This window comes from Schistocerca serialis, chromosome 8 (genome assembly GCF_023864345.2).
Source record: "Schistocerca serialis cubense isolate TAMUIC-IGC-003099 chromosome 8, iqSchSeri2.2, whole genome shotgun sequence".
In the NCBI taxonomy this organism is placed as follows: Eukaryota; Metazoa; Arthropoda; class Insecta; order Orthoptera; family Acrididae; genus Schistocerca; species Schistocerca serialis.
Genome location: NC_064645.1, coordinates 276,229,976 through 276,374,154, shown reverse-complemented (window position 1 = coordinate 276,374,154; position 144,179 = coordinate 276,229,976). Strand labels below are relative to the sequence as shown.

Below are 144,179 nucleotides of genomic sequence, written 5' to 3'. Positions count from 1 at the left end.
TTTTCTCTAACAATAACAATGTCAATTAGAGAAGCGTATCCGATAAAATTGCAGTTTCTTGGGGATAGGAGTAATGGAATTATGCAGCTGTTTTTCTCAAATTTATACATTGCTCTTTGCTGATAGCTAAAACTGATTAAAATTTATGAGCTTGACCCATACACCACATACGTGTGAACAATTCTATGTACCTCTTATGACAGCTAATTACAGCACTCGTATTCTAAGAATGCCTAGCCTTTATTTTCTCCGATTTCCATGGTTCTAATATATACGATTAATTTATTAAAGCATATTTTAAAATTCAGAAAGTATCATTGTTATTTCAGTATTCGTCATAAAATACGTCTTTCAAACGGCATTCACATTTTATAAAATTCGCTATCATCACTACGTGCAAACATTTTATATGTATTCTGGTAATATCAGAAGGATCATCACTCAGACTTCCTACCTTGCCTTACAGAATATTATTCTACCTCTGTATCTGGATCTGTCTGCAGAATGGCTTAACATAATTGCGAACCTCGTGTTTAAAAGCATATCTTCACACGAATGATAAGAGCAATAAACACTAACGTTTGCCAAAATAAAACTCATTCTAGTTGAAATGGTCTCATCAAACACAAATACCATATTTCTGTGGTTGCAGCTTCTCAAGATGAACTGGCATATTGTTTCTAAATGTAAATATCACGTTTCTTTGAAACGTTAAATAAGGATGAAAGAAAACAGTTACTGTGACTATCTATACGAGAATCCGCCATACAATAATTCGATTCCATACAGGGCATAAATCCGTTTCGAAGATAATAGTCATTTTGCCGACTTTGCCCCACATAAAATAACATTTTATCAAGAGCCTTGAGCAGTTGTCTGAGGATTCTGTCGCTGTACAGTTGGCTGTGGCCACGTGCTGGGCTTACTAAGAGCTGCACTGCATGCAACTTTCCTCTTTCCTCGGTTCACACAAATGTTTCCACCATCTGGATTCTCTGTTGAAATTTATTTCTTTTTATGAGACGGAATAATCCTGCAGTCGCCGAAGAAACGAGAGCGGTTGGTCTCTTCTATCTTGTAAGTAATGAGCCGAACGCTTCGGTTTGGCTGATAATTGTAATCATTGCCATAAAAATTATAAAATGCCTGCCGTTCGTCATCCAAGACCTAATTACTCGTGTCAATGACCAAAAAATATTTCATTTCGATTCTCCTGCGATAGGTAATCAACTTATTTCAGTAAAAGGTATGTTACCCAACGAAAATTGCGTACCTGTGTTTTAAAAAACTGACGTAGGAAATCATTTCCGCTTTGTGGTCTTCTTTTCTTCTCACGTTCCTTCGACAAAGTAAAAGTATCAAATAGCGTGATTAAACTGTGAGTCACACATTTGTTTTACTAAACATCCGTTCTATACCTCCAGCCTCGTTGTCGTGAGCTCAGTACCTCAGGCACTGGTTTGTTCTTGTCACATCGATCTCTGCGAGCTACTCGAAATTACAGCCTCACTGCAACAGTCGCCGGGCTCTGCTTGTGTCTCTATGGTATGTCAATATTTTGAATACAGAGAAAAAATATCATCCCTGCATCAAAATCAACTGAAACGGCGTGAAAAGAGCTAATGGGAATTTCTTTTACTTAGGTGCAGTATTCGTTGTAACAGGAATTTTTAGCGACTTGTTTGTCTCCATGCGGACAGATGTCGTCTAGTACGGGAACACCTACATTATTCGGGTAGTGTTTTTGAATACGATGAGTCAAAGCTGACACTCCATGAGTTACCTTTATTGCGTGCAATTAAGTGTCGTTTATCCAGATGAAGGAGAAAATTAAACTGGGTTTATTAGGTTACCTTAGTTAAAACTGTAAGTTACTCACCGAGCCAGTGGCGCAGTGGTTAAGGTACTGGCTGAATTATCGGAAGATTTGAGTTTCATTCCCATTATAACATATATGGACATGGCCTGGGTGCAAGCCGTAATGTTGTGCAGTGTTGCTAATTTCCTGCTAGTGGGCAGCATAGTGCGTCGTGGTGACGAGCTAAGGGGTGACTGTTCAAGTGGAGACAACGTCATCACACCTCCCTTTTTGATCGTAGTAAGACATTCTTTATATGGTAGCGTTGTTTTTCGTGGACTCTGATTGGCCAGAAGTAAGCTACAGAGACACCACCGGTTTGACAACAAATTGGGTGACGGCCACACAGCCAAGAACAGTCGTGAGCCAGGTGTCACTGCTCGTGGTCTGAGTACAAGTGTTTTTACTGCTCAGGATACCTTAATTTAAATACTTTTATTAAAGTCAGTAACATAAGCTCTTGGCTTGAATTCCGACTCGGAGTACATGTAAACACAACATTGTGCAATCATATAGAAGAGTGTAGCAGATGGTAATTGTAATTGTGTCAATAGCTCTGGAAAGTGTTGCATCAAGCATTCCAACTGTGAAATAAATTCCAGGCATTTCATAAAATTTACATACTTATTAATGGAAAGTAGACCTGCACAGTCATGTAACAATTTCACAGAGCCAAATCGTCAACAGAACCACAACTGTGCATGATCTTCTATGAGAGAGACTCAGCTTTAGAAGATGCAAGGTGGGCTATCAGAACTGACGTTGTACATTTACACTTGTAGCTCTCACGTGTACTGTTAGGTTGTTACTACCAGCCACATTCTCACAATTAAGCAGAGTATTTCCACCATTTGAACCATTCAGATGTAGGTTTAATAACGTTTCCCTAAATTATTTCAGTCAAATGCTTCGAGTGTTCCCTTCAAAGGGACATATTCGATTTTCCCTACCCTTCTTTCTTCAAAGCTTTTCCTCTGTCCCAGTTGGCCCCGAAGTTGATAGAACGTTAAATTACGATCTTCCTTCTTCCTCCATTCTTTTTTTTCTAAACTTATTTTGTAAGATAACGTTTCAGTAGATAATTCTGCTGTATAAAATCAGAAGTATTCTTAGAAGATTAATCAAATTTACATGAATGATGAATTTAAAAACATCTACAACTGGCTCGGTGAGTAACTTACAGTTTTAACTAAGGTAACCTAATAAACCCAGTTTAATTTTCTCCTTCATCTGGATAAACGACACTTAATTGCACGCAATAAAGGTAACTCATGGAGTGTCAGCTTTGACTCATCGTATTCAAAAACACTACCCGAATAATGTAGGTGTTCCCGTACTAGACGACATCTGTCCGCATGGAGACAAACAAGTCGCTAAAAATTCCTGTTACAACGAATACTGCACCTAAGTAAAAGAAATTCCCATTAGCTCTTTTCACGCCGTTTCAGTTGATTTTGATGCAGGGATGATATTTTTTCTCTGTATTCAAAATATTGACATACCATAGAGACACAAGCAGAGCCCGGCGACTGTTGCAGTGAGGCTGTAATTTCGAGTAGCTCGTCGCAGAGATCGATGTGACAAGAACAAACCAGTGCCTGAGGTACTGAGCTCACGACAACGTAGATCACCTGTGCAATGAAGTGCAAGTTTACTACACTCAAATATAAAGTTCTCTATTAAGGGGAATTTAAATTTTGACGACAGTAACAATCAGTCCGCAACTATCACAATATTTCCTTCTTGGCCATTTTGAGTTTCATTCCCATTATAACATATATGGACATGGCCTGGGTGCAAGCGGTAATGTTGTTCAGTGTTGCTAAATCCTGCTAGTGGGCAGCATAGTGCGTCGTGGTGACGAGCTAAGGGATGACTGTTCAAGTGGAGACAACGTCATCACACCTCCCTTTTTGATCGTAGTAAGACATTACCGAAAAATTTATTGCAAATATACTTCAATACTTGCTAGAGACAGGCGTAGAACTTGACACGAGTTCGTAGTCAAATGTAGAACGTTGTCGTTTGATACATGAATAAGTGTGTGTGTGTGTGTGTGTGTGTGTGTCTGTGTGTGTGTGTGTGTGTGTGCAAGCTGATTTCAAATGTTTTCGTAGGTGGTCAATGTTAGCAAACGTAGCCTATAGCCCTTGCCAACTTAACCTGATAGGGAGGTACAGCATAGAATGAAAAGGAATGAGAAAGTCCGAAGTTAAATGTTAGTTCGGGACTTGGTTCACGAGTGGATGCTCGGACCTAAAAGTTTGAAAAGAGGATCAATTTTGGCCAACGACCACATTTTCGTCACTATTGCCGCAGACTAGTAAGTGTACAGAAAAGTTCTCTTGAGCTGTCTTGTTTGGTTGTCGAACCATGTATCTGGATGGGGTAGCGTAGCTGGCAGAAGTATTGAATCAATTCTGTTTCAGTTTCGTTACTTTAGGTACATGTTTCGTGATTCCTTTTGCAATTTTTGTTACTTAATTTCGTGAGACGGTTCAGTTGTGAGCTACCACAACATGTATCTGAGGTCTGATGCATTAGGTATTGTGAACTCGCCCTCTTTGTTAATTTTATTGCTTAATAAATGATGTAGTGTGCGGGGAATATTGAGAACATTCCAGTTCCGCTTTAAGTGGTGAATCTATTTGACTGATACCATCGTCTTTACTTGATAGACTATCACGTATTTGTGATTCCAAAGTTTGCAGTTGACATGGCCGTATATGTTGTGTAACTTGAAAGTCTGTCTGCAACGAATACCTGTATGCTGGGAGAATTATTATCTGTTGACTTGTTTTGGTTGGATTTATTAACAAAATGTTTGGGACAATGCGTCTTTGACACAATACCACTCGTTGCCCGCTCTGTTCATACTGTGCTCATCTCAGTGGGAGTATGTCGTGACACTGACGGCTTCCAACTTTCACATGGTATGAACGTATTTGTATTTTGCTTATCCTTATCCCATGGTGCAGAACTCTAGTTAATGCCTTGACCATGAGACTGGTTCCATTTACAAGGATCACTATATCCTCACTGTTCCATCTGGATACATGCTGAGGGACCCCCAAATGAATAAGGCACTATGATTTGGAATCATAGGTTAAATTGTTTGCTACTGTTTGTATCTTGAAAATTATACTTGCTAAATGCGTTTTGAACTATTGTCAGTAGCATACCAAAGTTTTGGCTTGAATAAATTGTCGTCATTCATCGTAAAAGAATTTACCATCTGTGTAAATTCAACCATACTTTTTCCCATCCCCCCCCCCAGGTGCAGTTACACGCAAAAGATCAGTGCATGTGTAGTATTAGTGTGTTTTTAGAGGGAATTGCGGCGCTATTTGGCTTCGGGTTCATATTATTGGTACTGCTTCCTGTCTATGGCCGCTGGATAGCATGGCAAGCGCTCTCTGGCCAAGTTATCTACAGGCTGTGACAACCGAGTGGGTGCTATGAGCAATACATAGGTGGCGATGGTGCTGGTCAGCTGCCTGTACAACCCTGGCCGCAAGTTGAGAGTGGGGGTATTTGTGTGAGGTGGCCTGCGTGCATGGTAGTTTTGTGAGTCGGCTGTGCTGAGCAGACTTGTGGAACTGGGAACCGTCGCTTATGGATGTTTCTCCTGGTGTCAGTGTGTTTAATTTTTATTTTATTTTTTGCATGTCACACCAACAGAGTTAGATTATGTCATTGACGTGTATAAAGCTAGTTGTGCCAAGCAGAATCATATACTTAACAGATACTATAACCTCGTGTTTGCTAAAACTGGCAATATCAAACAACTACCCACAGACACTGTGCCATTTAATAACTATTAATGTGAGACGACTTTCCACAACTTATTATGTTTTCTGTATAGGATACTGATTTTGTATCGACTGTATGGTATCACTAGGACAGTCGGTTTGATTGATGTTTGTACACATGATTAACTACGATCTTATAGTACTCATGTTCACCATGAGCAGCTTATAATATTAATAGAATAAGACGGGACTACATTCTGTTTCTAACACTGAATTGTTTCAGGTTAGCTTTTCTGGTATTTTATTGTACCTTGTGTTTGAAGATGTGAACTGAGTTTCGTGTACCAATATGGATGTTTATAGAAGTTATCAAGTGGCAAGCAACCATGGTCCTTCAGAAGGGAAGATAATGCTCTTAATTGTCATAGTATTTATTATAAACATTTGATCTTCTAGACACAATAAATTTCTGGAGTTGCTTTGTAATGGCTTCATTCTGTACGTTATCGTTATTTTAAATATAATGTAAATTTGTTTAAATTTTATTTAATCTCAAGTTTTCATTTAATAAGTTTTTGCTGTTGTTAACACTTTATATTGAAAGCAGTCCATTAATGAACTGCTGCTTATCCCCAGTTGCACAGATGTGGTCTTAAATTATGATGCTAATTCATTTAAAAGTTATTTAATCTTAGTCGTTATTGTTATTTTATTGCTATATTTGTACTTAGAAACTTTGCCTTTGTGAATTTTTGTGAACTGAGACCACCTCAGAACAGTCAGCTACAAACGCCGAACTTATAAATGGAATACTTCCAAAACAAAATATTGAAAGCATCTCAGACTACTCATCAAAGACTCAGAGTAAATAAAATTTAAATAAACCTACACCATAACTGAAACAATAGCAGCACACGAAAACGAGTCAGTGCAAGACAACTTCAGAAATACATTGAGTCTGAAACATGAATTTAACAATTATGACATTATCCTCCCTTATGATGAATCATTTGTGTTTGCCAGTTAAAACTGCCTTCAGCATGCACCTTAGTATGTGAACCTTACTCCACATCTGCACACACAAGACACACGAAAGTACCACTGAAACTAATCTGAAACTGTTCTTTATTCAGAACAGAAAACAACAATGTCTTACTCTATCAATAAGACAAGCTACTCATGGTGCACATGACCAATATAACAGAACCATGTCATAAAACATAAAAACATCTAGCCATCAGACTGTGCAACTGATAACATCTGGTACAAAATCTGTATCCTATACAGTAAACCTAATAGACTTTGGCCAGCCACTTCAAATCATCAGTTATTAGCACAGTCTAGTGACCCACTGACTGTGGGCAGTTGTTAGATATTTCCAGTTTTAGGAAACACTATATTAATTTTTGAAAAATATTATAGGTGTTCTATATACCTCTACCAGGTTTCGTCACCTGTAAGGGTGACTTCATCAGAAGGTAAGGTAATTACCTAAAATGAATATGTCAGATTAAATATCTTATCCAATAAAAGTTTACATTAATGTAAACGAGTGTAAAATAAATAGTACTTACATGAAGAACATATCGTCAAAGTTGTACAGTGGTTTAAGAGCTGAGTTGCTCAAGTCATACATTAAAATATAAGACATAATATTCTTCAAAATGTAAAACATCAAAATATAAGTAACACCTGTGTGGTGTGAGGAGACTGACTGTGTGGCAACTAGTCACGCTGCCAAGTAAACGTAATGTAGGGCGCGCCACAAGCGGGCCACTAGTAACGTGAGCAAAACAATTTAAAGCATTAATTCTGTCTGAAATGATTTTCTGCACTAAAGTTTTGAACATCTTGGGTTCCTTCGCACTTTGATTGATGTTAAGAAAGGATTTTATGTAGCTCGGTAGCAGTCCTATTTCCTCAGACTTTTTATTAAACGAGATGGCCATGCCTGTGTTTGGGATCTTCTTTCTGATGTCTTTGTACTTTGAGTCAGCCTTTCATACATGGGCGGGTAAGAAGAGTACAACTTTGAACATGGCTGACGTTTGCAGCAACCGTATACACAAATTTGAAAAATATGTAAAAATCTGCCAAACGGTTGCATAGGTTTTCTATATACCTTGACCGGGTTTCGTCAACTCTAAGGGTGACGTATGCAACCGGTTGGCAGATTTTTACATATTTTACAAATTTTTGTATGCGGTTGCTGCAAACGTCAGCCATGAACAAAGTTGCCACTAGAATAAGGTACCATTTAAGTATATAATGTTGCTTAGTGCAACTAGTTATATACTGTAAACATCATGGAAACAGTATAAATCATTGTGTCTGACGTGAAAAGAACACTGATACCCTACAACCAATGTCCAGAAGCCACAGGTTCAAGCACCTCAAATCTGCTCAGCGTTGCAGTCCCATAATAACTCACATGCATGCTGGTTGCCTCACAGATATTTGCCCACTATCGACTTGCAGCCAAACCAGTGTTGGCAGCCAACCACTTTCGTCGATATTTGTGGCTTCACTCACTCTCCCTACACGGCATTTGCACTGACTGATAACCGCTTCCTCAACCATCGATAGAAAGTAGTGGAGACCTAGGAACCCTAGGCCACATAGTGTCACACTCGACACCCAGAATAAAAGACGTGCAGAAATATAAACCCTTCTCCAGTTTCTGTGATGTTACCGTTCCTGATTTTATGTCCATAGATTCTGCAGTAGATTGTACTGCGCACGGATTATTTATGTTCTACAATTAGTTTGACTGTGTACATTTATTGCAGCCTCACAACAATGAAGTTCCACATCATCAGGAGTAACAGAAATGACCATCTGTGATCTGAAATGAATTTGGCGAAGCCAAGAGTCTGCCAGGACCTATATCGTGACAATGTTCTGACGTAGGTCATGACACAAGCGCTGGGTCATGACAAAGTCGTGATGTAGCAGTGCTATGTGGTGCAGTGAAGAGTCGGCTGAAGCTCCGACAGATGGGACACCATAGGTGACTGCTGCAAGTACCCTGGAGCGGAGCTTCGACTACCACTGCCTACTTGAAACTGCGCCATAGCTTTAGTATATTGTGGCAGAGGAATATCCACAGGCTCTTGAGGAACACGTGACCCTCAAATCCAAGATAATCCCTGACAACAACGCCGCTGTAGTTGCTGTGTGTGCTGCTTTTAGCCTATGATAGTGGGACCTGGTGGGGCCTGCTAGTGTTGAGTCATAAACAGAATGTTTACTATCAGCACTGAATCCAAACAGGGGATGTACTGTTCCAAAGGAGGAGCTCCTATGGGAGTAAGGAGTGGCAGCCTGCAGGATCACAGACATCATGCCAAAAACAGGAGTGGCTGAGGATGCAGGGGCCAAGCCCCGACTATACTCCACAAACATGTTAGTTGACATTTGCATTATCTGTAGTGCAAGGTAACTGTCTTATGGATTGGGTCAAATTCGAATATGCCAATCATCCTGCTAGGTGGTGAACGTAATATAAGCAGAATCACACGTTATCAATATATGCTCACAAATCTGCCCTCTTGATTTAGCATCCTTGCTCATATTCTTTTTCTATAATACATTAATAAAAAAATTTATACAACCCCTCTCCCACCACACACACACACACACACACATACACACACACACACACATTTCATGTGGCAAGCTAAGTCGTGCACCTACGCAAACAAGAGGATTTTCTGAAAAACTGACAAATAATAGGACGTGCATTAAAAAATGATTTTCAGAGTCCACGAAGTTTGGCTTGTGTTTATCCTGTGTTGACTAGTAGCATTATTTCCATGTTGTTAATGTATTTGTGTGCTCTTTTCTGGGAAGTTTCACTTATGTGCATATGTATATGTCGCAATTTTTTAGGGGCTTATTAGATTTTCCCTTAATCGAAAACGACATATTTTTGTCGTCCGGTGTTCTTGAAAAATTAGGATGCTCGAATACCACGTTAAAATAAAGAATAAATAGAAAGATATAAGAGGAATTTAACGAGCTCGCCAAGGCAATTACAGTCGTCCTTGGCTTGGTTACAGACGGAGTCACAACGAGAACCAGTATGGCACGTATTCAACTCATCCTGCTCATGCGGCCAGACATACTTTGACAGACCCCTCTGTAGGCCCTCTACGTGGAAACAAGTGTATGGAACCAACAGAGAGCCTTGTTATGGAAGTGTCACCAAACTGTGTTGACACAGCGGAAACAAGGACTGTTTTGACTCTTCTGCATACTTATGTACTCTCACTGCTTCTGGAGAGTCTAAAGGAGGGTACTGATGATAAGTTTAACGAGAAAGAAACGAGACAACGGGAGTAAATAAAGCTTCATGACTAATGGACGGTCAGTGGGAAATGAGCAAGAAATTAGAGGCTCAGAATAAAAGGTTTGTTGAACTGGGGGCCAGAATAGAAGGCTTCATGACTACTGAATTCATTAGACAGGAAGTGAGTGAAATAAGACACGAAATAAGTGAGACTTGTCACTGGAAAGACGAAGTAACAGGGAGCATCAGCAAAGTTCAGGAAGGTCAGCAAGAATTACCTGAGTAACTGGAGATCGAATAAGATTTAACAATACATGACAATTAATTGAAACCCTCAGCTGCTGACAGGTGTTGTTGATATACCTCGATGGGGACAGCTGAAAATGTTTTCCCCGCCCGGGACTCGAACCCGGGATCTCCTGCTTACATGGCAGACGCTGTATCCATCTAAGCCACCGAGGACAGAGATGAATAGCGTGACTGCAGGGACTTATCTCTTGCACGCTTCCCGTGAGACCCACATTCTCACCTGTCCTCAACCTACATACGTAATGTTCCTAATAGATATTTGCCCATCCACTCATTACTCGCGCACACTAAGTTTACGATTCCTGTAAGAGTTCGGGCAATCTGTGCGCATTTGCACAGACGAAGGTCAATGGCCGGGTAACCATTTAACTATATATGAAAATAGTAACTGTTCTCGAAAGAACAGATACCATTGATGACCGTGCAGCTTCTCTAGAATAATTCATAATTAATTGAAACCTCAGCTGCCGACAGGTGTTGTGGATATACCTCGATGGGACCAGTTGAAAATGTGTGCCCCGACCGGGACTCGAAACCGGGATCTCCTGCAAGAGATAAGTCCCTGCAGTCGTGCTATTCATTTGTGTCCTCGGTGGCTCAGATGGATAGAGCGTCTGCCATGTAAGCAGGACATCCTGGGTTCGAGGATGCAGTTTATGATAAACAGTTTTCTGATGTACGACGAGATCAGGAGAGCTTTCCTCAATGAATTTTTGTTAAAGAGCATACAGGATAGAGCGAAGCTGAGTATCCTCATAACGGAAAACATGATGATGGAGGTCATCGTAACTGAGTTGTATATTTCAAGAAGATAGTTAAGGATAACCAGTAGCTATATGACAGGTATCATCCACTGAAATTAATACTAATTTGCTTAACGAAGTTACCCCATCAATTATGACGATAAATCGTGACTGCAGGAACAAATATGCAAGACGTAAATTCGTTTCAAAGTTTACTAAAAGGTTTGGGTTTTGATAGTGATCCAAATAGTTCCAATTTCGCGAGAATTTCAGGAGGAGGCAGTTCTCAAAGTACCAAGCGCTGAGAATGGAGAGTTTGGTGGATGAATTACTCCTGCAGTAAGAATTACTGTTGACATGGTTCGCTGAGTCCATATGCTTATAATGTTCTTAGGTATCATTTTAACGAAATTACACCATACATTAAAGCTGGACTTCCTCCAGAAGTAGTAGAAGTACAGTCAGCCGATCCCCACCAAAATGAACGAGACGGAGTAGAAGTTGAAAACCCAGAGCAGCGGCAGGGGCAAAGATATGAACCCATGAATGTGAAATGAGGGGAAGTGAGGGAGAAACTAGTGGATTGTACATACACTATGATGGAGTTAGGGAAATACTTTTGGAGGAAAGAAAGAAAGTGAAGTGTGCTGAGTGTCCCGTAATTACGTAAATATAGACAATATCATTATTCATTGTAGACTCTGTTGTGTATGAGGCGGAACTATGGGGCTCATGGAAAAAGGGTGACCCGACTGAGTGACGCAATTTGACTTTTAGTCTGATCACGAGGTGTGCCCATTGCACGCACTGATCACGTAAGGTGACGTGAGGATCAATGAACTATACTTGACGGGATGTATTGGAACATCTTAGGTGATTAGAAGTTAGTAGACAAGAATACAATTAAATACTTAGCTTTAATTCAGTATCGGCAGTGAACGTCGATCTTGACTTTGTACAATAATATTTACAAGTGCAGTTATAGACTGAACTGCGAATACTTCTTTACAATTCTGATTGCTTCACACCCATAGATCAATTGTCAATGCATGAACTGTATGTGGCGCCTGGCTAGGTCCTAGCTACTGACTTAGCTGAAGGCTATGCTAACTAGCGTCTCTGAAAATGAGATCTCTGAAGCTATAACAAGTGAACCATTCCTATTGAAGTCGGCTGTAGAACTGGCCAGTGCGCTAGCTTGTCTCGTAAGACCAGCGCTCGGTCTGCTAGCGTCGACAGTGGCGACTCGCGGGTCCGATGTGTACTGACGGACCGCGGCCGATTTCAGGCCAACAACCTAGCGAGTGTGGTGCCTTACGGTGACACCACAGACTCAATTCATAGAAGTCAGGTATCGGCCATCAGTGGAAACATTTCGAATGCCGCAGTGCAGAGTCTCACCGGTACTACCCTTGTAGAAAACCAAATTATGAAGTGCGGTTCATGGCAAAGGTGTGGATGTTAAACAGCAGTCACAACTGGATTGTACGTGCCAATATTACAAACTTAATGGTTGAGGAAATCCTTGGCACAGATTTTCTAAATCACTATCAGGCTGTGTTCAGCTTGAGGGAAAGTCGTACAGCATTAGATGGAAGTGTAATCATCCTAGCTTTTGAGGAATCTGTAAATGAACATGATTTGGTACGTGAATCACTCAGTACAATAGTATATTTGACTATACAAGCAAATCTTTGGTCACATAATATCATTTGATCATGAAAGGAAAATTTCACCACGAAAGAAATGGATGAAGTAGTTAAGGAAGAGAAGAAAGATGATGTGGAAACCTGAGATGAGCATTAAAAACCAGGTGAGGTATTGCACACCAACAGTAGCGTATTTTTCATTTCGCCAGGGCCCATTAAGGTGAAACCAAACATTACCTTTGATGAATCATTGTTATTCCACATTTTCCTGCACGGTTGTCAGAATTTGCAGCATCGAACCAGTATGGACCATTACCATGTACCACATGAAGGTTTCAAATGTATATTTCTTGCTGTAGAACTCGCCTCTGAATATTACTTTTATCCCACTGTTTAGTGCAACAGCGAAAACCTTGATGGCTGCATTTCCAAATGACCTCTTACAGGAAGAAGGATAAATCGAGAAAGTACTCTCAGACAATACACTGCAATTCTAGTAAACATGGTGGCAAACCATCCTCAAGTGGCGACAAATTAAATCAGCTTTCAGTGTTGAGTATGGCGAAATGCTTTATGAAGGAGTTACAAATTTTTGTTGCGTATATTGCACTTGTCAGCACTGCAGTTGGAAAGTGTTTTTAGGCGACGTTCAGGCAATGATGAATAAGGTGTTCCACAGATCAGCTGGGGTGTCTCTTGTAACAGTTCTAAAGAACAGAGCACTACCTGATCACAAATTGTTAACTTCCCGCCAATCTGAAGGCTCAGGCATGCATAAGTTGTTGAATCCGTGACTGACGTAATCAATAAAGAAGCATCTTGGGTTGTCGGGTGTTCTGCCGGATATCAGCGTCGTACTTGCACGATATTTCGGTTACGTAGCTCGTAACCTGAGAAGGTCGCACCTGATGAAGATTACGAGCTACGTGACCGAAATATCGTGCAAGTACGATGCTGATATCCGGCAGAACACCCGACAACCCAAGATGTCATTAGATCGCCGCGAAAGCCTGAAGAGTTACAATAAAGAAGCAGTTAACAGTAAATTTTGGACAAGGAGACGATTGTGCCAACTAGACCTGAAAGTAGGAGGTAAGTTATTGGAAGAAATTTAGATTATTGTGTAAGAAGTTCTTCAGTATCTACACTGGTCCTTTTCATGTCAGAAGCTTTGTGCATGAAAATGCAGACTGAGACTTTATGGATGAATAAGTTAAGTGACTTGTGCAATATACTGAATCCCAAAATTCTTAAATATTAGATGGTTTGGTAAAGTTCGTGGGTGTGGTTCCTTTTCAACTATAGTAATCATGCATTAAACTATCAGTTAGTATGCATTATTTTTGTCGTTTCTCTGTTAGAATACGTATTACGAGAAACAAAGACTGTTCATGTTGTTGATTATCGTAATTGTGTTGCCAGTCTGCAGTTTTGTCCATGATGTGAAGTGGTATGGTTGAGAGTATGTAAGAGCAATTCGTGAGTGAATTTCTAAATATGGAACTATGACTAATCAAAATGACTACGAAAGTTAGCTGTGTAGGAGCTTATAGACGGACTGAAGATTTATGCAGTTTAGAACCAAAGGAACGCTGAGAGTAACGGTAGTGAGATGCACTCATGGAGTGTTTCTTTCTCTTAGTTGTTGCCACAGAGGCATGTCCAAGCCGAGAGAACAGTGTACAGTTTTTAATAGATGATTGTGCATAGGATATGTTCTGCTCAAGTAGTTTCTGTGGCTTGAGAAATGGGACACCCATATCAGAGGATCCAGGTGTCTTGCTACCACTATTGAAGCAGGTTGTTGATGAGGAATGCCCACGACAAGGGAACAGGTCACAGAACAACTAATCAGGGAAACGAAGACAGAAGGGGGACACTGACCAATGACTGGACAATCGGAAATATATTATCAGTAACTTGTTTTATACTAACCTGTATCGTTTTCATATGTTCCGTGCATCTGAGTGGTGAGCAATGGTTATAGAAAACCTGAGTGTTCATGGACAAGGACCACTTCCTTCCATTTGGGTAGTGAGCGATGGTTATAGAAAGCCTGAGTGTTCATGGAAAAGGACCACTCAAGTAAAATAGACATTGAAGAATAATTATGCATGTTTTTCTCGAGAGACTCTAAGTTCCACCAGATCAGATGTACAGAAAGATGGTTCATAAATGGTTAACGACATGGCTTGGAGTCATCTGACAAGAACCCATTTGGTGAATGGAGACATGAAAAATGAATAGGTGAAATTATACCATCCTTCATATGACAAGTGATTTGTTATCATGGTAAAAGGAATTTTTAAATATACACTTGTAAGGAGAATCTCGAGAGTCAGAGGTCGGGGAGGAACTGGCATATTTTTTCTTTTTTTTAGATAGACATGTAGAATGTATTAATTAATATTTTCCCTTATGTCCATTTGTGAATCAAACCGCTGAAAGACGATTCTAGGGCAGCTTGTATATAATGACCTACATAAATCAACAAATTTCCTAAATCAATGATTATTTTTTGTCTGAAGTGCAATTTGTTTACTGTATTGCCCTGTGTAACTGTTCCTCTGATTGTGCAATCACAAGGCCTGAGATAACATCATTTTGTTTCTGCAAGTTGTTAGCAAGCACTGTATCCTGATGGGTACTATCATTATTTAAATAATTGTAAGTGTGTGAAGTTATCTAAGTCATGACTTAAGTCAGAGTAGTGGTAGAGTAATGATATAGATGCAAATGTCACTAGATAATGCTAACAAGTTATTGGGTACAGGCAGCAGTAGTTACCAAATGGGGAGGTCATCTTGAATGTTGTAAATGGTATTATGTAGAATAAGCATATGTGGGTCCTATGATTGTGATGACAGAGAATGAGAACAGTGTTGATTTAACTGTTTGTTCATTTCTCATTCATATCTATTCCACGTTGTATACTGTGAGATGTTACTTTAAATATCCAGTTTCCCTTATGAATCATTTCTGTGTAAAAATACCTTAAGATTTAGATGGTGGCATCCTCCTTATGTGAAGCACCAATGGAGTCCCATGTAAAAATGTTGTACCTAAAACGCATCCATATTTCGTAAAATATCGTAAAACGATTGTTTATATGATTGTTAAGAGGGAATCCCTTCGCATAGCTGTGGTAACGCATGTAATGGAAGAGGCACACCTCTCTGACAGTAACACAGTAGGTCACTGGAAGCAGGGACTTATCTCGGTGATGTCATTAACTTCATGCTGAGGGAACCGGCTGCTGAGTAGTTGGGCTACCTGCTCTGGGCTGAAGTCACAGATTGAGCAGACGTCCCCCTGATTGATGCTTAAGGAAACGGACATACCCCTCGCAGCTCTTGGGGAAACCAAGCTCAAAGGCACCTTGTCTTGTGCACAGCACTATCATGTGATGTGGTGCTCAATGCCCGCATACACCATGGCATGCGTTGGATCCAGTGATCTACAGTGGTAGTCTGCCCCTAAAAGAAGAGACTACATTCATTTTTATCTTGTACCAGGCGAACTGGTGGTGGCCTCCCAAGCCATTCACTGCCTTTTAAGAGGAGAAGACAAACGAGTTGTGTTTGTCCCATCAACGGCAGATTTCACCTGTGACATATAATGAACTGTTTTGGTCTGGAACACACTCACCTACTGCAAGTCTACTTCACTCTAGTTCATTGTCCTTACGAGACATTCCTAGGATACATGGTCCAAATGGTTGATCCTGTTACTGAGAAGAAAGTCTACTACCACTGCAACGGGAGGTGATGAGATGAAGAGACATACTGGAGAGATCTCTGGAAATTTGAAGTGAGAAGACGAGGTGACTGGAACTTCCACTAGAGAATATTATCTCGTCATTGAGAACTTCTAATCCAGTGTTCCTTCTTCGTAGCCGGCCGCTGTGACCGAGCGGTTCTAGGCGCTACAGTCTGGAACCGCGCGACCGCTACGGTCGTAGGTTCGAATCCTGCCTCGGGCATGGATGTGTGTGATGTCCTTAGGTTAGTTAGGTTTAAGTAGTTCTCAGTTCTAGGGGACTGATGACCTCAGAAGTTAAGTCCCATAGTGCTCAGACCCATTTTCCTTCTTCGTCACGCCTTTAATTCTCTTTTAGAAACATATCCTCCTCCACAAAAGTCCTAGATCAGCCTCTATGATTTTAGTGTATTTACCTAGTGCTGAGTAAAATGAAAGGTAGTTTTACAAATGCCACTGTCAAAATGTTGTTTCTCGTCTCATTCTGGAAAAACCCATTGTATCCTGCATGAGGTACAGACTCACCTTATTTATGTGATCATTGCATTGTTGGCACACATGTATCGATCTTTTATTATTAATTATGTTAGTTTATCAAATATTTATCAAATTATGTGCTTTGGATGTTTTATTTACACTATTTATTGCCTTAATTACACTAGTTGAGCTGCTACCATGAGATGATTCATTTTAGATATATGTAATAGACGTCAATTTATTTTACCCGTGATTGATAATTTGTATGTATATATGAGAAGATCGTCTTAATTCTAGTATCTTCCTTGACACTGAACATGAAAGGCAGTATGTAGGTTTCCCCAAAATACTTTTAATCTGCTAGGATATTAATAAGAAACCTTGAGAAATGTCCAGTTACGATCATAATGTTCATAAATAAAGACTATATTTTGCCCCATGTTACAAGGGTATGTTTTATCTAAAAAACTGTTAAATTTAAGATATTTAGACACCATTAGAGTGGCTGCTCATAAGCCACACATCACGCCAGTAAACACCAAACGACGCCTCGCTTGGTATAAGGAGCGTAAGCATTGGACGACTGAACAGTGGAAAAACGTTGTGTGGAGTGACAAATCACGGTACACAATGTGTCGATCCGATGGCAGGATGTGGTTATGGCGAAGCCCAGTGAACGTCATCTTCCAGCGTGTGTAGTGCCAACAGTAAAATTCGGATGCGGTGGTGTTATGGTGTGGTCGTGTTTTCCATGGAGGGGGCTTGCACCCCTTGTTGTTTTGCGTGACTCTATCATGCTGCAGGAGTGCATTGATGTTTTAAGCACCTTCTTGTTTCCCACTGTTGAAGAGCAATTTGGGGATGACGATTGCATCTTTCAACACGGTCGAGCACCTGTTCATAATGTATGGCTTGCACAGAGTCCTGTCCTGATCCTATAGGACACCGTTGGGATGTTTTGGAACGCCAACTTCGTGCTAGACTGACATCGATACCTCTCCTCAGTGCAGCACTCCGTGAACAATGGGCTGCCATTCCACAAGAAACCTTCCAGCCCCTGACTGAACGTATGCCTGCAAGAGTGGAAGCTGTCATCAAGGCTAAGGGTGGGCCAACACCGTATTGAGTTACATCATTACCGATGGAGGGTGCCTCGAACTTGTAATTTTCAGCCAGGTGTCCGGACACTTTTGATCATATAGTGTATATGACTCCCCGTACAAAATAAACTTTTATTTAATTCGCCAGCAATGCTCAGAAAAGATTGTTAAATACTGTAAGTATATCTGATTTGTCAGTAACAGAAAAATTTTTACTACGAACTGACTTTATATCGTCGAAGTTGTGCTGGTGACCAAACACTTCTTTCACAACTGACCATATGGTTTTTATTTTATCCTGTGAATTAGCTATTCTATTTGAATACCACATACTCTGTCTTCCTAATAACATTTTAAGCGTCTTACAGTACTGTTTGTAATGAGTTACTGTAGCTAGATTGTGACTGCTTCTAACATTTTGATATAATTCCCACTTTGTTCTACATGATATCCTTATCCCACTAGTCAGCCACCTGGGCTGCCTTTTACTGCTAGTACCCCGTTTAGAACGCTCCAATGGAAAGCAACTCTAAAAGAGCATGAGAAATGTGTTAAGGAAAGCATTATATTTGTCATCTATGTTATCGGCACTATAAACATCCTGCCACTCTTGTTCCTTGACGAGGTTTCAAAAACTCTCTATTGCTGTTGGATTAACTTTCCTACATAGTTTGTTATTATATGTGACGTTTGTTTGAGTACAAAAGCCTTTTAATGTTAAAATTCGTGCATCATGGTCTGAAAGGCCATTCACCCTTTTACTAACAGAATGCCCATCTGGTAATGAAGAACGAATAAAAGTATTGTCTGTGGCTGTGCTACTGTTCCCCTACATCCTAGTTGGGAAAAAAACACAGTCTGCATCAGATCATATGAAATTAGGAGTCCTACCAACATCCTTCTTCTTGCACCTTCATATACAAAATTTAAATGAAGTCACCACATATAACTAATTTCTTGTAATTCCTATAAAGTGAATCAAGGACCCTCTTTAGTTGAGCAGAAATGATCTGAAGTCAGAGTTGGGAATCTATAAACAACAACAATTAGAAGTTTAGTTTCACTAAATGCCGTGATGCAGTGTTACCTATAAACTTTGCCAGCCTCTCATTCCCATTACTCTTGAGATCTACTCGATCTACTGATAGAAAACTCGATCTACTGATAGACTCAACTAGCACCACTGAAATGTGACTCATGCGCTCTGCCATCAATTCCCTCTCAAGCCCCATGTTAATGCGCCTAAGAGCCGCACTAAGATGAGGCCGATCTTGACGCTGAAACAGTTGCACGAAACATAAACTAGTACCACCAGTTTGGGTAGCTGTCTTTACCTACATCATATTCCTCATCCTTATCAAAACTGTTCCCTGCTCCACCCACTGTCACTAACTGATCCTCTTTCGTAAGATTCCTACGTAACTCCCCTATGCTCTCAGTCGCCTGAGCCAACCCTGCAGTAGGCTTCACAATGCTGGTGAACTGGTACTCACTCCTCAACACTCCCTGCAACTGCTGGCCCACACCTCTACCGTGCTAACTACCTAGCAGAAGAACCTTCTTCTTTCTATTAGACTTTGCAACTGACCTAGGCCTCCTAAATGCTGAGGACTGCTGCATGTTACCTATACCTACAGCTACAATAAGTTCTTCTCCACTCAACTCTGACAGTTGGTAAAATCTATTGGATATATGTAAAGTATAACTATCTGAATACCTCCTCCTCCTAGCTGCCTCGTTGCCAACTGCCAGTTCTAATTCCCCAGCACCCTTCACCTTCCCTCAACCTATCTAGTTCATCCTTTGCGTGTTGTAACTGCACCTGAAGGGCACAGAACTTAGGCTCCTGCTCCTTTATCAACTTATTTCTACTACAGATTCTGCATTCCCAGGAGAGGATCTCGCTAGAATATCCACTGGCTTCCCCACTGCATTCCTCCCAATGAAAACACTTTGAACAAATCCCACACTGTAATCCACTACTCATAAATCTACAATGTAAATTTCATTGTAAATTTTACATTTAAATAAATGACTCTGTATAGTTTCGAAACATAATTTTATTTTAAATCTAGATTTAAAATGTTACGTAAACTGCCTTACAAATAATTTTAAAGAGATTAGACAGATGACATAATTGCAGCATGGCACATGTATCGAATTTTTTAAAATGTTATGTAAATTGTCTTAAAAATAATTTTAATGGGATTGGAGAGAAGACATAATAGCAGTGTGGCACTTGTACCGAAATTTATCGATTATCAGGCACCACTGTGTAAACAAAGGTATACTCACTTACCTGTAAAAGTATTACAGTAGCCAAGTCACCACTGCAGCGTCTAGCAAATAGCGAATAGCGTGTGTGGTATTTTATTTGTGAAACGCTGATGTTCTCTTTTGCTTATTACAATTTGACGCAACATCATTGTATGACTTTCAATGCGTGTTACAAGGTACGTCCTAATGTTGCATTAGTGTACGCAGTGATTATTTGAAATCCTCTATGTTTGAACCTACTTCACTTGGTCCAGCGTAGATCAGTCGAAACCGGTAGCAGTATTAAAAAGATTTACTACTGATTTTAGGAAACTTGATTCTTCAAGAATAATGTAACTTTCAGATCGCCCCCAACGATCGATGCAATGTCAAACATATATGGAGTGAATCACCTATTATTGCACCGCAAATACTGTGGAAATGGAAAAGGATTATTGACGTACGGTTTCGACAGAATGGATCGATAGTCAGGGTCTCGTATCGTTAGCCAATCAACAGACTGCAATAATACTTAGAAAGTGTATCTTTGTGCAAACATACATTTTTTAAACTGAAAAATTCCTGTTGACATCAACAAACTGATAGTAAGGTAAATTAGGATGTCAGCGGGGTTTGTTGCCGGAGTCTAGTGAGAGTCGTTTAGGAGACGTCGTATTTTGAAAAGTTTTCACACCGACAGTTGTTTTGCCTTTCAACCTGTATTGTTGCTAGGTCCGATGTTATGCTTTCTTACAGTGTGCTTGTGTGTTCCTTAAGTGCACTGCGACTTGCTAGTCAGTCAGTATGTGACAGTTCAAGCAGTAGGTTGTGACTGGATGATGGGATTTACCAGTTCAGCAAAAGCCAACATGTTTATGGCGTATGGAGAGTGTAGGAAGAATTCAGTTCGTCCTTGAACGGTGTATACGGCAAGGCATCCGAATAGGCATCAACCATGTCGACAATTATTTATCAACATTTTACCCAGTTATGTGAAAGAGGTGGTGTAACATCTAGATAACGTAACAAAAAGAAACAAGTGATGGCAGAAGAACGGGAAATTAATGATCTTGCTGCTGTTGCTTTTGATCCACATTTTAGATCCTGCGCAATTGCACGAGAAAGTGGAAAGAGTCAGTCATGTGTCCTAAACATTCTCCATCGTCATAGGTTCCAACCCTATCACATCTCGTTTCATCAAGAGCTGCATGGAAAAGACTATAAGAATCATCTTAACTTCTGTACAAGGGCATTAACACTGGATGTTCCAGATATATCATGTATCTTGTCTAGTGATAAAGCCACATTTACCAATCATGGCCAGGTAGACCGCCGAAACATGCACTATTGGTCTTTTGACAATCCGCTTTGGCTTCGTTAGGTGGACAGCCAAGAGTCCATGGAATGTAGGCGTGTGGTGTGGGATGGTGAACCATGAGTTCATAGGCCCGTTTTTCATAGACGCCAATTGAACGTGCTCAAGTATCATAGTCTTCCAATAGATCACCTTCCGCAGATGCTAGAAGAAGTTCCTCTGCAGCCTAGGAGGAACCTGTGGCACCAAAAAGATGGCTGTCCAGCCCAGAGCGCACGAAATACCGCAGCAACTCTCCACGAATTGTTTCAAAATCGTTGGGATGGATTGGCCGCAGGGAATCTGTACCTTGGCTGGCCCATTTCCAGGGTTTGACGCCTGTTGACGTTTTCTGTGGGGAAAACTGAAAGACGCTGTCCGTAGGAACATACTAACTATACCGGATGGTAGCCAACGATGTATTGCTGCAAACTGCTCGGTCATCTCCACTGAAATGCTAGCACGTGTGCAGCAGTCGTTCCATGCAAGACTAGAAGCGTGTTTTACCGCTGCCGGTGGTCATTTTGAATACAACACGTGATTGTCCATTGCCTGGTCAGAATCCAAATAACTAGTGTAGGCAGCTGTGTTGTTCTTTAGTGTGTGCTACCACAGGTATTGTACAATTGTCAGTTTGGGAACTTTTCATATACGATATCCCGTAAACGACTCGCACAAGAGTCCTGCAACAAACACCACTGACATTCTAATTTACCCTTTTAGTTTGTTAATATCAATAGGTACTGTTCCATTTAAAAAAAAGTTCATGTTTGCACAAAAAATACACTTTCTAAGTCTGTTGATTTGCTAATAATACGAGCCTCTGACTACCAATCCATTCTGTGAAAACCGCACATCAATAGTACTTTCCATTTCTGCAATATTTACGGTGCAACTTTTAGATGATTCATCCTGTATATCAATTAAAGTATTAGAAAGTACACTCCTGGAAATTGAAATAAGAACACCGTGAATTCATTGTCCCAGGAAGGGGAAACTTTATTGACACATTCCTGGGGTCAGATACATCACATGATCACACTGACAGAACCACAGGCACGTAGACACAGGCAACAGAGCATACACAATGTCGGCACTAGTACAGTGTATATCCACCTTTCGCAGCAATGCAGGCTGCTATTCTCCCATGGAGACGATCGTAGAGATGCTGGATGTAGTCCTGTGGAACGGCTTGCCATGCCATTTCCACCTGGCGCCTCAGTTGGACCAGCGTTCGTGCTGGACGTGCAGACCGCGTGAGACGACGCTTCATCCAGTCCCAAACATGCTCAATGGGGGACAGATCCGGAGATCTTGCTGGCCAGGGTAGTTGACGTACACCTTCTAGAGCACGTTGGGTGGCACGGGATACATGCGGACGTGCATTGTCCTGTTGGAACAGCAAGTTCCCTTGCCGGTCTAGGAATGGTAGAACGATGGGTTCGATGACGGTTTGGATGTACCGTGCACTATTCAGTGTCCCCTCGACGATCACCAGTGGTGTACGGCCAGTGTAGGAGATCACTCCCCACACCATGATGCCGGGTGTTGGCCCTGTGTGCCTCGGTCGTATGCAGTCCTGATTGTGGCGCTCACCTGCACGGCGCCAAACACGCATACGACCATCATTGGCACCAAGGCAGAAGCGACTCTCATCGCTGAAGACGACACGTCTCCATTCGTCCCTCCATTCACGCCTGTCGCGACACCACTGGAGGCGGGCTGCACGATGTTGGGGCGTGAGCGGAAGACGGCCTAACGGTGTGCGGGACCGTAGCCCAGGTTCATGGAGACGGTTGCGAATGGTCCTCGCCGATACCCCAGGAGCAACAGTGTCCCTAATTTGCTGGGAAGTGGCGGTGCGGTCCCCTACGGCACTGCGTAGGATCCTACGGTCTTGGCGTGCATCCGTGCGTCGCTGCGGTCCGGTCCCAGGTCGACGGGCACGTGCACCTTCCGCCGACCACTGGCGACAACATCGATGTACTGTGGAGACCTCACGCCCCACGTGTTGAGCAATTCGGCGGTACGTCCACCTGGCCTCCCGCATGCCCGCTATATGCCCTCGCTCAAAGTCCGTCAACTGCACATACGGTTCACGTCCACGCTGTCGCGGCATGCTACCAGTGTTAAAGACTGCGATGGAGCTCCGTATGCCGCGGCAAACTGGCTGACACTGACGGCGGCGGTGCACAAATGCTGCGCAGCTAGCGCCATTCGACGGCCAACACCGCGGTTCCTGGTGTGTCCGCTGTGCCGTGCGTGTGATCATTGCTTGTACAGCCCTCTCGCAGTGTCCGGAGCAAGTATGGTGGGTCTGACACACCGGTGTCAATGTGTTCTTTTTTCCATTTCCAGGAGTGTATTTTCGGAAGATATTTGTCTGGAGTGTAGCGTCTTACAAAAGTGAAATGTGGGAGATAATCATTTCAGAACAGAAGAGTTTAGAAGCTCTTGAAATACGGTGCTTCAGAATACTGCTGAAAATTAGATGAGTAGGTAGAATGACGAAGTGCTGAATCAAATTCTGGAAGAAATAAATGTATACCATAACTTGACTAAGAGAAGGGAACTGTTGATAGCACACATAGCATTGAGGTATCAAGGAATCTTCAGTTTGATAATGGGAGGATGTGTGTGAGGGAAAAATTTTGGAGAGAGAAATTTAGAGAGATACTTTGGTATGAATTCAGTAAACATGTTCAGGTGGACGAAGTTCGCGGTAGTTATTTTCAGATGAGGAGGTCTCCACAGGATAAACTAGCGTGGAGAGCTGTACCAAACCAATATTCAGACTGAAGACCATAAAAACAACATATCTTTGTATCACAATGTTCTGAAATTTATCATCCGTCAATAACACGCCGAAAAATCGCTGTGGTTTCTAAGGTTCTTGTTCTTGACCGTTTTCCAAACAACACGACTTGGTGCGGGCGCTAGAGTCGCTGGGGATAAATCCATTGCGTGAGATGCGACGAGCCACTGCTACCGCTTAATCCTGCCGAAAACCGGACTATCGATCTAAGAGAAAATAACACATGGATGTACAAAGCCACCAATGATACACGAGCAGCCAGGGCCTGAAAAATTTATGAAAATTCGTGAGTAGTGCGCAATTTTGGAGCATTTAGGGTCGCAACGTTCGTCATTGGTCTGAGTGATTCCGAATCTCAGAGCATATATCAACAGTACCACTTTGCATGTTGATCACATACCAAAAAAGCCTTCATTCCAGTATTGCCATTTTGCTGTCAGCCTGTGCGTCTTCTAATGCATTCAAGAATTTATAGTGGTAGTCGCTGAATCACAATGAAGTTTGCAGTGGCGCTTTGTGAGCAGCCCATTCACATTTCTTCACTACAAAGATATTCGTTGACATGGGTATCTTAAGGGTATAAACAACTGAGTAGCATGAACATTGGACTGAACATTGTAGTCAACAATGGCAGGTTCCAACAATCCTCGTTTAAATTTCATTAAGGACTCACCCCACCTGTTCTTAGTACAGTTAAATTTTTGTATAGATGCTGAAATCATCATATACTTCAGACCTGTTCTAAAACATAAAAATTTGCTTGTAAATGATGATGGTACGGGGCACTCTGCCATCAACTAATCTTTATTTGTGACAGAAAATAGGATATATACAGTGCATCACTTAAAAACATCACTGCCGTTAAAGCATGGCGAATTGTATCTCTGCTAATTTACTTAATACTGCTCGTTCATATTTATTACGTTTTACAATGTGTTAATGTATTATCAACTTATCTTTTCCAAAACTATTTTTTTTAAGAAACAACCAGAATTATTTTGTGCTACGATGCTAATATCTGAAAAATTTACTAGTGTTTCCCCATTTGTATAAACTTCTGAAAATCTATTTATCTACTCGAGGGCATATATCAATATATAATTAATAAACAGATCTCTAATGCAGTTTGCATAGGGCCATACCCGCATGGTACAAGACACAGTACGTTAGCTGGGTTCAAGAGTATGGTGCCAATAGCACTGCTAAATTGTTATTTTTCAGAGAAAGTGTAAACACATAATAAGGAGCTCAGTTTTGTTTAGTGAAGATATAGAAATAATTAAAACAGTTACAATATACTAATCCATCTCATAATCCGTACACTCGTCCTGGAGCTGGATTTTGGGGAAATTACCTGACACCTTACAGTACGTTACTATTTTCAGCTTCTTCTACCTCTTCTTCTTCTTTTACACTTCATGGATTAGACATTGAGATTGTTATGCGTTCACAATATGTCTGTCCATCTTTTCTTGGTCTTCCAACATATCTTCTTCCTTTCAGTTTGTAATCTAAGGCTAATTTCCAAAGTCGTTTACTGTCCATTCTTTGCACACGTCCGTTACAGATGTTGGGGTGTTTGGTTATTCTACTTTCATTTCGCTCTTCTTTAAGTTTCGGTGTGGTCTGTTTTTGAGTAGACTTTTGCGGTTCTTAGAAATTTCATTTCTCTACTTTGTTTTTAGCTAATATTCTTTTAGTAGAAGAGCTGGAAGAGCTATAGTTCTATAAAATTTTACTATTATTCATTTTCTGTTCTTATTTCTAAATACACTATGAAAGTTGCCACATTTATTTCTAACATAATTCTAGCCAATTTTACATTTAGACCTTTATTACTGTTTGGGCCAGTGTGACGTCCCATATACGTGACAGACGATGCTTTTCCTAAAATCACATTATCCACACTGATTTTTGTATCGGTATGGACTTTTGCCCCAGAAAGTCATCACTCTAGTCTTGGTTTTAGAACTCTCAATATCTAATTGTTTGCAAAGATAATTCAGGTGGAAAAGTACATGTTGTTAGTCGTCTTCTTTTTCTTGCGATAGTATCATCCACATAGAGTAAAATATTTAACATCGTGTCTTTTGATACTTTAATAACTTTTCATATGTGTTGCCTCCAATTTAAGATAATGTAATTAACATAAAGATTAAGGAGAGTGGTCATATGGGTACTCTTGTCGTACTCTTTATTTATTAAAATTTGTTCTGTTCTCGTGGTGGTAGTGGCTTTCACAGACAAATAAACTATTCTTGTTTCTAGGTTTGCAAGTCTGTATTACTTTATATACATCACAATAAAACAGCAGCGAGTGCAGAAGCAGGTCCATCCATTTTTAATCTTCCTTGAAATTTCGAAGAATAGCGAAGAATGAGTAAGAGAGGTTTAGGATCTGAAAAAGAAGATATAGCTCGTAAGCACCTATAATAAACAAATAAATCACATTTCACCGCTTGACAGTTGTTTGTATTATACTGTTCCACACAAAACATACACATATAAGCAATAAATTAGTCACATGTGTCCTCACATAACAGCCTGATAACAGTGCTGATTCATCTTGGCCCAAATTTTACAAAACTCTGAAAACGGTACAAATTTATAAGTTTATGTGGTTCACAGTCTGTTGCTAACCTTTACTTTTGATGCTACTTGGGCAGCTGATGCATCAACATAAATGTTTATTAAATCAGTTCTTATTCGGAATCACAATGTTGAGTGTAACTCTTCTACACCTTACACCTGAGGCTCTGTGAAAGTATTTCACATGCGTTACAGCACAAACTTCGAACGGAGCTGTATTGGCGACTTGATTCTTATGCACTGGTTACGAGCTAAAAAGACATCTCACGTTATAGAAAGAGTAGACATAGAGTTTTTTGTATCCTTTTTCACTACCTTATTTCTCTCATTTATGTACAAGATGTACAACTTTGCTTCCGCCGTTTTTCCCCAGAATTTGAGGCTTTAATGAAACAATTTGGTTACACAAGTTTCATTCAAAGTATTTTCTATTGCTGGTCACTACTTTCTCTCATCTTTCGGACAGTGTACGAATCCCGCGTCGAAGAAATTGTTCATCTTTCGAAGTGATCCACGAATCGATCCAATTTGTGACTTCTTCATGAGATCGGAAATGTTCGTCAGCCAGACCATGCGCCATTGATCTAAACAGGTGATAGTCAGAGGGAGCAATGTCTGGAGAATACGGCGGGTGGGGTAGGACGTCCCATTTTAACGTTTCCAATTACGTTTTGACCTCTTTTGCAACGTGGGGTCGAGCGTTGTCGTGTTGCAAAGTCACTTTATCGTGCCTTTCGCTGTATTGCAGTCGTTTGTCTTTTAATGCTCTGCTCAAACGCATTAATTGCTTTCGATAACGAGCACCTGTGATTGTTTCACTTGGTTTTAACACCTCATAGCGCACGACGCCGAGCTGGTCCCATCAAATGCGGAGCATGATCTTACTCGGTTTGGCCGTCGACGTGGAGGCATGGCCGGGATATCCCCATGATTTTTTGCGTTTAGGGTTATCGTAATGAACCCATTTTTTCGTCCCCGGTCACAATGCGATGCAGAAATCCCTTCCGTTTTTGCCTCTGAAGCAACCGTTCACAAACACACAAACTCCGATCAACGTCTCTTGGTTTCAGCTCACACGGGACCCAAGTTACTTCTTCTGAAACGTTTTGAAATGGCTTGCTGTGTCACTCTCATTAATTGTGACAATTCTTCTTGACTTTGACGCGAGTCTTAACTCAGCAATGTCTCCAATTCTGCATCTTCGAAAACATTCTCTCTTCCGCCGGCCGGAGTGGCCGAGTGGTTCTAGGCGCTACAGTCTGGAACCGCGCGACCGCTACGGTCGCAGGTTCGAATCCTGCCTCGGGCATGGATGTGTGTGATGTCTTTAGGTTAGTTATGTTTAAATAGTTCTACGTTCTAGGAGACTGATGATCTCAGAAGTTAAGTCCCATAGTGCTCAGAGCCATTCTCTCTTCAACCACTATGCCGGTCTACGACGTTAAAATCACCGTTCTTGAAGCGTTGAAACCATTCACGACACGTTCTTTCACTAATAGCGTCCTGACCATACGTACTTGAGAGCATTCGATGAGACTCAGACGCTGTTTTCTTCATACTGAAACAAAACAGTAACACCTCTCGCAAACGACGAGAATTAGGCTCGTAAACTGACACTTTCAATCAAGAACAACTTTACGATGCAGACACAAATCGGTTAATGTTCGGATGATGTTTGTTGATCGAGGTCCTAGCTTCCTGCCTGACGTCTGCGATCTGTTTCTTTCGAGAGCTACTTCCGTTGTTTCCACCTATCGGCAAACGGCGGAAGCAGAGTTGTACACCTTGTAATTAAATGGTTTAACATGATTAGTTTGAGAATTCTAAATGGATGACTTTCAGGTTAAGACACAACAGAACGTAATATCAGACATTGACTTTCTTTGATGAACATGAATACATGAGAACAGGTAAGATATGCACATTTCGTTACTGGAAGGAATGCGTTCCGTTAAGTCTCTGTGTGCAAATTTGTAAGATCATAATGCTTATCTAGCCATCGTGGATAACGACTAAAACACCTGAAGATTTGATTACTACTAATCAAAGATATCAAATTCGTACTATAAACAGATTCTCGACTGGGTTTTAATCCGCAGAGTTTTGTGGCCATGGAAGTACGGTAAACTCATCCTGGTGCTTTTCGAACCACGCACGTACGCTGCGAGCTGTGTACGAATTGCACTGTGCTGCTGCTGGACGCCAACGTACCGAAGAAAAACAAACTGCATTTAGGGGTAGATATGGACCCCTAGGAGGGATGCATACTTGTGTTTTTCTCTTCTGCCTTCCAAAATGACGAGATCACTCACAGAATGCCACGAAAACATTCCCCAGACCATAACGCTCCCTCCTTTGGCCTGGGCCCTTCCGACCATTGTTGCAGGGCGTTTACTTTCAGACGGCCATCTGTCCGATGGAGCATAAAATGTGATTTTCTGTAAAGTCCACCTTTCGCCACTCAGTGGGAGCGCAGTTGCGGTATCGGCATGCAAAATCCAGCCTTCGTCGCTAATGAACAGCAGTCAGCATGGGTGCATGGACCAGACTCCTGCTGCGGAGGCCCTTAGGGAGCAACGTCCGCTGAACGGTTGTGCATTCAGTTACTCAGCAGTTTCATGTCTATTAGCCTGTACGCAGCTCCGTACCTGTCATCTGTGCTCCGTGGTGCACAACAATTGCTTCGGCGCCGGTTTTGGATAGCGCCATTTTGTCATCCGCGGATTCTTCAACCATGGCGGCACGCGAATGTTAACAGACTTAACCGTTTCGGAAATGCTTCCACCTTTCGCCCGAAAGCCAACGATCATGCACTTTTATACGGCAGATAAACAGCTCCGTTTCCACATTATGACAACGATTGCACTGTTTTCCGCGACCCAACACGCATTATATACCCACCACTCCTAGTACTGCTGAATGAGCGATTTTTGCACGTTGACGTCGAACATAGCCAGTTGGCTCGTTAGTGTGACTTGACCGTGTATGCACTTAACATTATTATTTACCTACAACCGTTCTATTTCTCTGCTCCGTGAATAGACCTGTTAAAACGGTGAGACTGTGCAAAAATCGCAGTCCTTGTTCGGGAGTGATTCCTGCAGCAACACTACTAGCGATTTCAAAAGATGACATTTCGTTGTGTCTCCCTGTACTGGCGCACAACTAATTCTATAACATTATCAAGAGTCGAGGGATTTTTGTGGTTGTACACACGAAGAAATATGCTCACCGCCACGAAGGACTCCCTGGAGAGAGGGAAGAATCCGGCGGCACTGATGCACAGCGGCCGCTGAGATCTCAGCATGAGCAGCAGGAGCGACCGTTTGATGGATGTGGAGCATTCGTGTAGTGACGTAGCCGCGTCGTATACCGCCAGCGTCAGATTCTCGCACTGAAGCACCAGACCAGTGCTCACAATTATCTCTTCCGTAGAGTAAGAATAACCACATACGACAATAACACTATGTTACAAATGCATAAAATATTTTAAGTATATTCATCTACACTACTGGCCATTAAAATTGCTACTCCAAGAAGAAATGCAGATGCTTAACGGGTATTCACTGGACAAATATATTATACTAGAACTGACACGTGATTACATTTTCACACAATTTGGGTGCATAGATCCTGAGAAATCAGTACCCAGAACAACCACATATGGCCATAATAACGGCCTGATACGCCTGGACATTGAGTCAAACAGAGCTTGGATGGCGTGTACAGGTACAGCTGCCCATGCAGCTTCAACACTATACCACAGTTCATCAAAAGTAGTGACTGGCGTATTGTGACGAGCCAGTTGCTCGGCCACCATTGAACAGACGTTTTCAATTGGTGAGGGATCTGGAGAATTTGCTGGCCAGGGCAGCAGTCGAACATTTTCTGTATCCAGAAAGGCCCGTACGGGACCTGCAACATGCGGTCGTGCATTATCCTGCTGAAATGAAGGGTTTCGCAGGGTTCGAATGAAGGCTAGAGCCACGGGTCGAAACACATCTGAAATGTAACGTCCACTGTTCAAAGTGTCGTCAATGCGAACAAGAGGTGACCGAGACGTGTAACCAATGGCACCCCCTACCATCACGTCGGGTGATACGCCAGTATGGAGATGACGAATATACGTTTCCAATGTACGTTCACCGCGATGTCGCCAAACACGGATGTGACATTCATGATGATGTAAACAGAACGTGGATTCATCCGAAAAAATGACGTTTTGCCATTCGTGCACCCAGGTTCGTCGTTGAGTACACCATCGCAGGAGCTCCTGTCTGTGATGGAGCGTCGAGGGTAACCGCAGCCATGGTCTCCGACGTGATAGTCCATGCTGCTGCAAACGTCGTCGAACTGTTCGTGCAGATGGTTGTTGTCTTACAAACGTCCCCATCTGTTGACTCAGGGATCGAGACGTGGCTGCACGATCCATTACAGCCATGCGGATAAGATGCCTGTCATCTCGACTGCTAGTGATACGACGCCGTTGGGATCCAGCACGGCGTTCCCTATTACCCTCCTGAACCCACCGATTCCATATTCTGCTAAAAGTCATTGGATCTCGACCAACGCGAGCAGCAATGTCGCGATACGATAAACCGCAATCGCGATAGGCTACAATCCGACCTTTATCAAAGTCGGATACGTGATGGTAGGCATTTCTCCTCCTTACACGAGGCATCACAATAACGTTTCACCAGGCAACGCCGGTCAACTGCTGTTTGTGTACGAGAAATCGGTTGGAAACTTTCCTCATGTCAGCACGTTGTAGGTGTCACCACCGGCGCCAACCTTGTGTGAATGCTCTGAAAAGCTGATAATTTACATATCGCAGCATCTTCTTCCTGTCGGTTAAATTTCGCGTCTGTAGCACGTCATCTTCGTGGTGTAGCAATTTTAATGGCCAGTAGTGCACATGTACACGCAGAAAGCCACCGAACAGTGTGTAGCGAAGAGTACTCATGTACCACATTTCCTGTTTCAGTCGCGAATGGTCCGCGAGAAGAACAGTGGTTGGTAAGCTTCTGCATCAGCTCGAACCTCTCATTTTATACTCGTGGGCCTTTCGCGAGCTATACGTAGAAGTAAGCAATACAATGGTTGACTCTCCAATTTAAGAGGACACCACACTGTGAAACAGAACGCCTCTGTCGTTTCCGATCCCTCACAGCGTCTGCCACTGGAGCTGGCTTAGCACCTACGTGACTAATTCGCCCTTACTAAATGAAACTGTAACAGAACGTGTTGCTCTTCATAGGTTCCTCTCACTTCCTCTACCAATTCTACCTGGTACGGATCCCAGACTGCCGTGCAGTTTCAAGTATCAGTCGAATGAGGGTTTTGTAAGCTATTTCCCTTCTACGTGGACGACTCTTTGAGAATTCTTCCAATGAATCTCAGTCTAGCACCTACCTTACCTGCAGCTACTTTTATTTGATCGTTCTACTTAAAATTGCTCTGTATGCGTACTGCTAGATATTTATTGAAGACTACTGCCTCTGATGATTCCTTTGCAATTGTGTAATCTCACAATAATGTCCCTTTATGCCTATCTATCGCAGGACAAATACATCTTCCGAGCTTAACGTCGTGTTCCCAGATTCTAGCATGATACATCGCATTCTAAAGAATATCTCCAGCGATTGGAGCAACCACAACTGGCTTCAGTCACTTCACATTTCAGTATCCCTGAGTATTACATTTTCAGTGTGAAGGACCAGTGATTCATCCGAATCATATAATGTGGTGTCATTTATTTCTGGGATCGAATTCCGGTCAGGGACAAATGTTAACCTTGTCCACTGAATTAAATCAATGCCCAGTGGCAGCCAGTGTCTCGAATTCCTTTGCATTTGCGTCACCTCGTTTCAGCATGTGCCCTGAAAACTTGTTCCACGCGTGATGACATCGACGCGCATAAGGCGCAAATGGCATGCTATGGCATAGCCATCCATGCTGCATTCATCTGGTTCCAAAGTTCATCTGTGGTGGTTGGTACTGCACCCGTCGTTTCACCATATACATTCATTTTCTATTGGTGTCAAATCAGGGGATCTGGTAGGCCAGGGCAAAAGGCTGATATCCTCTGGCACCAAGAAGTTACATCTTCGTGCAGAACATATGGTCGTGCATTGTCTTGCTGAAGAATGGCACCTGGGGTGTCGTACAGAAAGGCTATGCCTAGGGGTCGCAGGATATCATTCACTTAGGTCACATTGGTCACAGTGCCCAGGACATTCACCCAACTGTGATTTGAGGTTGTACTCAATAGTACCCGACATCACAAGGCCTTGAGATAGCACTGTATGTCTTGTGAGAATGTAGTCACTGTAATGCCGCTCCCCCCTGTTTGTGGCGAATCAAAATGCATCCATCATTTTCAAACAAACTTAACCTGGATTCGTCCGAAAATACTATCTGATGCCATTCCCGTCCTCAGTGACATCGTTCCACACATCATTCCTGTTTCTTACTCCTGGAACCACGTGCATTGTGACTTACTTGTTCACTATCGTAGCATTCCGGCTGACGACAGTGTTGTTGGACGTGGCCCTCACTTCCACATCTGCAACATTTAATTACTAATGCTAAAATTTGGCAGTCACCACGTTCCCTAATCGCTACATCTGTCTCTTCCAAACGTGTGACAATCCGTTTTCAATTTTTCCCACAAGAAGCGAGTGTTGTTCTGCTTGTGATTTTGCTGTCGTGACCCCTCAGCTGGCTGTTTGAATTTTAGTGCATTCCGAAAGGTCTCATGCCTTAGTCTCTCTAGTCAACTGCAAATTGGTCACTGAAAGCAAATTTCGACAGACCAATCGCACAACTAAGCTGGTGCTGACACTTCATTGACAAACGCAGTTGTGATCTCTGTTGCCTTGCCAGAAGAAGGTGATATCAAGTTTGCGTCTGCACTCTCGTTGGAAGGAGAGCGTGCTCTCGGTATAGTCCTAACGTCGTCAATTTGTCCAAGTACTTGTTGCTCCTCAGCATGCAGTGCCTCTGCGTGGTCCTTGTAATGTTTTAATTCCCCAGCTTTCTGTTCGAGTGCTGTTTGTAGCCTAACAATCTGCTCCATCACAGCGACAATACAGTCACTCGTACTAGCGATGTGTTTTTCTGTCAACATCCGTTACTGCTCAAACTATAGGGAAATACACAATACGAAAGGGAATGACACCATATTCACTCTACAAAGTATACAAACACAACTCTAGTTCTCACAATGTATCATAGTCCACTTACATTCCCTATAATATCGTGCCAAATGAACCAAACATCGATAAGTGAAACGTATTACTGGAACAGCCTACGTGTATGGCAACTTGTGCCCAGAAAGACTGCAAAATGCGCACCTGACAGGTGTTAAATATAACTCACGACAGTTATAATTTAAACAGACAAGTGATGAGGTTTCCACAGGTGTATAAGAGGTAGTTTTAGATTAGAATGAATGTTCCCACAGTCCACCATGCTCAACAAATTACACAATGAACACGGCCAGTTAAAAGGTAAACAAAATGTTTCTCACACACTGTCCTGCATTCTACGGGATGTGGCTGCAAGATGAGTGAACCTGCCGTGGTGATGATGGTGATACAGAAACTGGCGACAGGCGTAGCTGTGTCAGCTGTAAAACCGGTGGTGTGAGACCCATTTTAGGCCACCAGTTGTCACAGTGATCAGCCACTTCTGATGCTAGTTGTAGCTTCAGCGTGAGGCCCACTTCTTGACATCAGCTGTAGTGGTCACCCCTCGGATCAGGGCTTTTAATAGACATTGGGGCTGAGTAGTTGAGGAGGTAACGTTACTGGCGCAGGAGGTTGAAATCAGGAGCTTGCTTGGGTGGCTAGCATACGCTCTAAGGTGTCAGTGGAACAGCATTATCTGGAATCGAGTTTATTATTTGTATTTTTACAGTATGTACGGATTGTGTTCTGTGGCACAGCCAAAGGAATGTTTGAAAAAAAGATATTTTGTCAATGCAGTGACTGGTTGAATATTTTGTAAAAAAATTTTTGTTTACTTATAGACGCAATCACATTCTGATGGCACAGTCATAACCGGTTTCGGCCATACAGTGACCGTCTTCAGATTCTAAATCAATACAAAAGAGAATTAATATTAAAACCTAAAATAAGTGCAATATTTAACCAGGGTTATTAGTAATCTAACTGAATTTATGCGAAATACATAGAGTTCATACCTAAAGGCGGCATACACTGAACACAGGTTCATGCGTTGTCAAACTAGCAATAAAATGTAAAACACCGGTCTTATATAAATATAAAAATTTGTTAGATTTTGTTCACCCTCTTTGCGCTAGATGCGCGCGTCCTCTATAAGATAGTCTTTATTTTTCAAAAGCCTAAATATGACAAATTTACTATTAATATTTAGGTCAAAAGTATATAAAATTTTAAATTACAGAACAGATCGCTAAATCAGTGAAATAACATTTCAGAACAAGGAGAAACCTTGTGCCATCCGCCGGTCGGTGTGGCCAAGCGGTTCTAGACGCTACAGTCTGGAACCGCGCGACCGCTACGGTCGCAGGTTCGAATCCTGCCTCGGGCATGGATGTGTGTGATGTCCTTAGGTTAGTTAGATTTAAGTAGTTCTAAGTTCTAGGGGACTGATGACCTCAGAAGTTAAGTGCCATATTGCTCAGAGCCATTTGAACCTTGTGGCATCCACCTGCAGCAGAGGTCGTCCTGCCCGTGTCGTCCCTGCCGTACCAATGGACAGCGGCATAAACAGGCAGTAGCCGGAAATACAGCGCCATCGGGCGTCAGAAAGACACTCAACAAGTGCTACAACTATTTTTATCTATGCAATGATTTCTCCTTATTCTGAAATGCTATTTCATTGATTTAACGATGTGTTATGTAATTTTAAATTCCTTATACATTTGACTAAAATATTAATAGTAATTAATAGTAAATTTGTCATATTTCAGTCTTTTGAAAAATAAAGACTGTTTTATAGAGGACGCGCGCATCTAGTGCAAAAAGTGTGAACAAAATCTAACAAATTTTTATATCTGTATAAGACGGGTGTTTTACAAAAAATGGTTGTTGGAAGCGTTTCCTAAAAAATAGTTCAAATGGCTCTGAGCACTATGGGACTTAACATCTGAGGTCACCAGTCCCCTAGAACGTAGAACTACTTCAACCTAACTAACCTAAGGACATCACACACATCCATGCCCGAGGCAGAATTCGAACCTGCGACCGTAGCAGTCGCGCAATTCCGGAGTGAAGCGCCTAGAACCGCGTGGCCACCGCGGCCGGTGGTGTTTTACATTTTATAGCTAGTTTGACAGCGCATGAACCTGTGTTCACTGTATGCCGCCTTTAGATATGAACTCTATGTATTTCGCATACATTCAGTTAGATTACTAATAAGCCTGGGTAAATATTGCACTTATTTTTAGGTTTTAATATAAATTTTCTTTATGTTGTTTTAGAATTTGAAGATGGTCATTGTATGGCCGAAACCGGTTATGACTGTGTCGTAAGAATGTGATTCCGTCTATAAATAAACAAAAAAGTTTTACAATGGCATGTTGATTCATACACTCGACTGTGACAAGGAATGTGGACACAGCGCTGCGTTGTTTGCGGCCGCTCTGCCGGTCAGTACCCAGTGGCGATGAAGTGCACGTAGCAGGAACAGGAATATGTAGGAGCAAGTCTACTGAGGCTCACCGGCAGCTAGGGCGGCCAATTCCAGCACTCTCAAAGACTGACGTGTCTGTAAGCAGCGGCCAAGAGCATATCACGGACGACGGGTGTGCTGAAGGTGGAAGCCCACGACCTAAATCAGCAGCACAGTGTACAGCCAAGCACGCGGCACTACCTACAGCCAGGGGTCGGCACTCAGACGTCTCAGCCAACAGCTAGTAGACAGGTTTCCAGTCACTTCGTACCTCCCTTTACCAGGGGAAGGCTCAGATTCGTCTACATCTTAATAGCGGTGGTCACCAAACAACTGTGTCAGCCTGTAGTGGCTAAGTTCCAATCCAGCCGGCTGGCTAGGGCTTCTCACGGCAGCAGGCAGCACATCACGATTCGCCAACCAATTTATCCCATAACTATCCAGAGTGTCATTCCGTCAGAATCTGAGATGCAGCCGGGATGATAAGACACCAAGACTGAGGCTTCTAAAACGGTTGTAATTAAGCTGGACATAACGTCATCGCAACCGGCGATGCGGTTATTTACCCTCATTATCCAGAGGTGTCAGCATACTTGCCTCCACCGTCGTGTAGCAGTTATTGACAGTTCCTCTTACCCTCACACTTTCCATCGTGATTGTTTTACTTAAGGTATACAGTAAGCAGTAACTCACGTGTAAACCTTTAATTTACCTTTAGGGTAACCTATCATGCACCGTCAGTGAGAGAGAAAAACAGAGCTTCAATGTCAGAAGCTTAAGTCGTACTGGCTGCACGAGATGTTAACTGTAGGAAGATGTCCTTGTGCGATGCATCGAAACTCTACCACCTACTATACAGAATCCTAAAGGGAGAATGGTAAACAAAAATTTCACCAAACTAGGACCAGGCCCCACAGGTAAGAATATATCATAAAATCAACAGTGGCACCAACTTTGTCGTTACTGCAGACACTGGAATTTTAGAAACAATAAAGTACATATCCTAATTCATATTGCACATTCCTTCTGAAGATCTTGCTGATTAAAATGAAAGCAAATTTGTCTACTGTATCCGACGACTGCAATTCGCGGGATGACCACCATCGCCAAAACCAATTCGGTGGTTGGCGTAGTGATTTGCGAAGAGAAAAGGAATACTTAATCGATTCAATAAAGAGAGCAAGATGGTAAGCTATGACTGGTTGAATCTATTCTCGTAAAGGCGTCCCACTGTTCTTGTAAGGGACGCCCCCAGTATATATCCATTGTAAGAGGGTTGGGAATGTATCGAGAAAAGGCTGAGAGCTGATTCTCCCTCTTGTTACATACCTTCCTGGAGAACAAGTTGTTTCCGTAGCCTGCGAAAATTTATCTCATGGACGAATGTGGACATCAGCTGAACAATGAACCTCGGAAAGTTCTTGCCGCGATAGGTTCCAAAGACGTCCATCACGTAACGTCGGCAGAAAAAGGCGATCCATATCCCTAGTAGCTTGCTGCTATGCCGAAACGAAATTCTTTCAGGCCTACCGCATATTTAAAGGGAAAGGCAAAAACCTGAATGTTTAAGACCGTATGCCTCCAGGTTCCCATATCGAAATGAGCGACACGTCTACAAATGTGAATACAGATGTGTGGCTCAACAGTCACTTAATTTCTGGGAGGGAATCTGACAAAACGTTGCTAATTTTTCTGATGTCAGTCTTCTTAATTTTGCAGGTGAGAATAAGATTATTCTCTTCTGCCTACCTAGCCGTACTACGCAATACTTGCAACCCCTAGATCGTGCTTCTTCAAGTTTTTAAAATCATTTTGGCAAAAGGCTATCAACAATTCGGTTCACAACCATTCAAGTTGTACACTTAACTTGTCTGCTCTCTGGACAAGTATTGAGTTCTACATGGCATCGTACTGCAGCTGTGGATAATGGCGCTTCTTGATTTTCGGCCTATGGGCTTTATCCACATGACCCATCCAAAATCCCAGACCACGTTTTTTTCAATACCCCGCAGAGCAATTGGCGAGACCAGAAGTGCTGCGAGACCATGCAGAAGCCGGCCGGTGTGGCAGTGCGGTTCTAGGCGCTTCAGTCTGGAACCGCGTGACCGCTCGGGCATGCCTCGGGCATGGATGTGTGTGATGTCCTTAGGTTAGTTAGGTTTAAGTAGTTCTAAGTTCTAGGGGACTGATGACCACAGATGTTAAGTCCCATAGTGCTCAGAGCCATTTGAACCACTTGAACCATCCAGAAGACGTGGAGAACAATGAAATAATTCCTCTTTTCATGACAAAAGTCATTTTCCTTAAGCTCCAGCAGCTAGGCCAAACGCAAATTTCAGAGACTCTAACGAGCATTCCAAAAAGACAGCAAACGAAACACAAAGCACAAAAGAATTGATCAAAACGCCGTATTCTGTACAGGAGGAAGCCGAAATCACCAAGCAGCTGATCTTCAAGCAATGATGAATCTTTAAAATTCAGTAACACAAATGAAGGGAATGACAGCGAAGATGATATTTGTCTTGCTTGTAGGGCTCCTTTTACGACAAAAAAGGACCCAAATGTGACTGGATCTGATATATTCGATAAAGAAATGATTCCATCAGGAGTGAGGAAATGGCAATCCATGAACCAGGTAATCCTGAATAACAAAGGAAAGCCTTAATCTAGCGATAACCAACTGCTGACTGCCAGATTATTCTTGTTGGTACTTTTCATAATCAAAATAAATTTGTTACGTTGCGTTATACTTAACTGATTCACTGATTTTGTTCCTTTCACACAGTTGCGTCTTCCCTCGGTATAGGTGGCGTATTACCCGGCCATCAGGGGAAGATGCCACCTGTACAATGCTTTCAGCGTCACATTTTATCTATCATTTATTCAAATATTTACCGGTTACATTTTCAGCGTAGCTAAATGCAGGATCATATCTTAACTCAATGAAATTTCCAGCTTTTTGGACGGGTAGTTCAAACCCCCCCCCCCCCCACCCTCCCCACCTCCCCCCCCCCCCAGAAAACGAAGCAGATGGAAAAAAGTAAACAAACTGTTTATTATTTAAAAAATAATCCCTATAATTGTTAATACATTTACGCCTTCACGGAAAAATGTTTGTGATTGTGTACTCAACCATGATCATACCCAGCCGTGCACCTCTTCGAATTGAATCGATGGTCGCGAATGTCTTTCTTGAGGGGTCCAAATTATGGAAATTGAATGGCGAGAGATGGGGAGTGTATGGACGATGTGTAGCAAAACGTCTGCAACATAGTCGAAACAACCTTGGCAACATATGGTTAAGCATTATCCTGTAACAGAAGGATGCCGTCAATCAACAGTCCTTGGCGTTTGGACTTGGAGTGCTAAATTTCTGCAAAGTATCCGCGTACCTATGTGCGTTAATTGCAACACTGCGATCCAGAAAATGACGAACAGCCGGTTGACGGAGGATATAATTCTGTTGCAGGGTAATACCGTCTCACATGCAACCCAGGTAGTCGTCTCGACTACGTTCTAGCCGTTTCGTCAGGAAGCTCTTTCACATCCCTCCTTCCGGTCCCGATCCCTCCCCATGTGATTTCCATATTTTTTGGAACCCTGAAGAAACATTCGCGGCCATCGATTTACTTCGCACGAAGATGTACGCTTGATTATAATCATGGGTCCGCAGGCAACTGCAAACATTATTTCATAGAGGCTTTGAGCATCTTGTCACACGGTGGGATCAACGCATTAACAGTTATGGCGATTACTTTTGAAATAATAAACAGTTTACATACTTTTTTATATCTGTCTCGTTTTCATTTCAATGCCCATTATACACTACCATTGTTCCTTTTGAGCTGCAATGGCTTAATTATAACACACTTCGTGAGGGAATAAATAAGCTGTGAATCAGTAGCCAAAATTTCTGACTGTCGATAGATATCTACAACTGATTGTGACTGAGCATCACATTTTATTCTTACAGTATGCTGACCAATGAAAACGTTCCTTCTTAAGGATGAATTACCCAGAACATTATTTCGTACGATATTATAGAATGAAAATAAGTTATTCTACTGGTTTTAAGAGTCTATCTGCATGAACGGTAAACAGTAAAATGTCATCAAGAAAGTTAGGATGGTTCGGATATGTAGTCTTACCACACAATTATTCTTCTTTTCTCAGGTTTAGGGATCTCGACTATTAGCCTATTCTATGGCTGCTGAAACTGCATTTGGTTAAGGGCAATTTCCTTACCTGACCTCTCAATTACTAACTTCTAATGCCTTGCTTCTCGTGGGCTACAACTATACGAGGTGCGACAATAAAGTAATGAGACTGATGCGAAAAAAAATGTTGCTTACCGTTTTAGTCAAGTTTAGTGTTGTCTCCTTCAAAGTAGTTCCCTTCTGAATGCAAACACTTTTTCCAGCGCTTCTGCCATTAATGGTAACATTTCTGGAACTCATCTTCTGTAATATCCTCCAAGACCCTCGTCACAGCTTTTTGGGCATCTTGTGTTGTTTGAAAATGGTGTCCCTTGACCGCCGTTTTGACTCTTGGAAATTGAAAAAAGTCGCACGGAGCGATATCTGGTGAATAAGGTGGCTGTGGCAGTAGTGAAATTTGTTTTGAGGTTAAAAATTCCGTGTTTCTCGCTGTTGTGGTGTGTGATTTCTGGGGACCATTTTTGCACAAATCTTTCTCATACCAAGATCTTCAGTTATTATTAGACGAACCATTTCTCGATTGATGTTCAGTTCTTCTGTAATCATTTTCACGGATATTCTTCGATTAGATCGTACGAGCTCACGCACCCTGTCCAAGTTGACATCCGTCCGTGAGGTTGATGATCGTCCACTATGGTCTTCATCTTCAATATTCGTTCTGCCTTCACTAAACATTTAATGCCAACGAAAAACTTGAGTTCTTGTCTCCGTAAGCCTTCTGAAGCTTACCGTAAGTTGTCGCGTTTTCACCTAATTTAATGCAAAAAGAAATGGCATACCATTGTGCAATATTATGCGGTTCCATTTCCATGACGAGAGACACAAACACATGTTAACTTATTACAGCACAACGCACAACTGAGCAGCTGCATCGATGTCGCGCTTGGACTAGAAGCAGCTTATAGACGTAGGTCAAAGATATTGTGCCTATGCAAGCCTGCAGGGTTGCCGCATCTTGCAAGGAAAATCAGTCTCATTATTTTATTGTCGCACCTCGTAGGTACTGTTAAGACTGTGTCAAAAGATTTCTCGAAACCTATTAATCCTAGGCAATTTGATAATTTACATCACACCTCAATTCTAAAATTTCGTTACAGAATTGCAAACGGTCCATGGTCCTGCATCGTTTTTTAAAGACAATTTGTACCTTTGTGTAACTAAAATTCAATTCTTTTTCTTCTGTACGGTTAGTGATAAATGTAGTGATTGATGGCTCAAAATCTTTTCAAAAAATTAAAACCACCCAAGCCACCTTTTTACCCTTATGTCATGCAAATACGATTAATACGGCATATGCCATAGACCAGCTCTGCTCTCTTTGTGGAAGAAGAGAATTTTAATGATTTTTTAATCATAATTCTGTAATTCTTCCAGTCGCCAACAACAGCTTTCTGCTTCTGGTAAATCAGTAACCGCTCAGTAAAGTGATGATTCCTTGAATTACCTTCAAGCAGACTTGCACAGGTTACATCTAGAAGGGTGGTTTTATAAATTATCTGTGACTTCCAAAAATGTGTGTTAATGGCAAAACTCAGAATCCTACTGAGTCTCTAAATTCACTCATACGGAAACGATGACCAAAACCATACTTTCATTGGCTACAGTTGTCATAATTGCAACTTACGATGTCGTTCTTGTATTTAATGATACAAACGTAGGGTGGATGAAGGTATTACAGAGAACAGGATTTAAAATAGGAAATTTCACTCGAGAGATATCGAGAAAAATATATTTACAGCGCCTCTCTGCATCTGAAAAGTCAGTTAAATACCTGGTAATGGAAAGAATGTAAAAAATAAGAAACTAGAAGAGAAGCCTTGAAGGATAAGAGGACCCTGAGTACAAATCTGGGTCCTTCTGAATAGCTGACATAAGGAAAAAACGTTAAGATGATTTTTAAACTGCATTTCCTGCTACTTATGTTTTTTAAAGTTTAAATATCTTTTCTCAGAATGTATGAAGGTTAGAATTATGAAGTTTTGTACACTTATGTAAACCCAGATAATGTTGTATCAAGAGTAAATTTTGAAATTCTGATTGTAAGCTCAGATATGGAGCAAAGAGTTTGGATTTTGCATGAATTTTATATTACACTTACAAAATTATTAAAATTCTCTTCTTCGATATATTCAAAACACTTCACAAGAGAAACTGATTATATCAAATGAGATTAAACTGATAAAAATTTGTAGAAATCTCTCAAGTAGTTTCTGAGAAAAAGAGACACACATTTCTTTTAAAATAAATTTCTTAAATTTCACAAAAAATTAAATGTTTATAATCGAGGGAGCTAAATGGTAAATTTGTTAATTTTATGTACAGCATATGTACAGCATGGCACAAAATTTCACTGCCATATCTCTAAAACTGTGGATTTGGTGCATTTTTGAAATAGTGTGTGTTTTTCATGAATGTCCCCTGTTGAGATAAAGTTTGTATTTGACAATGAATGTTTGCTGCAGGTTTTTAGTTTTTACGGTGCCTAATTGCATAGAAGCTCTAAGGTATGTTATAATATGGAGTACATAAATATTTGCTTAATTGCCAGTATGTGTAGTATTGCAAGGTACTGATTTGTTTCTTCTTTAATAGCACTTGGTAATGAAATAACGTAGTCCCGTAAGATGTTGTGGTAAATACTTTGTATTTTTTTTAACCCCATTGCCCCATATGGGCAGGGGAGGGCTAGCAGCGGCAGAGTCCACTGCTCTTCAGCCGAGTGACACATTTAATAAAACAGAGGAAACACGAGGCATATAAAAGGCGAGAAAGGGAGACATGACAACATAGTAAGGGGAGACATTTTGGGGTTAAAATATACACATACACGCAGATTGTCGTTTGGGACAGTTAAAAAAAGTACACATAAAGGTAAAAAAAACACAGTGGGCTATGTGCACAGCACATAAAAAAACGCTGAAGTCACATGCACAAGTTAAATGTTGGCCACAGAATAAAAACACTCCAGAACGACGACACTTAAAAACCACTGTACGAGACAGAGCAGACATGATGAAGAGTATAACCTGCCAGGGCTGGAAGGGATGGGATGGAAAGAAAGAGACGGTCAGGGGGAGCACCAATGGGTAGGGGACAGGCGGCACTCTTTGTTGACAGTTTTCTTACCTCATGGTTTACAAGTACAGATAGTAGTTCGGAGTCTGATCTGCTTAGCGTTTCTCTCTTAAGAATTACATTTGTTGTAACTGATATGGTCATCTAGTCTAAATAACCCCTTATGCCTTCCTTACACGTACAGTTTGAGTGAGAGCCATTACTTTGCTTTAAATGAACAGCTGTCTCATTCCTAAGGATTCTGCAGTTCTCAAGGGCCTACAGCTAATAACAACTTGAAATGTCAGAGCCACTGAAGTTCCTCATAAAGATAAAATGCTGGGCTCAAAGATCATATTGTGTACATGGTCAGGGTAAGATAACCAAAGGTGCTCATTATGTCCAGCTGCTTAGTTTTGGTGTCAGTTTTAAACACCTTGTATTTGTAAGGAGATATTTCTCCAAGCAGCCTAGAAGCTTCAACAGCTTAAAGGTACGATAAACAATAGAAATGAAACATTAAATCAAACTCATTAAATAATTCCACACGAACTGTTGCAGGCTTATAGCATTCATAAATATAAAACTAGCAGAAAAATGCTCCTATCGGAGCACAAAAAAACCGAATATGCTCTTCTTTATTCAAAGATTGGGGTACCAGACACCTCATTCTACCTTTCTCAGCAGTTTCAAAAATTTTGACGTGCAAACATATTCTCGCTGCTTTTAGCATGCAACTCATCTTTCACTCAGACAAGCTCCCCTAACTGTACCTCGCTCACTACCACTAGTCCATCGCTTTAAGTCGCTTCTCACTGTTAGATATTGTGTCTCTCATTATTACTGGCTCTCATCCACATCCACTTTCTCATTCTCTATACTCCTCTGCCACTGGCACTATCTCCTTCATCATTTCCTAGCACTGTTTCGTCACTGTGAACTATGTTCCTCTGGCACAGTGTCCCTACTTTTCTCTCACACAGCTATCGTCTCCCTCCCTCTTTCTATGCCACAACTACTGTTTACTGTCTTCCAGCATTTATTACTTTTCCGCCTCTTTCCCACAGACACTGTCTCGTCTCCCTCAGCATAAAAAAAGAACGAATATGCTCGTATGCCAAAATTGTGATAATTTTTAAAGGTACTGAAGAAGGTAGAATGAGGCAGCTGGTGCCCGATTTTCAGTCATTTTAATGGACAGGCGCATACTCGCGTTTTTTGTACTCCAATAGGAGCATTTTTTCCGCCAGTTCCATTCTTTTCCCAGCTATAGCAAGGTATGACACTCATATGAAATGGACTTTATGGGTCAGTAAAATTTTAATAGTTTACTTATGTGTAATTGAAATAACGCAAAATATAATCATAAATCCCAGACTGGATTTTATGCAGACACACATATTATGCCTTAGAACTTCTATGCTATTCGATTAGGCACCATCAAAAGTAAAAACCTGCAGCAAACATACATCGTCAAATATAAAACTTTTTCTCAACAGGGGACATTCATGAATTTTATATTAGACTTACAGAATTATGATTAAAAAATCATTGCCTCAGTACTGTAGCAATACGAAGTTCCCAGAACCGTGCTGATAATAACGGAAATACTTTGCAACACATTTCTCCGTGCCACGTCACTTTATAAACTACGCCTTCGGCTGACATCGGCTGTCACATGCGTATTTTACATGTACAAGTATGACAATTTTGAGCCTCTGTATATCGTAAATGGGTAAAGATATCAATAACATTCTCAACGTTGTTCGTGACCCGAGTCTTTGGTAAAAATTACAGCGATTTTCTGTGCATAGTCGTCTTGGAATATGCTGCCCGCTTCGATCCCTAAAAACATGCTTTTAGAGTGTTTCTCGATAACGGACAGATATTTCCATTAGTCTAAGCTGGAGGAAGTGTGTAATATTCAAATTTTTATCCTGTGCTGTAAGATACTTATAGTAAGACGATCCTTCTGTCAGACACACAAAATCGTCTCTAGCCCAAGGGCTATCCAAAACGCTTGACCCTACCTTCCTGTCATCGATAGGACCTGAGGCAAGAGCCCCAGAAAAATCTCTTTATCTATGCGGGGCGTTTTGGAACGTTGTACACTATGATGACGCAAATGTATCTATACAAAAAAGTTCCCCGTAATTATAAAAAACCTTTATTATTTTCAGATTACTAAAGAAGTTTCATTTAAATTCAATACTGGTTGCATAAACTAACGACATCTGACTGGTAGGAGCTGTGTTTGGAATCAGAAGGAACGTAGTATTCACTCAGCAATGACATCGCTATAACACGAATGAATGGAGCACTCCATTTCTGGACCACAGGTTAAGAACTACTAAGCTTCTTCTGATTGACTTTCCATTTATTCCTTTTACTTTACTTCAGCTTCCATTTAAATTCTTCTGTTTGTCTTTCTGGCGAAGTAAATAACTACCGATATAGATTTTATCTTCCTCATTATGTACGGCTTTAACTACAGAAACTACTAGCAGAGCACAAAACTGTCGTCGAACTCCTTTTCTCAATTTCCAGTTTTAGGTAAAATATTGACATGTAAAAATGTGTTTTTGAATATCGCAGTATTACCTAACATCATATTCAAGCACATCTTCACCTGTTTAAACAGCTACAAATCCGAACCCACGTAGGTCACTGAAATTAAGAAATATATTAAACACACTGCAATTAGAACGGACATAATAGATAGCACAAGACTTTTTAGATAAATGAAACGAAAGGCAGCATTGCAGGAAAGAAAGAGGTCGTCAAATGGGAGGACGTGGAATCAGGAAAGAAAGGAACGACACCCACGAAGGATGAAGTCTGGGCGCAAAGAAAATCAAACACAAAGAGACTTGACCAAACTGATTTACCGCGTCCTCCTAAAGGGTAACTGGGATAAATAAATAAATATTATATTTAATATTCATTTTTTGTGACTGTTACATTACTTTAGAAATGCTGATTAAAAACTGAAAACTTCTGTAATTACCTCATACATTTTAAAACTGATTTCTCTATGAGCGGACAAAAGTGCGAAAGGTGTCATATTGGACGTAATTTAAAAAATTCCTACATCGCACTACATGAACTACACATTACATAAACCCAAAAAGGCACATAATACACAGTTTTTACTGAAACCAAGATGAAAGAATGATCCAAATTATTTGTGATGTTGTTGCAAAGTAGCTCAAAGGCATAAATCAACTTACCTCTGACATTAGTTTGTCTCCGAACCAACAGTAGAGCAAGAGCTCCCCAAATATTGCAAACATGTAGCCGCACAACTTTCCAGTTTCTCGTGCTCCTTGTGCGCTCTGCAACATACATACAGTCAGACATCAAAACCGGAAAATTATGTGAAAAATATGCAGATATACAGGCAGTGGCTGAATTATTCTCTTACAGAGTGATGTCGATAAGCGAACAGAAGAAACTAGAAGTGCAACTGTATCCTATATTGAAGAAAGTTTCACTTCTGACGACACTATGTCATAATGAGGAGATTAAAACAAGAAACTCTCTTATCCGGATCTGAGAAAACCACACAGGATGGCGATAATTTTTAATTTTAAACTGCTTCCTGTTACTGATATTTTCTAATTGTAATATCAATATTTCTTTATATTTCAATCCACTGATGAGGTAGATAACAGCTCTTCTATTATGTTAGTACTATATAACCAGTGACATTTTGTTCGTTAAGAAAAATCGAGATGAAGTGAAACTGCTTTTTTTTTCGAAAGAACAATGTTATTACCACATTAATGATCGACCTCTGATGATGGAACTACGTAGTAGCCAGTTAGGTGCTTCGCTGACGGTTAGTTAGGCGACGATTATTTTAGTCACGGTCCTGCTCTGCCACCAAATTTAACAGTTGCTGGGAGCCAACAACGAAAAAATTATTGAGTTTGGAAACAAACTGTAGGAAAAGCGGCTAATAAGTAACTACATACACGGACGGAAAAAAATCGTAGCACCAAGACGGTGCTGTAAGACATAAACAAAAAGTGTTTGTCGTGTTTCTACATCTGTAAGATGATGTCTATTGAAATTCGCAACAGTAGCATAACAGATGCACTAATAGCGCCACTATAAGGATGTAAATCACGTTTGTTTTAAATACACACTTGAGCATTAGGTTGAAATTGGAAGTGGCGAGTTGATGCTAGTCAAGAATGCCTCCAAGGCGACAAATACATTATCAGCACCTCACTGGGTTTGAACGAAGTCGCGTAATAGAGCTACGAGAAGCTGGTTGTCCTTTCTGTGATACTGCAGAAATACTTGCCAGGAATGTAGCCGCTATACGTGATTTTTGGCAGCGGTGGTCACCAGAAGCTATGGTCAGAAGAAGACCGGGCTCCGAACGTCCACGTGGCGGTACCGAGAGGGAAGACCATCGTGTTCGACATATGGCTCTGGCGCATCCTACTGAATCTGCAGCGGCAATTGGAGCAGCAGTTGGCACCACAGTGACACAACGAATTGTTAAGTATCGGTTACTTCAAGGACAGCTCCAAACCAGACCTCTCGCAGCGTGTGTTTCACTGACCCCAAACCACCGCGATCAACGCGGGAGCTCTTTGGAGGGCAAGGTGGAATCCTGTTTTGTTTTCTGACGAAACTGCTTCTTCCTCAGCGCCAGTGATGCTCGTGTGGTGGTTAGGAGTCCACTTGCGGGCCTGCAATCAATCTGTCTACGTGTTAGACACACTGGTCGTACACTTGGGATTATGGTCTGGGTGCGATTTCGTATGACAGCAGGAGCTCTCTCGTCGTTATCCCACACACCCTGACTGTAAATCTGGACGTCAGGTTCGTGATCTGATCTGTTGTGCTACCATCCACGAACAGCATTCCAGGGGATGTTTTCCAACAGGATAGTGCTCGTCCACATACCGCTATTGAAAAACAATACACTCTACAGAAAGTCGACACGTTACCTTGACCTGCTCGATCACCAGATCAGTCTCCAGTCTAGCACATTCGGGACATCATCGGTCAACAACTGGAGCGTCGAATAAGATGTTCTCGGGTTTCCACCCACGTCAATTGCTTAAAACTAGACGAGCTTTCGGACAAGCACTCCTTGGCCATTGTCAAGTGGTATAACTTTCAGTGGGTTGTTGGTGCCCCCTTATATACGCTAGCTGCCGGCTGTGGCGTCACTGGTGCCCGTGACATTGCCGTATATGGGCATGTTTTGAGTCGGCATCCGATGTGCCCTCTTCAACAGCGTGATTGCTGGATCCCACGCAGCGCTGAGCTGTAAGCCACCGTCTCTGTTCTGGGTGTTTGCTGTAATTTTTATTTCAATAGCTTCCTTTATTAAACTGTCTCAGAAGCCGTTAGTGCGAGCCACGACAGAGGTATCGTCAAATTTTATGTGGCGACCGTTTTCTAACGCATGCTCAGCTAACGCAGATTTCTCTGGATAGCGTAGGCGATAATACCTCTCATGTTCTTTCCTGCGTTGTTCCACAGTGCGCACTGTTTGTCCGATGTACTTCTGGCCACACTCACAAGGTATTTCGTAGACTCCAGGTGTTCTGAGAGCCTACGCTATCCAGAGAAATCTGCATTAGCTGAGCATGCGTTAGAAAACGGTCACCACATAAAATTTGACGATACCTCTGTCGTGGCTCGCACTAACGGCTTCTGGGACAGTTTAATGATGAAAGCTATTGAAATAAAAATTACCACAAACACCCTGAATAGAGACGGTGGCTTGCAGCTCAGCTCTGCTTGGGATCCAGCGATCGCGCGGTTGAAGAAGGCACGTCGAACGCCGACTCAAAACATGCCCATATACGGCAATGTCACGGGCACCAGTGACGTCACAGCCGGCAGCTAGCGTATATAAGGGCGCACCAACAGCCCACTGGCAGTCGTACCACTTGACAATGGCCAAGGAGTGGTTGGCCGAAAACTCGTGTAGTTTTAAGCAATTGACGCTCTTGGAAACCCGAGAACATTTTATTCAATGTTACCGCCGCGCGACTCTGCATTCATACAACTGGAGCGTCGTCTACAACCAGCATTAACCGTCCCTGTATTGACCGACCAAGTGCAACAGGCACGGAACTCCATCTCACAAACTGACATACTGCACCTATACAACAGAATTCGTTCACGTTTGTATCCTTGCAGTCAACATTCTGGCGGTTACACCGGTTGTTAATGTACCAGCATTTCACATTTGCAATAGCTTATCTCGCGCTCACATTAACCTGTGATCTTGCAATGTTAACCACTTAAATATGTTACTTAGACAAACGTATTCCGAAACTTCGTTACTCTACATTAATAAATTTTTGGTGCTGAAATATTTATGGGCTAGTCTATATTAAAACAAACATTTGCTTGATTAAACTAGTATTTTTCAATTAAACAGAGGAGTTAAACGAATTAGCCGGTACATGTCCGAGCGCTTTCCCTGGATGGAAAATAAACAGTGTTCACATTATGCCGTTCTGTATGTGCTTGCATACATCTTTGAGTACATTAAAAATGACTGTCGATGAGGTCAGTGAGGTGTAGCACAAAATTCACAGTCCGCCTCATCTCTTTGTTGACGGTCTCAGCTGCAAACATGTTGAGCAGAGGTTTGCCAGCAGCTCGCCGTATTAGGGCAGTGCATGTCTGGTGGGGGGTGACCGTCTGTGAAAGTCTCACAAGAGCCTCGACGTTCACATAATGCAGCCAGTCACGTAGCTTATTCTGTATGCAATCTTTTTAACTGTTCGGTGTCCTTCCATTTATACCTCTTGGAATGGCGGTTTTCATCTGTTTCCAGCTGTTGGCCAGAAGAAATATTTTACTCCCCCAATGATCGTACCTTTTATTTAAGGTCTTTCCAGTTTGTTGGAGATTTCCTTCCACCCCAACAGTCTGTTGTATCTCAGCTAACCGTCAACAAATACACTTCAGGTGAATACCACTTATTACCACGCATCATATCTCGCATATGGAACATAGGCTACGTATAGTATCATTTCAGATAATATGACACAGAGCGCGATGTACTAAAAAACGAATTAGTCGTTTCCCTGATGACTGCTAGCACTGAGACCGGTCGTTAGAGGATATGGAATGCAGCAGATGTTCCGACTGCCTTGGAGCAAGACAGAGTCAGGTGCGCAGATATCGACAAAAGAACTACATTTATATCTGCTTTTTGAAAGAGTGACGACCTTGACTAAGATAAGCGTTACACGACAAGGCAGGTCCCGCGCTACAACGTAGGATCTATTAATGACAGAACTTCGCGTAAATTTCTGTATGTTCTCTCTGGTTATTCTTGGTTTTGTCATTTTCTCATATTTATAATGTACAATTTCATAATGCTTAACCACTGTATATGTGAACTATACTTTGTTATTGGGTCCGTGTTTTCATAATGCTTTTCATCATCTTTCATAATGAAATTACTTAAGTCAGTACAATTATTTTGTGTGACTCCTCTAATAAATTAGTTTCATTATACTAATCGTGCTTCATAAAGGAATAGTTCTCTCACTGACATCAGTCTATCTCAGTGAGAATCGTTAGTTTCTCATTCTCCAGTAACACATTTGCATTACGAAACTGAACCCTTTTTCCACTTAGATTATGTTTCTTCTGAAGTCTCACTTACACTTCAATAAAATATAGACTATAGAGAGAAAGTAAATTTTAAATATTTTACTGAAAGTAAATCTCTCCTGAAGCGCCAAAGAAACTGGTATAGGCATGCGTATTCAGACGCAGAGATATGTAAACAGAATACGGTGCTGCGGTCGGCAACGTCTATATAAGACAACAAGTATCTGGCGCAGTTGTCAGATCGGTTACTGCTACTACAATGGCAGGTTATCAAGATTTAGGTGAGTTTGAACGTGGTGCCACAGCCGCCGCACGAGCGATGGGACACAGAATCTCCGAGGTAGCGATGAAGTGGGGATTTTCCTGTACGACCATTTCACGAGTGTACCGTGAATATCAGGAATCCGGTAAAACATCATATCTCCGACATCGCTGCGGCAGGAAAAAGATCCTGCAAGAACGGAACCAACGATGACTGAAGAGAATCGTTCAGCGTGACAGAAGCGCAACCCTTCCGCAAATTGCTGCAGATCTCAGTGCTGGGCCACCAACAAGTGTCAGCGTGCGAACCAATCAACGAAACATCATCGATGCGGGCTTTCGGAGCCGAAGACCCACACGTGTACCCTTGATGGCTGCACGACACTAAGTGTTACACCTCCCGTGGGCCCGACAACACCGACATTGGACTGTTGATACTGGAAACATGTTGCCTGGTCGGACGAGACTCGTTTCAAATTGTATTGGGTGGATGAATGCATAGACACTGCATATCAGCAGGGGCATGTTCAAGCTGGAGAAGGCTCTGTAATGGTGTGGGACGTATGCAGTTCGAGTGATTTGGGACTCCTGGTACGTCTAGATACGACTCTGACAGGTGACACGACGTAAGCATCCTGTCTGCATCCATTCATATCCATTGTGCATTCCAATGGACTTCGCAATTCCAGCAGGACAATGCGACACCCCACACGTCCAGAATTGCTACAGAGTGTATCCAGGAACACTGTTTTAGTTTAAACACTTCCGCTGGCCACCAGACTCCCCAGACATGAACATTACTGAGCATATCTGGGATGCCTTGCAACATGCAGTTCAGAAGAGATCTCCATACCCTCGTACTCTTACGGGTTTATGGACACCCCTGCAGGATTCATGGTGTCCATTCCCTTCAGCATTACTTCAGATATTAGTCTAGTCCATGCCACGTCATGTTTCGGCACATCTGCGTGATCGCCTACACGATATTAGGCTGGTGTACCAGTTTCTTTGGCTCTTCAGTGTAATTCTGAGTTAATCGAAAACAATGTTTCTCGCTTAAGTGCTGCTAGATGGTCTACATATTTTGAAGTGACTTATTGGCGTGCACGACTTACCAAAGCTATCTGGACCAGCACAATGCAGAGAATAGAACCGAGGGAGGCACTCTGAATCAGTAGCATGTTGCCGATGCAGTCCTGCAGTATCACAACGTTCCTGATAACAAGACACACGGGAAAAACAAAACAGTGTAATATCTGATGAACCATGTATCTGTCAAATTCAGATTGAGAACAGGCTGAGTATGGGATCATTCGTCCATAAAACTGCCACTGTAGATATTATTCATTAACTTTAATCACAAAAGAAAGCCTTTGGAAATGAAATATTATAAGAAATGTGCTGTTCCGTAAGGATGGTTCAATGAAATAATTTTTGCAGTGAAGTTTATCATAATTGTTGAAACACAGCATAGCGCTGACTAGTTACAAGAATTAATATAAGGACGTAGGACAATATAAATGTAATATGTACAACCGAGGTGAAGGAAATTGTTTAAAAGAGCGTATGTGCAGGACGTAAAGCACTTGGAACTGAAGAGTCCGAAATCACATTGGTGAGACGTAAGACGAAGTTATTTCTATTCATAGTGGAGCAAGAAAAACGACCCGCCAGGGTAGCCGAGAGCGCTAACGTGCTGCTTCCTGGACCCGGGTAGGAGCGCCGGCCCCGGATAGAATCCACCTGGCGGATTAACGACGAGGGCCGGTGTGCCGGTCAGCCTGTATGTAGTTTTTAGGTGGTTTTCCACATCCTGCTAGGTGAATACCGTGCTGGTCCCCATGTTCCGCCTCAGTTACAAGGCTCGCAGGCATCTGACTACTTTCGCACTATTCTAAGGATTACACTCAACGCAGACCGTTGGGGTACACTAATTCCGTCCCGGGGAGTACGGGGTGGCGGCAGGAAGGGCATCCGGCCACCCCTTAACCATTAACATGCCAAATCCGATTAACGATGGCTGACCCTGCGTAACTGCGGAACAAAGCTCAAGCAATAGATTGTGGAGCAAAAAGCACATGGAAAATATGATTTGTATAATACAGCAAATTGATTCCAACAATATTTAACTTTGCCTGGTTCTGACAACGGGTGCGAGTGTCTTCATCAGAAAAAAATTACCTGTGTTTAAAATTTTCTTTCTCATTTCCGCATATTTGGAGATAGTCTTGGATACATGGGCTGGTAAAAATGCTACAATTTTAAACATGGCTGTAAGCTAGCAAGCACACAAGAATATGATTTGTGTAATGTAGCCAACGTGGAACATACACTCCTGGAAATGGAAAAAAGAACACATTGACACCGGTGTGTCAGACCCACCATACTTGCTCCGGACACTGCGAGAGGGCTGTACAAGCAATGATCACACGCACGGCACAGCGGACACACCAGGAACCGCGGTGTTGGCCGTCGAATGGCGCTAGCTGCGCAGCATTTGTGCACCGACGCCGTCAGTTCAGCCAGTTTGCCGTGGCATACGGAGCTCCATCGCAGTCTTTAACACTGGTAGCATGCCGCGACAGCGTGGACGTGAACCGTATGTGCAGTTGACGGACTTTGAGCGAGGGCGTATAGTGGGCATGCGGGAGGCCGGGTGGACGTACCGCCGAATTGCTCAACACGTGGGGCGTGAGGTCTCCACAGTACATCGATGTTGTCGCCAGTGGTCGGCGGAAGGTGCACGTGCCCGTCGACCTGGGACCGGACCGCAGCGACGCACGGATGCACGCCAAGACCGTAGGATCCTACGCAGTGCCGTAGGGGACCGCACCGCCACTTCCCAGGAAATTAGGGACACTGTTGCTCCTGGGGTATCGGCGAGGACCATTCGCAACCGTCTCCATGAAGCTGGGCTACGGTCCCGCACACCGTTAGGCCGTCTTCCGCTCACGCCCCAACATCGTGCAGCCCGCCTCCAGTGGTGTCGCGACAGGCGTGAATGGAGGGACGAATGGAGACGTGTCGTCTTCAGCGATGAGAGTCGCTTCTGCCTTGGTGCCAATGATGGTCGTATGCGTGTTTGGCGCCGTGCCGGTGAGCGCCACAATCAGGACTGCATACGACCGAGGCACACAGGGCCAAAACCCGGCATCATGGTGTGGGGAGCGATCTCCTACACTGGCCGTACACCACTGGTGATCGTCGAGGGGACACTGAATAGTGCACGGTACATCCAAACCGTCATCGAACCCATCGTTCTACCATTCCTAGACCGGCAAGGGAACTTGCTTTTCCAACAGGACAATGCACGTCCGCATGTATCCCGTGCCACCCAACGTGCTCTAGAAGGTGTAAGTCAACTACCCTGGCCAGCAGGATCTCCGGATCTGTCCCCCATTGGGCATGTGTTGGGACTGGATGAAGCGTCGTCTCACGCGGTCTGCACGTCCAGCACGAACGCTGGTCCAACTGAGGCGCCAGGTGGAAATGGCATGGCAAGCCGTTCCACAGGACTACATCCAGCATCTCTACGATCGTCTCCATGGGAGAATAGCAGCCTGCATTGCTGCGAAAGGTGGATATACACTGTACTAGTGCCGACATTGTGCATGCTCTGTTGCCTGTGTCTATGTGCCTGTGGTTCTGTCAGTGTGATCATGTGATGTATCTGACCCCAGGAATGTGTCAATAAAGTTTCCCCTTCCTGGGACAATGAATTCACGGTGTTCTCATTTCAATTTCCAGGAGTGTATTTAATATATTAAACAAGTGTCTTAAACATTTGCTGAAACTTGTGTACGAAATTTACCCTAGTACAACATCTATGAACAAATTTTTGATATTCCTTGCAACAGTTGACGAACAGTGATCTGATCGAAACTGCCTCCTGTAGTGTGCTGGGTTTTGTTTCCCTGTGTTGTCTTTTCTTACTGACTGCGCCAGAAGGCCTTGTAGAGTACTTTCATTAATATTCAGAAAATAGCCTGAAACCTGATACTTGTAACCTACATTTTACTTGATCACATTTCAGCTCGCTTTGACTGAAAGATAGTCATACTCGCTGCTTTAAAAGGAGCAAGGAAAGACGGCGATAAATTAAAAGTTCATTGTTTTAAATAATTACGTATATTCAAAAAATATATTGTTTTACAGGCATGGTACCTTTTATAAAGCATAATTTTTTCTGCTCCTCTAACCGCATTTGGCACAGTTTATTCCATTTGTTGTTAATTACTGCTCTGTAATTAATAGTTGGAGGTACTACTCATTGCTCAGCTAGAAGTGGTAAATCTTTACCCCACTTGCCACGCGGATTGATAATATCACGGGCAGTGCACAGACCACGCTAGACCGAAACGAAAACGACTTTTCAAACATTGCACTTCATTTCTATCAGTTCCATAAACGCGCGATCTAGCGGGTTCTTGGTGCCACTCAAAAGTGTCCGTATACAGCCATCCGATGGCTCGCGTTCCCGGTTGCATATTACATCGCAACGCATTTTACCACGGAGGTGACGGCCACACAGGCTGTTGGCGCAAGACTTTGAGCGAAAGCACCACGATCAACCTTGGGGTTGCTTATACACCGATGAGCCAAAACACTATGTCCACCTGCTTAATAGCTTGTTTGTCTGTCTTTGGAACGGAATATATCACTGATTCTGCGTATCAGGGCGCCGGCAGTTTGTTGGTGGGTTTGTGGAGATATGTTGCATTAGATGTCTATGCGCAGATCATGTAACTCGCGTAAATAAAGGGAAGCTGATTTGCGTACGCTGTGATGACGCCCAATAGCGACCTGGATAGGTTCTATAGAATTTACATCAGGCGGGTCCGGGTCACCGAGACATCGACGCAGGTTTACTAGAATGTTCCTCAAACCACTCTAGCACGGTTATGGCTCCGAGACACGGACAATAATACTGCTGAATGATGACATCAGCACTGGAGAAGACAAAAAGTATGAAGGAATGCAGGTGGTTCGCAGCAGTCAGCGTGTCTTTGATTACTGCCACAGGCCCCATGGAAGTGTAGCAGAATGTCTACCATACCATAATACTGCTCCCATCAGCCTGCTTCCGTGGCGCGCTGCACTTTTCGAGCCGCCGTTTACCTCGATGACGGCGTTTGTGGAGACAACCAGAGACTTAGTGTAGCAAAAATCTGATTCACCCGAAGAGCCGACACGTTTCCATTGACCGACAGTCGAACACCGATGGTCCCGTGCCCACTGCAATCGCAATTGACCACGTCATTAGGTCAACATGTGAACACGTAGGGATGGTCTGCTGCGATGTACAATGAACGGTGTGCTCTGATACACTTGTGCGTGCACCAACATTGTACTCTTTCGGCGGAGATGCCACAGATCCTGCTTTACAGAGCATACCAGCCTCGGAACACCACGTTCTGTTCAAAAATGGTTCAGATGGCTCTGAGCACTATGGGACTTAACATCTATGGTCATCAGTCCCCTAGAACTTAGAACTACTTAAACCTAACTAACCTAAGGACATCACACAACACTCAGTCATCACGAGGCAGAGAAAATCCCTGACCCCGCCGGGAATCGAACCCGGGAACCCGAGCGTGGGAAGCGAGAACGCTACCGCACGACCAAAAGCTGCGGGCCCACGTTCTGTGAAGAGTCGTGGACGTCCAACCATTTAGCGACTAGTGGTAGTTTCACAGTCTTCTACCTAGTCCGTAGGCCGCCCCCGGTAGCTGAATGGTCAGCGTGACGGATTGCCAGTCCTGTGGGTCCTGGTTCGATTCCCGGCTGGGTCGGGGAATTTTCTTCGCCCAGGGACTGGGTGTCGTGCTATCATTCTCATCGACTGCACGTCGCCGAAGTGGCGTCAGATTGAAAGACCGGCACCCGGCGAACGGTCTGCCCTACGGGGGGCTCTAGCCATTCAAATAAATAAAAACCTCGTCCTAGATGCTCTAGACGGTAGCAGGTGAACATTCGACCAAATCCACCTTTTTCGAGATACTCGTTCACAGGCCTTGCTTGATAATAATCTGCCCTTTCTCAAAGTTGCTTAGCTCATTGGATTTCCCCATTTGCAGCCCACATCTTCACTAGGGTGATCTCCCGTCCGTGTCTGCTTCGCTTATGCACTTTTGCTACTGCGTCACGTTCCCGCAACGCTAGTAGGCGGAATCCAACGTCGTGATGGGCAGTGGTCATAATATTTTGGCTTATCAGTTAATAGCTACGGTGCCGTCCGGAGCGGGCAGCGAAACGGAACAGTCGCTACTACAGCACCAGTGTCCCTTTCTTTGTTCTCTAAAAGCTCTCTCTCTGCGTACCAAATGACTGATAACCTCTTCCATTGTAATCTCCCGCCTCTGTAATTTTTCGTATGGTAAAACTATTCTTGGAGAAGATTTCCCTTTAGTCCTACTTGTGGTGTCACCGCCAGACACCACACTTGCTAGGTGGTAGCTTAAATCGGCCGCGGTCCATGTAGTACATGTCGGACCCGCGTGTCGCCACTGTGATCGCAGACCTAGCGCCACCACCAAGGCAGGTCTCGTGATACGAGAGTGGACTCGCCCCAGTTGTACGAGAACCAAGCTACCGCCCAGTTGTACGAGAACCTAGCTACCGACCAGATGTATGAAGCCTTTCTCTCTCATTAGCCGAGAGACAGAATAGCCATCAGCTAAGTTAATGGCTACTAACTAGCAAGGCGCCATTTGTATCAGTGCCTATAGTTTACGAGTATTCAAGAGAGATGTATTCCAAGGACTAATAAAAAGATAAGTAATAAGCATCTACATACTTTTCTTCTTATTCATTTATAAGTTCTCATGTTCCAGACTTCACGCCCGTCTGCTTTAGCCGTGCGTGCCCTATCGGCTATAGCGTTAGTCTAGAGTTCATTTTCGGCCCTCTCAACTTCACGGTGTCGGCCCAGCTACCGACACAACATTTATTGGCGACGAGCAAAAGAGTTTGTATTAATTCGTTTGCAACATTGGCGACGATTTAGAGTGTTTTCTGATTGCTTACATTTACTTGTGTAATGGCTTCGCCACATTCTCCAGATGTACTGTCCGAGTTTTATCGCTTGCAGAATCAGCAGACGCAGGCGTTACTGGATGCCCTTGGACAGCTCGTCCAGGGTCAACGTACCATTCAAACCGATGCGGCCGCCGCCGCTTCTTCGCTACCGCTGCCACTAAACGCTGTTGCGCCTCCCTTTCGACCATACGTGGCAGCCGATGAGACCTGGCAAGAGTGGTCTCGCCAGTTCAGCTTCCACCTTGCTGCCTACAGAATTCAAGGTAATGAGCGGCAGCCGTTTTTGCTTTCTTGTGTCGGTGTGTCCACATACCGTGTGATAGTGAAATTGTTTCCCCGACGAGACGTAGCAACTCTGTCATACGAGGAAATTTTGTCTGCATTAGATGCCTATTTCAAAGAAACAGTTAATGTGGTTGCAAAACGGTATACGTTCTTTCGTACAAAACGTACGAACGGTCAAACTAATAGGGAGTGGGTAGCAACATTGCAAGGACTTACTAGGGACTGTGCCTTTGAATGTGACTGTGGTCTTTCTTATTCAGATACAATGGTGCGTGATGCAATTGCACAGAACGTTTCTGATGTTCGCATACGGGAGCAAATTTTGAAACTAGTTAATCCCTCCCTTCAACAAGTGATAGACATATTGGATAGACAGGACACACTTGACTGTGCTCAGGAATCTTTTGAAACTTCGCCAGCCGTGTGTAACATTAACCAGCCCGCTGGACGCGCTGCGCGGCCCGGTAACCGGGCCTTGCGCACGTCGACACAGCGACCGCCGCGTGCTAAGCCAGAGGTGCCGCGCCAGCCCACAAATGCAGTGAAATCATGCCCGCGGTGTGCTACTAGACATTCGCGTGAACATTGCCCGTCACGCCAAGCTATTTGCTTTTTCTGCAATAAGAAAGGACATGTTCAAAGTGTTTGCCAGAAAAAGCTCAGATCAGACAATCACAATCATTCCAGGCCCTTTGCTTCGCGCCGGAATCGAACCAAGGACACTCAGGCTCGTGGACCTTCGCCTATGGACATTCATGTCGTTAATTCCGCTTCGTCCAGTGACACTTTCTCTAACAGTGACTGTGTTCGTCCCACAAAAACTGTGCGTCGACGTCGCCGGAAATCACGTCAATTAGCAAGTGATTCTGTACCAGTGTCTGTTCCAATTGCACAAAACAGTCGCTCTTGTCGTCAGCAGAACAATAAACTTTTTGTGGACTTAGACTTTGAAGGCAAAGTGATACCATTCCAGCTCGATACCGGAGCTGCAGTTTCATTGCTCAATCACGACACGTACAAACAACTGGGCAAACCTCCGTTGCGTTCCGCAAATGTTAAGCTAACTACATATTCCGGACAGACAATTCCTGTGTTAGGACAGTGCAGCCTTCTTGCAACATACAAGGGACAAACAAAACTTGTGTCATTTTACGTTCTTCGTTCTTCTTCTGCAGTGAATTTGTTTGGTCTAGATTTATTTAAGTTGTTTAACATGTCTATTGTAAATCAGGTCCTATCAGTGAATCAGACTGTGCCTACAGACAGTGTTTCTCGGCTGTGTGACGAATTTGCAGACATTTTTGCACCGGGCTTAGGTTGCGCTAAAAACTATGAAGCACATTTAGAACTGAAGGTAAACGCGCAACCGAAATTTTTCAGGGCGCGCAATGTTCCCCACGCATTGCGTGAGGAGGTCGCAAGAACGTTGAACAATGTAGAATCACAAGGTGTGAGTGAATGTGCGCAATGCCTTTTTCATTTCAGCTCCGCTTCATCGCTTACGCCGTACAGGTGTTCCGTTTCTCTGGACGACGGAATGCGAACGCGCCTTTCGCCAGTTGAAATCGGCGTTGCTTTCTAATACTTGCCTTACGCCATTCGATCCCCAGAAACCCCTTTTGTTGATGGTCGATGCATCGAATTTCGGGATCGGTGCTGTGCTTGCGCACAAAGTTGGCTCCCATGATCGCCCTATTGCCTTTGCGTCCAAATTGCTCTCGTCTGCGCAAAGAAATTATTCACAGATAGAGAAAGAAGCTTTGGCTCTCGTGTTTGGTGTTACTAAGTTCCATGATTTCTTGTATGGTCGTCACTTTACCATCATCACAGACCACAAACCTTTGACATCGCTTTTTCATCCGACCAAGCCTGTACCTCCACGTACAGCGCAGAAATTCATTCGCTGGTCTATTTTCCTCTCGCAGTACCGCTACGATATCTTGTATCGGTCCACTGCTAAGCACGGAAACGCCGATGCGTTGTCCCGTTTGCCTGTTGCTGAGGATAAAGCGTTCGATTCTTCCGAACTTGCTTGCATGTTCATTGATTCGGAAACCGATGAAGTGGTCGAATCGTTTCCGATTGATTTTCGTCGTGTCGCTACAGCCACAGCTGCTGACCCTATCCTTGCTACTGTTTTACGTTTTGTTGCTACGCAATGGCCTTTGTCAAAGTCTCGGATCGAGGATCCGTTGGTTCGCCGATTTTTTGCTCACAAGGAGAGACTTTTTGTTCGACGTGGTGTTTTGTTGTTGCGTTCTGATAATGATCAGTCCAGAGTTGTGGTCCCAAGTTCGTTACAGTCCTCTGTTTTACGGCTTCTTCACCAAGGACATTGGGGTATAGTGCGAACGAAACAACTTGCTCGTCAGCACTGTACTTGGTTCGGAATCGATGCTGCGATTACGAATATGTGTTCTTCGTGCCCGGCGTGTGCCGCACAACAGTCCGCACCGCCGCGGAAAGTCTTTGCGTGGCCAAAAGCCACTTCCCCTTGGGAACGCTTGCACATTGATTTTGCTGGTCCATTCTGGAATGCTCGATGGTTGGTTCTGGTCGACGCCTTCAGTAATTTTCCTTTTGTTGTCCGGATGTCTTCCACGACGTCCTCCGCCACCATACAAGCGTTGTCTGCTATCTTTTGCATTGAAGGTCTTCCGCAGACTATTGTTTCCGACAATGGCCCACAATTCATGTCCGCGGAATTTCAGTCATTCTGCCAGGCCAATGGTATTCAACATCTGACATCCGCGCCGTTTTCGCCTCAGTCCAACGGTGCCGCTGAACGATTGGTCCGGACTTTCAAGTCACAGATGTTGAAATTGAAAGAGTCGCATTCTCGGGAGGACGCCTTGTTGCTCTTTTTGTCTTCGTATCGCTCTCAGCCCCGAGATGGTCGCTCGCCGGCTGAGTTGCTCCACGGTCGTCCTCATCGCACCTTGATGTCTTTGCTGCATCCGCCGCATCAGGTTCCTGTGCAGCGGCAGACTCCTGCTTTTGCTCCAGGCGACGTTGTATTTTATCGCAACTATCGAGGTTCACGGCGTTGGCTCGCAGGGCGCATTCTTCGCTGCATCGGCCGCGCGATGTATTTGGTTTTGGGGGCCTCTGGTGAGGTGCGTCGGCATCTCGATCAGCTGCGCCTCTGTCGTCGCTCGGGTTCTGCCGCTCCCCGTCTGCTTTCAGCGACGGTGCCGTCCGGTCAGCGCCCTGGGGACCCATCTACTGGCTCGCCTCATCCCCAGGTGTTACCGACGATGCCTTCCATTTTGCCCCATGGCAACGCGCCGCCGCCGCCGCAGCAGCAGCAGCCGCCGCCGCCGCTTGTTCTCCCGCCGGCGCCGCCCGCATTCGACGCTTCGTTGCAGCCGCCAAGCGCCTCCCAGGGTCACGCGCCGCCGATCGCTTCCCGTGACCAGCTGTCCTCCGCCATGGAACTCCCGCCCGCTCCGGACCACATGACGTCATCGCGCGTCGGCTACCCCGACGCAATGGAAATCGACCCTTCGGTCCCTCCTGTCTCATTACGGGCGCATACACCGCATGTTGACGTGCACCCTGGACTAGTTTTTCAGGCGTTTCCTAGCTCCCCTCGGACCGAATGGCCGGGTGCGGGGGGCACAGCCTCGCCTGTTGTTAGGCTCCCCACCTCATCGCATACGTCAACATGTGGTCCTCCCCACGGCGGGCGGAAGCCTTATCTCACGACCGTTCGCCGATTTGCGGAGGAGGAATGTGGTGTCACCGCCAGACACCACACTTGCTAGGTGGTAGCTTAAATCGGCCGCGGTCCATGTAGTACATGTCGGACCCGCGTGTCGCCACTGTGATCGCAGACCTAGCGCCACCACCAAGGCAGGTCTCGTGATACGAGAGTGGACTCGCCCCAGTTGTACGAGAACCAAGCTACCGCCCAGTTGTACGAGAACCTAGCTACCGCCCCAGTTGTACGAGAACCTAGCTACCGCCCAGTTGTACGAGAACCTAGCTACCGACCAGATGTATGAAGCCTTTCTCTCTCATTAGCCGAGAGACAGAATAGCCATCAGCTAAGTTAATGGCTACTAACTAGCAAGGCGCCATTTGTATCAGTGCCTATAGTTTACGAGTATTCAAGAGAGATGTATTCCAAGGACTAATAAAAAGATAAGTAATAAGCATCTACATACTTTTCTTCTTATTCATTTATAAGTTCTCATGTTCCAGACTTCACGCCCGTCTGCTTTAGCCGTGCGTGCCCTATCGGCTATAGCGTTAGTCTAGAGTTCATTTTCGGCCCTCTCAACTTCACGGTGTCGGCCCAGCTACCGACAGAACACTACTTTCGCAACTATTTAATTATAATTGCTACGACGGTTTCAGTGGAATGTTGAGTGCGCGATATCCTCTTAACTGTCTCTTTTGTTACTTTTGTATCTTAGTAAAATTTAGTAAATGCATTGTTACAGGGCCGCAGATTTCACAAACCCTGACTCACGTAGGAAAGCCCATGAACATACCGAGAAGCTAAAACAAACCTTTGATGCCCGTCACTCAATATTTGGCATAGTGTGGCCCCAGCAGACTCAAATCCAGACGCCGTTTCCTAAGTTGCGCCTTAGATGAGCCCAAAATGGTTCAAATGGCTCTGAACACTATGGGACTTAACATCTGAGGTCATCAGTCCCCTAGAACTTAGAACTACTTAAAGCTAACTAACCTAAGGACATCACACACATCCATGCCCGATGCAAGATTTGAATCTGCGACCGTAGTAGTCGCGCGGTTCCGGACTGAAGCGCCTAGAACCGCTCGGCCACCGCGGCCGGCTAGATGAGCCCCACATCTACTATCCACTAAGAGAGGACCCACCAAACGGCGTTTCTGGTGATTGGAAAACCTGGAGAATGCTTAACCGCATCAGAACTGGGGCGGCTCCTGTGATATCTGATCTGATCAAATGGGGTTTGTTGGACGAAAATGACGACAAATGCGACTGCGGCACTCGAAAGGACGTGGAACATCTTCTACAACGCCCTGCCTGCCCCCACAGATGCACCCTCGACGATCTATAGCTGGCTAAAGAAGAAGCATTGGACATTGCCCAATACTGGGCAAACAAATTGTAGTTTCCGTACACGAAAAAGTAAAGTAAGTTATTTGGTACATGTGCATAACACTATTCCCCTTTGGTGACCTAGAATCAGTGACTTGAACTGGTGGGTCCACATGGTGTCCTAGACCGGCACTGTCCCGTCGCCTTGATTGGGCTGCAAGACTAAGGACTACAAGAAAGTCCAGCACTTATAGTCGGTAGCGACGCGGCTGTTGTGCATATGCCTCATTACCAGCGACGTATCCTAAATACCACTGCCTTGCCCTTGCTGCACTAGTCATCTGTAGTACTGCTGAGTTCGTTGCTTCAATAAGCTAACCTGTGTCGCAGCATTGCTTCGATTTTTTTGAATTATTACGGTGACAATATCCTGTACTCGCCTGCTGTCAGTGCTGCTGCAATACACCGCTCGGGCTCAGGCTATTGAGCCCGAATATGATGAGTATACTACAGCAGAGTGTGTAACGTAGCAAGTTATTACGAAATGACATTCGTTGTAGTAAGGCACGCGGCCGTTTGATTAGGTGTCTGCAGGATGGCTATTGTTTTTTGTGGCTTTGCTCACAGCGCAGTTGACGCTACCTGGCGTGAGAACTGCATAGCGTAACAGTCAGTCACTACGAAGATTCATACCTTCTACGAATCTAAATAATCCATATCAGTTATTATGCGATTTTGTTCAAATTTGGTACACAGCCTTTTGTTATTGATGGAATGATGCTGTCAAAATTTCAGATTTTCATTTATTATAGTGCCGGAGATAAAGAAAATGACCTAAAAGTCCCAAAAACCAATGCTTGTTTTTTAAAACCATGTTACGAACAAATACAGATTGACTTGCATAATCATTTGAAGCCATTACAAAGTTACCAGTGCATAAAAATCAATTAGTGAGAATTTTCTTTTCTAACACGTTAGTCACTGTGCATTACGTAATACAAAAACCGGTCAAAATTATTATTTGATTATGTTTTGTTGTGTGAGTGCGTGAGAATGATTGAGAGAGTGTATGTGGGACATACGTTAAAACTTAATATGTCATTTTTCATAAAACCTTGTACAAATATACCGTGGGAAATTATGGTGCAACCATGATTCAGATGACGTATGGCGGTGTGAGCTTGCGTTTCTTTAAAAACAGCCAGAATAAAAGTTAGAGACGGAATAAGTTTATTTATCAGTTTGGAGAATAATTCGTAATTCGCTTATTTTGATTAAACAATATACTAGAAATTGAAGTTTTAATGACGTTAATTACTATCAGATTATTGACTGGATAAGGCAAGTCTTGCCGCAAGAATGATCTGGAAGGAACATTCTGATTGGTCATTTAGATCAACAGCCAATCAGAATTAATCTGTTCCCGATTGGAGAAATATAGGTTAAGTCTTCTGTTGTGACTTGGCAAGACAGCCAAGCCACTATGATTGGTAGCCGAAAGGCACGCGTTAAGCTCACGCAGGCTGGCGTGAGGTCTGGAACATTAAAGGAGTTGAGTCTAGTAAAAAAGTACGGATCTTCTGGAATACTTAACTTTAATCCATAATTGGTGAACATCGGTCAGACGGTACATGCATCACAAGATAAATAGCAAATGATAATGGCGCCTTGCTAGGTCGTAGCAAATGACGTAGCTGAAGGCTATGCTAACTATCGTCTCGGCAAATGAGAGCGTAATTTCTCAGTGAACCATCGCTAGCAAAGTCGGCTGTACAACTGGGGCGAGTGCTAGGACGTGTCTCTCTAGACCTGCCGTGTGGCGGCGCTCGGTCTGCAATCACTGACAGTGGCGACACGCGGGTCCGATGTATACTAACGGACCGCGGCCGATTTAAAGGCTACCACCTAGCAAGTGTGGTGTCTGGCGGTGACACCACATCTTCTGTTTATTGTGTTAACTTGTTCGCTAATCATTCAGTACCTTCGGAGTTAATTACACTCCTGGAAATTGAAATAAGAACACCGTGAATTCATTGTCCCAGGAAGGGGAAACATTATTGGCACATTCCTGGGGTCAGATACATCACATGATCACACTGACAGAACCACAGGCACATAGACACAGGCAACAGAGCATGCACAATGTCGGCACTAGTACAGTGTATATCCACCTTTCGCAGCAATGCAGGCTGCTATTCTCCCAAGGAGACGATCGTAGAGACGCTGGATGTAGTCCTGTGGAACGGCTTGCCATGCCATTTCCACCTGGCGCCTCAGTTGGACCAGCGTTCGTGCTGGACGTGCAGACCGCGTGAGACGACGCTTCATCCAGTCCCAAACATGCTCAATGGGGGACAGATCCGGAGATCTTGCTGGCCAGGGTAGTTGACTTACACCTTCTAGACCACGTTGGGTGGCACGGGATACATGCGGACGTGCATTGTCCTGTTGGAACAGCAAGTTCCCTTGCCGGTCTAGGAATGGTAGAACGATGGGTTCGATGACGGTTTGGATGTACCGTGCACTATTCAGTGTCCCCTCGACGGTCACCAGTGGTGTACGGCCAGTGTAGGAGATCGCTCCCCACACCATGATGCCGGGTGTTGGCCCTGTGTGCCTCGGTCGTATGCAGTCCTGATTGTGGCGCTCACCTGCACGGCGCCAAACACGCATACGACCATCATTGGCACCAAGGCAGAAGCGACTCTCATCGCTGAAGACGACACGTCTCCATTCGTCCCTCCATTCACGCCTGTCGCGACACCACTGGAGGCGGGCTGCACGATGTTGGGGCGTGAGCGGAAGACGGCCTAACGGTGTGCGGGACCGTAGCCCAGCTTCATGGAGACGGTTGCGAATGGTCCTCGCCGATACCCCAGGAGCAACAGTGTCCCTAATTTGCTGGGAAGTGGCGGTGCGGTCCCCTACGGCACTGCATAGGATCCTACGGTCTTGGCGTGCATCCGTGCGTCGCTGCGGTCCGGTCCCACGTCGACGGGCACGTGCACCTTCCGCCGACCACTGGCGACAACATCGATGTACTGTGGAGACCTCACGCCCCCACGTGTTGAGCAATTCGGCGGTACGTCCACCCGGCCTCCCGCATGCCCACTATACGCCCTCGCTCAAAGTCCGTCAACTGCACATACGGTTCACGTCCACGCTGTCGCGGCATGCTACCAGTGTTAAAGACTGCGATGGAGCTCCGTATGCCACGGCAAACTGGCTGACACTGACGGCGGCGGTGCACAAATGCTGCGCAGCTAGCGCCATTCGACGGCCAACACCGCGGTTCCTGGTGTGTCCGCTGTGCCATGCGTGTGATCATTGCTTGTACAGCCCTCTCGCAGTGTCCGGAGCAAGTATGGTGGGTCTGACACACCGGTGTCAATGTGTTCTTTTTTCCATTTCCAGGAGTGTATCTTATCTTGTTGCAGCTAACTAAATCGCTTGCTTAATCCTTTACAGCAGAGCGTCAGGTACATACAGACAGGACGCTACTTCCCTTAATTCGCGTGTGCTCGTCACGAGACGTACATCATAAGCTATAACTCTACACATGACAGTTCTAAGAGGGGGTCATAACAATGTACTCTGACAACGTATCTCAAATATAGTCAGCGCACTCATCAACGTCGCTTGGTCTTACCTGATGACGGCTTGATGGTGAAGAATAATACCGCGCAATCGGCTATGAATATCGTTAGAATTCGGGTGTTCAGATGACAGCCCACTTCCTTCGGTTCCCTCCTTTAGAAACAAGGCATCTGTATCTTGTTGTTGGTAAATGCTCTTCTGTAGTTTACAACTGTCATGATGTACGGATAAATAATCCCCAAGTAATAGAATCCTCTTGGAATCCTCTTGTGATGGCGAGTATTTAGTGCCTTCACTTTCGTTGCCCAATTCGTCAATGTGCTTTCTTATAAGAATAAGTTGCATACGGAGTTGCTCCATAACGCAGATATTTAAACAGTCGATCATGGCATTGAACACCACAGCATCCGCTGAGATGTAGGCGCAAATCAGCCAACCGGAGAGCCAGCCAAACGAATGGTCCGTCTGGAAGGGCAGTATGATTATCAGAGGAAGTCCTTCGCCCCTTGTAGGGTACGTGAGCCACGCAAGAGTGTCGACTGCACCCAGTATTATGTAGATTGTCACGAAGCGCCGTAGTGAAGCAGCGAGGTCTCGCAGAACAGGGATGTCGCTAGGAGTCATGAACTCTCCGAAGTCCTCGCGCACCTGCAAGCAAAAGAATGTCGATTACATACGCTGCATGCGGCGTCTGTTGTTCGGTACTCGACATCAGAATACTGTGTACACTGACGGAAAAGAATCGCAGCACCAAGAAGAAGTTGTGCGACTTAACTGAAAGTTGGTAAGCGCCTTTCTACATCTGAAAGATAACGTCTGTTCAGATTTCGCGCCAGTCGCATAACAGTGGCGCTAGTAGCACCACTATGAGGATGCAAATCAGGTTTGCTTTAAATACTCGCTGTAACGGTCGTGAGCGTTAGTTACTTTGGAGATTTGTTGTGGTGAGTTGATGTTAGTCAAGAATACCTTTAAGGCGACAAAGACACCATTATCAACACCTCACTGAGTTTGAACGACGTCTTGTAATGGGGCTACTAGAAGCTGGATGTTCCTTCTGCAATACTACAGAGAGACTTGGTAAGAACTTTGCCACTGTATACGATTGCTGTCACGGCTGTCACTAGAATGTACAGTCGCAACAACACCTCTGGATGGCCATGCATTACTACCGAAGTTCATCATAAGCTATAACTCTACACATGACAGTTCTGTGAGGGGGTCATAATAATGTAACCTGACAACATACTTCAAATATAGTCAGTGCACTCATCAGTGTCGTCTGGTCTTACCTAATGATAGCTTGATGGTCAGGGATAATACCGCGCAATCGGCTATGGATATCGTTAGAATTGGTGCGTTCAGATTACAGTTGAGTTCTTTTTTTTCTTTATTGTGATTTCATGCCCCAGCCCCATATGGGCAGGGGAGGTCTGACAGCGGCACAATTTGCCGCTCTTCAGCCGATTGGCATTACAAAATATAAAAATAGGTAATCATACATACAAACAGGGCGGAAAGAAGGGAGATATAAAAAAATTGAGACAGTGGAAGTTAAAATATACACTAACATTGGGACGTTCATTGGGATACAGTTAAAAGAGTCGATATAAAGTTAAAAGAATACAGTTGGCGATTTTTGGGGCACTTAAAATACACTGGAGTCACACACACAAGTTGAAGTCGGCCACAGTATTAAAAACACACAGAATGAAAGACACTTAAAAAACCTTTGTAAGCCATGGAGCACACACAAAGAATAAAAACTGCCACGAGGGACCTGCCGAGGGACCGGAGGCCTGAGAGGAGGGAAAAATAGGGGAGAGGAAGGTGCAGTGGGGAAGGGGAAGCTGGAAGGAGTGGGCGGAAAGGAAGAAAAGGGGCGTCAGATGGTACACCAAGAGGCAGGAGATTACCAGGGCAGGAGATGGAAGGCAAGTCAGGAGGGACGGCAGAGATACAGAAGGGGGCCATGGGAAAGGGAGGGGGCATAGGAGGGAGGAAAACCGCTAAGGGGAAGGAATGAGGAGAGCCCTGAGGAGTAGGTGGAGGAAGGTGGGGTTAGAGTTGTTAGGAGGGGTAGAGATCCAGCCAAAGCTCATCATCTGGGAGGGGTAGCTGCTGGAAATTGCGTAGGGAAAGAAGATGGAGGGTGTGGAGATGGAGAGAGTGTGGGACACAACAGGCTGGAGATGGAGAGGAGTGATGACACAAGTGGGTGGGGGATCAAGTCAGCAGGCAATGTACAGGGTGCAGATGTGTTTGAGCAAAGGAAGAAGATGAGGGAAGGGGATGAGGTCATAGAGGATTCGCATGGGGGATGGAAGGCAAATACGAAAGGTGAGGCAAAGTGCATGGCGTTCTAGGATTTGGACAGCTTTATAGAATCTGGGAGGGGCATAAATCCAATCCACACTGGCATAACAACAGATGAGGTGGATCAAGGATTTGTAGGAGTGAAGGATGGTGGAAGGATGCAGTCTCCAGCTGGACAGGACTTTCAGGAGGTGGAGTCTATTGTGGGCTTTGTGTTGGATCGTAAGGAGATGGGAAGTCCAGGTGAGGTGACGGTCAAGGGTAAGGCCAAGGTATTTCAGGGTAGGAGTGAGGCACATAGGACAACCATAAATGGTGAGGTAAAAATTGTGGAGCTGGGTGATATGACCTATGATGATTGCATGGATCTTGGTAGTGTGGATGCGAAGGAGACACTGGTTGCACCAGGTAGTGAACTGGTCTAGGTGGGTTTGAAGGGTACGTTGGGACCATTGAAAGGTAGGATAGAGAACCAGTAAGGAGGTGTCATCTGCAAATTGGAGGGGATGAACAGGAGGCGGAGGTTTGGGCATATCGGCAGTATGCAGGAGATAGAGGAGAGTGGAAAGGACAGAGCCTTGGGAACTGCCGGCAGTGGGATAGAAAGTACAGGAGTTTGTACTGTGGATAGTGACATAGGAGGTACAATGGGAGAGGAAGGAAGCAACAAGATGGACGAAATTGATGGGGAGAGCATAAGTCTGGGGTTTAAAGAGGAGCCCAGGATGCCAGACACGGTCGTAGGCGTTCTGGAGGTCGAGGAAACAGTTGACTTCCTTTGGTTGCCTCCTTTGTAAATAAGTTGTCTGTATCATGTTGTTGGTAAATGCTCATCTGTAGTTTACAACTGTCGTGATGTACAGCTAAACAATCCCCAAGTTATAGAGTCTTCTTGGAATCCTCTTGTGATGGCGAGTATTTAGTGTCTTTACTTTCATTGCCCAATTTGTCAATGTGATTTGCACATAAGTTGCATACAGAGTGGCTCCATAACGCAGACCAGTATGTTCGGTGTATCTGCAGCAGCAATTTGAGCAGCACGTGGCACAGCAGTGACACAAAGAACTGTTGCAATTCGGTTACTGCAAGGACAGCTCCGAGCCAGACGTCCTGTAGCATGCATTTATCTGAACCCAAACCACCGCCATTTGTGACTTCAAAGGTGTCACGAGAGAGCCCATTGTAGCGCAGGATGGAGGTTTGTTGTGTTTTCTGAGGAAAGGTGGTTCTGCCTCGGTGCCAGTGATAGTCATGTGTTCGTTAGGAGGAGGTTAGGTGAAGGTTTGCGAGCAGTGTCTTAGCATGGTAGACACACTGGACCTACACTTGGAGTAATGGTCTGGGGTGCGATTTCGTATGACAGCAAGAGCTCTAAGTGGTTATCTTATACACCCCAACTGCTAATCTGTACGTCTCTTTGGCTATTCAACCTGCTGTGCTGCCATTTGTGAACAGCATTCCTGGGAAAATGCTCGCACACACATCACTGTTGTAATCTAATCCAACATGCTCTATAGTGTGTCGATACATTATCTTGACCTGCTCGATTATCAGATCTGTCTGCAATCGAGAACTTGAGACATTATCGAACGACAACTCCAGCATCACCCACAACCGCGTAACCGCCACTGTGTTGACCGACCAAGTGGAACAAACGTGTTATCGCACCCCGCAAACTGACGTCTGGCATCCTCACAATACAATGCACGCACGTTTCATGCTTGCATTCAATATTCTGGTAGTTACACAGGTGATTAATGTACCAGCGTTTCACATTTGCTATGGTTTATCTTGCGCTTACATTAACTTGTGATTTTGCCATGTTAATCGCTATACAAATTTTTTCCCGAAATTTCATTACCCTGCATAGTTTAGTTTTTGGAGCTGCAGTTTTTTCCGTCAGCGTATTTAGAGCTAAAAAAGTCGCATTGTGGGGGAGTTACTCGTTATGGTGTTCTATACCTAGGAAAAATAGATTCGTGTACAGATTTCGAGAAAAAAACCTAGCAAGAGGATTTATGTGAGAAATATCAAGAAATCGTCCTAACATTCTTCTCATTTAAACTGCTCAGCAAGAAAAGTGAAGACCCATAAGAGGAGGAAGAAGCGAAATGAAACTTCACAGGTTGACGGATATGTGATGTTGTTTCAGTGGCAACAATAAAGAGTAAAATTTGCGCAGAACTTGGCAGTATGAGCCCACTTATCAATATGACGTTTTCTTCCCTTTGGCCTGGATTAATGCAGTGATCCGCTTGAGAAAGGCGTCATAAGGCAGCAGTATCCTATTCTGAGACAAGCTGCCCACAACCCCTGTAAACGGATCTTGAGACCCTGGATACTGGCATGGTGAAAGACTTGACGTCCCTTTTGCCACACATAGCCCTGCTTTGCTTCCAGATTCTGAACATAGGTCACATAATGGTACGTTAACGGAAAACACAAAGTTTATAACTTTCATGTTGTGAAACAGGGGATTAATTCTGTGATGCTTCACATTAGAACAATGAATATGATTTCCATGAAGCAAATCTAGCGACCAGATTGTCATTGCCTACGTGGCCAGGTCAATTTCTACATATTATTTTTATTCGACAGAGAATTTGGAGGGAATAAAGTTAAAATGAACAGGATACACAAAAGGCGCCACCTTAAATGTTAGAACTGACCTGTTGAGCGAGTTTCTGAAAGTCACGCTCGCGCCAGGCGATGTGGCAGCGGCGGTAGACGCACGTGCTGCCCGTTTCAAACACGCTCACTGTTAGAGTGAAACGATCAAAATCACTTGTTCCCTCACGGTACATTGCAATTGCGTCGCAAGTGTTGGTATAAGACACAGCAGCCACTCCGAGAACTCTGAGCACGTAGGAGATGCGACACGACCACTGGCCGGCCCTGGGGTGACAGATGGCACCCGTCCAGTGCAGCAACCAGAGCAGGTAGTCCAAGCTGGTCGCCTCTTCTGCAGCTGTGGCTATCGACGCTGCAGGCTCCATGCTGCTCAGAATCCAGGACCTCCTGTTCACAGAAGACATATTATCACTACTATTTCTGTCACTAAACATATCCGATATCACACCAAAAGATGTATATACTGAGGTGACAAGTCATGGAATACAGATATGCACATATGCAGATGACAGTAGTATCGCGTACACAATGTATAAAAGGGCAGTACACTAGCGGAGCTGTCATTTGTAGCCGGCCGAAGTGGCCGTTCTAGGAGTTTCAGTTTGGTACCGCTACGGTCGCAGGTTCGAATCCTGCCTCGGGCATGGATGTGTGTGATGTCCTTAGGTTAGTAAGGTTTAAGTAGTTCTAAGTTCTAGGGGACTGATGACCACAGATGTTAAGTCCCATAGTGCTCAGAGCCATTTTGTCATTTGTACTCGAGACGATTCATGTGAAAAGATTCCTAGCGTGATTATGGACTCACGACGGGGGATTAGCAGACTTTGGACGCGCAGTGGTAGTTGCAGTTAGGCGCGTTGGACGCTCCGTTACGGAAATCTTTAGAAAACTCAAAATTCCAAGGTCCATAGTGTCAAGAGTGAGCCGAGAGTACCAGATTTCAGACTTTGCCTCTCACCAAGTAAAACTCAGTGGCCTTCACCTAATGACCGAGGGCAGCAGCATTTGGGTAGAGTTTACAGTGCTAACATACAAGCAACATCGCGAGAAATACTGTACACATCAATCTGGGACGTACGATGAACGTATCCACTAAGACATTGCAGCGAAATCTGGCGTTAATGTGTTGCGGCAGTACTACATCGCCTGCATCGCTTCTCCTGGGCTCGTAACCACATCGGTTGGACCCTTGAGAGACTGAAAAATCGTCGCTTGATCAGATGAGTCCCGATTCCAATTGGTAACAGCTGATGGTAGGGTTCGAGTGTGTCACAGACCCTACGAAGCCATTAACCCAGGTTGTCAACAATGCACTGTGCAAAACTGGTGATGGCTCCGGACTGGTTCCTCTTGTCCAACTGAACCTATCGTTTACTGGAAATGGTTGTGTTCGACTTCTTGGAGACCATTTTCAGACATTCATGGACTTCATGTTCCTAAACAACGATGGAATTTTTATGGATAACAATGGGCCTTGTCGGCGCATATGGACAATTCGAGCGAATGATTTGCCCACCCAAATCGCCCGATATGAATCCCATCGAACATTTATGGGACATAATCGAGAGGCGAGTTCGTGCACAAAACCCTGCACCGATAACACTTTCGCAATTATGGATGTCTATGAAGGCATCATGGCTCAATATTTCTGCAAAAGTCTTCCAAAGACTTGTTGAAACCATGTAACGTCCAGCTGCTGCACAATGGAGGGCAAAAGGAGGTCCGACACGATATTAGGAGGTATCCCATGACTTTTGGAGGTACCCCATGACTTTTGTCACCTAAATGCAAATGCCGGTGCTAGCGAATCCTGCAGGTGGCGCTGTTGTATTTATTGATGAAAGGCACCTGTGGAATGACACCAATAAGCTGTAAGTATCATTCATGGTCAGATAAGTTTGCACCGTTGTTGGAAGTGCACTATGTCGGAGCTAAGAGAATTCGACCGTGGGAAAATTGTCAGGGTTCATATGAAGGGCGCATCTGTAACCAGGCTAGCCGAAATGTTTGGTGTTTCAAGGGACAGCGTATCGAAGATTTTCACCGCATACAGTAAAAGCAGGAAAACGTCATCGGCTAAGTGACAACTGAGCCAGGTGCTCATCGTTCGCCGGAATTTGAAGTACCTTGCGGGGCGCTGCTGACCTCTATGACGCACTGAGCGAAATCGTACAGTGGTCAGGAGCTTGGACTCTCATTCGGGAGGACGACGATCAGATCCCTGTCTAGCCATCCATATTTATGTTTTCCGTGATTTCCCTAACTCGCTCCAGGCAAACGCCGTTATGGTTCACTTGAAAAGGGAACCCATCCCCATTCTTCCGTAATCCGAGCTACCGCTCCGTCGCTAATGACCTCACTGCTGACGGGACGTTAAACTGTAATCTCTCTCCTCCTCTTTCGCTATGGCGCACAATGGCTGCCGCTTTCTCTGAGATGTGGACGGACTCTGCCAAGGAGAGGAGTTCCTCTAGCGCCGCCGAATAGAGTATAAGGGGCAATCAGCCATTATTACCAGCCACGTTTGCGAAGAAGCGTACTTTCTCGTTTAATTACTGATGTCAGGCGTGTTAGATTTGTATGTTGGGCTGACTTGTTTCCTGACGACGTTGTAAGTAGAGAGGGCGAGATCGCGTTGGGGGGTTGATTTGGGGGAGGAGACCAAACTGCGAGGTCATCGGTCTCATCGAATTAGGGAAGCATGAGGAAGGAAGTCGGCCGTGCCCTTTGAAAGGAACCATCCCGATATTTGCCTGAAGCGATTTAGGGAAATCATGGAAAACCTAAATCAGAATGGCAGGACGCGGGATTGAACCGTCGTCCACCCGAATGCGAGTCCAGTGTGCTAACCACTGCGCCACCTCGCTCGGTTACGGGGTCGCAAAAACACCATTCGACGCCCCACATATTGTCTACCAAGCAACAACCACAATATTGGCGGCTGCTAATGACAACAGGTGGCGGGACTGTAGGCATCCAGTATGAGCACAGCATGAGGCTACGGAGCGTTGTTGAACTGCTTAGTCGACACTAACTCACAACAATGCTATAGTGCCAGTCTCGTTGATACAAAGCAGAGCAATGGCAACGATAAACACAGCAAACATTGCGTTACATATACAACAGTTGTCGAAGTCCACATTCTGTCAGGAAGTGACCCAAAGAATGTCGCAGAGTGAGAAAGAAGTGGCAGACGAAATATTAGCGTTTCTGCATGATGAGTCAGCGCTGTCGTATACGCTCGACTGTGCGGACAATATATATTAAAACAATGACGACGATACGTGCTTAACAAGAGAAAGTGGTACTGGAACAGCCACACAGTTCATCGTCCTTGTCGGACAGGGAGCCAGGAACCCCGTCCCCAGTGACACGTAGTAAATGATAATCATTGTCCAAGGAGTGGTTACTTAATATAATTATGTACATAGAACATCCACAGCACAGTATAGAAACAATTATGAACAAATGTAGAATAAGTCCGTAGCAATACGACCGTGTAGTGCATAATAAAAGTTACAGATGTTCTATAGAGGACAAGGCGTCCTTGTTACAAAAACTTGTGTTTACACATGTCAAAGACGCTCGATACAATTTACAGGACGTGCATAGTAGTGACCTATTACGTTATGCACATCAAACTGCGCACGACATAGATTGCAACGATTTTAACTGGAGCTGTGGATAGTTGCATATCTTCAAATAGTGCTACAGAACTGGAAAAAGAAAAACAGCGAAATTTCAAACAAGGAGTCACCTTGACTATGCACAACAAACTAAGCTTCCATCCGAAAAAGTATAGATGAGATAAAAAAACTTATCCCATCGTTCAGTAAGGAACTTGTTTTCAACTTCGACCAATCAGGATTTTAAGAGGAAATGCATGTGAAAGGAACCCTAGAAATTAGAGGTAACGAGAGAATTGGTTCAAATGGCTCTGAGCACTATGGGACTTAACTTCTGACGTCATCAGTCCCTTAGAACTTAGAACTGCTTAAACCTAACTAACCTAAGGACATCACACACATCCATGCCCTAACGAGAGAATTGTATCACGATTAACTAACATCAGTGTCTTAACGCCTTCGCATACAGTTGGATGGAAAGTTATTTATGTCCTGCGAGAAGTTGGAGAAGTTCTGCCCTATCTTTTCTCGTGTGCGTGATCTTTCAAGAGCAGTAGGGAATATTAGCGTCACAGCAAGCAAGAGTGGGAAAATGGGTATAAGAGAACTAAAATATAACATGAGCACTACTTTTGGCCAATAACTGTTCAAAATAACCTGCTTTTGCTTGATTCCTGGTGTACGTATAAAATTCAAACTCCTTTACAGCAATCAACCCTCCAGAAACGTGTGTGATATGGCAATTCACACAGCCGGGAACCACTAGAAAACTTCAGCCCTTGGGTGTTTGTTTTTTCGTGACTATGAAACATATTATCGCACTATCTGAAGCTATGCCTTAAGGGACTGCCAGTTTCGCGTTAAGCTCCGCAACAGACTGTTTCGCATGCGATAGCATGCCGTCAAATTCCATCAGTTCTCTCCATTCCGTTACACAAATATGATTATGCATTCTTTAAGAGCGAATACCTAGCTGATTGTCTTGCACGGTTTGTAACCCTCAAGTAGTTCACCTATCTTGATGGTGCGACCTTTGTGACCGCTGTGGCACACCATTTTTCATTCGGTGTTCTTAGTGCAAGTTAATGGTTTGCTTAGAACAGTTGATAATATCCTTTTTGTGAAGTGTAATTCAAACATCCCATTGAAGGTTGATCACTGCACCATCTGGACACTCATTTTCTGTCGTCCAGGTGATGCACATGGTCATTTACTATCAGCTAACATTTTTTCTCATAATTAGCACAACCCTTTCAAATGAGCCGTACTAAAGATTGAACTTGCTGCCTCGCACTCAAGTGGTTTCTTGTTAGTACGATGCTGAGTCAATACCAGCAGTGCTTGTGGATCTAGCGGTCCGTTCGGTCAGGCGTGCCTCCGTCTGTTGTCTGGGTGAGGCACAATGTGGAAGCTACGTTTGTGGGATGTGAAGTTGTTTAGATTCTGTTTTATGTAAATAGTTTGTACCTTAATTTTGTTTTATCTAATTTCGTCCGTCGCGAGATTCTGGAAGAGGGTGATTGTACACCTGTGAATGAAAAATTTGTTGTCGTTCGTCTGGCTGTGACCGTTTGGTCTAAAGCAGTCATATCGTCCTTGGTTGTGTCTTTTGTCAACGTGTGAGTGTTGGTTATTACTTATTATACCTGGTACATATTAGATAGTGCGGTATATTCGTCGTGCTTAATGCTAAATGGATCGTAAGTAAGAGGCGCCGTAGCGTCAGTGGCAAATAGCGTTAGCACGCAGACCACTGTTTAGTTCCAAATTAAGCTTGTATTTTAAGAATTGTCTCACTTTAATGTGTATTTATGAAGACAAGGATACTCCCCACAGTTAACTAAGGTACATTTAGCATCACAGGTAGCGCCGCCGCAGAATAAAGGTGTGTGTGAAATCTTATGGGACTTGACTGCTAAGGTCATCAGTCCCTAACCTTACACACTACTTAATCTAAATTACCCTATGGACAAAGACACACACACCCATGCCCGAGCGAGGACTCGAACCTCCGCCAGGACCAGCCGCACAGTCCATGACTGCAGCGCCCTAGACCGCTCGGCTAATCCCACGCGGGGCAGAATAAAGGTATTAGTGCCTGATATATCAAGTAAAACTTGGTGTAAGTGGCTGTTGCCATCTACTTAATATTGAGTTAAGAATTATCAAATACACGCTATAGAACATACACTAGTTGTATCATAGAGTAGCGAATGGTCCTAATGGTGGGGTTGTGTTTCCAGCAACTACCGCCCACGGTAGCTGAGTGGTCAGTGCGACAGAATGTCAATCCTCAAGGCCCGGGTTCGATTCCCGACTGGATCGGAGATTTTCTCCACTCAGGGACTGGGTGTTGTGTTGTCCTGATCATCATCATTTCATCCGCATCGACGCGCAAGTCGCCGAAGTGGCGTCAAATCGAAAGACTTGCACCCGGCGAATGGTCTACCCGACGGGAGGCCCCGGTCACACGACGAGCAACTTTAATAACTAGAGATATGGCAGAGTTATTGTGTGTGATCTAATGAACCTTGTTATTGATGGTTTTGAACGTGCTGCCTCGTGTTGGAGTGTTTCTATGTGGGGCAGAGCGCGCCGATTGGCAAGTTCTTGAGAGACTGCAAATTTGTTGTGTTTTTAAAAACATCGTCCCTAAATCGGAATTACGTTACTGAAGGTACTTGTTTTTGGTGTTTTAAGGTAATGTATATGTTTTAAAAGACATTGAAAACTTTTTAATAACTATTTATGTCGTTGTAATTCAATCGCCCTTTCTTGTTTTATGGTACCATTGAATGTTTGAAATATTTACACCCACCACATCTGTAGTGTTTCCGTGAGTAGTGTGTCAGTTAGAAAAGGCCGGCCGCAGTGGCCGAGCGGTTCGAGGCGCTTCAGTCTGGAACCGCGCGACCGCTACGCTCGCAGGTTCGAATCCTGCCTCGGGCATGGATGTGTGTACTGTCCTTAGGTTAGTTAGGTTTAAGTTGTTCTAAGTTCTAGGGGACTGATGACCTCAGAAGTTAAGTCCCATAGTGCTCAGAGCCATTTTTTTAGTTAGAAAAGTCCATATTGTTTATATAGTTCTCTGTTTCAGAGTAAACTGTTCCTCGTGCCTGGTTGCATTCCACCCTCAGCCATTGTAATGTGTTGTGTTTCTGGTCTTTCCATATTTTTGTGCAACCCCTGCATATAATATTTGGGTGTCTGACAACCAAAATTTTCAGGCATGCTCCTATATACACAAAAATTTGATGTACCTCCTACACAGAAAGACCCCAAATTAATCCTAATTCGAATGGTGTACCGGAAACATGTGATAAAGACGGCAAAGGTATAGTGCAGACATAGGTCAATGAGTACTCTACCTTGTGTGGTTGGAAAGGTCACTTTTATACCAAACCAAGGAAGTGAAAAGCCATCAACCAAAGCAGAAATGTGAAAGCAAATGCTAAAATGCCTCATTGACGTCAAAAACTGTTTTGAGGAATCAGAGTTCTGATTAATTTTATGTGGCCCACCACAAATTCCTCCTCATCTCAGAGAAGAACTTGCACCTAACGTCCTCAATTATTTGTTGGATGCATTCCAATTTCTGTCTTCCAAATGGCTCTGAGCAAATGGCTCTGAGCACTATGGGACTTAACATCTGTGGTCATCAGTCCCCTATAACTTAGAACTACTTAAACCTAACTAACCTAAGGACATCACACACATCCGTGCCCGCGGCAGGATTCGAAACTGCGACCATAGCAGTCGCGCGGTTCCGGACTGAAGCTCTTAGAACCGCTCGGGCACAGCGGCCGGCTTCCGTCTTCCCCTACAATTTTTACGCTCAACAGATCCCTCTAGTACCATCAGTGTGAGCGAATTCTAATGTGTTGGGTAATCGCCACCTTATCCGACTATTTGTGAGAGGACATTCAGCTTCGTCTATGGTGTTGGTTTGACTCTGGTGCGCTGCAACAACCGTCGACTTCTTTACAGTGGGTTGGATTCTATCCGTTGCCAGCTGACATTTCGGGGGAAAGTTTGATACAAATGGCAATGTCGAAAGCAATACAAACAAGTCAACATAGGAGGCAACTTCAACAGAAAATTGCCCAACAACATATGGTGAAGAGTATGCAAGCCCTCATTGAAGAAGACAGTAGGTGCAACTGCATTCATGGCCTGCAGAGTCATTTGGTAGTAATACGGCCTTATCAAAGCTGGCTCACTCTGCATTGTTGCCAGATTCATCCTGGGTGTCAGATTCAAGATGGCTGCTACAATGATGTCGTGTGCTGTTATGAAATTTTAGCCAGGGTCAAGGTCATCCCCACTACCTCCTCCCACTTCCTTTTCCGGCAATTGGCTGGATCAATCTATGGCATAACAAAATGGTGTCCAAGATTGAGGACTTTGATGTGTCTAACCTCCCACTTCCCTAGGCCAGCTGGGCGACTTAAGATGGTGGGAGAGATATCATTTGTGTTCTGTTACAGGCAGGTGAGTGGTACACATGGCAGCACATCGCAAGTTAACCGACATTGAACGTGGGTTGACATAATCATTGCAAGAAATGTAGGTCGCAGCATATCAGGTGTCAGACAAGATTTTGGGATACCGAGCTCACCAGTACTAGGGTGGATCTTCAGAATTAGAGAGACAATACTCCCATATGCGTAACAGGACAACCACAAGTATTTCACTAAATAGATGTCACGTCACCTCTGCAGAGCCTCATGAGGCTACCAACAATCTACTGAGAGTCAGATCACTGCCTGGTGTGGGCGCCAGGAACTTCTTTCTACGAGGGCTGCACAGAAGAAGATCTATTGTGTGGGCTTCAACAGACGACAGTCGACTAGTGTCCCTTGCTGACACCTCGACACAGAGCTCAACGGCAGGCACAGCCCGCGAACATTGTCGCTGGACCTTTCAAGATTAGCCTCGTGTAGCACGTTTTGATGGATCTCGGTTGCAGTTGTATCAAATTACTGGGTGCGTAACAGAGGGAGATCTGCTCCCTAGAGCTGTGGACCTAGTGTGTCAAAGTTGTGTCCAGGCAGGAGGTAATTCAGCTGTGTTCTGGGCTGCGCTCAAATGTCTCAATTAGACCACGCTGTCCAGCTGCAGGAACCAATGACAGAAGCATGTTATATGGACATTTATGCAGACCACCTGCTTTAGATTCTGATATAATAACGTCTTGCTGGAGGTGCCTTGTTTCAACACGACAACGATGTTCCACGCATTTGCTACACTCAGATGTCTTGAAGAACACTGAATTTAAGATCGTGGCTTGGCTTTTGATGTTGCTGTTGAAACCACTGATGAGTCAGCAGTCACCTTTTATGGATCCACTTTTTGTATGCTACTCCTGGTATCTCATTCGCTACGAGTGTGCAAACGGCCCCAACGTTGCAAGATAAGAGCCAGTTACTGTTTCTCCTTTCCCAAATATCCAGTTGCGTTGATATCCAGCAAAGTGTGCCACCGCTTTTCCCACTAGGATTAAAGGCTTTCGATTTCTGCGGTGAGTTTTTAATCTTTGTTTTTCTCAGTGCAGATATGATTTTGCCGTGTAATGGTGGATCCATGTTTACACCATCGTCACATAAGCTCCGGTTGTTCTTTGGATTAGGTTTCAATTTTTCCAAAGTCTAATTTCTTCTGCATGTGCTTTTAGTGTAGGGTCGACAAAAGCGGCACAATAACGTTCTCAGCTTTTTCATATACTAAAGTTCAGCATGTTTTGTATCTGTTCGTACGAAATAGCTAGGTTAAACATTCTCACTAATCTGAGTACGATGACCTCCTGTCAATTTACCATGGATTTTACCGAGCATTTCTTCATGTGGGACGTTAGTTGGTCAATATGGCGTATCGAACAGGCGTTCTGCAGCGCTCTTATGAACGAGTAAATTCGTTTGTTCAATAATGAGGTGGTGATGAACTGTACCTAAACATACCACAACTACGTATCTGGTACGCAGAATACTTTCTTTAAACAGATTTTATCTTTGCAAGATACTGGTCTTTAGACAGCTTCGAACAAAATATCGTTCTTGGCATCTATGTGCGAGAATGAACAAAACCTTTACAGGTGTAACGACTGAAAATAATCACAGAGATAGACATTATTTACGGTTATTTGGTAAATATTTACCACACTCATCAGTCCATTTCTGTGGTTTAGTATCACGGAATGCAGAAACCAACTGACGGAGTCCATAATACCCTACAGAATGCATATAATGACTATGATACCGGAAGTGGTTATGTTACTAAAGAGGCTGCTCGCAGAACTGAAAAACATATCTAAAGAGATAGTGAAAATGAATCTTTATATAGAGGTAGAAATGAAGCAGAATACTTTAATTCACAAGATATGATAAACAATGATATATTTAGGCAATGACAAAGAAATGGATCACATTATGCGAATATGTTGTTAGAAATTTCTATGAGACAGGGAATGGCCTAGAAACCTGAAATAATGATATAGAAAGTGGCGTTTCGTAGAGCAGAGGTGTGTGTAAGCAAGACTGGAAATGAACCAGTTGTTGATAATGAAACAGTGGCGACTAACTGGAATGACAGGATGTGTACATCAAGTACCCACTGTGGTCTAGGGGGCGATGAACTTTGAAGTAGTCACTGAAATGAGATTTTTCGCAATACTGACGTACTGAAGTATGATTATGTAAGTTTGAAGTTCTCTAAAACTGGAGATACTGCGATAATGCGTACCATGCCAGGCAGATAGGATGAAGACGACTGGACATTTCAGAAAACCGCTATGACAGAAGTCGTACAGACAAACACAGGCGCACTGTGGGGACGTAGATTATCGACGTAATGACAGGCAATCGAACCTCAAAAGGTTGGATTAGCTTATGTGACTGCCTCGCCAACCAGCTGCCGGCTCGAAGACCCGTAGGAGCACTGCCGCCACCTAATTAGCTATCTTATGAATCCATTAAGTTTAGCGTAGGGATTAGCTTTTTCGTCAAGTAAACGAGTGATTTGTGAGCGACATGTATTGTGCCAGCTTCTCCTATTGTCTCAACATTTAGTGTTTTTGTTTCATTTTTTCCGATGCCACGCTGTTTGCTGTGCCTCGGGACTCAATTCTTTTGTCATAGCGCGTACTCGTGGACAATGAGTTTTGCATTAACGTTTATTTACGAATAACTGTTTAATCACAGGTAACACCGCTGGGAGCAACTAGCTGAACTGTAATGGAGCAAATTAAGTAGTAGAATCAGTAGCGATGGGAGCAGAGGGTTCTCACTTTATTTAAACATAGGGTAAGGTGGGGTAAATCCGACCGGGTGGGTAAACCCGACCGCCCTCTATTTGTGAGAAATGGCAAAGCGGAGCTATTTCGCACTAGTGTTACCATATAGAGCATTAGAAATAACGAAAATGTCAGCTTGACAGATCTGCAACATTTGACATTTAGACACTCGAAAGACAACAAGTGTGTTTTCGATTGGTTCAATTTTATTTTTGTGCAAATTGCATCACTATATTTACCTTATTAAATAAAAAGATCTCAAAACAAACGGTAAGTGATTTTATAGTGCATTTAATGACCTATTCAGTGTTTTTGTTGGAAATTTCGTGTAAATTGTTTCTATGTGTGTTAAATGAAAAATGGCACGGTGGGGTAAATCCGACCGCATATTTTTTATAGTTTATTTGAATGGAATTGTATATGTATGGAAGCAAAGTGAATTTTTGTTAATTTTTAGAAAAATGGTACGAAATTTCGAAAGAAAAACGACAAAACACAATCAAAACAATATTCGCTGAGCAGGTTGCTGCAATGCAAATGGGAATGTCTTTACGAACTGTCGCTCGTGATTTTAACATTCCGAGATCGATATTGCTATTGCACCGCCGTGCAATGAAATCATCTTTTTTCAGTTAAAATTTACAGTCATTTAACTTTCTGTACATTTAGTACTCTAAACGTTATTTTTTTGATACATTTTGTTCATTTATGTAAAAAAAACATAATTGCTTATAATTATTTCCCAAAAAACCGTTCATTTAGAACTGTTTCGGTGCAAAATCAGCCAAACAAATAGGGAGTCGGATTTACCCCACCATTTTTGCAAATGGCAAAAACAGACGTTTCTTAAAATATAGATATTTCAAAAACTATTGATGGTATTACAAAAATATTTTGCAAACAGTTACTCCTTAACGTGCATAACGTTAAGATCCGAGCGCGGATAAGCGTGTTATAGCCACAAGAAATTACTAGGTCGGATTTACCCCACCTTACCTATATACTTCATTTTATAAAACACAGTTGGACCATCTTATGTTTTCACTGTGCAGAGGGTTTAAACAATTCATCGCACATGCCATGTGGCAGACATCGCACGCACGCTAGCTAACAAAAATTGGAAATTTGTGGTAAGGTCTTACGGGACCAAACTGCTGAGGTCATCGGTCCCTAAGCCTACACACTACTTAATCTAACTTAAACTAACTTAGTCCTAAGGACAACACACTCACTCATGCCCGAGGGAGGACTCTAACCTCCGAGGGGTGAGCCGCACGGACCGTGACAAGGCCCCCCCCTTAGACCGCGCCTCTAACCCGCACGCAAGCTAACAGTAACAATCATCCCACACAACCGCCACGCACACCGAAAGCTATCATAACGAAGTATTATAAAACTTATTCCGAAAGCGTCTATGCATCTTTTCAATGAATGGTTCTTGAAAAACATAAAGGACAAAAGGGGGCATATGCAATTTACATTTAATGGTTACCCTGAGGAAAGCTCACGTCACCGCTTTAAGAAATCACAGCCATGCGAGACCTCCTATCACAGTTCTTAAACCTATACTTTTACATACTGTTAACGCAGCTCACACACACCTACACGTTGATGGGCGATCGATCGAAATAGAGGGCAAGGAAACGTAAGTGTGAGCCACTTATTTCTACCATTTTACCCAGTATGCTTGTATGTGTTCTTCCATACAGATACTGCTAGCTTACTATTAAGAGCTGTGATAGGCTGCAGTGAAAGTCGCCTGGAATAACAAAAGCACGGCAGTAAATCCTGACAATGCGCGATAGCATAGATATCTAGGACACACGTTTCGGTGCATGTGTAGACTAGCATGAAAATTTATGTCTTTCTTCAGGCAAAGAAACTGAAACCATGTATCTGAAAGCGTAGCATACAGCGTTTCTTCTCTATTTACATAAAAATAGCCTACCAGACTAATCAATACTTACATTAAGTTCTACATAAGGAGGATGACAGTGACTTTAAAAAAGATCTGACATATAGCAATGCTATATAGCTTCCATGCAACATGAAATACAGTTTTCATGCAACATGAAAAGAGAAAATATGAGAACGCCTCAGTTTTTTGTAATAGCATCTAAACCTTTCGTTTCACTTTCTAAATTGCAACCACGTCGGTACGTGAGCACTTTGCAAACACTGAAGCGCGCCATTAAGTCTAAATGCTCAGGAATCATTGTGTTAAAATATAATGCCCGCACACATGTTGCCAAGATTGCTTCGACTCCACTGCAAAAGTTTCACAGGGAAATCCTTACACGTCCTCCATACGGTTGTGACTTCAGCCCATGAGATTTCCTGATTTTTGGAGCCGTGTAGAAAGATATTCGTCGTTGTCGCTTCGGAGGAAAAGACGCAAGCCTGGATAAAATCGCGGTTCCACAGGCGACCGAAAACTTTTTCCATGAAGACACTGATCGCCGTGTCTCACAGTAGGATAAATGTATGAACAGGTAAGCGATTACTTTTGAAATAATAAACAATATACTTACTTTCTTTCCATCTGCCTCGTGCTTGATTAACTGCCACTTATAATTACGAATCCATAGTCTTCCAGGTCGCCAGGCACATAGGCTCATTGGTGACGATCCTCATGACGTGTCATCCCTAGCATAAAACAGTGACATGTCGGCGTCTAAATATACATGTACATGGCTACTCTGCTATTCACACTTACGGATTGTCTTGCAGGGGGTTAACTGAACCATTTTCACGCTATTTCTCTAGTGTTCCGCTCTTGAACAGCTCTCGGGAAAAACGAACACTTGAAACATTCCTTACGATCTCTGATTTTTCTTATGTTATTATGATGATAATGTCTCGCTATGCAGCTGGGCTTCAACAAAATGTTTCCATATTCAGAAAAGAAAGACGGAGATTGAAAATTCGTGGAACAATCTCGTTGCAACGTAAAGCACTTTTCTTTTAATGATTGTCACACCAACTTACGTATCACACCCGTGACACTCTTTCCTTTATTTCGCGGTGAAATGAAATGTGTGACGAGGGCCTCCCGTCGGGTAGACCGCTCGCCTGGTGCGAGTCTTTCGATCTGACGCCACTCGGCGACTTGCGTGTCGATGGGGATGAAATGATGATGATTAGGATAACACAACACCCAGTCCCTGAGCGGAGAAAATCTCCGACCCAGCCGGGAATCGAACCCGGGCCCTTTGGATTGATTTCGCGGTAATACAGAACGAACTGCCCTTCATTGAACTTTTCCGACATCCTCCGTCAATCCTGTCTGGTAAGGATCCCATTCGGTACAGCAGTATTTTAGCAGAGGACGGACAAGTATAACGTAGATAGCCTCTCCAGTGCAGCACTTGTTACATCGTCTGTTTTGCCAATAAAACGCCGTCTCTGGTAAGCTTTTCCCACAACATTATCCATGTCATTGTTCCAGTTTAAGTTGTTTGTAATTGTTATCACTACGTATTTAGATGCCTTGATAACCTTTAGATTTGTGTTATTTATTGCGTAACCGAAATCTGATGGTTTCCTTTTAGTACTCATGTGAATAAACTCACACTTTTCCTTATTTAGCGTCAGTTGCTACTTTTCGCAGCATATTGATATTTTGTCTAAAATATTTTTTGCAGATGGTTTTGATCTTCTGATGATTTCACTAGGCGGAAAATGACAGCATCATCTCCAAAGAATCTAAGATGGCTGCTCAGATTGTCTCTTAAATCATTTACATAGATTAGCAACAGCAGAGGGCCTACAACACTTCCTTGGGGAACGTCAGATATCACTTCCGTTTTATTCGATAAATTTACGCCAGTTACTACGATTTCTGTCGGTAAATGACAAATCCAGTCGCACAATTGAGATACTCCATAGGCACGCAATTTGATTAGAAGTCGCTTGTGGGGAACGTTATCAAAAGCCTTCTGGACATCTAGAAATAGGGAATCAATTCGAGATGCCCCGTCGATAAGACGCACTTCTTCACGGGAATAAACAGCAAGTGGTATTTCACAAGAACGATATTTTATGAATCCGTGTTTACTGTGTGTCAATAGATCGTCTTCTTAGAGTTGATTCATATTAACAGAACACAGTATATATTCCAAATTCCTACAGCAAATCGACGTCAGTGATATAGGTCTGTAATTCAGCGGGTTACTCCTACTTCCTTTCTTGGGTTTTGGTACGACATGTATACCTTTCCAATCTTTAGGTACGGGTCTTACATCGAGCGAGTGGTTGTATATCATTGTGTATCTGTCTCTCTAACGCCTGAAGTAATTTTTACGAAACTTGGTACACATTAAACTTGCTGCATGAAAAAATTACTGTGGCGCCAAGATACTACAAACGTCACTATGGGTGAAAGTAGAGGTGGCAAGAGGTGACAAAAAAAGCGTAATCAATGAACGCCAGAAGCGGTTACAAACAAATGTGGTATTTAAGTGACCTATACTTTGCACAAAAATACTGTCTGTGTGGTAACATACGTCTACTCACCTCAGTTGTGGGGGTGAGGATGAAAAGATGTGAAACGCCAAACTGTTCGAAAACAGTCTGTTGACATTTCAACCTGAACGCAGCAGACTTGGAATAGTTTATAGGTATGAAGCCCAGTTCGTCTCTTACTTGTTTTGTTCAATGAAGCAACGAGATCGCGACAATGAGCAATACAGCGAGAAAATAATTTTTCAGCTTAGTTAGGAGCTAAAGGTCATCCAAACTGATAAGTTCAATAGATACGAGGGTTCACTCAATAAGTAATGATGATGAGGTCCCTTAGTCCGAGGAGCGTAGGTGACGATGCGGGAGACCCGCACCGCTGTACTAGGCAAGGTCTTAGTGGAGGTGATTTCCCTCAATACGTAAAGCAACTCTTTTTTTTTAGCAGATTAGTTTTATTCAGGATTCCAGTACACCATACCTTTTCCCACTATTTTGGGAAACCCTGTTTTTCAACAAAATCTCCAGTGAATGCGACTGCCTTACGCCATCTTACTGAGAAGGTCTGTATACCCGCATTGTACACCTCTACTGGTCGACGTCGGCGCCAATGTCCTGCTGCATCAGTAACCTCCCCATCATCCACGTACTGCTTGCCGCGGAGAGCATCCTTCATTGGGCCAAACTGATGGAAGTTGAAAGGTGTGAGATTCGGGCTGTAGTGTGGATGAGGAAGAACAGGCCAATGAAGTTTGGCGCACTCCTCTCGTCTGCGCAGGCTTGTGTGACGCCTTACGTTGTCACGGAGGCGGAGTACTCACTGAGAAGCTGAAGAAACTGAAACTTGCACCAAACGACATCTTGGTCAGCTTTGATGTTGTTTCGTTATTTACGAAAGTGCCACTCAGTGACGCTCTGGAGCACATCGGTTCCATTTTCCCGCAGGACATCAGAAAGCTCTTCCATGCATGTCTCACCACGAGCTATTTCACGTGGAATGGCGATTTCTACGAACAGCTGGAAGGCGTCGCCGTGGGTAGTCCTCTCAGTCCAGTGGTGGCCAACTTCTTCATGGAACAATTCGAAGCACAGGCACTGGACTCGGCGACTTGCAAACCTAAGGTGTGGTACAGGTACGTCGATGATACTTTCGTGGTGTGGAGCCATGGTGAAGAACAGCTCGGTAACTTCCTAAGACACTTGAACAGCCTCCATGCTAACATAACATTTACCATGGAAGTAGAAAAGGACAAGAAACTGCCATTTCTAGATGTGCTGGTCACAAGGGACGGCGAAACCCTGGGACACAGCGTGTATCGAAAACCGACACGCACGGACCGATACCTGCACAAACTGTCAAACCACCACCCGAGCCAGAAAAGAGGCATGATTGGTACGCTCGTAACGAGAGCAGGACGAATATGTGAGCCGCAACACCTCCAACGAGAAAAGACAACACCTGGAAACTGTCCTGGGGAGCAATGGGTACTCCACAAATTATATTAGAAGTGTAACAGAGCCAAACACTCGGCGAAGTAAGGAACCAGAAAAAGAAATGTCGGGTACGGCCTTTCTGCCATACATTCCCAGAGTGACGGACAGAATCGACCGTATATTGCGCAAACACGGCGTAAAGACGATTTTCAAACCGACAAGGAAGATCAAAGAGTGTCTTAGATCGGCGAAGGAGAAAAGAGACCCACTTGCAATGTCGGGAATATACGTATACCATGCACATGCGGAAAAGTTTATGTCGGATTGACTGGACGATCCATCAACACCAGGATCAAAGAGCATAAGCGACATTGCTGGTTGGGGCAGGTGGAGAAATCGGCCGTGGCAGAGCACGCACTGAATGAGACCGACCACGTAATAAAATTCGCCGACACGGAAGTTCTGGCTGTAGAGAAGCATTATCACACGCGCTTGTTCAGAGAAGCTGTAGAAATACAAAAACACCCAAACAGTTTGAACAAGAAAGAGGAAGGCCTTAAGGTCAACGGATCCTGGCTTCCCGTACTGCAGCGATCGACCGTCGCAGGTAGCAAGAGGAGAACCGCACCGGAAATGACCGCGGAGAAGCCCTCGGACGTTGACGCGCCAGGTACATATAGTCTGCGGCCGCGAGCTCGGCTCCAGTTCACCACCGGCAATGGAGGGTGAAACTTTGACAATGCCAGCCACTCGTGCTGGCGAAACGTCAGAAAAATCATTAGATGAACGTCGGCCGAAGAACCCGAGACAGAAGCCAATAGGCAGCTTGTCAACAAGTGGCCACGTAAGTCTTTACAGTTTTGGAGTACTTTTCGTTTGCATTTTTGTGGCGACGAAAGCTCAGAAGTCCAACATTGCAGGAGTCACAGCTGTGGGCGACCGGCCGGCACGTGGGAGATCGAATAGGTTTGCGCGGTCTTGTTGTGATAACAGACGCCTCACCCAACGACTCATAGTGCTTTGGTGCACTGGCAAGTCTCGGGTAGACATTCCGCAAGAGCCTATGTAGTGATATCCATTTGTAACCGTCCTGTCTTCCAACCTCCGAATCTTTAAACAATCGAACTGCCTTGTATAAAACAGTTTCGAACATTTGATTGCTTTACGAATGAGTTAACGCTTCAAATATTTGATATTAGTATTGTAAAGTATTTATGGATCAAGATGTTGTAGTTTCTCAGGCATCTCATTGTGGTTGACGTCATGAACTAAGTATCGTGCAACGATATAATTTTGCAAGTTCCTTCAGTCGTGTTATAGATAGTGTCTGAAAAAACTGTAGCGAACAGGGTCATGCCTGATTCCGAAATTTTACTGCATGCACAGTTAAAATGTGGTAACCGATAAATATTTTTTCTGTCACAATTTTCTGGAGAGTGGCAGCGGGAAAACATTTTTGGAAAGGTTTGGATTATGTATGAACATCATTGGACTCGCTGAGCGGCCTCATTAAAAAATATCAATCAGAGTAATTTGTGCGCAGTGAGTTACGCTGTCTGAAGACACATACTCAGCTTATAAGTTGAATACTCACCCTGTTGCGACGGGAGAGTCTTAACATAAAACTATACCAATAAATTCGTCAAGATCCAATCTGTACTACGCTAGGATGTGTAGAGAGGCCACAGAAATTCAAAGGCCCGCAAATAGCTTTAACAGAAAAAAGCTTTAGTGGTAAATGCAGCAAACAGTTTCAGCTCTTCCCAACTACAAGCTCAATAAAACAACCCCTCATGGTATGGCAGCGGTGTGCTGAAGTTACGATGCGAATACATTTTTCGGTTTCCTGAGCTTCAAACCTGTTACCTGGTTTCTTAGTCTGTATAGTCTCTGATTACGTCTGCATCATTGGGGGACGAAACGTTAGGCAGAGAGAAATGTTCGGAACCACAGCCTAATGCCTATATAACAAAACTCCGAAGGACGCATATTCCGGCTTCGAAGTACTGCATTGTATGATCCGCAGTGAGGGCCATCCGGGCACGTTCTATGACCCGTAGTCACAGCTTTACTTTAAGCTGTACCTTTCTCTCTTGCACTAAACGTATTTGTCCTGTGGGACTAGCGTTCTTGCGGGGCTATCTCTCCTGAAAGATAATGCGGAGAAATCGCTCAACCACTGCCTAGATGATTGTTTTCAGAACAAATATTTCACTCTGCATCTACATTTATATGATTACTCTGCAGTTCACACTGAAATGCTTGACAGCGGATTAATAGAATCGCTTCCAGATTATTTCTTAACCGCAGCATTCTCGAATAGCATGTGCAAGAAACGAACACTTAAATCTTTCTGTGCAAGCTTCGATTTCCCTTATTTCATTTCAATTGTTATTTATTCCTATGTAGGTGGGACTCAACAAAATATTTTGGCAATACGAGGAGAACGTTGCTGATTGAAACTTCATGGAAAGATTTCGCCGTAACGAAAATCGCTTTTGTTTTAGTGATTGCCGGTCCCATTCGGATCATACGCGTGAAACTATCTCCCCTATTTCACGATAATACAACACGACTTGCCCTTCTTTGAACATTTTCGACCTCCTCCGTCAATCCTGTCTGATCAGGATCCCGTAATGCACAGCAATACTCCAGCAGGCGATGGATAAGCGTATTGTAGGCAGTCTCCTTAACAGATTTGTTGCATTTGCTAAGTGTTCGGCCAATAAAACGAAGTCTTTGGTTCGCATTCCCCACAATATTTTTTATGTGATGGTTCCAATTTAATTCATCGCAGTTGTAGTCCCACGAATGAAATGTTTCCACGGTCTCAGTGCACGATATGCTGCCACCAACTTATCCGTGTTTTCCGGACGACAGCTGCTCTCTCCGCTCGGTGCAAAGAGGAGGGTGCATTTTCTGTTGATGATGACTCAACAGTGATTCAGCAAGCAGTCATAGATGAACTAGATCCATTTTGTGAGAAAAAGTCAAGAATTTACAAAATTGAAAGTGGAAGCAACGAAAGGAAGCGTGAATATCCGTGACGTCTTTACTCTGAGTCTAGACATTATAAAGTGTTTGATATCACAGTTAAGAGATTTTATAATCATCAGCTCTGATACATTGACACCTGGTACAAAAAAGTTAATTTATGCTCATTATCAGAAGAGCACACCTGTTTATCTAGTATCTGGAATAATTACAGACTTGGTCACTCCTGTCGCATTAGAATTAAATGTACCAATGGACGATGTGTTTCCAAATAGAATACATTCATCTACAGTGGTGAGTATGGTTATGTTTAAAATGAATCTACATCAGAAACTCGTGGAAAGGGTAAAGGTTCAAATGGCTCTAAGCCCTCTGAGACTTAACATCTGAGGTCATCAGTCTCCTAGAACTTAGAACTACTTAAACCTAACTAACCTAATTACAACACACATCCATGCCCGGGGCAGGATTCGAAACTGCGACCGTAGCAGCAGCACGGTTCCGGACTGAAGCGCCTAGAACCACTCGGTCACAGTGGCCGGCAAAGGGTAAAGTAATCAGGAACTTGAAAGGTAACAATGAGCCTTGAAATTTTATATTAATAGGTGGTAGGTTGAGGTACTGATTCAAAAGCTTGTCCACTATCTGATGTATTTAACGGTTTTTAAGCAAATATGGTCAGAGGTGGTTAAGGCAAAAACCCAGTGCTATGTTTCAGGCTCATGGAATAGCTTGATGCCATCCAAGGAAGATGAATCTGTTTCACAGTGATCGTTGCTAGTGGACCAAATATTTTGGCTATGATACACGTGAAGCGAATGCTATTAAGTCTGTTGTGATTTATTCTTGTCATAATTTGTTACCATGTTCTTTATTATGAATTAGATTCCTAAACATAAAACCAGTTGCATCATAAGGTACGAACATTGCCCACGAAAGTCGCGGTGAGGCAAAACGATTTGGTCTGTCAGGAAGTTTCAAATAGGTGCACACTTCGCTACAGAGAGAATCTCTCGAAGATTGTGCTGTATTAGCTTTGCCACACTGGTGCATTATTGCGGGATTATGTGTCACAGAAAATTTGGAAATATGGTTGCGCCCCAGGTTTGTATAAAATAAAATGTATGCCACAGCTAAAACACGTAAAGAACTTTTGCAACGACAAATTAAAGGGCTAAAAATACTCCGAGACAACTATAGTGCTGATAAAGAACTTAACGTTAAGACAATGTTTGTTTAAAGGCGCTAAATGTGAGGGGGACAATCTAGTGTATTAAAGGTCTTCTACACTGAGGTGACGAAAGCCAAGAGATAGCGATATGTACATATACAAAGGGCGGTAGTGTAGCATACACAAGGTATAAAAGAGCAATGCCTTTGCGGAGCCCCCATTTGTACTCATCACGTGAAAAGATTTCTGACGTGATTATGCCCCACGACGGAAATTAACAGACTTTGCGAAATGGAAGTTGGAGCTAGACGTATGGGACAATCCATTTCGGAAATCATTAGGAAATTCAACATTCCGAGATCTACAGCGTCATGAGGGTGCCGAGTATACCAAATTTCGGGCAGTACCTCTCACCAAGGACAACGCAGTGGCCGACGGCCTTGACTTAATGACCGAAAACACCGGCGTTTGCGTAGAGTTGACAGTGCTAAGAGACAAGCAAAACTGCGTGAAGTAACAGCAGAAATCAATATGGGATTTACGACGACCGTATCCGTTAGGATAGAGCGGCGAAATTTGACGTTAATCGGATATGGCAGCAGACGTTGGATGCGAGTGCCTTTGATAGCAGCACGACCCCAACTACAGCGTCTCTCCTGGGCTCTTGGCCATATCGGTTAGACCCTAGATGACTGGAAAATGGTGGCTTAGTCAGATGAGAGCTGATTTCAGTCGGTAAGCGCTGATGGTAGGGTTAGAGTGTGGCACAAACTCCACGAAACCATCAACCAAAGTTGTTCTGTGCAAGCTGGTGGTGGATCCACAAAGGGTGGGCTGTGTTTACGTTGAATGAACCGGGTCCTCTGGTCCAATTGAACCGATCATTGACTGGAAATGGTTATGTTCAGCTGCCTGGGAACCATTTGCAACCATTCGTGGACTCAGTGTTCCCAAACAACGATGGAATTTTAATGGATGAATGCGCCATGTCACCGGGCCACAATTGTTCGAAATTGGTTTGGAGAATATTCTGGACAATTCTAGCGAATGATTTGTCCACCCAGTTTGCCCAACAGGAATCCAATCGAACATTTATGGGACGTGATAGAGGCACAAAATCCTGCACCGGGAACACATTCGCAACTTTAGACGGCTATAGAGGCAACACGGCTCAATACTTCTGCAAGTGACTTCTAACGACTTGTTGAGCCCATGCTCCCCTACGCCGGGCAGAATAAGATCCGACACGACATTAGAAGGTATCTAATGACTTTTGTAACCGCAGTGCAAGGCGATACGGCGTGGACGCTGTCGAAACAGTGCAGTGCATACAGTGAACGTGGCTGGATCTTACCCGACTTCTCGCTCTGGAGCGCGTCCGCCCCAGACGACTGCTCCTGTTTAACAGCGCGCCTCTCAGTTGCTCCCAGCTATTTGAAACCTCTCTTACATGTGAACTTCTTAATTTCATTCCACCACAAGACCTTGTTTAATCCTTACCGAATTCCAGCCTCAGTAGTAATTACTTTCAATTGGCAGCTCCATTTCTTTGTCGGTTTGCTCTCAGTCATACGCACGCCACAACTTCTCTCTGCTCATGGATGATTCTTAAGCTGCGATTAAAGTCCTTACTAATTTTTTAATATCTTCAGCTCCTTTCTTGACGATGAAAGTGCTAATAAAATCATTTTACCTGAGAACTTTTTAATTTTATTCCGTCATAGGGCGGTGGTTAGCTCCTACCGATTTCCTGCCTGAGCAGTAATTACTTTTCAATTGGCCGCTTCATTTCTTTGTTTCCTCCGTCACACGCTCGGTACAGTTCATCTTTTCTCATAGCGCTTACTTAAGGTGCAATTAAAGTTCCCACAAATGTTTTAACATCTTCAGCTGCTTTCTTGACAATGAACGTGCTAATAAAAATATTAACCCGTTATTAGCTTCAGCAATGAGCAATCGACTTGCTTTCGTAACTGCTTCGTTATCCAATACTTTTTTCGTCGGACTCATTCTAAAACAATGTTTCAGCTGAAAGGTAAATATGCAGGCCAGCAAAATACACAATGTCTGAAAAAAAAGTGAAGCACCCAGAAGACATGATGTGCTGTCAATGTAACTTCCTACACGTCAACGCCATCGGCAGGTACGTAAATGTTTAGAGCTGCAGGTCTTTGTGGTAGGTATAACAGCTACCAGAATGCATTAGTGTTGTTCATATTTAGTGCTGTTACCTGACCTGGTAGGTAAAAGCCGTTAGATGTTGAGCGATCACTGTGAAGGACAGGGAGGTGTCACATGTCTAAGACAGCGTTGTCACCACCTGACCGACTCTGAAATGGGCCTCAGTCTGGGTCTCAGTTTGGCCAGCTGGCCGAATTGTGCAATATCCATATTTTTGGCGCATTTGGATGTGGCCGTGGCCTGATCTTGGACAGCATGGGAACATGAGGTCAGCCATACACATCTTCAAGACAAGTCGGCCATCACAATGGAAGATTGCCGTATTGTCCACGAAGCACATCGTAACTCCATCACATATGCTCCTGCCATCCGGGGACAATTAATGGACACATTGCACAACTGGTAAGAGACTAGCACCAGCCAGATAGGGAACTGCCGTCGCATGTGTAGGCCGCCATTACCACAACATAATGCCTGTATCTGGACTGCTGCCATGACCAAGAGACATAAACCGTTGATGAATGGCGCTCTTTTTTGTTAAGAGATGATTTGCGGTTCCTCACTACTCTGGATGACCACCGCGATGAGTACGGTGGCCAACAGGGGCAGGTTCGATTCTTCCAATGTTTTGGAGAGACAGAGGGTAACTCCTGTCGTCATGGTATGCTGAGCTATCTGGTATCATGGTGTCATGGGTGTTATTGTTTGAGGAAACTCCGGCAACATAACGGTCCATCACGGATATTCTGCTTCATGTGTTGCCTTTCATGCGTCAGAATTATGATGGTCTTTTTCAACAGAACAGTGCTCGTCCACAATTGGCACTTGTCTCTATGATTGTTGAAGTACCTCTATGGCCACCAAGATCCCCAGATCTGTCCCCAATAATACATTGTCAGACCAGATCTGACATCAACTCCGTCTCAGTGCACGTATCGAAAATTTCAAGGACCAGTTACAACAGATGCAGGGCAGCTTGCCTGATAGGAGTATACAACAGCTTGACAACACTCTTCTCAAACGAATCAGTGACGTCAACGTTCTTAATACTGACATCAAAATCTTTATTAGAGATGTCATCAAGCCTCACGCCTATTCTCCCCTCCCTCCACTCCTCTCTTTCTAGTCATTGATACCGTAGTATTAAAAATGAAAACCCAATCAAAAAATCCAAGATGGTGGAACTAGCCCAACTGTATTAGTGGAAAATCAAAAACCCTTTCCACCTTCTCCCTTTCCCTAGCTCCATCCACTGAAATATTGAAGATGGCAGAACTATCACAATGTTCCGAATTACTTGTCCAAATATTAGGTTTTCGGTATTTCCACTTTGAAAATAACGGAACCGCACAAAATAATGTTTTCATTATTGCCTATAAAATATCGTCTATGGCCTGGCTTGCCAGTCGCATCTGTGAATTTCGTTAGAAGATATGTATCACTCACTATGAAATATTAGATCGAATATAAAACATATGTGCCGCAAATAATTAAAAAAAAAACATTTTAGCTTGATAAAATAAGACAATAAAATCAACTGATGCTTTATTCGCCCCCCCCCCCCCCCTCCATGTTGTTTGTCTTAGCCAAAAAGTGGCTGGTCTAGTAAGCTTCAAACTTCGATTTGTGTACCACAGTCTGAGGCACAACAGAGGCTCATATTAATTACACACGCCCACACCCACCCAACCCACCCACCCACACACACACACACACACACACACACACACACACACACACACACACACACATACAGTGAGACACAACGTATCCAAGGACAATGATGGAGTCGATATCCCGAAAGTAAATTCCTTTACGAAATTATTAATCATTTATTGAGTAAAAAAATATATACACATGCAGACTGATTATCATAATATGCAAGTGCAATTACAGATTCGTACAAAAATTCTACAAAAATAAATTTGTATTATTTCTTAAAATACTTAAGATTTCTCACATTTTTCAAGCACAATGGACCTTCAGATTAAGTATTTGCATATTTAGATTATATGCATTACATATTAAAATGCACACAGCTTGCGTATTGCAACTACCTATAGAAACTTTTAGATTTAGCAGTACTCATCAACAAAAATGTTTGGTTCAAGCTCTATGAACATTTAAATTAAATATTTCCACATCTAAAGTAGCTGTATAAGTTGTTAAAACACATGCAGCTCGCTTATTGTCAGTTCTTAAATAAATCATAGACCAGTTTCATATTTGTACCACGCATTAAATTAATCTAAATACGTAGAAATTGCTTGCAAATAAATTGCACAAGACCACTACTGCATACATATATACCTTTTAGCTTAAAATGTACCAAGAATTAACAATAATACAGTCACGTGTAAAACTTTCCGAAATTTTAATGTTCCTACTACATTTTTCAAGCAAAATGGAGGTTAAATTAAACATTTCCACACATAAATTGTCTGCATAACTTATTAGAATACGTACTGCACACTTATTGACAATATTAAATTCATTTAGAACATTGACAAACTGCCTATTGGCTTCTGTCTCGGGTTCTTCGGCCGAAGTTCATCTAATGATTTTTCTGACGTTTCGCCAGCACGAGTAATGGCATTGTCAAAGCTTCACCCTCCATTGCCGGTGGTGAACTGGAGCCGAGCTCGCGGGCGCAGACAATATGTACCTGGCGCGCCAACGTCCGAGGGCTTCTCCGCGGTCATTTCCGGTGCGGTTCTCCTCTTGCTACCTGTGACGGTCGTTCGCTGCAGTACGGGAAGTCAGGATCGGTTTACCTTAAGGCTTTCCTCTTTCTTGTTGAAACTGTTGGCGTGTTTTTGGATTTCTACAGCTTCTCTGAACAAGCGCGTGTGATAGTGCTTCTCTATAGCCAGAACTTCCGTGTCGGCGAATTTTATTACGTGGTCGGTCTCATTCAATGCGTGCTCTGCCACGGCCAACTTCTTCATGGAACAATTCGAAGCACGGGCACTGGACTCGGCGACTTGCAAACCTAAGGTGTGGTACAGGTACGTCGATGATACTTTCGTGGTGTGGAGCCATGGTGAAGAACAGCTCGGTGAATTCCTGAGACACTTGAACAGCCTCCATGCCAACATAACATTTACCATGGAAGTAGAAAAGGACAATTAACTGCCATTTCTAGATGTGTTGGTCACAAGGGACGGCGAAAACCTGGGACACAGCGTGTATCGAAAACCGACACATACGGACCGATACCTGCACAAACTGTCAAACCACCACCCGAGCCAGAAAAGAGGCATGATTAGTACGCTCGTAACGAGAGCAGGACGAATATGTGAGCCTCAACACCTCAAACGAGAAATGCAACACCTGGAAACTGTTCTGAGGAGCAATGGGTACTCCACAAATTACGTTAGAAGTGTAACAGAGCCAAACACTCGGCGAAGTAAGGAACCAGAAAAAGAAGTGTCGGGTACGGCCTTTCTGCCATACATTCCCAGAGTGATGGACAGAATCGGCCGTATATTGCGCAAACACGGCGTAAAGACGATTTTCAAACCGACAGGGAAGATCAAAGAGTGTCTTAGATCGGCGAAGGAGAAAAGAGACCCACTTGCAATGTCGGGAATATACCGTATACCATGCACATGCGGAAAAGTTTATGTCGGAATGACTGGACGACCAATTAACACCAGGATCAAAGAGCATAAGCGACCTTGCAGGTTGGGGCAGGTGGAGAAATCTGCCGTGGCAGAGCACGCACTGAATGAGACCGACCACGTAATAAAATTCGCCGACACGGAAGTTCTGGCTGTAGAGAAGCACTATCACACGCTCTTGTTCAGAGAAGCTGTAGAAATCCAAAAACACGCGAACAGTTTGAACAAGAAAGAGGAAAGCCTTCAGGTCAACGGATCCTGGCTTCCCGTACTGCAGCGAACGACCGTCGCAGGTAGCAAGAGGAGAACCGCACCGGAAATGACCGCAGAGAAGCCCTCGGACGTTGGGGCGCCAGGTACATATAGTCTGCGCCCGCGAGCTCGCCTCCAGTTCACCACCGGCAATGGAGGGTGAAGCTTTGACAATGCCAGCCACTCGTGCTAGCGAAACGTCAGAAAAATCATTAGATGAACGTCGGCCGAAGAACCCGAGAAAGAAGCCAATAGGCAGTTTGTCAACAAGTGGCCACGAAAGCCTTAACAATTTTTCATCTAGAGCATTACTGCAGAGCTAACCTGCAGCCTAAAGTACACCGATAAGTAGTTAAGTAAACAATGACAGCTTCACAAAAAGCAGCTCACCATACAACTTGGAATATATAGCAGTATGATATAGATTATAACGTTACTTAGTGATTAAAATAAGTTTTACAGCCTTACTGTCCCTCTGTAAATTGCATGTTTTAGTATGTTGTTGTCCCATTACAGAGCCTTACGGAGAGCAAGAGAGAGAGAGGAAATTTGCTGTATTGTAAGCATGATGATGCGTAATTAATTGTGCACACATGTGTTATGAACTGAATGATTATGAGGCAGTAAAGTAGATGAGGCAGATGTGGAAATATCTATCTAGCATTACCCTGCGTAATATTAGGTGGAGAATGATAGTCAATGGAGAGAACGATGGTCAATGGAGAAGGATGCTCAACGGAAGGAATTCTGGTCAGTGAAGAGAATGCTGTTCAGTGGGGAGAATAATGGTCATTAAAAAGTGATGGCTAGTGAAGACTGTTATGGTCAGTGGAGAGAATGATTGTCAGTGGAAAGTGGATGTTGATGCAGTCTTCAGTCCAAAGACTGGTTTCCTGCAGCTCTCCGTGCTGCCCTATCCCTTTCAAGCCTCTTTAACTATGTATAACTACTACAACCTACCACCTTCTTAATTGGACTTGCTGTATTCGTCTCTTATTCTCCCTCCACACTTCCCTCCAGAACTAAACTGATGGTCCCTTGATGTCTCAGAATGTGTCCTATCAACCGATCTCTTCTTCATGTCTGGCTGTGCCGCAACTTCCATTTCTCCCCAGTTCCACTCAGTACCTCCTCATTAGTTACATGATCTACCCATCTAATCTTCACCGTTCTTCTGTAGCACTACATTTCAAAAGTTTCTATTCTGTTCTTGTCAAAACTGTTCACTGCCCATGTTTCAGTTCCAAAAACGGCTGCACTCCATACAAATACTTTCAGAAAAGACTTCCTCACACTTAAATCCGTATTTCATGTTAATACACTTCTCTTTTTCAGAAACGCTTTTCTTGTCCTTGTCTACACTTTATATCCTCTTTGTTTCGGCCATCATCAGGTATTTTGCTTCCCAAGTAGCATACCTCATCTACTACTTTTAGTGTCTCGTTTCCTTATCAGATTTCCTCAGCATCGCCTGATTTTAATTCGACTACATTCCATTACCCTTGTTTGGTTTTTATTGATGTGCATCTTATATCCTCCTTTCAAGACACTGTCCACACAGTTCAGCTGCTCTTCCAAGTCAACTTCTCTACCAGAATTACATTGTTATCGCCGAATCTCAAAATTTTATTTCTTCTCCCTGGACTTTAATTTCTATTCCATATTTTTCTTTGGCCCCCTTTACTGCTTGCTCAATGTACAGACTGAATAACATTTGGTATAGGCTACAACACTGTCTCATTCCTTTCTCAACTATTGCTTTCTTTTCATGCCCCTCGACTCTTATTACTGCCGTCCGAATTCTAAACAAGTTGTAATTGGCCTTTCGCTCCCTATATTTTACCCCTGCGACCTTAAAAATTTAAATGAGAGTATTCCAGTCAACATTGTCAAAAGCTTTCTCTAAGTCTACAAATGCTGTAAATGTAGGTTTGCTTTTTTTAACTTTTCATCTAAGATAAGTCATAGGGTCAGTATTGCCTCGCGTATTCCTCCATTTTTCCGGAACCCAACTCGTCTTCCCGAGTTTAGCTTCTATTAGATTTTGCCATTCTTCTGTAAAGAATTCGTGTTAGTATTTTGTAGTCATAACTTATTAAACTGATAGTTCCGTAATATTCACATGTATCAGCTTCTGCTTTCTTTGGAATTGGAATTATTATATTCTTCTTGAATTCTGGTGGTATTTCGCCTGTCTCATATATCATGCTCACCAGATGGAAGAGTTCTGTCGTGGCTGGCTCTGCCAAGGCTCTCAGGAGTCCTGCCGGAATCTCGTCTACTCTCGGTGCCTTATTTCGACTTGTCTCCTTCAGTGCTTTGTCAAATCTCATCATCGTCTATATCCTCTTCCTCCACCTTTCAGTTTTCCGTTATTTGCTTAGGACTGGATTTCCATCTGAGCTCTTGATATTTATATAGCTGCTTCTCCTTTCTCTAAAGGCCGCCTTAATTTTCCTATAGCCGGTATCCATCTTTCTCCTAGTGACATATGCTTCTAAATCCTTACACTTTTCCTCTAGCATTTCCTGCCAATCTCAGTTTTTAAACGTTTGTATTCCCCTTCACCAGTTTCATTTGCCGCATTTTTATATTTTCTCCTTTCATCAATTAAATTCATCTCCTGTGTTATGCAAGGTATCTCTACGAGGATCGTCTTTGTATCTATGTAAATAAACTGAAAAACCTTGAAAGCAGCACGATTGTCCTGAGAAGTCTGCTCAAGAAAATGAACATGGTTACAGAATTCCACAGGAGCTTCACCGTTCGTGTTGGTAGGTCATATCTGTGTATCTGGTATGTACTGGTACAACTTTTTTTAAATCTTCCATTTTCTTGACATTTAGAGAAATTTTCTCGGCATAAGCTAGATTATTAGATGAATCTGGGATGAATAGAAATGAGCCAGTTTGCTGTTTCTTTAGTAAACAAAATCGCTGCTGTACTATGCAGTCTAAGAAGTGAAACGTCCCCTTCGAAAAATTATACAAGACTGTGCTTAAACTGACACACAATATTTTTAGCGCAACGCAATCTGACTATCAAAGATCCCTGGAGGTGAGCCGCCAGCAGTGGTGGATGTGGGGAGAGAGATGGCGGAGTTTTGTAATTTGTCATGAACTGCTATATATATTATGACTATTAAGGTAAATACATTGTTTGTTCTCTATTAATATCTTTCATTTGCTAACTATCCCTATCAGTAGTTAGTGCCTTCCGTAGTTTGAATCTTTTATTTAGCTGTATTGCAGTAGTTCGAGTAATTAAGATTTTTGTGAGGTAAGTGATTTCTGAAAGGTATAGTTTAATGTTACTAAGGGCCATTCTTTTGCAGGGATCTTTGATAGTCAGATTGCGTTGCGCTAAAAACATTGTGTGTCAGTTTAAGCACAGTCTTGTATAATTTTTCAAAGGGGACGTTTCAGAAGGGTTTCGCACTCACAACTCCTGGTAACTTGTAAATTGAAATTTGTGATACTCATTCACTGTGAAATAAGATTTTGCTTTGTTAGGGGTTTCTCAGCAAAAAATTTCAGTTGAAAGGTCTTTCTTTTTGAAGAACGTAGGCCATAAAGCTTTGAATGTTGCCATATCTTGATGCGTAATATTCTTTACATTGAATTTACGAGAATTTGATCACGTTTCAATTACACATTCATGCTGCTGAGGAGAATGAATCCTGTCCTGACGTCGAATTTTCCTCTTCATCGTCGGAAAATCTCTGTCGCAATCATTGAGGATTGGCCACGCTGAGGAAAGTATAGTGTTATCTTTGAAAACCTTCCCGTCAAAACAAAGGCAAGCTAGAATCGCGTTACGGTGTTGTCCCGGACAACCGTCACAGAATAGATGCTGTCTTCCTCCGTTGGTGATATATTCTCTATTGTAGTCACTTAAAAAAGAGCAAACTTCATCGGGACCTTTGTGACTTTCCACTTCTATACACGAGTAAAATGTTGCTTTTCCAGTTCTGAAACTGTGAATGCAAAACTCGTTTAGCCATAGCTGACTGTAGTAAAAGGCCTCTTGTACAGCACAATGCAGGTTGTTTTTATTTCATTTGCTTGTCAGTCGGAGGATGTCCAATTTTTTAAAGAATTTTGAGGTTCTTCCCTCGTGGAGAGTTCAGCAGTTGCAGTGTGTTTGGCATAGTCATTTGAATATTGGTTCTCTTATTTTGGAACCTAGTTCTTCACACTTCGAGCACACGTCGATCTGTTGGCGACCAAATGAAAAATTAAAATTTTCTTGAATATATTTCAGAAAAAAAATATTTTACTTGCATTTGGCATTCTGGAAGTTTTGTGATGAACATTTCGTATAAAAATTTTACGTGTAGCTTTGCGGGAAGATAATTTTTATGGTGCCAGAACAATGCACTTGCTTAACAGGTATACTTCATGAATCTTCTGGCAATATTCCCCAGGAAGTATTTGAACGAGAGCCAGTTGCTTTACCTCTGTTATCATGAGGAGTTTGTTTACGATTTCTCAAATAGCACAGTCGCTCAACGTGCTTCTTTGCTATCTCAAACAACAACTGGAAGGCTGTACAACGTTGTAGTTCGCCGACAATCATATAACAATACAACATAGTACTTGAAAATATTTTATTCGATTTTGCGAATCTTTGACTTACTTTTTGTTTGGACATCTTCACCAGACAAGCGTTTCTTACAGCCTTTTTGTGGCTGAATGTCGATTTGTCTTGGAGAAAAATATCTTGCTCCTCCTTGGTATTAAAGTTACCACTGTCTCCAACAGTTCTATAATTTTTTCATGCGTTTTAGTGGAAAAACATTTGCGAGGACAAAACACAAAAATATAATACTAGATAGCAATAAAAGCTTATAAAACTCGAAAAATGATTATATAGTCAATCTTCTTAACCAGGCAATTAAATACAATGATGATGAATTTTTGCAGTTTGTTCAACGCACAAACGTTAGAATGTACGAGAGTATGTATGTGAGAACATTTCAGGTGTTTCGTTAACAGACTAAAAACTTCCTTGCAGGGGTTTGCAGGTGTCGAGCTTGAACAAGTTTTCTACCATGGAATATGGACCTTTCCAGTCCGCTTTCAGTTTCTAATCGCGATCCGTTTATGTTTATCAGGATTTCGAGCACGTTTGCTTTGTTTCTCGAAGGAATAGAAAACTTACTTAACGTGCTCTCCTTCCCGACAAAGACATGTTTATTTAACAGAACCAAACGTTAACACAGTGCACAAGCGCCAAGCTGTAGCAATGCCACTAGTCTACAAATGACACACTAGCAGTGATTGTTGCGTCAGCCACAACAAAGATAGAACAGAATAGGGGAACAGTGGGGCAGACAGACTCCAGCATCAGTAAGCGGTTCATTTTGAAAACGGACTATCTCTGTAAGATGACTCATTTTCAAAATGAATTCTATGTTTCTTCTCTACTACAAGGCCCTGCGACGATGAAATTTGACTCGTTTTCATGAGGAATCGCTGAACCGACGCTCAGAAAATCTGAATCCATCAAAAACTCATTTCAAAATGACCGATTCGATTATACCGTGTCGTATATTCACATTTCTATTTGAAAGGGAGTTAAATGAGATGGTATATGTTCATTTCTACTATGGTGATAATTCGAAGCCGCAGCTCCGCGATCTATCTCAGAGATAACTTTTCATAACAGTTTACTATGAGATTAATTCAGTTCTTTAGCCTTGTGCCACCAGCTAGGACAAGCAATTATAGTACAGGTATCAGTTTGTGAATACGTCAACACATTATAACACAAGCGAGGAGGCATTCAAGCTCAGCGGAATACAGCAAATAAGACACTCTCCTGGTTATGTAATTTCTTAAAATTTAAGGATTTATTTTCCACAGTGGGCATATCCACTGTGTAGAGCAACACAGGGGATGCTCTGTTAATCGCTCACTTGTGCTGTATGGTTTCAGGAACGCAGCATCAAAATGCTGTGCACCTACAAATTTTGAGAATTGGGAGAAATGAAGGTGTTCTTAACCCCGAGCTAGTACTGTTTTCCTTCTGAGAGAATGGTAAGCAGTCTACATGTTGCTGATGCTGACTGGTGACACTGGAGAAGTGAAGGGGTCCGACAACTTTAATTTCCTCTGGCTTGTGCTGCTTCAGGTCATAAACACGAACAGATATATGGTGACTCTGCCTCTCAAATTTAGGCATGTCCTGAAGATTTACAAGAAAACAATACATCAAAGTTATAATATCCACGAATGTTATCACGCAAGTGATATCTACATGTATACTGTGCGTGTCTCTTGTAATTTCTAGCGTAAGCCTGGATTGACTATGTGGTGCATGATGGTCCAGGATTTGGTGATGGTGCTGTCAATGGTCCAGGTCGTGATGACGGCGACGGCCAAAGTGTCGTCATGTGAGGACCATTTCTGGATGGTTACAACATTCCTGAGGAAAATATTACGAAATAGGTAAGGTATCGTGTGGCGATACCAGACAAGAATCATACGCAATGGTAAATAATTTCTTGTAGAAATCCATCTGCATTAGTATTAGTCCAGTCATATTTCATCTCCTCATCAAGAGGTGGGAATTTCGGTATTTTGTTAACTGTTTGCTGCAGCGCACCATCTACATGTCAATATCAGCATTCAGACTTCCTTTAAACAAAATCATCTGATAAGCAGATTATGCAAGTGTTATTTGTAACATTTTTATATGAATTAACACTTAGGTATCCTCTCCTCCACAATCAGCGTCGACCCTGAGAATTTAGGGCGGAAAATTGCATCATGTTTTGTGTTGCCAAAATGTCGGTCATCTGATCATGTTCAATACCTGTGGCTGCAGCGTCTGCTCATTCCCACATCGCTATATTGTCATCAAGCACTTGTGCAACAATAAGAAACACATCTGATCAGCAATGTGTCTGAGTGTAAACTGTAGAAATACTTTTTATCACCTATGTATCAAGTTCTCCACAATTGGGGTCCAGACCTGAGCGCTTATCGCTGAAAATGGTGTCATAGACTGTACTTCAAAATCCACATTATCTATATGAAGGCTAGGCATCCCGTCAGATACGTGGCTAGGCCTCTGTATTTTTAAAACAAACCACGATGAGGTCATATACAAGTGTCGAATGTAAATAAATACACACACACACACACACACACACACACACACACACACACACACACACACACACATGCATACATACATACACTCATAAGGCAGACACACACACACACACACACACACACACAGACAGAGAGAGAGACAGACAGACAGACAGAGAGAATCATTTTACATATATCTGCAGTGGACTGACTGGGCTCGGTTATAACGTGAGCTTCATTCACAGATGATGGACTGGGCTCAGTCAAATGCACTTCTATAAGTTGGTTCAAAAGCCCTGACGAAAAAAAGCAAAAACTCCAGATAAGCCAAGTATAAAGAGTAAACGTATAACACAAGCATACAGAGGGAGGAATACATGTTATTTCCGTTTTCGATAATCGGCAGTTGGCAGGTTGACCTCATTCTGGCTAGACATATGCACAGAGAGTGGACTGGGATCGTTCATGTGCATTTCCATCTGACTGATACTACTCAACAATCGTGTGAAAAGAAACAAGCATAAAATCACATAATCATTGTAAAAGTATTTGACATACAGTCACAATCAGTGCTTAGTGGGCTGGTTCAGTCACCTCTAAGAAGCTATCTACCTTCATATACGGAGCGACCTTAAAGTTGAAGGCAGGTAGTGAAACAAAACGATCTTGTTAAAGCAATTATGGTATAAAGCAACAGAGCAGTGTTACCCTCTGAGAGGAATTTTGTTATGTTGACCGTGTTGTTCCTAACGGAGGTAGCTTATCGGAAATGAAAGTCAGAATTACGTAAATATTTGAACAGTAACAAACAAAATTTTGCCTATCTGCACTGTTTAACTGATAAAGAAAACGGTCGCCAGCCTAACTAGGCAAGAGAATGATTAACATTCTCGTTCAAGAAAATAGTTATTAGTAACTTTAATGGATGAACACAACCTATACTTGGCCACACGCGAGTGCAATGAACTCTGTCACATACACATGTTTACGTTAAGATTGAAGCTAGCAACTGGAGCAGCACAAACTATTTGCAAAAATATAACAGATACCGAAACACACTATTACCTTCAAGGCTTGTTCAAACTGAACGGTCTTTATAACATTACTATTAACATTCACTGCAGGATCATAAATTGGACATAGGTTAAGTCTCTCTCAGTTAAATACTTTACTATTTAAAAATGAAAGTTAATTGGAATCTACTAACAGGTTGCTTCTCACTATCATTTGAATAAAGAAATTATGGTTTTCATAATTAGTGGTCTTTCCGTTACTTGTTACCGAACATTAACACAATAGACAAACTGTGGATCCTGTTATGCTGTCAATATGCATTTCTAATACACAAGAGAGACAAACACTTAGTAAACATGAGTATATAACGTTTCACAACTGAAGTTTCCGCTTTTACTACAGTGAGACACAGAATTAACATATATGTAAGATATTGACTCACCTTCTGCGATTTACAATAGGCAGTAATGTGATCATTCACTAAGCAAAACTGTATAAGCCTCAATCTTAAGAACTTTTAATTTTGAAGTTGGCAACAACACATTAATAAGCAGTTTTACTAGGAAAATTATTTTCAACAAGCCACATTAGCTTTAACTTTCCTTTTACTAAGTTCAAGAGGCATCAGTTAGCAAAACACTGGGCTTTAATGTTCTTTCAGTAAGGACACTCGGATATCACTTTAGCTCAAACGGAGAGGAACCTGAGGAGAAAAATCAAGGTAGGTACATAAATTCAGATATAAATTACCTTATATTTCAGCACACTAACACATCCATTAAGCTGATCCTTCACTGTACATCATTGTAGCATTCCGATGTAATGATTGCGCAATGTGGTGGCAACTGCATGTTGGTAGGTGGAATTGCAGGTAGAATTGCTGGACTCTGTCAGTTCTTGGTGCCGATGATAGATACAAATTCCAGAATAGTTCCAGCTATTTATCCATCCATCCGAGGCATTGGAAAGTAGCAGAAAAAGCCTCTCTCGGAACCAGCACAATATGCATCCTTTAAATGGCAGTGCACAGTTTGGTAGCTCGTCCCCGACTCGTAGCTCGTCCCCGACTGACTCTTGTTCCACCTTTTGTACCTAGGCCAACCACAATTTGCGCGCGCTACACAGTTCCGTTCCCGAGGGGAACCACAACAACTTTTACATACAGAATAACTAAGAACCCTAAGTGAGGATCAGCAGTTTACATAACAGTAATCAAATACATTAAATAAAACAGAACATTTGCACATATTGACATTTCTACAAAAGATTATTCACACAGAAATTACAATTATATATAGTAAGTTTTGTTCCCTCCAAATGGGACAAAGAATTTAAATGACAGATATACTACATTGCATACGATCAAATCATGACATCAAAGTTTTAACAAAGAAAGGAGTATACAGTTTTGTGTTATCGTTCAATCAAACAATATTTACAGAAGCTTAACGATGTAATATTAAATGAAACAGAAGCAAAATAAATCAGTAGAGCATTAGAGCTATGGTGTTACATTGTGCTCCGTCTCTAATGACCTCAATGTCAACAGGACGTTAAACCCAACCTTCATTCCTGCCTTCCTTCTTCTTTCCCCTCCAGACCACTGACAATTTCTTTCAGGAGGTCTAAGATGTCATCGCCCGTCAGTGATGATGGCACGCTGTCATCTGTAATAACAGAAAGTCACTATATCATGCATGGTCAAAACATACGTACAGATAAAATGTTGTAGATACATACCTGTACTGTCTTAGACCAGACGAGGGCACTTGTTCCTGTCATCACCAGATCGATCGAAGGAACTCTTCGTAACTGATGCTGTCGATAGTTAGTCTAAAACTGGAGTGGACTCAGCTGATGCAATTGTACCTTATATATACTCACTTGGGGGTGGTTGGAGAGGAATGCAAGTTGCACATGCAACCAATGGAGTAAATCCCTACCATTTTTCAGCCAAAAGGAGTTGAGGAGTGGGGGATCCTGTTGAATAGTGTAAAATCCCGGCAAAATTGCAGTTACGTTCTTAGAAAGCAAGATTCCCTGAACCATACATTGCCACCAGAACACCAGGCTCGTCAAAATAGGCTAAAAAATTAAAGTAAGTTGGTACATGGTTTTGCCAACCAGAAACTATTAAAAGTATCTGCCAGTCATCAAAGTGAAAAATTGTAACAAGATTCTCGGAATCATATGTGGCACCCAGAATACTGGGTAGTCATAACTGGATATTAAACAGTTTTAGTGACATAAAAATTAAGAAAGGCGTCTTTCAACTCTCAGAATGGGAAAGTATAGTGATATCGAAAAACCCCTGGTATGTATTTCAAAGTTACTAAATGTAAGCAAGGATAAGGTTGGATGCTAGTGATACAGCACACATGCCTCACATAGTGTATCTCAGGTGGAAACTGTTCATAATAATACAGGATACCTAGCTCCTCTGAGCCTTAGGGCGAATGGCTAAACAGAGAGAGTATCGTGATGAACAGGAGAGCTGAGCTCTGTGGCACAAGCACTGATTCCATAGTCCTGTTGTGCATTTTCCTCTCGCCAAGTTGTTCCTCGGCGTTTTTCTCATTTCCCACTATTTTGGCAATGTCTGCTGCTCCCATGGTCAATGATACAATAGATATAAGTTCCAACAGCAGAGTAATTATGAATGGATTTATTCCACTAGGTGTCCTAAGTGTTGGTAGAACCATAGGCATTTTAATCAGTCCTCTTCTTACTCTTTTTCTTACACCTACTTCCTGCTTCAGGACAGTTCTGGCCACTGATGGCAAGGTTGGATGTAGCATTTTAAACATCCCACAGGTTTTTTCTTCTGTAGTGCACAACAGCATACATAACTTGTCGGAAATTTATTCCCAGACCCAATTTAAGATGAACGTGCATTGCTTTGTCAATTGTAAATTCTGCACTAAGTTACTCTATACCAATGTCTTATCGTTCATGCATCTGCTTAGCTTTATCGACTAAAATTCGATTTGTTGCATGCAATACTGCCAGTCTATTATTTGCAGCACATGTGTTCCTTGCTAGCCTCGTCCAACAAGTTAATCGCCTTATCATGTGCTAGCCATTTTTGAAGCTTTGTCCATGGCTCAGAGCAGTTATATTTAGAGATGTGCAATTCTACACGTAGCTTCTCGAGAATATAACACCACCTCTGACATACTTCCTCAAATTGATGTTACGCTACTGCACAGACTGAAGTTTGTACCTTGTTACATACCAAATCACTCGCATCCACCCAACTGTTGTGATTGGAAATCAAGCCATTTAATTAAAGCTCGTTTCCTCAACGTGTTATTACATGCTCTATGAGAAACATGTCCAGTGAAGATTTTCTTTGCAGTCCATCTGTGTAAAAATGCTAGATATTTCCCATTCTTTAATAGTAAGTTTCAGGGTTTGTCCATTGCTATTTTGAAAACTGTCAATCAGCTTAGTAGGTATTATTTCTTGAATACCATCTTGTACTTTGAAATATAGTAAATCACCTAATCACCTACATCAAATTTCTATTTGTGTGGCTCTACCACGTTAATAATATGGTTAACGTTATTTAGATGCTGATTACCATGAGCATCAATTGGTTTCATTTTTGTTGTCTGATGTATAGCTCAGTTATACTGCCCGATTATTTGTGGACGAGTATCTAGCCTCTGTATGATCCTCCAAGAGTAAAACACATCCACATATGCTTTTTTTATCGCACTGCAGTCCTATAATACTTACTTTTGTGAGGTAGAATACCAAATAGTCATGAATTTTGTACCACTCCTTTACTGTCTTGAAATATCTACTATGAAACTCGCCACCAAGGTTGCTCTGGAGATTGTCTGGGCATATGCAGCAACTGTCAAAACATCTGCGAAGTTGACTTTCCTGTTTTGTTTTCATACGTAATACCCGGGCGAATTTTGAATATGCATCAATAACCATCAGAATATATTTGAAACTTTTATTCAAGTCATCCAAGCCTCATATTAGAACACATGTACATGGAAATGTTTTTCGTGCTTGTTTGCTCAGAAATGACTGATATGATTTTATTGCAGGGGACAACGCGATCAGCAGTCTTAGTCATTCTGCTAGTTCACTGAGGTTGTCAATACGAGGTGTGGCTAGAAAAAAACCGGACTAGTACTGGTGAAACAATAAAACGAATGCAATAAGACTGAAAGTCGCGTGGCCTGTCACGTGACTCTCGCTCCGCCTACTGCCCGAGTTTCATCTGCCTCCTGCACTCAGTCTGCCCGTGGCGTCTGTTTTAAGTAGTTGACGTTTTGTCTGTGCGTCGGAAAATGTTGAGTGTACAGAAAGAACAGCGTGTTAACATCAAATTTTATTTCAAACTAGGAAAATCTGCAAGTGAAACGTTTGTAATGTTACAACAAGTGTACGGCGATGATTGTTTATCGCGAACACAAGTGTTTGAGTGGTTTAAACGATTTAAAGATGGCCGCGAAGACACCAGTGATGACACTCGCACTGGCAGACCATTGTCAGCAAAAACTGATGCAAACATTGAAAAAATCGGTAAACCTGTTCGACAAGATCGCCGTTTAACAATCAGAGCAGTGTCTGAGTTAACAGGAGTTGACAAGGAAAGTGTTAGGCAGATTCTTCATGAAAGTTTCAACATGAACAAAGTGTGTTCAAAAATGGTTCCAAAGTGTCTCACAATTGAACAGAAGGAACTCCGAAGAATGATTTGTTCTGACATCCTGGAAAACATTGAAAGTGATCCCACCTTCTTACAAAATGTTATTACTTGCGATGAATCGTGGTTTTTTACTTACGATCCCGAAACTAAACGCCAATCGATGCATTGGAAAACTCCTGGTTTTCCACGACAAAAAAAAGCACGAATGTCAAAATCGAAATTCAAGGCAATGATGATTGTTTTTTTTTGACATCAAAGGGATTGTGCACATTGATTGGGTACCAGAGGGACAAACAGTGAATCAGCATTACTACATTAGCGTCCTGGCTACCCTACGTGAGCGAATACGGAGAAAACGGAACGATTTGTGGAGAAAAAAGTCATGGATCCTTCACCAAGACAATGCCTCAGCTCACAGTGCGTTGTCAGTGAAGACGTTTTTGGCAAAACACAACATTCCGATCTTAGATCATCCACCCTACTCACCTGATTTGGCCCCCTGTGACTTTTTTCTTTTCCCTAAAGTCAAGTCAGCTTTGAAAGGAACTAGATTTGAGACTGTTGAAGCAGTAAAAGAAAAAGCGACGGAAGTAATGTATGGACTTACCGAAAATGATCTGCAGCATTGCTATGAACAGTGGAAAATTCGTGTGGAGCGGTGTAGAGACCGAGGAGGAGAGTACATTGAAGGAGATAACATGAAATTGTAAATAAATGTTTTTTCCAGCATCAGTCCGGTTTTTTTCTAGCCGCACCTCGTACACATATATATATATATATATATATTGCACCGATCGAATGTTCATTTTTTTAAGCTGAATGTGCATACCTTTGCTGATGCTCTATTTAGCAGCTAATATCAGTTTAATAATGTTCTTACATTCCACACTGTTTGAGTATTTTTGCTCTCCACTGGCTTTCTTATGCACATCAATCAATTGTAACATTTCACCATACATTTCTAGATCAATCGGTAAATAATGCTTGAGTTTTGAATGTATTGAGAATATTAGGTTCAGTGAATTGAGTATTGTTTCAGCTTCTCTACCATCAACTTGTATTGTGTGCTTAGCTAAACTCATAAGCTATGTGTCCAGTATACAGTTTTCCACTGCTGACTCAATATATTTTATCTAACGTAGTACTGTTGTGTCAGATAATGAAATCGGTAATGACTTCTTCTTCTTCTTCTTCTTCTTCTTTTTCCGCTTTTGAAGTCGTTCAGGAGATTCAGTAACAGGTTTCAAAATTTCTCGGACAGACTGATCTCGTTCCAAACTTCCTAACATTAGCAATTGCAAATTCTGTCAAAGAATTTTACGTGCCAAGATGACTTTGTTATGATGTCGTGGGACTAGGGCCTCCCGTCGGGTAGACCGCTCGCCGGGTGCAAGTCTTTTGATTTGATGCCACTTCGGCGACTTGCGCGTCGATGGGGATCGTATGATGATGATTAAGACCCAGCCGGGAATCGAACCCGGGCCCTTAGGATTGACATTCAATTGCACTGACCACTCAGCTAACGGGGGCGGACTTTGTTATGATGACATGCTGTTGCGTACTAAACTAGCTACGAGATTGTACGCTACTTATAATGATTTGTGGGGTTTTCTAACATATTTTTAAAGTTTTTCATAATAGTTGACTTTTGCATTTAATATTTCGATTGACTTTGAAATGTATACAATATCCTGGATATTTATGGCATGCATGGTTTTTTTAACCTTCAGGCAGCCATGCAGTCGTTGTATCCTATGGACCACAATGGCTCTACTATTGCTATTGCGCCGGCCGGAGTGGCCGAGTGGTTCTAGGCGCTACAGTCTGGAACCGCGCGACCTCTACGGTCGCAGATTCGAATCCTGTCTCGGGCATGGATGTGTGTGATGTCCTTAGGTTAGTTAGGTTTAAGTAGTTCTAAGTTCTATGGGACTGATGACCTCAGAAGTTAAGTCCCATAGTGCTCACAGCCATTTGAACCATTGCTATTGCTATCACCATGAGCATTTATACCACTAAGCCTTTCCATGATCAGTGCAAGCACTCTAGTCCGGGTTTTGAGAAATCCGTTGAACATTTGAATATCTATATTATGACATTTAAAATTTTTGCCATGTGTTTCAATTTTCGTTCTATGTCTTTCAATGCTATCATTCAGTCTTCCCGTTATTTCAGACTGGATTTTCAGAAGAATATCACTCACCTTCTTTTCCACAGTAAGACTCTTATTGTCTCAATTGTCGAGTCCACACATGGGTACAAAGTGTTCAGCTTTTACTTTTTCCAGTGGTGGGTTGTCCCTGCTTGCGCTGAATGTATTTATGTTACCCTCTATATGCCACGTAATATCTTCTATAATAGTTGGTATTTAGGCTGAAATAATGTTTATTGAAATAGAAATGGCTCTGAGCACTATGCGACTTAACTTCTGAGGTCATCAGTCGCCTAGAACTTAGAACTAATTAAACCTAACTACCCTAAGGACATCACACACATTCATGCCCGAGGCAGGATTCGAACCTGCGGCCGTAGCGGTCGCTCGGTTCCAGACAGTAGCGCCTAGAACCGCAGGGCCACTCCGGCCGGCTATTGAAATACAAACACATGCTTGAAGCGATCCCAACTGGATCTGTTAGCAATGACAAAATAACATTCATCTTGCCATAACTGGATGGACATACCTTTGTCACTCTTACATTATTAGGAAGGAGAGTTCCATTCCCCTTCTTCTGGTTGGTTGGTTTGTTTTGGGGAAGGAGACCAGACAGCGAGGTCATCGGTCTCATCGGATTAGGGGAGGACGGGGAAGGAAGTCGGCCGTGCCCTTTGAAAGGAACCATCCCGGCATTTGCCTGGAGCGATTTAGGGAAATCACGGAAAACCTAAATCAGGATGGCCGGACGCGGGATTGAACCGTCGTCCTCCCGAATGCGAGTCCAGTGTCTAACCACTGCGCCACCCCGCTCGGTCCTTCTTCTGGTTTTCAACAGTATTACAGGATCAGTCACTTCGCCCAATTGACCATGGTGATAACTATACGCTAACGTTAGCATAAAAAGCATTTTTGTAGTGAAAAAAACAAGAATAGGTAGTTCCTAATTTTTTATTTATGTAATCTTACATACTGTGTTGTGCATGCTTAAATAAGAATGTAGTCCTGTGCCTACATCTGGCATGGTTGGTTCATATATATTTGCACGTATTGATGCACTGCACACATCATTAAGTTGAGTGATGATTTCTTCCAATGGATGCAGAGTTTAGTGTGTTAATTCCATGTAAGTGGTCTATATTTGCTCGCAGAATCTTTCACACATGGCTGCAAGCTTGTTTAGAGCATATCAGATTGCGTAACTGACATACATTATATCTTTAAACCATGCATTATATTTTTAAACCTTTGATCTTCCAGACGAGTACATTCTGTCCCGTTTAAGTTTAACAGCTTATGGGAAGTCCTCTGCGGAAATTGAATGAGCACTTCCGTGGAAGATGGTAGCAATTTACAATGGAGCATCACATAGACGAACCCACTCACCTAGGGATAATATGACTTTCATATAACTATATCGAGGATTTTCAAAAGCCAACACTGGGTAGAACTTGTGATCCATCTCAATCCCAGACTAACGCATTTACAATTACTGTTGCTTAAACATATGTTGAATTAAACAGTATTAGTTTCACTCTGCCTCATCTGCATGAAAAAAGGAAAATACTATTAATGAGTTACGCATATACAGAGGGGTCCAGAAAAATGTAGACACTCTTTGATAGTCAATATTAATGGAACAAAAAGACATACTGTTACAGTTCTTGCACGGGGAGGGGGACAGGTTATTTTATGTGTTCAATGTGACCCCCCTTTAGCAGCCAAACATCGTCGATGCCGCGAACTGTTGACCGAACTACAGCTGTCAGTGTTACCGGTGTGATAGTCTAACATGACGCCTCAATGGTTTTTCGTAGCTCGTTCGGTGTAGCTGGCTTCTGTTGATAAACTTAATTTTTCAACACCCCCATAGGCAGAAGACAAGAGGTGTAAGGACTGGAGACCTTGATTAATACTGAACAGCTCCTTTTTGACTTGGCTATCCATAGTCCAAGTAGATTTTCATCCAATTGGGCTCTGACATTTCCGTGATTGTGAGGCGGAGCGCCATCTTGTTGCAAGTAAAATCTTTCATATCCAAACACCTTTCAGACGGCACGTAAAATCGATGTTTGCAACGTATAGATATAAACCTCATCAGTTACGGTAACTTCAAAGAAGAATCGGCCAATCAGACCGCGCGAGGACAGACCATACGACTCATTAACAATTGGTAGATTAACAGGTTTGTCCACGTGAACGTGAGGATTTTCAGGAGCCCAGTACACACAGTTGTGGCGGTTCACTGTACCGTTCAGTCTAAATTGCGCCTCGTCAGACCAAATAACCGTGCCTGCAAACCGTTTATCCTCGTGAAGAATGCCTTCAAACAACTCGCAGTTCTCCACCCTTCTATCCAGGTCGTCTTCGTTCATAGTGTGCAGTGATCTTGGAATGTACACTTTCCACTTTACATCGATCAGAATTCGTTATACACTTGATCGGCTTATCCCGCTTTCGCGTGCACCCTGCTTCACAGATTTTTGAGGCGAACTAGTAAAATGTTGCAACACAGCAACGCCGGAAGATGGACTTGTTAATGCTTTTGGTGGGCCAGATCTTCCCTTATGCATATCCTTAACAGTACCGTCGGCTTCAAACTTATCCCGAATATGATAAATTGTTGTACGGATTGGTGCTGAGTTCTGTACACATTAAGCCATTGCCGTTCTACCCCCATCATGTTTTCGTACTTGCAGTACCATTTCAATACAGTCTTGCGTTGTTCAGATGACAATCTTACTTCATTCATCGCTACACTGTCATCTGCTGGAAAACACGCTCCGAGATCTGTTGAGAAAACTATGCTAAAGGCTAAAATTGCAACGATCTGTCATTTTGTTCCAAAGATACTAACTAAAAAGAATGTCTACATTTTTCTGAACACCTCTGTATTCACGACTACATTCTTCTACTATCATCATGGTCATCATCACAAATATTTACAAGAATGTGTCGGCTGTATCGAGGAGGAGAGCCACAGTCTTGCTGCATGTTTCGACGTGTTTCCCTTTTGAGGGTTCTTAAGCGATAATGTATGCAATTTTGCGACAGAAAAGCATGTACCACTATATCATCTCTGCTTTTGGATATAAAGAAACATACACTGAGGTCTACTGTTATTTCATTAATATCTTTCGTGCCATTACGGTCGCATATATGCTTCAAAACGAATAACCTCATGATATCTCAGGCTAAATCTGATAAAACGCAGAGCGATAGTATTAGCTGTTAATTTAAATGATGGTAAAGAGTGCCCACTGCATGTTCCGAACACTAAACCAGCTCTCAATACTTTGAAGTCATCCATTAAGTCAAAACTAAAGAAAAATGATGACTGCAAGACCCCCGTGTTTTCAATAAATATACTAAGCAGTATAATCTTCAGTAATCTGGAGCAAATTAGTTTTGAATATGTCAGCATGTGTGTCAATTTGTACCTCTCTATCTACATTATTCCGTGGTTTATTCAGTTTTCATATTTATACTGACTTTTTGACCTCCTGGTATATCGAACGTGCGATTGTAAAACGATCATGCGACTGTGATGGCGGGCGTTATGAGCATGTTTATAGTGGTCACTACAGCAAAGACAAAAGAGCGTTACTAAAATAGTTGTAATTACAAAGGAAACTACCTACCTCACTCGTCGTCGACGTTGTTGTCATGAGAAAGTACATTTGATGTGTCTCCTACGCGAGGCATTCCCTTTTTACCGTAACCGGTGTAGACTCTCCCAATATCACGCAAAAATATGGGTGGAGTGTCACATTTCCGACAAAAATTCAAACAAATGGTACAAATGGCTCTGAACGCTATGGGACTTAACATCTGAGGTCATCAGTCCCCCAGACCTAGAACTACTTAAACCTAACTAACCCAAGGACATCACACACATCCATGCCTGAGGCAGGTTTCGAACCTGCGACCGTAGCAGTCGCGCGGTTCCGGATTGAAGCGTCTAGAACCGCTCTGCCACAACGGCCGGCTCAAAAATTCAAACAATTTTCTACATTGCATAAACATGCAATTAGATTCTTCGACATGAGGCAATCGGACGAAGAAACGTCTTCAATACCAGACATCCCACTCACTATCTTCATAAATCGTTTGGGTTTTCCTAGCATTTCACAAATAATTTATCATAGCGCCCGCCACCACTGTCGTGATCGATTTGGAATCGCACATTCGATGCACCCTGCGGCTTCGATAGACAAACATTCTTGGAAATTACATGACGTTTATTCGATGGGTCCAATTCACATTCACAAACAATACAAGTGTTCTCTACAGTGTCAGGAAAACAGACCTGACTTTTCTATGTGACTGGGGATTATTATATTTCATATAATACTTTATAATATGCGCAGCCACTGGAATTCACAGTAAACTGAACATTAATAAAACCGCAAGCTGCTGGTAAATGATGATTTATTCGCAACCCTTTTCGCTGGGTTAAAACGGCATCTTTAGGTAGTTAGTAGTGTCGCATATATTAGCACAAAGAGACGACGCCAACCAGTGTGCTCCCTGCCGCCGTTCGATAAGCAGCTGCCAGCAGCAAGTCATATACTCCTAGATCACTTATTTTTTACATACTTTCGTATAGGAGGTGTAATTTCGAGTCTGAGTTACTGTAATCGTAAATTCAGGCAGATTCTAGCGCAGTCGTTAGGCATTTGTACAGGTTAGTTCATACATTCTTTGCGTGTTTCCCTTGCGTTATCTAGGCACGGACTCGTGTTTCAGTAACTGTTATTCAACATCGATTAGAATGGACAGGGACTGTGATTGTTGTGTTCGGATGAGGGCTGAGTTGGCATCCCTTTGCTCACAGCTGCAGGCGGCGCTGACTTCGGTCATGCAGCTTGAGGCTGTTGCCAATGGGCACCACTGTGGGGAGCCGGACTTGGGTATCACAGGGATGTCAACCTCGTCCCGTCTGTCCCCAGATCGGTTTGCCGCTGTGGTTGCCCTGGTTGCTGCCCGCAGTGGGGCTGAGCCCTCGCCTGTAGTTGATTGGGAGGTCGTTCCAAGGCGTGGCAGGCAGCGAAAGACGTCCCCAGAGACTGATCAGAAAGCCTCCCCGGTGCGTCTGACAAACAGGTTTCAGGTAATGTCTCTGGCTGAGCCAGATGCAGCTGCCTGACCTGTTTCAGAGGATGATTCTCAGCCTTCAAGGTCCGGGCAATCGCAGTGGGTGGGCTTATTGGTAGTTGGGAGCTCCAATGTTAGGCGCGTAATGGGGCCCCTTAGGGATATGGCGGCTAAGGAGGGGAAGAAATCCAGTGTGCCCTCCGTGTGCATTCTGGGTGGAGTCATTCCTGATGTGGAAAGGGTCCTTCCGGATGCTATGAAGAGCACAGGGTGCAGCCGGCTGCAGGTGGTGGCACATGTCGGCACTAATGACGTGTGTCGCTTCGGATCTGAGGAAATTCTCTCTGGATTCCAGCGGCTAACTGATTTGGTGAAGGCTGCCGGTCTTGCTTACGAGATGAAGGCAGAGCTCGTCATCTGCAACATCGTTGACAGAACCGACTGTGGACCTTTGGTGCAGGGCTGGGTGGAGGGTCTGAATCAGAGGCTCAGACGGTTTTGCGACCGTGTTAGCTGCAGATTCCTTAACTTGCGCCATAGGGTGGTGGGGTTTCGGGTTCCGCTGAATAGGTCAGGAGTTCACTACACTCAGCTGGCGGCTACACGGGTAGCGGAGGCTGTGTGGCGTGGACTGGGCGGTTTTTTAGGTTAGAAGGCCTCGGGAAAGTACGGGGTGGGCTGCAATCTCAAAGAGCGCATGGCAAATACAGGACGTGCTTGGATCAAGGAACAGTCGGAATTATAATTGTAAATTGTTGTAGTTGTGCTGGGAAAGTCCCTGAGCTTCAAGCGCTAATAGAAAGCACAGGAGCTGAAATCGTTATAGGTACAGAAAGCTGGCTAAAGCCTGAAATAAGTTCTGCAGAAATTTTTACGAAGGCTCAGACGGTGTTCAGGAAAGATAGAGTAGGCAGAATTGGTGGTGGAGTGTTTGTGTCTGTCAGTAGTGGTTTATCTTGTAGTGAAGTCGAAGTAGATATTCTGTGCGAATTGGTATGGGTGGAGGTTATATTTAACAGCCGAACTAAGTTAATAATTGGCTCCTTCTACCGACCCGCAGACTCCGATGCTATAGTTGCTGAACAGTTCAGAGAAAATTTGAGTCTCGTAACAAATAAATACCCCACTCATTACGGATATAGTTGGTGGGGACTTCAACCTTCCCTCGATATGTTGGCAAAAATACTTGTTCAAAACCGGTGGTAGGCAGAAAACATCTTCCGAGATTGTCCTAAATGCTTTCTCCGAAAATTATTTCGAGCAGTTAGTCCACGAACCCACGCGAATTGTAAATGGTTGCGAAAACACACTTGACCTCTTAGCCACAAACGATCCAGAGCTAGTAGGGAGCATCATGACTGATACAGGGATTAGTGATCACAAGGTCGTTGTAGCTAGGCTCAATACCGTTTCTTCCAAATCCACCAGAAACAAACGCAAAATAATTTTATTTAAAAAAGCGGATGAAGTGTCACTAGAAGCCTTCCTAAGAGACAATCTCCATTCCTTCCGAACTGACTATGCAAATGTAGACGAGATGTGGCTCAAATTCAAAGATATAGTAGCAACAGCAATTGAGAGATTCATACCTCATAAATTGGTAAGAGATGAAACTGATCCCCCATGGTCCACAAAACAGGTCCGAACGCTGTTGCAGAGGCAACGGAAAAAGCATGCGACGTTCAGAAGAACGCGAAATCCCGAAGATTGGCTAAAATTTACAGACGCGCGAAATTTGGCACGGACTTCAATGCGAGATGCCTTTAATAGGTTCCACAACGAAACATTGTCTCGAAATTTGGTAGAAAATCCGAAGAAATTCTGGTCCTATGTAAAGTACACAAGCGGCAGGCGCAGTCAATACCTTCGCTGCGCAGTGCCGATGGTACTGTTACCGACGACTGTGCCGCTAAAGTGGAGTTATTGAACGCAGTTTTCCGAAATTCCTTCACCAGGGAAGACGAATGGAATATTCCAGAATTCGAAACACGAACAGCTGCTAGCATGAGTTTCTTAGAAGTAGATACCTTAGGGGTTGCGAAACAACTCAAATCGCTTGATACGGGCAAGTCGTCAGGTCCAGATTGTATACCGATTAGGTTCCTTTCAGATTACGCTGATACAATAGCTCCCTACTTAGCAATCATATACAACCGCTCGCTCACCGATAGATCTGTACCTACAGATTGGAAAATTGCGCAGGTCGCACCAGTGTTTAAGATGGGTAGTAGGAGTAATCCATCGAACTACAGACCTATATCATCGACGTCGGTTTGCAGCAGGGTTTTGGAGCATATACTGTATTCAAACATTATGAATCACCTCGAAGGGAACGATCTATTGATACGTAATCAGCATGGTTTCAGAAAACATCGTTCTTATTCGCTCGAAGTAATGGCCGCTACCGGCAGGGGATCTCAAGTTGATTCCGTATTTCTAGATTTCCGGAAAGCTTTTGACACCGTTCCTCACAAGCGACTTCTAATCAAGCTGCGGGCCTATGGGGTATCGTCTCAGTTGTGCGACTGGATTCGTGATTTCCTGTCAGGAAGGTCGCAGTTCGTAGTAATAGAAGGCAAATCATCGACTTAAACTGAAGTGATATCAGGTGTTCCCCAGGGAAGCGTCCTGGGACCTCTGCTGTTCGTGATGTATATAAATGACCTGGGTGACAATCTGAACAGTTCTCTTAGGTTGTTCGCAGATGATGTTGTAATTTACCGTCTAGTAAGGTCATCCGAAGACCGGTATCAGTTGCAAAGCGATTTAGAAAAGATTGCTGTATGGTGTGGCAGGTGGCAGTTGACGCTAAATAACGGAAAGTGCGAGGTGATCCACATGAGTTCCAAAAGAAATCCGTTGGAATTCGATTACTCGATAAATAGTACAATTCTCAAGGCTGTCAATTCAACTAAATACCTGGGTGTTAAAATTACGAACAACTTCAGTTGGAAAGACCACACAGATAATATTGTGGGGAAGGGGAGCCAAAGGTTGCGTTTCATTGGCAGGACACTTAAGAGATGCAACAAGTCCACTAAAGAGACAGCTTACACTACACTCGTTCGTCCTCTGTTAGAATATTGCTGCGCGGTATGGGATCCTTACCAGGTGGTATTGACGGAAGACATCGAAAGGGTGCAAAAAAGGGCAGCTCGTTTTCTATTATCATGTAATAGGGGAGAGAGTGTGGCAGATATGATACGCGAGTTGGGATGGAAGTCATTAAAGCAAAGACGTTTTTCGTCGCGGCGAGATCTATTTACGAAATTTCAGTCACCAACTTTCTCTTCCGAATGCGAAAATATTTTGTTGAGCCCAACCTACATAGGTAGGAATGATCATCAAAATAAAATAAGAGAAATCAGAGCTCGAACAGAAAGGTTTAGGTGTTCGTTTTTCCCGCGCGCTGTTCAGGAATGGAATGGTAGGGAGATAGTATTATTGTGGTTCGATGAACCCTCTGCCAAGCACTTAAATGTGAATTGCAGAGTAATCATGTAGATGTAGATGTAAATGTAGACCAGAATATCAGGACAGATCTGAGATTTCAATTAATAGTAATCATGTTAGATGTCAGCGTAGTAGGCCATAATACTAAAACAGAATATGAGCATTTTAAAGACCTAGAATTTAGAGATAGAGACCAAATATATTACACAGCCGGTTTAAACACCTCAAATGAAGAAATGAATCGGAAAATAGAGAATCTGAGTTTAGAGAAATAGCCTGAATTAGCTAGCTTAAGTGCTGTTCATCAAACTAAGTTTACATTCGGCGCTGTGGCTGACGAGAGCGACTGCAAGGCATAACCCTTTTACGGTGGCCCCCATCAGCGACACGCCAACTGTCAACTTACGTGTGTAAATGGGTCTCAGACTTCTCAGCATCTACGAGCCCTTATACCACGGCTAGTATTATTAATGTACTGAGGAATGGCGACAAATTCGTTTTGATTGTTCGAACAGTACGGCCGAATCAACAGAATCTGGAATAAACAAAAACGGTTCGCTGGGTTTGCACCAATATACAGAGGGAAACTGCATTCGCCAAATGAATGGTGGAAGGAATTTAGTTTACCCAACAGTACTCATATACCTGATTGGTACCCGAGTTTCAAGCCAGAAGGAGAACTACACCCAATAACATTTTTGAGGACTTTAGATTTTCTCGGCGAATCTCGAAGATGAATTCTTCGCCTCCACTATCAACTTAGTTTGCACGAACACTACTTAAGATAGTTAATTCATGATTTTTCTCTAAACTCTTCGCCTGAGGATCACAAGTGCGAAACTTGTTGAAAAGTTGCCGCAGAACGACCCCTCGACTCGGCTAATAACTCGAGAAGACTTCATCACTTTTGAGGACTGTTAAGGGAGTTTGGCCGTCTAAGTGGGACGACAACAACATTCAGAGGCTGAAGTAATCCAATGGATGGTACTTCATAAACACGATTTTAAGAGTTGGTCAAATTTTGTACAACAATTTAAGGACAAATAAGAAGCAACTTTTCAAAACGCAGTATGTCCACTGGTGGACATAATTGAGTTTGATATGAAATCCGGTATTTTATTACCCGATCTACGCACTCCTGCCATTAGATTGTGTCCAAACGCATTTTAAAACCTTCAAAAAGAGCACTGAAAAGAAGCAGATCCAACAAATAGCATTTTTTTCCTATAGTATGATTGAATCAAACTGCATTAAGTCCAACAATTGCCTTTATTTTGTTTTATTAAGCTATGTTGGCTACAATGAAAGACTGGTAGACTAAAGCGAAACCCTTTAACTGACCTACAATGACTAGTTAATATTTTATTTCAATATTACCGCGCTGTTGTGTATAAACGGTTTATCATTCAGTGCGTTAGAGTTGTAGAAGTCAGACGTAAAAACGTTGTTGTGCTACGATGGAAAGTAATATAGCGAGTGAGTGTGTGACTGTTTGAGAGGAAATGAAACGTGGAACGAGAAAACGAATGAAGAGTAATTCAAAAAGGGAATTAGAGTATGAAAACAGGTAAGAGTAGAGAGTAATAAAATTACTGTTTTTGCAAAGCTTTACAAATTAATCTATTTGTACTTACCTGAATAATTATTTCTCTTGTAATTTTGTATTGTCTGATATCGGGATAAGGATCCTTATTTCGTGAGCCTCGAACCTCCTTGCCAGCATAAAGTAGGACACTTTTGCTGTTTTTCGATTCCTGTTAATAGTCTGCACAAAACTAAAAGGGTACTGTCTGCTAAACCAGACAAAAAGAAACAAGATAAAAGGTTTTCCTTCCTTCTCAATGCGATCAATCCTAAGCGCAGGAGAGTACGGAATGATCCGAAAAATTAACCAACTGCTTTGACAGTGCATTATCATGTTAAGTAAAAAATGGTCAAATTTATGATATATTACTCTGATATAATGTGTTAGAGGAATAATATTCTAATTGCTACCTTTAATGCTTTTCAGATTTATTCAAAAGGTGGTAGGGTTCCTGTGTGTGCTGTTTTCTTCATGAAGCTTTTTGGCATCGGTCAAAGAAAAAGAAGAGTGCATACCATCTCTTACGGCCTTGAAACAGGTGAAGGACTGCTTGAAAAGAGAGGAGAAGACCATAAAGCTGGAAAGTGTAGTGCAAAAAGGAAAAAGGTAACTCAATTCCTTTCACATCTACAAGCAAGGGAGAGTCACTACTCCAGAAGTAAGAGCCAGCGCCTTTATCTCCAAGTGACCTCAGTATAAACAAAGTTTTCCTCGTCTATAACAATTCAGTCAGATCTGATTTGAAAGTGAAGAAAACATTTTATACGAAAATATTTAATACAAAATTTAATCTAGGTTTCGGAACTCCAACAAGCGATACCTGTAGCTTCTGCCATAGAATGTATCACTAAATGAAAACTGCTACAGACATCAACACAAAGAATAAGCTAATGATTGAACTCACGTTACATAAATTAAGAGCTAGAGCTTGTCACAAATTAATGAACCAAACGTATGACTGTAGCCTAACATTTGCCTTTGATTTACAGCAGGTACAACCTGTCCCAAAATTATCTATTGGTGAGGCAAACTGCGCAAGACATATCTCTGTACTTCTTTCGTGTAACAAACGTGGCAGGTACAGAACCTACATTTTACATTTCGAATGAAACGCAGGTAGGTAGAGGGTCACAAGAAATTTCATCGGCCACCACCGATTTCTTAAAGAAATTGACCACTGACACATGTCACATTTCTCATATTGTTCGCGGATAGGTGTGCTGGTCAAAAGTAAAATCAGCCCGTTACTCATTCAATTGTTTTCTGGTTATTCAAAGAATCTCCAGTGCATGTGACTGATGTACAATTCGAGGACATTCCTTTTTACCTCCTGACAGAGTATTTGGGCGAGTAGAGTTGTAGAGGTAGAGGGGTTTTGTGGGCGCACGACAGCAAGGTCTTCAGCGCCCGTTCAGTATCATAGTGAGACGGGTGTCAAGGAAAAAAAAAAAGCTCAGAATATTTACATAAAACGGAACATAAAACACGGGAAACAATCATCGGAAAAGATGTGCTCACCCACACCGAAGCGTGGGATGAAGCAGGGCGTCAGCAGTAAAACATGGACAACACAGGAAGAAAACGAGAGAGGGGGCTAAAACAATGTAGCAGATGGAAGTGGCTGGCTGACCGCAAGGAAAAAAAGGGAGGAGTCAGCCACTATGCAATACACTAAAACCTCCAGCCTAAAAGTTTAGGCCAGAGTCCAGACACATCACAAAACTTAAAAACCCTAGACACACACGTCTCATCATTAGCTAAAACACAGGGCAGATCACCATCAACTTGTGCTTCTGCCCTTGCATCACGGTATAAAATGCAGTCTGTTAAAATGTGGCGGACAGAGATGTGCACGCCACAAGCATCACAAAACGGAGGATCCTCCCGCCGTAATAAATAGCTATGCGTCAGAGGACAGTGCCCGATCCGAAGACGTGTGAGGGCCACCTCTTCCCGCCTGAGCAACCGACAGGAGGAACACCACGGCCGAGTGGTTGACTTTACCGACCGCAGTTTATTGACCGTCACCGCCAGCCATTCGTCCTCCCACAACTCCATGCACTTCCTGTGGAGTGCAGCGATGACTGACTGCAAGGGGATAGGACACTGGACCACATCCTGCTCTCTGCAGGCCTCCTTGGCAGCCCGATCAGCCTGTTCATTGCCCCAGATGCCGACATGACCAGGCACCCAGCAGAAGGATACCTCTTTACCCCGCCGTTGGGGCAAGTACAGTTGGTCATGTATCAGCTGGACCATCTCCTCAGTCGGGTATAGGTTCTGCAGTGATTGTAAGGCACTAAGAGAATCGGAGCAGAGAAGAAATCGATCGCCCCGAACACGATGCATCTGCTCCAGTGCCTTCAGGATCGCGTGGAGCTCCGCTGCGAAAACGGTATATTCAGCAGGGAGGCGAATCCGGGTAACATGATCAGGGAACACCACAGAACAGCCAAGGAAATTCTCCTGTTTGGAGCCATCAGTGTAAACGACAGTGAAACCGTGATGCACATCTAAAATGTTAAAAAAAGTGACTGGAATGTAAAATCTGGCGTGCCATCCTTCTTAAAACGAGTCAAATCTAAAATAAGTTTGGGTCTCCGGAGGAGCCAAGGTGGAGATCTGCTCCAACCGCGACGTAAAACACGAAGACCAGCCATAGACATTGCAGGGAGGCAATCCTGTGCGCGTATCCCATAGGGCTGCGTCGCACGTTGCCGGTTATGAAATAACCGTGCCAGAGGAGGCTGAGCAACGGTATGGTATGCAGGTGTGTACGGTGTGGACAAAGTTTTATACGCCTGGCGTACCGTAAGTAGCCGTCGCCGCATATGAAGTGGCTGTTCACCAGCCTCTACACAGAGGCTTGGTATGGGGCTAGTTCGGAATGCCCCAGTGGCCAACCGCAGCCCTTCATGGTGGACAACGTCCAAAATCTTTAAGTACGAAGGCCTCGCAGACCCATACACCGTGCACCCATAATCGAGCCGAGATCGCACAAACGCCCTGTAAAAATGGAGCAGACAAGTCCTGTCAGCTCCCCATGTACTGTGGCTAAGACATTTTAAAATGCTTAAAGCCTGAAGCGACCGCCGTTTCAGGTCTTTAAGATGAGGTAACCACGTGAGCCTCGAGTCAAAAATGAGCCCCAGAAATCTCACCGTGTCTTTAAAAGAAAGAATAGTGTCCCTCAAGCGCAACTCAGGAAAGGTGAAAATCGAACGAGAACGGTTAAAAAGAACACATACAGACTTCTCGGTGGAAAACTTAAATCCACTCTTCAGCGCCCAGTCATCCAAACGCTTAATCGTAAGTTGCAACTGACGAGTTGTCGTTGCAAGGCTTGAAGAAGAGCAGAACAAAGAGAAATCATCCACAAACAAAGAACACTGGACAGGACTTTTCACCATGGACGTAATGCGATTAATAGCGATGGCAAACAGAGTCACACTTAAAACGCTACCCTGAGGGACACCGTTCTCCTGCTCAAAGCGATCAGACAGGACGTCACCAATTCGGTATCTAAAATATCGTGGCGAGAGGAAAGACTGAATAAAAAGAGGAAGACAACCACGAAAACCCCATTCGTGAAGCTGCTCCAGGATGAGAGGCCGCCAAGTGGTATCGTAGGCCTTCTCGATGTTGAAAAATACACCTATAAGGTGATGACGGCGTAGGAAAGCTTGTTGGATAGCCGCCTCCAGGAGGGCAAGGTTATCGAAGGTGGAACGAAACCTCCTGAAACCACACTGATAGCGACTAAGTAGTTGCCGGGATTCTAACATCCAGACAAGGCGGCGGTTGACCATCCGCTCCAAGGTCTTTCCTATGCAACTAGTGAGGGCAATACTACGGTAGCTACTTGGGCTCGAGCGGTCTTTCCCAGGTTTAAAAAAAGGGATTAAAACTGCCTCACGCCACCCGTCAGGAAAGTGACCCGACGCCCAAATGGGCGAGTAGAAAAGAAACTTTGTAAAATTTCATAAATATTGAATCCAAACACGTGCCAGGATGTTTATGCAGAAGTGGGCGAAACAAGGATTTTAGGGAAATACTGGGAAGTATTTGATTTCAAGGAACTAAGTACAATTTTGAGGGCTGTAGATGGGATCGGTGATCTGAAACGGATCCACTTGAAGAAATATACATTAGGTGAAAGGGTAACTGATGTGAAAATCAAAACGCACATCACCCACTATTCTGTTGATCCTTTAAAGCGCTTTTTGTCATTAGGTAAACGTGGATAAAGCTTGAACAAAGTATCAAATATCTCCAAAGTTTCATCAGTGATGAGGTTGAAGCAAGAAAAGAAAGACGATGTGGAAAAACTACTAAGCCTCAGATATGGAAATAACTGGAGAGAAAATGATATACTTGATTTTTTCAGTCAGCCTTCCTCGTAACGAACTTATTGCCCAAGATACTATTTGTGATTGTTTAGAAGAGGAGACGGTTTAGGGGAAAATATTGTGAACTTTGCTATTGCAAATGAAGTACATTTTCGTTTGTGTTCCTACTTCTGGTGTTAAAATGTTTCACTGAATGCTAAAAAATGTATTTTTCAACACTAAAAAGTATTTTTACCAGTTCGATGTCACTTAAAACTAATCAAAACGCATTATGTCCAAAATAGCTTACATCAAAAGGCAGATTGTCCAGCAGAACCCAACAAAACGTATTTTGTCCATCACTAAAGTGCTCATAGCTTGAAAGTATAAAAAGGAATTTCCTTGCATTCAACACATTTTGATCAACAGTCATACCTGAGTATGTGGTGTAAAATTCTAAAAAACTAATCTAATATTTTTGGTGGTATACGTTTTTCGCTTCTCCTGAAACATTTACTTTTTGGGACATAATACGTTTTGAAAAGTGGCTCCTCAAAAAATGTCAGAAGGAGAGCAGCAGAAGCCTACACCAGAGCTACTAGATCCGGTACAATGGACGATGGAGAAGGCTTAGAAATACTTCGGAAGGTATTTAAATAAGAGTGAACTGATAACGAATAATTTTAAGGGTGTTAGCTTTTACTCAAACGAGATATCTTCTGAGAGCGAAGTAATCAACTTTCGGAACATGTTACAACAAAGTGCCGGCCGAAGTGGCCGTGCGGTTAAAGGCGCTGCAGTCTGGAACCGCAAGACCGCTACGGTCGCAGGTTCGAATCCTGCCTCGGGCATGGATGTTTGTGATGTCCTTAGGTTAGTTAGGTTTAACTAGTTCTAAGTTCTAGGGGACTAATGACCTCAGCAGTTGAGTCCCATAGTGCTCAGAGCCATTTTGAACCATACAACAAAGTGTAATAGAAACAGTGTTTACGACAAGCCATTAATGTAACGCGGTGCCCGTTCAAAGCGATCAATGAACAAGGGACGAAGGGAGGCGGTTAAACAACGCGACCGAAAAGCAGTTCGATTAAATGATTCGAAGACGGGCAAAATAAAAAGTCTGTTTAATTGGGATCACGTTCGTGAGTTTTGTATACTCTGCACCAGGAAAAAGATGCATAAGCATAACCGAAGGTATCGCGTCTTTCATGTTCGGAATAAAGATAAAGTACATTGGTTCGATAAGTTAATCACTTATTCAAATGATGAGTTTATCCCCTTTAGAAATAGTAGATAAACGCATAATATGGGAACCATTATTACGGGCACCTCCTAGCCTCCGGGAATAATTAAATTTGCAGGTGTAGGCTGAAGTAGTTCATAACGAGTTAATTCGAGACTGAAACATCAGTATACTAATGAATCAGTCCACCAAATCTGGGACTTAGTCTTATCTAACTCGCATCTAAGAAGTTATAAAAGTGCGAAGGAATGCGAAAAGTTCTTTTTACTCATGTGAAGGGCCGTTAGTAGTGGGACGGATCCCTCAGCCAAAATCCTTGTTACTGAAAGAGGCTGTCAGGTCTATACAGTGTAGACCAAGTTAAACCATTTCTCAAAAAATAAGGGTGCGGAGCATAATCCTTGCAGGAGATGTAATTATGTTATTCAGAGAGTTAAGTCCTTTAATCACCATTAGTTATAAATTGTTAACAGTCTAAGCAATTAACGGAAGGAACGATAGAGGACAACTATGGAAGGAAGGAAAAATGATCCACAAGCCGTTAATCGGAAGTGAGTATTATCTGTTAATCTGTAAAGAAATAGAATGGAGCTGTGTGATTCCAAAGCAAATGCAAAAGCGAAGTCTGTTCATAAGGTAAGGGACATCTAAAGAGCCTGTTGTGGGAAATACATACACGTGGAATTAGTTATTTCAGCATTCGGTCACGAATGATTTTTTTCCCTGAAAAAAATCATGGCTTTGCCAGCCAGTCCTTCGAATTAAATTATGATTTTTCAGATGTATAAAATATTCCGAGGTGCTCCCCCCCCCCCCCCCCCCCCCCCCAAGGGGGGATACAACGCATCCCCAAATGAGGACATTGTGTTCAAGTGGGTGCAGTATAAGTCGAAAACTCAAAGTACTTTATTTGATTTTGATTTCATAAAATTACATAAATTACACAAAGCTTACTTAATGATTATATACATAAACTATGGTTTTACCCTTGTGACGAATGATAATCAAAGAAACAATTTTTTTTCTATCCAGACATAAGTGAAGGTTACATTTTACACAATAAAATTTGGTTTTGCCTTTGCAACCCGGTTTCTTGCACCTTCCAAACGGTTGTTTGTCACTGACCACTGGAAGATACTCAACGTTGTCCAAACGAAGATCAGCTTCGGAACGAACTTCCGCATTGACTTGTTTTGGAGTAACTGGCATTGGACTCTCACTAGTGGGATACCCCCTTTTCCCGGCAGCTGGCTTATCTATTTTTGTCAGTACTTTGACCACACTTGCCCTAAAGTGAAGCAAATCAAGAGTCTTATTTTTAGGAACACCTAATTCTGATACGTTTTTCTTGTACTGAGTCAATGTATTTACACATGCAATATCAATTGCATGAACAAATATGGCTGTTGAAAATAGTGTTCGGTTTCAAAAGCAGCTAACTGCATGTTGTCTTCGGGTTGAAAGCCCGCTACATGCCCAGTAGGCGTTGCTGTCGCCATGCCAAGTCCAGACGCAAAGCACGTGAACAGACTTCAGGTTTACCCATCTGGACATTCGAAGCTGCCTTTCAGGCTGTTACGATTAGAATGGGTATTTTTCTTATTCAGCTTTAGGTTGGGTGCACTGCAAAAAAATTTTACGCAACAATAACATTCTCGCTGCCAATGCATTGTCGTTTGGATGGGAAGAGTGTTTCGTGATTATCTCAGTATCACTTACCATAGCCCACCCGGTTAGCCACGCGGTCTAACGCACTGCTTTCCGCTCGGGAAGGTTGCCGGTCCCCGGCACGAATCCGACCGGCGGATTAGTGTCGAGGTCCGATGTGCCGGCCAACCTGTGGATGGTTTTTAAGGCGGTTTTCCATCTGCCTCGGCGAATGCGGACTGGTTCCCCTAAACCCACCTCAGTTACACAATGTCGGCGATTGCTACGCAAACACTGCCTCCACATACGCGTACACCCATCATTACTCCACCACGCAAACATTGGGATTACTCTCGTCTCGTGTCAAACGTTCCAGGGGTGGGGGAGAGAGTGGGGGGGGGGGGGGGTGTCCACTGGGGACCGAACCGCACAATGACCCTGGGTTCGGTGTGGGTGTGAGGTGAGTGGACAGCTGTAGTCTATTGTGGGATTGTGTACCACTGCGGGCTAAGCGGGGACGAAAGGTCTCTTTCGATTCTAGGTCCCCAGTTCAATGCAATACAATACAATACAATCACTTATCATGCAGTTAGCGGGCTTTGCGTCTAAGCTACTCAGCTTACAATATATTGTATGGTATAAAACGTCTAATGTTACTTCCACCATTGTCCCCCTGTTCAAAATTATCGCCAGGATCATTGCGTAGATCGTCAATTTCAGATGAATTAAGGAGCTCTATAACTACTTCTTTTGTAAGTGGCCTTCGTCTGTCTTAGACTCGGGGCATTGTGAAATCACCGTAATATGAGTAAAAAGACAGCGAAATAATGTCCTAAATTTCTATGCTATTATAACCCTTCAATCACAATGACCACATTTGGAGACATGTATAAAGATATAAATATGTCACTTACCTTTCGTTCTGAAAGACACCTTTAGTTTTCACCTACAAGAATGCACCTTTCTACGCACAAATAAATTTTTTACCTAAACTCAGAAGATATTAACTGGCTGATGGAAGGTACAAAGATTATTGGGAAACGTCCTTGTGACTGTGTGCATTCAGTTTTGTTTTGTGGTACCACAGATTGACAGAAGATGTCGACTCCGTTCTCAAATAAACTCTCTGCTTGCGACAATATGAGGACAACAATCACAAATTGTGAAGTTTAACGAATTTTAATATACTAAGCACTTATTTAGTATGTTATATGAGGACTCCATGAGCCAAAAGGGTTAAGCACAGAGTCGGAAAATGTGGGGAGCAAATAATTCATAATAATATTTCAAACAGAGGGGACAGTAAAATCTCGTAAGCACCTGTCGGACCTCAGTCTGTGCATAATGAGAAGTGAGCAGAAAGGTTGTAAGGACCACGGGCGCCCTGTGCGTAAATGTCCGCGAGAACGTAGTTATAGTGCCTTTAAAAGAGGTTTGCGAAGATACTATGAGACAGTACACCTAAATTGACACTATTCACATGCTTTTGACTGTTACGTTTTGAGACAACCTCCATCTCCTAAGAGACATGCCAAACAGGTGTAATACCATACCGAGTCTGGGCTAAGTGTACGCGGAAGTTGTCACGTTCTGCCCATAGAAGTTGACTGTCATTTTTGTATAGGAGACACTCTGATATTGTAGGGAGCAGAGTTCCCTGGGAACGATTCTTAATGTTCGTTTATTTAATCTCATAGCTTAATTAAAAGGAGATGTTGAATTATGAGACTTCATGCATGATAAATCACATTATGAATGCTCGGAACCGAAGTAGGTGAAATGCAGGTAAAGAAGCAACCGTTCAAATTGGCAAAACAGAAAAGAGGGTACCATAGAAGCTAAAATGATGTATCTCAATAAAATTGATTATGTAAAGTTATTTCGTCAGACTAGGGACCCAGGCAAAAACAAAAATTGTAATTACATGTTCCGACATTCTAAAAATTAAGGAAAACCTTATAATATGAAAGGGTATTTGTCTTGCCGGCCTGGGCCTCTGACAGATTTAGTGCTCCACTGCTCGTAGGAAACCCACGGTAGGAAACCCCATGACACCATTATATCAATATTAGATACATAAGTAAAAAGAGAATGTCTTACTACTAGATAATGGAGTAACATGAAAGCTTATAACTAAAGGGAATATTGACAATGCAACTGGAATAACTTTGTTAATTAACAGATTATCAGTGGTTGTCACGGCGTTAGTTAATATAGCCTGAAGCCAGGTCAAAATAAGTATAATAGATGCTAAAGGGTACCGACTTGACAGTGAATGCGGAACCTTCAAGTGTGTGTTTATCAGAAAGAAGTATTGTGATCTTTAAGACGAGAGATATAAGTTCGAGAAGCAAATAAAGTTAAGCTGACAGAGATATTGAACGCTTTACTTGGAAGTATGTGATGATATGAAGCACAGTGTTTCTGAGCGCGGTTTAATAATCGTTATAGAGAAGCAGGAGGTTGTCATTACTTAAAAAGGGCGAAAGGGGATGGTATCAGTCTTATCGCTTGCCAAAGTGAGCTAGCGACTGGGAGCTGTAGTGTAACCAAATACAGTTAAACCATGTTTTCTACCGCTCAGTTTGAAATTGTGTTTGTGTGTACTCTGCGAGCATAACGTTAGATATTTAGAAACATTTTTGAAAATATTATTCATGTGTTTATAAAATTGAAATTGTGTATATAATTGGTTTGTTTTGTATCTATTTCATGTCGTGGACAGCGCATTAATATTGAAGACGGCAGTTATTTTGTAACACCATAGCTCTAATGTTGTACTGATTTATTTCGCCTTTGTTTCAGTTAATGATACATCGCTGAGATTGTGTAAATGTGTGTGATTGAATCGATAACATAAAACTGTATATTTCTTTCTTTGCACAAACTTTGATGTCATGGTTTGGTTCTATGCTATGTAGCATATCCTCCACTTAAACTCTTTGTACCATTTGGAGGGAACAAAACTTACTATATATAATTGTAATTTCTGTGTGAATAATTTTTTGTAGACATGTTAATATGTGCAAATGTTCTGTGTTATTCAATGTGTTTGTTTGCTGTTATGTAAACTGCTGATCCTCACTTAGGAATCTTAGTAATTTTGTGTATGAGAGGTGTAGTGGTTCCCCTCGGGAACGGAACTGTGTAGCGCGCGCAAATTGTGGTTGGCTTAGGTGGAAAAGGTGGAACTGATAGTCAGTCGGGGACGAACCAGCAGTCGGAGACGAGCTACGAGTCCATGCTCTGCCATGTAAAAGATGCATATTGTGCTGATTCCGAGAGAGGTTTTTCCTGCTTCTTTCCAAGGCCTCGGATGGATGGATAAATAGCTGGAACTATTCTGGAGTTTGTATCTATCATCGCCACCAAGAAATGACAGAGTCCAGCAATTCTGCCTACAATTCCACCTACCAACATGCAGTTGCCACCACATTGCGCAATCATTGCAACGTAATACTATAATGATGTACAGTGAAGGATCAGCTTAATGGACGAGCTAATGTGCTGAAATATAAGGTAATTTGTATCTGAATTTATGTACCTACCTTGATTTTTCTCCTCATCATAACACCTCTCAGGTTCCTCTCCGTTTGAGCTAAAGTGATATCCGAGTGTCCTTACTAAAAGAAATTAAAGCCTAGAGTTTGTCTAATTAATGCCTCTTGAACTTAGTAAAAAGAAAGTTAAAGTTAATGTGGCAATAGAGTGAGTTAAAGTAAATGTTATTTGCTCAAAATAATTTTCCTATTAAAACTGCTATTTAAAGTGCTGTTGCTAACTTCAATATTAAAAGTTTTTAAGACTGAGGCTTATAAGGCAAATGATCAAATTATTGTCTGTAGTAAATTCTTAAAGGTGAGTCAGTTCTTGCAGTTTGGTCAGTATTGTGTTTCGCTGTAGTAAAAGTGAGAAAGCTGCAGTTGTGGAGCATTATATATTCAAGTTTGCTAAGTGTTTGTGTATCTTGTGTATTAGAAGTGCATGTTAATAGTAATGTTATAGAGACCATTCACTTTATGTAAGCCTGAAAGTAATAGGGTGTTTCGGTATTTCCTATAAATTTTGCAAATAGTTTGTGCTGCTCCAGTTGTCAGCTTCAATCTTAAAACATATGTGTGTCAGAGTTCATTGCACTCGCGTGTGGCTAAGTCTAGGTTGTGTTTGTCAATTATAGTTACTTATACCTACTTTCATAAACGAGAACGTTAATGTTTCTCTTGCCTAATTAGGCTGGCGACCGTTTCCCTTATTCTGTAAACAATATAGCTAGGCAAAATTTTGTTTGTCACTATTCCAATATTTACGTAATTTTGACTTTCATTTCCGATAAGCCACCTCCGTTAGGAACAACACGGTCAACATAACAAAATTCCTCTCAGAGGGTAACACTGCTCTGTTGCTTTATACCATAATTGCTATAACAAAAATAATTCTGTTTTGCAAACTGCCTCCAGTTTTGAGGTTAAGGTATAGCAGTAGCAGTTAGGAGTGTTATAAGTTCGGCCCAGCCGCCATTATCCATCAGGCGCGGCAGAAGATCCTGCCGGTATATGTTATCGCCCTCTGACTCATACAAAAAAATATACTTTTTCGTCAGAATAAGCTACAAAAATTTATGCTGGCAGTGACTAGAAAATATTTTTTTTTTAATTTTATTGCATTCTTGTTTCTAGCACTACAATAGGAGGGAAGGAAGATTAACGCCCCTGTTTATGACGAGGGCATTAGCCAGTGAGTTGTATCTTAAAATGGACAAAGAAGGTGTCTCAGCGGCAAGCCAGATCCCACAAAAATTTGATTTATCACACAAAATTATTTCAGTGAGCCACGTAAGGGATTAGATATAAAATTACCAGAAAAACTTCAAGTAAATGATAAAACTAATGCAACCCATGTATCCACGCAATATAGTACCAACGTAACCTAAGTGATACTTTGTTTCAGGTATCTATAATGTGTGATTTCTACTAATCAGTACAGCAACGACTTGCAGGTATTATGTGTAAAAGTGATTTTAGTACTCTAGGGATTCTTCCCACTTTTATTTATTTAGTGATCTTTTCCTCCTTCCCCTCTCTGTGTCCACCACTTGCTCTCTCTGTCTATCACCTCCTACCACCTCTATCTGTCCATCTCCTCCTTTCCGTCTCTTCATCTCTTCCTCGTCTTCTCTCTCTTCACCCCCCCCCCCCCCATCAATCTCTCTGTACATCTCTTCTTGCCCCTGCTCCCCATCCATCTCCTACTGGCCGCCTCTCGATATCCACCCCCTCCCCACTTCTCACTGTCCATCCCCTGTTGAACCATGTCTCTGTACCCTGTTACTGTCCATCCCTCCTGCCCCCCTCTGTTCACAAAGTTTATGGACCTGAAATCTGGTTTCGCAGGATATAGCGGATCAGGTTATGGTTGTGGAAGAGGCCGTAATCAGTTACTGGCAGTTGCACAAAACACACAAACTTTTATTTTTCTAAGAACGACTTAATTACACATTGCCTTAAAAGGATCAAATTAAAACATTACCGCTGAAGGCCTAGAGAAGAAAACTTGTGATACTCCTGAGCTGAAGGCCCAAAACCACACCAAAAACAAGAACGGCTGCAGGGCTGAACACAAGTTACTAAAAATTGCTTTAAAGAATACATACGGCTGAAGGCCTTATTTAAAAAAAAAAAAAGTACTTCGATGAAGGCCACACACAAGACATTGAACAACTCAGGGCTTAGGGCCTGGATAACAAGAATTTCAGCAAATTTAAAAAAAATAGTTTTGAACAAATCAATTTTCAAATTTTAATTTAAGACGGCTGAAGGCCTTACCTTAGAAACATTCATGTAAAAGCCTGGCTGAAGGCCACACACTGGACATTGAACAGCTCAGGGCTTATGCCTGGATAACAAGAATTACAGACAGAACAAACATTCAAAATTTAGTTTTTAAACACATCAATATTCAAATTTTAAATTAAGGAGCCTGAAGGCCTTATTTTAAAATTAAAACAAAGTAAATTAAGAGACAGCTGAAGGCCTTGCACAGTACTTCAGCCGCCCGGAGTGGCCGTGCGGTTCTAGGCGCTACAGTCTGGAGCCGAGCTGCCGCTACGGTCGCAGGTTTGAATCCTGCCTCGGGCAGGGATGTGTGTGATGTCCTTAGATTAGTTAGGTTTAATTAGTTCTAGGTTCTAGGCGACTGATCACCTCAGAAGTTAAGTCGCGTAGTGCTCAGAACCATTTGAACCATTTGAACAGTACTTCAGACTAAAATGAAAATCACAATCTAAAACCAACAGAACAGTAGTGTTCAGAAGTGTTCCAAGGGTCAGCCTGAGGAGGTAGCTCTAATGTAAGGTGAGGTGAGACAGGCAGCCAAAAGTAAGGTTAAATAATCGGATGGTAACCCGACCCAGGGACGGTTGAAGCCCCGACCAATAACCTAATCAATTCCCTTGTGCCTGACCAACGGCACGACAACGGAAAGTATCAGCCGAGGACGAACATACCAGCAGCATTACGCGAAACTGGCATCTAAAAACAGCCAAGGCACAATAACCACTCTAAGAAAAAAAAAAAAGAACAAACAACTAAAAGGCTGTCGGACAACATCGACAAAGCGAGGAAAACACACTGCCGGAAAACTACGCTAATTACCAGGGCAGAAAATACCGCTGGTGCACTTCACTGATAAGTGACAACCAATTTGATAATTAAAGGCCATACAGGAAGACCGCTGCAAAATGCCGCCGATTCCAACACACCATACATTGCTGCTGGTCGGAACGGCCCAGGAAGCATCAATCGGCAGTGAACGAAGAGATGTCGAAGCAGTTGAGGTTTCATAACAGGTTAAATGATCTCTCAACTTCAGTGTCCAGGTTCGGTGGGCAACGAACTTCGTAGCTCTCACAGCTAGCGCCTCACAATCCGACCGCGCATGCATGCTGCCAGCGGTACTGACTTGACCTCGCGCCGTGGAGACTTCCTCACTGCTCTGTCTCAACCGGCCGACTGCCACACACACCACCACACAAGCTACACACGGTTCCACGAAAACACTTCTACAAACAACTCGAACAATAAGAAAACCAGTGATTGTGGAACAACAAAGACGAATCACAAGTCAACACACACGAAGAACCCAGAAGCGGTCGGCGACCAAATACACGTCATCCGACAAGACGACCTACCAAACGGCCAACCAAGGTCGTCTCCATTCAAGTCATGTGTGTCGGCAACGGTCGAGCAAGTCGTGGATGTCCGAACCTCACTGCTGCTCCGTCCCGACTGAACTCCCGACACACGACAACCCGGAAATACTAGCGGTTGCTCCAAAGATAGTACGGCAGTGCTCTTATCGATAAGCGCTACTGCTGCCACTCACGGGCAGGCAAGCCAGAAACCTAGTGACGCCAGTAAATCGAATAAGAAACGAGACGGCAGTATCGTAAACACAAGATGACGAGCAATAAAGGGCATGAACACGAGCTGCGCACAGCTCAGGACCTTTCTCTTTTGCAAATGGAACTGTGTCAGGAATGTCATATTGGGACTTGATACAAAATTCGTTGTTTCCCCAACTTCACGAAGATTACAATGATTTCAAATTTATGCCTGAAGATGCTCCACCATACTTTCACCTTGAGATAGGGCGTTATCCTAACATCATCCCACAATGTTGGCCTCCCAGGTCACCAGACATCACACCTTGCGATTTTTTTCTGTGGGGATACATAAAAACCAGAGTCTTTGTCCCACCTACTGCAGCTACTCTTCAAGAGCAGAGAAATCGCATTGTTGAAGCTGTCGATTCAATACACAGGAACCCGTTGATTCATGTGGAATGAAATGGACTACCATTCTGATGTTTCTCTAGCAGTGCATGATGCTGATGTTGACTGTATGCTATAGCATCTGAGCGAATAAAAATCTTTGAACCTTCTTCTATCCAGTGACATGCACAATATGTATCTGTCACAGTTTCTCTGCAATAAACAATTGAAATCTATTCTTTCTTTTTGAATTGCGCTGTATATTCCTCAAGACTTCACACGCATCTGTGTTCCACATACTTATTAACATCTCCTCTCCCCTCTCTGTGTCCATCCACTCCTCATCCACCTCCCACTCCAACCTCTCTCTATGTCCTCCTCCCCATCTCTATGCATCCCTTATCTCTCCTCTGTATGACCATCTCATCCTCACCCCTCTCTGTCCAACTCCTCCTCCTCCTCCCTTCTCTGTCTGCCCTGATAGTCCTTATCCCAGTCTCCTCCCAGAACCTCCTTGCCCTCCTCTCTCCCTGTCTCCTCCTCTTCCTCCCTCTCCTCCCCTTCTCCCTGTCCTTCTCCTCTTCCCTCTTCTCTATCCATCTACTGCTCTTCAGCACCTTTCTACCCATCTCCTCCTCCCCTTCTCTCTCAATTTCCCTTGGGCCCCTTCTTTCCATCCCTTCATGCCTCTCTCTTGATCCATGCCATCATCTACCCATCTCATCCTTCCCCTACCCATGCCCATACACACATGTAATACCCGTAAATCAGTTCGATAAAGCAGGCTGATACTACCCCCACAACATGCCTGTTACGAAAGGTATCTACATTTCGGGGGCCAGAAAACCGTCTCTTACCCCTGACATGTTAGCTACCCTGCAAAGCAGGTCGATAAGGTGGGCCAATACTACTCCCACACAGTAAACCTGTCATGCAGAGCAGCCTATATGGCTGGGGATGAAAAATCACGTTTTTCGCTGTATCTTTGCTCCTATTGGAGCTAGGAACTTATAAACCACACAGTGCTGTTACTTGTGAAGTTTTGCTGTTTGTGTGCCAAATTTGGTTTACATAGACCCAGGGGCTTGGGAGGATGTACCAAATATGCATAATTACTGCTTTATCTGTATAAACATTCTGTTCACATGCATTTCAAAGCTACCTCTCCACACACTTCCATTTCCTTATGGGCCACATACAAATTATGTTTTGCAATCAGAGAAATGTGTTCGTACTTCCAGAGAAAACTAGTTATTTATGTAGGAAACTCCTTCCGTTTTATTATATCTGCATCAACAAATTCTGGTTCTGTACTTTTTTAATAGCATTGTTGGGGATGTTAATATTCTTAAGGCTGGGTGCTATTGGTGTAGCATATACACAAAACTACATGTTTATTTGGTGTTGACATACCAGAGAATTTTGGATGAACTAATAAATAAGTAAATTTTTTCTCAGCTATAGACCAGCAGACTGTAGGAGAACCAGCTACATTTATGATATAGAATTTGAAGAATTCAAATTTAGCAACATTTCTCTCTTGAAAACTTCATCTAGATTGAGTCTTGGTAAGGCGCACTCACGCAATTTTGCAGACACAGAATTCATTACACGCTCTCTTGTGTAAGGGACAACCGCAGCCATAAGTAGATGCCTCGAATTATAACCACTTGGCTGCTCTTGTAGATAACTTTCGTAACCTGGAAGCCACATCATTGGGTTAGATATGGTGAATCATGATATTAAAGTTGCAGTATGGACAGGACCAAATATTTCTTATTAATCAATAAATTTATTCAGAGATGAGGAACGTTGTTTACAGAATTCATTGCTCATATCAGTTGTTAGGTGGAAGGCAAAATGTTCTTGTTGCGACTCCTTTGAAGTGTCGCACCACTTCACATGTGGTTTCATCGACATGATTGATTAATGATGTACTTATGGACGTTTATCTGAGGTTTTTCTATTTTATGCATAAAATGAAACACTAACTCCGTTTAACACTCAGACGTACACCACTGATAAATCAGTCTGTTCATCGCAGCTCCAGTTAGATAATATGTGATCCATCGTTAAAACTTCCTGGACTCATTGGAATTTACAAAATGGCTCTGAGCACTATGGGACTTAACATCTATGGTCATCAGTCCCCTAGAACTTAGAACTACTTAAACCTAACTAACCTAAGGACAGCACACAACACCCAGCCATCACGAGGCAGAGAAAATCCCTGACCCCGCCGGGAATCGAACCCGGGAACCCGGGCGTGGGAAGCGAGAACGCTACCACACGACCACAAGATGCGGGCTTGGAATTTACACACACTCCCCATGCCGGGTGATGAGGTTTACCTCAAATGCACTAATTTCTAACCGTTGATTGCAACTGAGAAAAGATGAGAATGGGAAGAGAGGAAGTCAGAAAATACGGTAAATGATTTCATTCATTACAGACAGAAATAAATGGAAGTATATTCATTGCAAAAAGTACTTGCAGACGTTGAGTCGAGTTCCACTGCACACACAGAGAAAAATGTCTTACGTGAAAGTCCTGCAAAAATGGCAGACCCTGTCATGAATAAATTGTTAACAGAGAAAAAGCTTGTAGCATATCTGACAATGCGACGCTACAGATATGAATCTAGCGCAAGTAAACGTTCACACATTCACTATACACTACAAAGTTCAGCTACAGTTTATATAACTGCTAGACATGTTAAAACTGCGTATGCCGTATTCGAACCGTTTGTGGCCAAGGGTGAGTAAATATCTTCTTAGGAAAAAACATAGAAGCGAGAACAAGTTATTCATTCTGGGAGCGAGGAAGTGTCAAACTGAAGCCTTAAGTTTAGCCAGCTAAAAAGTGTGGGCCTTCTGCGTAAGGACTGCACTTCTGTCACGTTTCCATTAACAAGTGTCAGCGTACGAACCATTCAACGAAACATCATCGATATGAGCTTCGGAGCCGAAGGCCCACTCGTGTACCCTTGATGACTTCTCGACACAAAGCTTTACGCCTCGCCTGGGCACCGACATTGGACTGTGGACAACTGGAAACACGTTCTCTGGTCGGACTAGTCTCGTTTAAAGTTGTATCGAGTGGATAGACGTGTACAGGTATGGAGACAACCTCATGAAGCCATGGACCTTGCATGTCAGCAGGGGACTTCTCAAGCTGGCGGAGACTATGTAATGGTGTGGGGCTTGTGCAGTTGGAATGATAAGAGACCACTGATACGTCAAGATACAACTCTGACAGGTGACATGAACGTAATCATCCTGTCTGATCACCTGCATCCATTCATGTCCAGTGTGCATTCCGACGGACTTGGGCAACAGGACACTGCGACACTACACACGTCCAGAACTGCTACAGAGTGGCTCCAGGAACACGCTCCTGAGTTTAAACACTTCTGCTGGCCACCAAACTCCCCAGACATGAACATTATTAAATATATATGGGATGCTTTGCAAAGTGCTGTTCAGAAAAGATCTCCGCCCCCTCGTATTCTTACGGATTTATGAACAGCCGTGCAGGAATCATGGTGTCAATTCCCTCCAACACTACTTCAGATATTAGTCACGGGGGCCCTACATGATATTAGGCAGTTGTACCAGTTTCTTTAGTTCTTGGTGTAGATATGTGGTCTCACACTGTCATGTTCTTTGTAAATTTGACTCGATTTTCCAATCGCTGTAATAAGATCACAGACCCTCTCAATCCGTGAAGTTTCATTTCTTCCCCCCCCCCCCTTTTCTAGGAGCTTCAATGTTTTTTCTTTGTCAAGCACTGTAATTTAAGACAAGAAAAGAAATTAATTACTAATACTAAACATACAAAATAATATTTTCATAATTATTGAACATTAAAATAAACAACTGCCGCATCGATTTATAGTGTGTCACAATTTAACAGAATTTGTATGTGTAATCGGTCAGGTTTAGCAGTATCAAGAAGTCTGTTTCTTCATTCACTAGCTGTCCAGGCTGTTTCTTGTAGTGCCTCTTGATCTCTAGTATTTTCTTGATCTCTACTAGTTTCTGTCCACTGTGCCCAGATTGCAGTATTTTTGCATATACTACATAACCACGTCTCATGTCTAGACAGTGCTGCGCAAAGGTGGAGTCCGTTTTCTACAGCTGCGAGCCTCTCCAGAGTTACGTACGTCTGTTGCACACTGGCCTGCCTGTTTTTCCTGTATGAGCCACAATCTTCGCAGCTGATCTCAAATGGTTCAAATGGCTCTAAGCACTATGGGACTTAACACCTGAGGTCACCAGTCCCCTAGACTTAGAACTACATAAACCTAATTAACCTAAAAACATCGCACACATCCATGCCCGAGGCAGGATTCGAGCCTGCGACCGTAGCAGCAGCGCGGTTCCGGACTGAAGCGCCTAGAACAGCTCGGTCACAGCGGTCGGCTCGCCAGTTGTCAT

General features: G+C 43.0%; 1 protein-coding gene across 1 annotated transcript; it reads right to left on the bottom strand.

Annotated features, from left to right (window-relative positions):
* Positions 1-26,635: 26,635 nt before the first annotated feature.
* LOC126416421 (uncharacterized) lies at positions 26,636-95,015 on the bottom strand. The gene is made up of 7 exons (XM_050084140.1): positions 94,980-95,015; positions 72,693-73,041; positions 67,760-68,355; positions 52,868-52,967; positions 47,114-47,218; positions 30,185-30,346; positions 26,636-26,761 (listed from the first exon to the last, which is right to left on the bottom strand). Exons 2-7 carry the CDS (start codon positions 73,017-73,019, stop codon positions 26,705-26,707), a joined length of 1,347 nt encoding a protein of 448 aa, XP_049940097.1. The 5' UTR covers positions 73,020-73,041; positions 94,980-95,015; the 3' UTR covers positions 26,636-26,704.
* Between the last annotated feature and the right edge of the window lie 49,164 nt (positions 95,016-144,179).

Bases quoted from the DNA above. Each gene is read 5' to 3' on its own strand.
- LOC126416421 (XM_050084140.1), bottom strand. From the start codon at position 73,019: ATGGAGCCTGCAGCGTCGATAGCCACAGCTGCAGAAGAGGCGACCAGC. The intron at 52,968-67,759 runs GTAAGACCAAGC...TCTTGTTATCAG, and splicing joins CACCATCAAGCCGTCATCAG to GAACGTTGTGATACTGCAGG. The intron at 47,219-52,867 runs GTAAGTCGTGCA...TGTATGTTGCAG, and splicing joins TGCTGGTCCAGATAGCTTTG to AGCGCACAAGGAGCACGAGA.